The 144,179-nt window shown below is 37.8% G+C and overlaps 3 protein-coding genes across 20 annotated transcripts in view; 1 reads left to right on the top strand and 2 right to left on the bottom strand.

Moving 5' to 3' along the window:
• Nucleotides 1-37,705: 37,705 nt before the first annotated feature.
• On the bottom strand, nt 37,706-92,397 carry LOC127417148 (core-binding factor subunit beta). Of its 15 annotated transcripts, none has more exons than XM_051656879.1 (8): nt 91,962-92,395; nt 91,332-91,418; nt 89,398-89,514; nt 47,168-47,284; nt 46,946-47,063; nt 44,781-44,819; nt 44,405-44,452; nt 37,706-40,197 (listed from the first exon to the last, which is right to left on the bottom strand). In XM_051656879.1, the coding sequence occupies exons 1-8, from the start codon at nt 92,037-92,039 to the stop codon at nt 40,148-40,150; spliced, it is 654 nt and encodes a 217-aa protein (XP_051512839.1). In that variant the 5' UTR covers nt 92,040-92,395; the 3' UTR covers nt 37,706-40,147. The 15 variants fall into 15 exon arrangements, with proteins under 15 accessions (XP_051512839.1, XP_051512838.1, XP_051512842.1 ...); XM_051656878.1 differs by having other exon boundaries at nt 37,706-40,192; XM_051656882.1 differs by having other exon boundaries at nt 44,781-44,822; nt 46,968-47,063; nt 91,962-92,394.
• A 12,367-nt stretch (nt 92,398-104,764) lies between these two features.
• The window catches only part of LOC127417145 (guanine nucleotide-binding protein G(o) subunit alpha-like), a 130,496-nt gene continuing 91,081 nt past the window's right edge, over nt 104,765-144,179 (bottom strand). The window contains exons 4-9 of one of the 4 annotated variants that reach the window (XR_007893231.1): nt 141,450-141,610; nt 123,746-123,874; nt 120,626-120,755; nt 114,594-114,747; nt 109,298-109,451; nt 107,047-107,192 (exon numbers count right to left, since the gene is read on the bottom strand). Coding sequence is in view for 3 of the 4 variants with exons in the window: in XM_051656873.1 (XP_051512833.1) it covers nt 107,005-107,192; nt 114,594-114,747; nt 120,626-120,755; nt 123,746-123,874; nt 141,450-141,610 (762 nt within the window). In the remaining variant the exon portion in view is untranslated. The other 3 variants (XM_051656873.1, XM_051656870.1, XM_051656872.1) reach the window with 3 other exon arrangements.
• LOC127417146 (leukotriene B4 receptor 1-like) overlaps nt 130,573-144,179 on the top strand; it is a 186,118-nt gene continuing 172,511 nt past the window's right edge. The window contains exon 1 of the mRNA XM_051656874.1: nt 130,573-130,646. The gene's annotated coding sequence lies outside the window, so the exon portion shown is untranslated. The remainder of the gene's footprint in view (nt 130,647-144,179) is intronic.

The raw sequence follows: 144,179 nt of genomic DNA, 5'->3' as shown, positions 1-144,179 counted from the left end.
TTAGAGTAAAAATCATATTTTCCATAATAATTTTTGTATTGTTTTCCTGTAAAAATATCTAAAAATCCTTAAAACAAGATCAATTTGATTAATCTTGTTTTAGAAACAACACTGCATAAGATATTTAGGTTTTTCAGAGACTGTATTTTTAACGTGTATTTTGTCTTGCTGTACTGGCAGAGTTTTTATAGTCAAAACAAGTGAAAAAATCTACCAGTGCTGAAGAAGTAATCCAAAGTATTTAGAATACGTTACTGACCTTGAGTAATCAACGGAATACGTTACAAATTATATTTTACAGCATGTATTCTGTAATCTGTAGTGGAATACATTTCAAAAGTAACCCTCCCAACCCTTCCTACATATCGTCTCTCATTCACTTTGTTCCCCAGCCACTGAAGGTTGATCATGCAGCATTCAAGGCTCAATCTATAGGCTATTAGCTGTTAGAACAGAGAATAAAATTGATAGAGGAATTATTTAGCATGGGTGAATTTAGAATTGTGAACAGCAGGACAAAGTTTGTGGACATGTGCGTATGTCTTTTGGCTTAAAATTAAAGCAAACATTTGCAAATGTACTTGTAAAAGGGGTTATATGGGAAAGGAGGAGGCAAGAACCGGCTTGAAGGTGCAACTCATAATTTAATAGTGAATTAAAGCAAAAGCCAAATAACAACCAAACATGCAGGACAGCTGCCTGAAGCTCTCTCTCTCTCTCGAACTGTCATCTCCGGTTGCCTTTATCCCTCTCTCGCCTCATCAGGGTGATTGGGGTCCAGGCGTACGTCATTCTGGCCCGGCCCCGCCCTCCTCCGTGCTACAATACTGTAAGCACATCTTAGCAACACTTCAGAAATATGGATGCACAGACACCAGTTTTCTCTCGGCACCAATTCTGATACCCGAACTCTGGGTGTCAGCTGATACTACTGACCACTACCAACCAGATACAAGTGTTCTTTTTTTTTTTTTTTTTTTATCAATTTAAAATATATACTCTATTTTGTAAAACTTATTAGGAGTATGCTAGGAGTATGATTAGGAAGACCTTTCATTTTCTGTCTGTATTTGACAACAATTTTATTATGCTCCTCATTCAAAATCTGGTGAAATACTGTCATCTCCTTTGTTCACAAAACTCTGCTGCTGTTCTCAATGCATGTTAAAAGCGAACCGAGCTCGGTGCACCTCCCAAAGTGGAGTTTATGTGGACCCGCAATGAGAGCGCTGAAAGTGAGTGCTATTAGTGCTTGACACAACAGAGCGCCACTCAAAACAGAGCACATGCAGACTATCTATTTATTTAATTAAATCACAGCCTTTTGCAATTCACAAAGCTATTTTATGACTTAAGGTAATCTAATGCATGAGTCACACGGACTACTTTAGTGGTGCTTTTATGGTTCTTTTATGTTATTTTAGAGCTTGACAGTAACGGCCATGACTAACATGCCATATCGGATTTGGATTGGTCTCGTCTTTCCGATACCTGATCCATTTAGAAAGGTCAGCTTCGGAGCCGATACCAATCTAGTACATCCCTGTCCAGAATCCACATGGAATTATTGTTGCTTTTGTGAGAAAAGGTGGAAAAGTGAAAGAGGACAAGAGAGGACACAAATGAAGAGAGAATTCCTATTTGTGAACGTGATGAAAGACAAAAAGAAGAGAACACTCTAGAGGACAGTGGGGCAGACACGGTATAGGGCATCAGTCTCCTTTACTGCGTGATCACATTACGGCATACACAGGATGAGTAGCCCTTCAGGTCAGCACAGTTGTCAACAGAGACAAACTGCAGCTCTTGGGAGTGCCCCAGATCTGACAAATTATCCCCCATCAGTCACCTCATTTGATTCTCCGAGCCAGCCTGCGCCCTGCTCGGGGTCACACCAACCAGCAACCGCAAGCTGTTCATCTCCAGGTGTCCATTAATGATGTTCTCCTTGATGCCACTCTCAAGCACTCGACGTGTGTACAGTGAAGTGCAATACCTCACCACCCTAATTACGAGTGAGAGGACAGGAAGTGTGAAATTCACTAATCCTATGCTAAATGTCAAACAGTAAACTGCTGACTCTTTATTTGTTGTCAAGGTGTCCTATTTCACTTGAGAAGTAGTGTAAGCATAATGCAAATGTGAAATCCATGGTTAGAAATGTCTTTGAAATCCAGGGCTGTAGGGATGGTTGAAAAGTATGGGAAGATGGAGGCAGAGTGAGGCGTTGGAGGAAACTGCTCAAAAGCTCCACCCCATTAGCATATCAGACTCATTAGCATCCCACAGGCAAAGACCCATGGAGGAGAATAAAGGCATCTTACTGTGAAATCTTATCCTCCAAATCTACAGTAAGCACACCCCAACCCCTCATCTCTTTATATACTACCCTCAACCCCCCACCCCCTCACCTCTTTATATACTACCCTCAACCCACCCTCTTCAGCTGCACAAAGTAGGACGACCTGTAGCACACTATAGAGCAAATCTCGCTAAGTTTCGCATGAGTAACTGCCTTCGCTGTCCCCACTCACCATTATGCTGTTAAGCCACACAGTCAATTATCCTGGCTCAGGGAGGCAGTGGTTCATCCAGGGCTTGAGAAAACTATATGCTTTGGTGGACAGGCAATAAGAGGGGAGGGTGCCATGAAACTGTGTATTCAAGCCAATCCATTTATCATGAGGTGAAGGTAAGGCAATTAGATGCTTCATCGCTTCTGGTGTTACATAAAATCTAAGGAAGATAAAACTGAAAGGCCATAATAGGGACATTTTGGACTATTATCACTTGGTTGACAGATTTAGTGCCATGGCAAGGAGCACAGTTCCCCTTAAAGGTGCACTAAGTATCTTGTCTTTGTGTCATCTTGGACTTACACTGACACCTAGAGGTTTGGATGCAGCATAATTTAAAATCAATAGTTTTCAGTTTCATATGTCATTGTAGAAATGTAGTATTCACAGTCAGCCATGATTACTTTAATCAATGAGTGAAAGTGTCAAATAACAGTACGGTTACTGAGATTAAGCCAGTAGTATTTGGCTGGTCATGTGATTCTAACATGGCAACCCCCATGTGCGGACCCTCTCCATCTAGAATAAAACAGCTTTTATTAGGTTACTGATATGGCTGGAGTCTTATATTTAATGTGAGTGGTCATGATTTCCTACATATATTGCAAAATTACAATTAATGTCTTTAGGAGTTAAACTTTTTTAATAAGGAAAAAATTACTGAGTGTACCTTTAAGCGTACCCATCCAAACCTTGTTCAGGCCACTCACTAAGTAAGATGCTAGGGAATAGTTCACCCAAAAATTAAAGCTGAAGTGTGTTATTTTTGCACCACCAAAAGGAATTGCAAAAATAAACAATATTTTCAAACAGCTTTTTGAACATACCCTATTTCTCCTATTGATTTAACTAATAGATCCTCTGCTATAAACTCACACTATTGGTTGAGCCAATGATGTTGGGCTGAATGGGTTGCTCAAAACAGAGACATATTGAAAGTGCCACAGAGTTGCAGGTTTTACTCTTTTGTGGTAAATTAACCTAAGAATGGTTTACTTATAATTGTTTCTGCATATTAAGCTGGGAAACATTTTAACAGAAAAAAAATAAAAATAAATTACTGCTTTAAAAGCTAACACTTTACAATAAGGATGTATTCGTTAACATTAGTTAACTACATTAGTTAACATTAACAATACTTTTACAGAATTTATTACTCTTGATTAAAGTTAATCAACATATACTAATAGTCATTTCAAGTCATGCAATTTTTATGGCAGAGGCTATTTGCACTAAGTGCAAATAGTGATAGATGCTATTTACACTAAGTGTAAATAGCAGTAAAAAAGCATTTTCTTTACACTAAGTGCAAATAATGTTACAGTTGCAATCAAAATTATTCAACCCCCTGACCAGCAGTACATTCTGGTGATGTGAATTAATACACATCAACTAAAATCTTAGTAAACAAAGTAAGTTTTTAATACACATTTGAGTGATTTTGAGAACAAATAGTTCAGTTTACCCAAATTTTAAAATAAAAAATAACCAATTCTCTCCACAAATGTCATGTCAAAAATATTCAACTCCCAAAGTCAGTCATTTGTTGAGCATCCTTTATCCTTAATAACAGCAAATAAATGTTTCAGGTAAGTGTTCTCAGGCTTCGGACACCTCTCTATTAGAATTTTTACACTTTTCTCATGAGCAAAAGCTTCCAGCTCATTGACATTCTTTAGTTTTTGTGCTGCCACTGCTTCCTTGAAATCCCAACAGAGCAAAGGGATTTTAATGATGGACTGAAAGGGCCATTTAAGGACATTCCACGATCTATCCCTGAACCAGCTTTTGGACAACTTGGATGTATCCTTAGTGTTATTGTCTTGCTGGAAAGTCCAGGGATCACCGAGCTTCAATTTATACACTGAAGGCATCACATTTTTCATGCCAAAATGGCCTGATACCTGGAAGAATCCATGGTGTCAATCACATAGTCAGAACAGCCATTTCCTGCAGCCACAAAACACCCCCATAACAGGACTGACCCACCTCCATGCTTGACTGTGGGGATGGTGTCGTTCTTGTCATCACCTTGTCATCTTACTCCAGATGTACTGCTGACCCATGGGTCTAAAACTCATTTTCAGTTTAGTGTCCTACGTCTATAAAACCTTCTTCCAGGACTCCACAGGTCTTTCCTAATTCTTGAATTTTCAAGTCAACATTTCCCTTGGTGAAGTTTTGCTTTCTTCCACACCCCAAGAAGGTTGCTGTTGTACCATATTTAAAAAATGTATGAATGGTGCTGCCAACTTTGTCTGCTGGAAATTGAAGTTCCTTGGAAATGTGCTTTTAGCCATGACCTTTCTTGTGTAATGAAATAATCTCCTCTATTAGCTTTTGAGCTTTTATTTTTAATAGCATTTTTGCATAGAAATAAATTTTTGCTTACAATGCTAAACTTCAATTTTAAAACTTAAAATAAGTGCCATTGCAGATTGATGACATAATTTTGATTTAAAACAATTATTTGTGTAGCCTAACATATTTAAGAAACAGCTACATGCAATAGGGGTTGAATATGACATGGCTGTATTTAAAAAATAAAATCCTGCTATTTAGAAATATTAGGTTATATATTCACACTATGACTTTGAATGTGTCACTCAACTGATATAGATATAAATTCTGGGTCATCGGAAAAGCTTACCTTTGTAAATCCTTACTGTCTTGGGGGGGTTGAATAATTTCGATTGCAACTGTAGATGCTATTTGCACCCCAGTGCAAATAGTGGAAGATACTGTTTGCACTCCTAATTAAATAGCAGTGTGTTTATTGTTTATTGTGTTAGAGTCCCACAGTCACTCTACACCCAGCCCTAAACCTAACTTTAACCTTACCTTACAAAAATTTGCCATGGTTTTACAACAGTAACCATAGTATTACCATGGTATTTTGTAGTAAAATCATAGTAACCACAAATTTACACAAAATAAATTACTATATTAACACCATATTACTGTAGTAACACCATTGTTTATTGCATAAAAACTATGGTTTCTGCTAAAAAAAACATGGTTTCTGCAATATTACTATAGTAAAACCATGGTTAAAGGAACATTCCCGGTTTAATACAAGTTAAGCTCAATCAACAGCATTTGTAGCATGGTGTTGATTACCAGAAACATTCATTTTGACTCGTCTGTCCTTTTCTTAAAAAATGGAGGTTACAGTGAAGCACTTATTTATTTATTTATTTATTTTTTTGAGGGTTTACAAGCAGAAATGTGAAGCTATCAAACACTATTTTTAAGCAATGAAGTTGAAATAGCACAGATGGGTGGCTTCAACGGAAGCATTTACCATCAGTGAACAACCTTGTAGCTCATGGTAGGTCTGCCTCTAAAGGTTTAAAAGTTATTGTTGAAAATCAGTTAGTCTATGGGATAAATGAATGGGGTTTCTCAGGACACCAGAACAGACTGTTGCGCTCTATAGGGAACAGGTGCTGTTGATCATGTGATGATTAGCATGAATGAGTGTTGTCAAGGTAACTCTGCTAGCGCCCACCACAGGGCACCTGAAAAAACACATGAGGGAATGGGAAACATAGACACATGCACCAATACACTGCAAAACAAACAGAAAAGGAAGGGCAGTCCTGACAGTATGTTTCTCACTGATACCCAGATTTTCACTTTTTTTAAAAGAAAAGGAGGGATGAGTCAAAATAAATTTTTATGGTAATCAGTATTATGCCACAAATACTGTTGATTGACCTTAACTTGTATCGAACCCGGAATATTCCTTTAATTTTACCACGATCAAATCTTTCTCTCAATTTTCACACCGTCACCATGGCAAAATCACTGCAAGGCAATTAAACTTTAGATTGTTTATATGTATAAATACAAATACAACTGCTGTGGAGAAAGCTGATTTCTGACCTAGCCGCATGTAAACGGGAATGCCTCTTTCTCACAATAAGCCGCTTTTATGCAATAAACCGCTTTATGTTGTCCATGTAAACAGTGAAATGGTGAACGGGATCTCAAGCTCCAAAACGGAAAATAAAACGCACCATAAAAGTAATCCCAATTCATTGCATAGAGAGTGCAAATACATTGCTATATTTTACGTATTTTTAAGTCATATGATAGCTTTACAAGAGGAACAGCAAACCTATTTAACCACATAATCTTTTGAAATGTAATCTTTTATGAAGCAACATAAAATTACTGTTGCGAACTACTCACCCATTGTTTGAAAAAGACAATGACACAAACACACCTTCTTTTCATTAAAACTGGATGAATACAGACAATTTAAGCAGTTTATACACACACTTTGGAGTTCCCTTTCCTCATGTAAATTAACCTTCATCCTGGAAATAATGAAGAAACGTGTCTGATTTTTTGTCACTGGAATAAACTGGCACTTTAAGACAACCTTTTGAAAACTCCATGTAAGGACGCCTTTAACCTTCACTCTATGTGGTGAAGAGACCTAATTTTTGACAGTCAAAACCTAAAGGGTGTTTCTCTGCAAATCTGGACAGGAAGAGGCTTTTTGTTATGATTTTTTAACAGACGAAACCTGTCCATCTCAGAGGAGTGACTTTTTGCCACAAATGTCTTTTTTCATGTGGCGACTGTGAAAAACACCACTCACATGTGAAAAATTTCCATTTTCTCTTTTTTTTCTACAAATATGACACTCAAAGACCCACGTGCCCTTGGGCTATGACCAACACTTACTTCTTCAACTCATACCTTTAGCATATGCCATCTACATGGCTGGCACATAACAAAAGACTCACTGTAGTCAACTGATGCTTTTGTTTGAAGCTGCTTCAAAAGGAATGAGTGTGGATTTAAAGTACAATGTGGAAGCATGTCCATGTATGTGATCTGGACATGACCGTGTAGAGGTCCGTTCACTGGAGGCTTATGTCACATGTGTTAATGTCAGCTTAGCTTACGATAAGATCATCTTAGGCTATGAGCTCCTCGGTGTAAACAGAACTACATGTGACTCACAGCTTCACGCAAGGCAAAGGGCAGCCATGCACATGTTTCGAAGGGGAAGACAGTTGAATACATTTACACCTTGAGCAGACTGGGAGGGAAATGGCAAGTGAACTGGAAGCAGAATGATTAAGATTTGCCAATTTTGTGCAAAGCTCATAAATACTTGAGTTACAGGATACATTTTCATCATTTCCTTTAGGTGTATTCCTTCCAAGTCAGGAAATAACTTTCCATAATCATCAATTTTACTACTGTAAAGTATTTAGTATTACAAGGAGAATTGCTATTACTGTAGGGATTTAAATAGCAAATAATTTAAGGAATAGTTCACCCCAAAATCTAAATTCGGTCATTATTTACTCACCCTCATGTCATTCAAAATCCATTTGACTTTCTTTTTCTGCAGAGCACAAAAGGATATATTTTAGGATATATTCTAAAGCAACTCTTGATTTTTTTTGTTAGAAATTAACAAAATGAGCGAGTACACCAACAAACCATCTTCCAAACCATATTTTAGCTTTTGGGATGGATTTGGCACAAAATCGCTGACATACGCTCAAAAAGAAGGTCCGGCAGTGGCACGACACATGCTATTATTATGTTCAATAAAATATTTCATCATTATGAAATCCTTGTTTTACGTTTTTATATTATAGTGTTATTTTTTGCAGTGCATAGGCCTACTATTGCAGTATTACAGTTCACTCGCATTTTCCACTGATGCTGTAGATGGTAATATAAAAATATAGTGTCTTCAATTGAACTCATACCAGCCATTTCACAAGTTTCACCTCATAAATCAGAATCAGAATGAGCTTTATTGCCAAGTGTATTTTTTTTTTATTTTTTTTTTGGTGATAGGAGAAACAAGTGCACACAGAACATTACAGTGAGACACAGAATATAAAACAAGGTGAGTATAAATAGGCATACAAATAATAGGACATATAACAGAATGGCGTACATGTGCAAGTGGTAATGTATGTGCAAGGTACAGGTATGTACAGTTATTGAATTACTGCTCTTCTTCATAAATTGATATGTGTGGTACAATACAAATATTAATATGTATTGTGTAGTGGATAAAACACTATTATCAATTAAAAAATAATTAAGAGTGTTGTTTATCTTCCTCAAAGTAATATCTGTTATAAATGTTTAAGCGAATAACATATTATCAACATGAACAGCTCGTCATGACTCTGCAGGGAGTCGTCGCTTAAACCTTGAGATTTATCCGCCAGAAGAGCAGTGCTGAATCACAACTGACATAAAGTGATCCTCTGCAATAACTTGCAGTTTTATGCTTCAATCGCTAGAGGGCTAAAAGTTACATAGTGTAGCTTTAAAGAATGTTATTATTACGAGGTTTGATGTTATTATGAAGTTATTATATACTGTATATATATTATATATACTGGGCTCTGTCAATGATTTTATTTGATAGAGACTAAAGAATTTTGGTCTGTTCATCATATAATGTGATCGTATGCCTTCAGAGGACTTGGAATATGAGTCACATGGACTACTTATATGACACAGTGTTATCAATGATATCATCAGTATATAGCTGTACAAAGCTCAAAGATAAGGTTCAAAGAAAGATCTAATCTTTCGCAACTTATGTTTTTTGAGTTTTTTTGTCTACCTAAATTTCCTGAAGGATGAAAGCTATTTATGTTTTATATGTTTTGTCAGCAGAACCATTTAACAGAACTTCGAACAGCAGTACATCCAATTGAAGAGACTGCAAGTCTGTCCCCCACAGTCTCGTTGTCCTTCTGTCAGATGTAAAGATTGTGCTACTGTGAATAAGGTCCTTTAATTGTGCCTTTAACAATTTTTGTTACCAATACTTATTTCTCTTAATGATTCCAGTTCCTCAGATTCCATTTATGATTCTTTTAGTACATTTGAGGAAATATTTGGAAATAAAAATGTAATTCTTTTTACATTCCCTGCCCTATATGCAGGCTGTTGGCAAATGATGAGATTAATTCAGATATGAACAAAACAGATATCAAAAATAAAAAACTGAAATAAATGAAATAAAAATCTTGCTATGTCTGTTTTGTGCAGTAGATTTGACAGCATGGCTAAATAGCAGTACAGAAAACACGGTCAAGAATAATTTTGTCATGAAAATCACTCCCGACCCTAACCTTATGTTATCTTTACTTAATAATGAAATCTTCTCAAAACAGCAAGAAAGCATTTCCAAGATGCTTTAGAATGACTATTGGGCATATAATCAATCAGACCGTGTTTGCCCTTCTGGAGAGACAAGCCCAGTTTCCCAACACTCATCCGTCATGGACTGCCTCTGCTTGTCTGCTTGGCTCTTTTCACAAAATTCCTCGCACTCCTCTGCCGCATGATGACTTATTATGTTTTCCAACAGCTCGATTTCCCCTTCTCATTGCTTTCACTTTCCTTTTTCTTGATGGAGAATAACGATAGCCTTCCTTCTGATTTTTCCATCTCAATAGCCAGAGAATTAGCTCCAAATGTCTGGCGTAAACTCAGGCAGCAGAGAAACCTTGAAAGCAAGCTCGGCACACAGAGGGAGTTGAATCCTGATTTCTCCCTCAAATAGGCCTCTACCATATTATTCATCCTGACAGAAAACATCTTCCCTATCAAAACACCTCTGGAGATGAAGGAATAAGTTATATTTGAGGGTGTTTTCATTGAAGCTAACAGTGGGTGAGGAGAGGCGCTTCTCAGCGGTTTCACACACAATTATCCATCCAAAACTGTGAAGTACGCTTGAGCAAAGACAACTGTTACTGCCTAAAATGTGCTAGAAGAACAGAGGTAATATTACAGTGACAATGTGAAGACGCTTTACCACTGAGAGCTGAAGAGCATAACAAGATTTTTTTTTTAAATTGAACAGTCCAATCACAGAGTTCATGCCGTTTCCATGGAGATTCAGATTTTGAGTCTGTATTGCCAGATTGATGCATATAACTCAAATGAGTCTGGCTATGAAGTTTAATGGGCTGATTGATATAATGCACAGGTTACAGAGTTCAAATTTAACTTGTTTTTTTAGTAATTTCTCAGGAATACATGCATGAGAACACTGGGACAAACAGAGTGAGGGCCCTATCGTGGTGAGAGAAAATACTGCTTTGAGTCTTATGTTAACAAAATTGCCTTATACCAAATAGGACTGAGTGTCATGCACTGATCTGGACAGTGGACAAACATATCCTGCAAACATGGACATAAACAGGGAAAGAAGGTCCATGTGTCAGTGTACAAGTTAGTCTTGACAAAAGATCTAGTACATATACAATACATACAGGTGCATCTCAATAAATTAGAATGTCGTGGAAAAGTTCATTTATTTCAGTAATTCAACTCAAATTGTGAAACTCGTGTATTAAATCAATTCAATGCACACAGACTGAAGTAGTTTAAGTCTTTGGTTCTTTTAATTGTGATGATTTTGGCTCACATTTAACAAAAACCCACCAATTCACTATCTCAAAAAATTAGAATACATCATAAGACCAATAAAAAAAACATTTTTAGTGAATTGTTGGCCTTCTGGAAAGTATGTTCATTTACTGTATATGTACTCAATACTTGGTAGGGGCTCCTTTTTGCTTTAATTACTGCCTCAATTCGGCGTGGCATGGAGGTGATCAGTTTGTGGCACTGCTGAGGTGGTATGGAAGCCCAGGTTTCTTTGACAGTGGCCTTCAGCTCATCTGCATTTTTTGGTCTCTTGTTTCTCATTTTCCTCTTGACAATACCCCATAGATTCTCTATGGGGTTCAGGTCTGGTGAGTTTGCTGGCCAGTCAAGCACATCAACACCATGGTCATTTAACCAACTTTTGGTGCTTTTGGCAGTGTGGGCAGGTGCCAAATCCTGCTGGAAAATGAAATCAGCATCTTTAAAAAGCTGGTCAGCAGAAGGAAGCATGAAGTGCTCCAAAATTTCTTGGTAAACGGGTGCAGTGACTTTGGTTTTCAAAAAACACAATGGACCAACACCAGCAGATGACATTGCACCCCAGATCATCACAGACTGTGGAAACTTAACACTGGACTTCAAGCAACTTGGGCTATGAGCTTCTCCACCCTTCCTCCAGACTCTAGGACCTTGGTTTCCAAATGAAATACAAAACTTGCTCTCATCTGAAAAGAGGACTTTGGACCACTGGGCAACAGTCCAGTTCTTCTTCTCCTTAGCCCAGGTAAGACGCCTCTGATGTTGTCTGTGGTTCAGGAGTGGCTTAACAAGAGGAATACGACAACTGTAGCCAAATTCCTTGACACGTCTGTGTGTGGTGGCTCTTGATGCCTTGACCCCAGCCTCAGTCCATTCCTTGTGAAGTTCAGCCAAATTCTTGAATCGATTTTGCTTGACAATCCTCATAAGGCTGCGGTTCTCTCGGTTGGTTGTGCATCTTTTTCTTCCACACTTTTTCTTCCACTCAACTTTCTGTTAACATGCTTGGATACAGCACTCTGTGAACAGCCAGCTTCTTTGGCAATGAATGTTTGTGGCTTACCCTCCTTGTGAAGGGTGTCAATGATTGCCTTCTGGACAACTGTCAGATCAGCAGTCTTCCCCATGATTGTGTAGCCTAGTGAACCAAACTGAGAGACCATTTTGAAGGCTCAGGAAACCTTTGCAGGTGTTTTGAGTTGATTAGCTGATTGGCATGTCACCATATTCAAATTTTTTGAGATAGTGAATTGGTGGGTTTTTGTTAAATGTGAGCCAAAATCATCACAATTAAAAGAACCAAAGACTTAAACTACTTCAGTCTGTGTGCATTGAATTTATTTAAGACACGAGTTTCACAATTTGAGTTGCATTACTGAAATAAATGAACTTTTCCACGACATTCTAATTTATTGAGATGCACCTGTACATACAGTACTTTAGTCTTGAGTGCAGACCCATACTGTTGGCAAAGGCCAGTCTTTAGATGTTACCACAGTGCAAGGCTGGTTTTTAATTTTGGTGAATATGGAAGAGCATTCCACAAATGCAATCCCTGGTGTATCATTTTCCAAGATGGTGATGGTGGTGGTCCAGCACACTCGTGTTAGGGTTATGGTTAGCGCTTCACTTGCACTTCACATTATTTAGAAGTGAACTCCTATATACAGTATATAGCTAGCTACATATACACCATTTACCTGAACGTGGAAGTGTCCCCCGATACGAATCTGAAGGCTATTTTCATTTTCCAGTTTCCCTTGTTTTCACTCACATCTGCGTATGTTCTTAGTGGTTAAAGCATGTTTAGCATATTCAATTTGTAAAAATTGCCAAAAAATCACATTGCTCCACAGTCCTGATACTTTACACAGTCGCTATGACCATTTTTTGACAGTGTCTCACCTGTCAAAGATAAGAAATGGGTAGATGACATGAAATTATGGCCCATGGTTAGTTACGTTAATATCATGAACTACTTTGAGTTGTTATGTTAGCCAATGACTGCAGTACAAGCCTGAACTCATTTTTATTCCATCTAAAAACTGAAAACGGTTATTGTTCTTCATCTGGACCCTTAATTTTGGTAGTTTTTATTTAGCTTCTTATGGAAACCACAACCAAAAAACCAGCAATCAGAATCATCATGACAGCACCCTGTGTTTGTTCAGAAAAACTGGATAGCAGAGGAATAGTAGATCAGCTTTATATCTGTTTTGAGAAGCAAATTGAATATAATTCGGATGGCAATCTGATCTGTGATTTTTGTGTAAAAAGGCCCCTTATTTAGTATCAAATCTTTAACATAATCCCCCACCCAGACATCCAATGGACAGAAAGACAGTCAACAGCGCAGTGAGAAAAAAATTAAAAAAAATAAAAAAAATAAAAGACACAAAGAAATGAACCAACAAAAGGACCAACAAGTGCCTCTCTAGGAAGGCCCTGCAGGTTTTTCAGGCCCTGAAAAACAAGGGTAATGTGAAGGTCGTTTAAAGAGCGTCAGGCTGTGTGGTGCTGGAGGGGATCTGGGAGAGAGCGTGCAGGGAGCCTGGCTGTGAATGTGTGACGCTAGGGCTGGCGTTCGGGCGCTCTCCCTGGTGCTCCTCATCAATCTCCCCCTATCCTTAGAGAACCTACGCTGACCCACATAGCAGCCCTACAGCAGGGAGGCCCCTTTTTTCTATTATTGATATCTCTGCATCACACAACTCCAGCTTACCTCCAGCACAACGGCAGAGGAGCCTGAAAGGTCAGATAACCCCATGCAGACTTTTAGTCTGGAAGTTTCACCCACTGACCACATGACTTAAAAGGATAGTTCCCCCAAAAATGAAAATTCAGCCATCATTTAGTCACCCTCATGTTGTTCCAAACCTGAAGCCTTTCTTTCTGCAATAGAACACAAAAGGAGATTTTAGGCAGAATGTTAGACTCAGTCACTATTCACTTTCATTGTATGGAACAAAGATGGAATGAGAATGTAAAAAGTGAGTGTTGACTGAGTTGTCTAACATTTCCTTTTTTATCCCGCTCAGAAAAAATTGGTCATTTTTGGGTGAAATATCCCTTTAGGGGAATGTTCTGGGTTTAATATTGACAGCTCAATGGACAGCATTTGTGGTGTAATGCTGATAAAAGGAATCGTTCACCAAAGTAAAATGCTTTCATCATTTACTCACCCTCATGCTCCAGATGTGCATGACTTTTTCTTCTGCAGAACACAAATTAAGATTTTTAGAAGAACATCTCAGCTCTGTAGATCCATCCAATGCAAATTAATGGTGACCAGAACTTTAAAGCTCCAGAAAGCACATAAAGGCAGCAAAAAAGTAATCCATACAACTCCAGTGGTTATATCCATGTCTTCAGAAGCGATTTGATAAGTGTGGGTGAGAAACAGATCAATATTTAAGTCTTTTTTACTATAAATCTCCACTTTCACTTACACTTTTGTTTTTGGCGATTCACATTATTTCTGCATATCACCACCTACTGGGCAGGGAGGAGAATTTATATCAAAAACTTAAATATACTTAAATATTGATCTGTTTCTCACCCACACCTATCATATCGCTTCTAAAGACATGGATTAAACAACTGGAGTCATATGGATTTCTTTTATTCTGTCTTTGTGCTTTTTGAACCTTCAAAGTTCTGGCCATCATTCACTTGCATTGAATAGACCTACAGAGTTGAGATATTCTTGTAAAAACCTTTGTTTTTGTTCAGCAGAAGAAAGAAATACACATCTGGGATGGCATGAGAGTGAGTAAATGGTGAGAAAATCTTTAGGTGAACTATCCCTTTAATACAAAAAATAACTGACTCGTCTCTCATTTAAAAAAAAAAAAAAAAAGAAAGAAGAAAAAATTACAGTTACAGTAAGGCACCTTTGAAAGAAGTGAATGGGCACAGTCCATAAAAGTCAAAACACACAGTTTCAAAAGTATAGCCACAAAATTTGGTATATATCCTGTATTCTGGTAAATGTTGTAACACAGGAAAATTTAACTAAAATCATGTTATATAAAAGTGTTTATTTTAACATTTATGGACTGGCCCCATTGCCTTAATGTAACAGCGACTTTTGCTTCTTTTTATTAATTTTTTCTTAAACAAGGGATAAAATGAATGAAGTCTACATTATCTTTTGAATCCTTCATAAATTGGCCCATTCACTTCCATTGTAAGTGCCTCACTGTCAGCTCAAAGTTTTTTTTGTTTTTTAAGATAATGTATGTAACTTTTTCTGTGTTAAAATGGTCAAGTCAGTCAAGTCAAATTTATTTGTATAGCGCTTTTCACAACAGCCATTGTTTCAAAGCAGCTGTACATGAAAGTATGCGATAACAGAAAATGAATGAACATAATGGCAATTAGTTATTTATGTTTAAAACTATTAGTGGTTAAAATGAGTAAACTAAGTAAGTGTTGTGGGTCAATGATTATACAAAATGATTTTGTATGAACTATACGTTTTAGTGATAAATTCCTTGAAGTCATACTAATTGACTGAGGAAATACATGTAGATGCATTGTCCTGAAGGCTTTTGTTAGTGGTTAATTCATTTTCTATGTAGTTTAAGAGAGTGTTGTTCCTCCTTTGACCAAGTTGATATAATCCCATGTCTTTGAGTTTGCATCAATTCATCCTCTGTGAAGTCTGTTTTAGTAGACTGCAGTGAAGTCTGGCTGGCACATGCTGCAGTTGGTCATCACTCAGCGACACAGTGGGAATCAGATATCAGGCAGGACCGGATATGGATCTAAGAAGGCTCTGGTATATAATCCAGAGGTTTAGACAGGGAAAGAAATAGAGTAAAATTAACGTAGATGCCATTCAATTTAAAGTAGGGGTAAAGAATAAGAGAAGTGTTTTTGGTTCCGGCAGAACTAACTAAAGCAGCATAGCTATGAATTGAGGGATAAATTAGGTGTATGCTAATAAGTCTTTAGACTTAAACTGGGAGAGTGTCTCTGAGCTCCGAACACTGCTAGGAAGACTTTTCCATAGTTTAAGAGCCAAATATGAAAGTTATCTCCTTCCTTTTGTGGATTTTGATATTCTCGGTCTCGTTACCAGGCCGGAGTTTTGCGATCATAGTGAGCGTGATGGATTATAGCGTGACAGAAGGTCACTTAAGTACTTTGGTAATTAACAGAATTTTAAAATAAGAAATTTAACTGGTAGCCAATGTAACGCCAATAAAATGGGCTGATATGATCGTATTTCTTGGTTCTAGTTAGCACTCTCACAGCTGCATTTTGAACCAACTGAAGTTTATTTATTAAACCTGCAGGACTTCCACCAAATAATGCATTACAATAATCTAATCTTGAGGTCGTGAACCCATTAATTAGTTTTTCAGCATCAGAAGCAGACAACATGTGTCATAATTTGGCAATATTTCTGAGGTGCAAGAATGCAGTTCTCCAAATAATGGAAATGTGTTTCCACAGGTTAGATTGCTATCAAATATAACACTTAATTTTTTGCTGTAGATGTTGACATTACAGTACATCCATCAAGAGTCAGATTATATTTTAGCGTCTTGTTTTTTGAGGGTTTTATTCCAATAATTAATAATTCTGTTGTATCGGAACTGAGTAGAAGGACATTTCTAGCCATCCACTCTTTGATATCATTTATACACTTCATTTGGAAGATTGTGAAATTTCATTGTGTTTCAAAGAAATAATATTAAGTTGTGGATCTTCGGCATATCAGTGAAAACTAATTCCATGGTTCCTGATAATGTCTCCCAGGGGGTAGCATATATAGGGAGAAAAGCAGAGGCCCTAAAACTGATCTCTTTGGCACACTATACTTTAATTTGATGTGACAGTTCTTCATTTACACAGACAAAGTGGTAGCAGTCATAGAGATGGGACCTAAACCAGGCTAATGCCTGTCCATAAAAGCCAACATAATTCTCAAGCCTATCCAAGAGAATGTGGTGATCTACGGTGTTGAATTGGGCTGGGCGATTAATCAAATTTTATTTTCAATTACGATTTTGGCTTCCGATGATTATGAAAACAAGTTAATCGAGATAAAACAATTATTGTGCCTCATTCCATTTTGCAATGAAACACCCTGCCGTTATCTCTTTAAAGCATCCTTTATTAAAGTTCAAATAATAAAGTAAACTGGTTATGAAAAAAACTCCAAAACAAGCATTTCTCTGTGTGGTCAGCGCCACACATGAGTTGCGGAAGTGACCGGGGAAAAGATTGAATCTTCTCCCAGCTGATGCACACTCTGGTGCGGGAACATTTATCAATCGTGTGCATTTGCTGCAGCTAGATTATAATGTAGTGAATAATAATGTGTCATGCAAGTATGTATCTTATCATGAAGAAAAGCTCTATTAAGAGAAAGTTTGTTTTTTGTGAGTTAAAGATGGATCGAAATGAACACAAAGGTGAGAGAGTCTTAGCCCATTATACACTAGAACAAAATACATATTTGATTAGCCTTTTTTGGCTTGCTTTCCAAAATAATATCTAAAACTCCTTTAAAACAACATACATCTATTTTAGGAGCTATACTACAGGAGAAAAATTTTAATCGGAGAATGTTGAATACAATATTTAATCAGGGCATGACTTTAACGCTTGTCAAGTGGATTTTTGAAGGGGCAAGTGAAAATTTTATTTGCCTGACAGGACAAACAGACTGATTAAAACAGCAATAACATGTTAAGGCCTGGACTAAAAGTCAGGTCTCCAGCATAAGTGGCAGACTCTTACTCTGTGAGCCACAGGGCAGGTGGTGAACCCAGAAGGCAAGACAAACATGGCACTAAATCCAGTGTAGAAATGTAATTTAAAAAAATAAAGCAAATATATAGTTCTACACTTACGAAAAGACTGGTAAATCCAAATGGCAAGCACAAAAAGGCAGTTTACAAAAAACAAATAAGTCCAAAAAGGTAAATCCACAAAAGGCAAGTTCAGAAGGCAGAAGTTTCAAAACAAGATAAATCCACAATGGAAAATACCAAAATATCACAAAGTAAATTCTATGGGTAATTCCTCAAAAATTGTAGAAAAGAGATTTTACAAAACTTGAGGTAGACTACAGCAGAAGGCTTACAACATTCAAACACCAATCGGAGAAATAGTGAAACTGGGTAACTTAAATGCACAAGGGAAAGCAACACACAGGTGCAACAGATATCATAATTACAATGGCGGGGAAACTAACAAAATACACACACCGAGGGCCCCTAGTGGTAAAAAAATAACACAACAAGGTAAAAAACTAACAACTTTAACTGGCAAAAAAATAACCGGCTATATTTGTGATAGCCTAGGCCTGTGTCACTTATTAGAAAGTTCATATTCTTATTCTGCTGTTGAAAGTAATCCAAAGCACATAGTTTTATAATTTGCTAGTGATCTAGTATCAGCTGCACCCTGTTTGATTGACAGGTGGGGTATGTGTGTGTGCAGAACATGTGCGTGTTCCGAAAATGCTTGCGCTAATGTGCACCTGAACGGTCAAATTTAACCTAATAGACCTGCTGCCGTCTAGTGTAGTGTGTCATTATAATAATCAAACAACCATAACAAGAAAACGAGAAAACACTCACTGCTCTTGACTGGGTAACTTTAGTAGCTTTAAAAAGTATTAATGTATTATAATCATACAGTGAAGACCAGTAGCAATTTTATGTTGCATTTCATTCTGAATGTTTAGTTGAATACTTGATGGCGTAATGCTGATAAAAACGTTTACAGCTGTTAAAATAAGTACAGAATTTCTTCATTTGTATTTTTTGTTCTATTATTTTTAAACTTTTTCTATTCATTGTTGTTTTTTTACATGGTAGATCTTGCTGTAATAACATGATGAAAAAGTAGATCTCATGCCATAGAAGTGTGAGCACCCCTGCTGTAAATAATGGCGATGGAGGCTTTTCTTTTTTTGACTACCATACCTGACAGAAAATAATTATCATATGACAATAGCCTCCTCCACTACCCAGCGCAGTTTGCATTTCAAGTTCAAGGAAATCCACTGTTTTCAACCAAGTTTTTTTTAACAGTCCAATAAACGCATGATGTTTCCAAAGTCGATGAGTAATCATGTTAAATAATCATGATCTCAATATTGACCAAAATAATCGTTATTATGATTTTTGCCATTATCGAGCAGCCCAGGTGTCAAAGGCAGCACAAAGTTCTAAAAGCACTAGGAGAGAAATGCAGCCACGATCAGATGATAAGAGCAAGTCATTTGTAACTCTGATAAGTACAGTCTTGGACCTATAATGGGGCTTAAATCCTGATTGAAATTCTTCATATATACTATTTCTCTGTAAAAATGAACATAGTTGGGAGGACACTACCTTTTCTAGTATTTTTGACATAAATGAGAGATTTGAAATCAGTCTACAATTAGCCAATTTTCCTGGATCAAGCTGTGGTTTCTAGATAAGCGGTTTGATAACTGCCAGTTTAAAGTTTCTTGGGACATGCCCTAAGGACAATATTAAGAAAAGGTTCTAAGATTACAGAAAACACCTCTTTTAGGAGTCAGTACTGGGTCTAACATACATGTTGTTGATTTTTATGTTTTGATTATTTTTGTTAGCTCTTCCTGACCTATAACAGCAAATGATGAAGTTGTCTTCTGTGGTGCTGTGGCAGAGAGATGTGTAATTCCAATTTTGTCTGATGATTTTGATTTTATCAGTAAAGAAATTCATAAATTCATTACTACTATGCTGTGATGGAATATCTGGTTCAATAGCAGTTTTATTCCTAACCAATTTAGCCACAATACTGAATAAACACTTAGGATTGTTGTGGTTATTTTCTATGAGTTTGCTCAAATATGCAGACCTGGCAGTTTTTAGAGTCTGTCTGTAGTTAGAGACACTATCCTTCCATGCACCGCAAAATACCTCTAATTTTGTATTCTTCCACTTACATTCCATTTTCCGAGCTGCTCTCTTGAGAGCAAGAGTGTGATCATTGCACCATGGTGCAGGATTTTTCTTTTAACTTTCTTTAATTAAAAGGGGGTGACACTATCTAGAGTGCTAGAGAAGACTGTATCCATATTTTCTGTGACAATATCAAGTTCTTCTGAACTTTTTAGCGTACTGAGTATTTGAGACAAGTCTGGAAGATTTTTAGAGACGCTATCTTTAGTAGCTGAAAGAATAGTTCTACTGGAATGATAACGTTGCATAGATTGAGTTACCTATGCTAAGCGCAGCATACAAGAGACGAGGTAATGATCTAAGATATCATCGCTCTGTGGTAGAATTTCTATATTATCAACATCAATTCCATATGACAAAATTAGATCTAACGTATGATTTTGGAGATGGGTTGGACCTGTCACATTTTGTCTCGCCACAACAGAGTTGAGAATATCGATAAATGCTAATCCCGGTGTATCATTTTCGTTATCCATGTGGATGTTTGTCATGTTTATGTGTTTTGTTCTTGTTTTCATGTCTTTTATTTTCAAGTTTAGTTCCTGTTCCTGTCGTGTCATGTGATTTCCTGTTCCCTCATGTGATCTTGTCATGTGTTACCCCTGTTCATGTGTCTTGTTTTCATTGGTTCATTGTTTGATTACTTTGTTATTAGTCTAGTCTTTTCATTGGTTAAAGTACATTTAGTCTTGTTATCTTGTTTATAGTTTAGTCTTGTGATTGGTTGATTGGTGATTGTTTACCTGTTACCCATGTCCTTGTATTTAAGCCCTCATGTTTGCCATTGTCTAGTGTCAGGTATTGTGAATGTAACTTTGTTGTTTTGTTTTGTTTTGTTTTGTTTTGTTTTGTTTTGTTTTGTTTAAGTCATAGTCAAGTCCATGTTTGTAGTCAGGGTTTTGGGATTCCACCACTGAAAAATAAACTGCACTTGGGTTCGTCATTTCATCATCTTCATCATTGTCTTTGCCAGCATTGTTACAGAATACCTGACCAACTCAAGATGAACCCAGTAGTTCAGCTCCTTCGTCTATGCCAGGGGAGTTGTCCCCTGGATGATTATGTGGAGGAATTCTGCGCTTTGGCCTGCACGGTGGATTTTAATGAGGTGGCCCTCAAAGACTGTTTCCGTTTTGGGCTTAATGACCTGATTTCCTCTTTGATGCCTGACGGTCGGTGTGCCGACGGCCTTGCTCGGTATACCAACGAGCCAATGCCCACGCCTGCCACGGCCAACAAGCTGGAAGTCTTGTCCGTCCCAGAGCCGTCGTTGCCAGCCTCGTCCGTCCCAGAGCCAGCGTTGCCAACTTCGGCCGTCTGGAGGAGGAGGATGAGGAGGAGAAGAAAGACTTTCGTTCCCGAGTCTCCGCCCATGTCGACGACCACAGAGGTCGTTCCCAAGTCTCTTCCCATGTACACGACCATAGAGGTTGTTCCCAAGTCTCTGCCCATGTACACGACCATGGAGGTCATTTCCAAGTCTCTGTCCATGTTCACGACCACGGAAGTCGTTTCCAAGTCTCTGCCCATGTACACGACCACTGAGGTCTTTTCCCAGTCATCCAGGACTCTTCGTCTCGAGCCTACCATGGCTCCACCTGCCACGGCTTCGTCCCTTGAGCCTCCCATGGCTCCGCCTTCCACGACTTTGCACCACGTCATGGCCGCCAAGCCCGAGTTCCACATCATGGTGTCATGTCATGTTTATGTGTTTTGTTCTTGTTTTCATGTCTTTTATTTTCAAGTTTAGTTCCTGTCATGTCATGTGTTTCCCCTGTTCATGTGTCTTGTTTTCATTGGTTCATTGTTTGATTACTTTGTTATTAGTCTAGTCTTTTCATTGGTTAAAGTTTATTTAGTCTTGTTTATAGTTTAGTCTTGTGATTGGTTGTCTTGTTTTCCTGTTACCCATGTCCTTGTATTTAAGCCATCATGTTTGCCATTGTCTAGTGTCAGGTATTGTGAATAACTTTTTATGCCAAGTTCATAGTCTAGTCATGTCAAGTTTGTTTAGTTCACGTTTGAAAAATAAACTGCACTTGGGTTTGTCATTCATTGTCTTTGCCAGCATCATTACAATGTTGAAGTCACCGATTAAAGCTCTATCCACAGCAACCACTAGATCTGACAGAAAATCTGCAAATTCTCAAAGGAATTCAGAATAAGCCCCTGGTGGTCTATATACCGATGCAAGAACAAAAGACAACAACGATTTTTTTATTTATATCTGATGATGTCACTAAGCATTATCAGTTCCAAAATAATCAAACTTAAGATATATCCAGACCTTTGAGTAACTTTGAGCATCCATAACTTTGAGAAAATATCACTGTAAATTGTAGCAACACCTCCTCCTCAATCTTTCAGATGAGGCTCATGTTTATAACAATAACCTGAGGAAGTAGACTCATTTAAACTAATATATTAATCTGTTTTAATCCAGGTTTCAGTCAAACAGAGCGAATCCAAACAATGATCTGTAATAATTTCTTTTACAATTAATGATTTGGATGAAAACAATCTAATGTTTAGTAGTCCTACCTTTATATGATTTTTGTCTTCAATTTCATTTTTATTTTTTTATTTTTTCAAGTTTGACATCAATCAAATGACTTAATGAGAGTTTTGTGTTTGGTAGTACAGACACAGTCTCTATATGATATATAGGTGATTCATTCTCTATGTGTTGCAGTTTATGTGACCTGTGTGATGTCTCATGACAGCTAGCAGACATTCGGATTAGCCAGTTTTTCTGCTTCCTGATCAGGGCCCCAGTTAATCAAATACTATCATTGAAACTATGAGCCATATTACTAGATAGGAGAGTGGCAGTATTAAAATACTTTCTCCTATCCAAGCTCAATATGCAGAGACAACTATTAGCGAGCCATTCATAGTAAATTTTCTCAAAAACTGTAAGCACTGTCTTTCTGTGGCACTTTGAAAATGTCTCTGTTTGTTTAGAGTGACCCGCTTAGGCCATCTCTTTGTTTGATCAACGGCATATTCAGAAAGCTGTTTTGAAAACAAAGTATATTTTTGCAATTCCGTTCGGTGGCGATAATGTCTCTGGAATTACATACTAATAATTTTAGTAATAATAATTAGTAATAATAGTAGAATTTTGTTTGTGATAATCAACAAAATAATGCAACAAATGCCATTGATTGAGATTAACTTGTATTGAACCCGGAACATTCCTTATTGAGAACTGTAACTATTTGATGGCAGCATCATATGTGTGTTGTAGTTCCCCCCAGTAATTTCACAAGCATGATGATTCTTTAATGACTGGCAATTTATTGAAAGGTTCACTATTGGTTCACCATCCAACTCAAGATGCAGTGAGAACTAAAATATAGACAATATATAAGAAATGTACGATAAAATACAAAATATTATAAATAATCTTTATTTTTCCACCTAAGAGAATTCGAGCACATTTCCACAACCCAGGCAAAACAAATGAAGCACTATGAGCCAGTCTTATGGCATGTTGATGGAAGACTTTCGGTGAGGCACAAGCACAATAAACAGTGAATTCCTGGTCCCTTCAGCATCACTCACATTTGCCTGTGGTTAACACCAAAATGACACAGGGCCATGAAAGAAGGCCAGGGTGCACCAAGGACACAGAACTGACCTCCTCTTTCCTGGACACCTGCCTCGACTAGGATTCAGAAGAACAAACACTGAAAAGTGAAGAGCTCCACGCTGTGCTGATGTTGCCGCTAGACATCTCTGAGGTGCAGAATCAGCTGGCTGGCTCGCGCAACAAAGCCCTGCTTCAGTAAACAACCATCGCCTTGCTGACAAGACGTTCACATGTATACTCCTCCAAGCATGTTGAAGTATTTCTTTACAATAGCATTTACATACAGACAGAGAACAGAACATGGTAGCTGGTTTATTGCGCCATTGTCGGTGCACGGGATGACAATGGCTACTTGAAAGCTCTCTCTAATCTTCTATTCTGCCATGAAACAAGAGATGGAGTTAGAAGCTTTGGTTCAGAAACAATAGGGTATTTGTTCTCTGCTTATATTAAAAAATGTAGGATATGGTTTTAGGAGATAAACACCATTATAAGCAATCTAAGACTTGGCCAACGCAAAGCACAATTCAAGTTTGAATGTTGAACTATTGAAAAGCTTTCAAGCTGGAATGGAATTCTAGCTCTGCATGGCGAAAACGCAGCTTATCTCTTTGTAGCTGTCACAAACATTACTTGGAGCAGCCTGGCGGGGTTGGTGACAGCCTGTGGCTAAAGTGTTTGGCTGATTTTGTTCCTCTTAACTACCCCATCACTTGCACAAACACCTTGTTTAAAACATAGGGGGAAATATTGCACACTCGCTCTGTGAATAGCAGTCTTTATCAGAAGTGCAGCAGCTGTGAATGCATTAGCATGTGTGCTGTGAGTCAGAATAAGCCACCTTTGTTGAAGTGTTAAACCACTTATGCAGTTTTACAGCCAACTAACTTCTCTCTCTCTTCCAAAATTTGGTCGCAGTTCATTATGAATAATCATAAGTTGGAGACACAGAACGGGGGATTGCTGGAGTGATACGAGGTCATTGTATTTCAGAGAGTTGGAGATACTGTTCCTGCCCATGGTTTTGTTTTGCTTTAGGCCAGAAAATAATTCAGTTTAATCCAGATACCTTCTACTGCTGTTCAAAATTACACAAATGTTGTAAAACAATGTCTTACCATCAATAAAAATATATTACAGAGAAATATTGTTATACATTCCTAATCTAAACCTGTTACTGTGTGAAAACCTTGTTAATAAATGCAATAGAATAGTGATTACTATTTAGATGAGTGTTCTTCAGGTACATAACATCGGAACAATTACTTAATATAACTGTGAAAAATGTACATGGAGTATTTCTGCTTTGCAGTTATTAACTTGAGAGCAGTCAACCACCATTGTTCCTAGATTAAGGAACTATATTCCTTTAAAGGTTCACTCAGTAATTTTTTTCCTCATTTAAAAAGTTTTACTCCTAAAGAAATGAATAGCAATTTTGAAATATATGTATAAAATCATGACGACTCAGGTGAGATGAAGAGTTCAGTTATATCAGTAACCTTATAATTGCTCTTTTATACTACATGGAGCAGGGTTGCCTCATGGGGGCGGACATGTTAGCATCACATGACCAGCTGAATACTACTAGCTTAATCTCAGTAACTGCCCTGTTATTGGACACTTTCATTCGTGGATTAAATTAATCCTGGTTTACTGTGCATAGTGAATTTCTACAATGACATTTGTAACTGAAAACTACTGTGTTTGAATGATGCAGCATCCAGGCCACTAGGCGTCAGTGAAGGCCAATGTAAGTCACTTCGACATACTTCAAAAAATTACGAAGTGCACCTTTAACTTATAAACCTTTGAAAAAAAAATCATTTTGGGTGAATAATTTAACACTACACTGCAAATACTGTGGGTCAATAATTGTACATTCATCCTTATAAAAAAATTAATTGATGAGAAAAAATTCATCATCCATGGTGTCAGGCTGGCAAAGACATGATAGTTTAGAGCCTGTTGAAACAGATGCCGATGCTAATAGGGAATGGGCAGGGCTAGATGACAAAGGTCTGTTGTGTGATTAGATGTTTCCACATCTACACATGGCAGGTGATGGAGCTGCAGCAAAATGTGCATTATGCTGCCGTAGTTGACATCCTTAAGTTAGATCCCTTGTGTCCAACCAGTGGCGCCTGCAGCTGTACGGCTGTACGCACTGTGCGTACCATGAGCGCTCCGACTGACATGATAAATATTTACTCTCAGAATATTTCATCAAACATGAAGTGTGTCCCATGGCAGTTTAAAAGAACTAGCAATGACCAATTTGCGAATGAATAATTCTCTTGAGTGAATTGGCCAAACGGGCTTACAAAACTGTCTGAATTGATTTGTGATTCAGTACAATTCGCTCGGACAGCTCTCTCACGGAATCAGTAAAACAGCATTGAGATATTTACAAATACAGAGAACAAGCAGCGCTGAATTCAGTGGAAATTTACCTACAATCAACTGAGACAAAAGGCTGTCTTTTTGAAAGATAACTTTGAGAGGTAACTTCAGCTAGTGCTGTGTCATGTGAACAAGGGGCTGTTCAAACTGAGCGCGTTTTTGCGTCCACTCATGCTGTTTTTCAATCGTTTTCTATGTAAACATTTGCTAGATGGATGTCTTTTGACAACTGCATCACGTTTCACTGTGTTTTTAGGATCTCTCACGGGAGCGCTGCATTTTTAGAAGACGCTTTAAGTTAAGAATGAACTTCAACTGATAAAAACGCTTCATGAGACACCTGCGTTCTGCTCTATTCGTTGTGGTGCGTTTTGGTTTTTTAGCACGAGAACATGTCTGTTCTGAAGGAATGCTTTAGCCAATAGTTACATGAATGCTACTCATACTCGAGAAAAAAAAATGCTTTCTCAAAGTCACCAGAATTTAATGCTTTGGTGTTTGTTTGTTTTTTTGTAAAAAAATCTCCCAGAGGAGCATGCCCCTGGACTCCCCTAGATATAAGGTTGTACAAGGCAGATTTCTGTGCGTACCCTCAGATGAAATCCTGCAGGCACCCATGTGTCCAACCATGCATCTTATATCAGCTGAGATAATGAAACAGCTTTCAGCGCTGATAATGCTGTCCATCACCACTATATTACGTAGTAATTAATGTCTTTGTTAGGTTTGATAGCTTTTCTTATGCTTTTCAGTAAGCACAGTGTCTTCACATGTGGTGGTTGGTTCACTGCAACACTTGTTTGAGGCTGTGACTACCATGTGGCATGTCTAACCATACGTTTATCACTACGCCTCAACCAATGCCTACCAAGTTTCAATTTGAATCTATGGAAGTGGGTAAAAGATGCATGCAGCAAGTGCACCATTGAAACAGAAATTTTAGAGTCTTCTTTGGAAATCACCTCACTAACTCGCACCAGTAACATGAAGCTGCATAAAGCATCAAGAACCATTCATTTTTTTTTTTTTTTTTTTTTTTTTTTAATACATTTAATCATTTTTCTGTTATCCGTGTCTTTTGTATCTGCTATAGCTATGTTTGCTTCAATGTCAGTGTAGTGTAGATTTTCAGACTTTTGGACCTCACTTTGTCAACCAAGGCCGTTTATGTTAAGTGCCATTTGTTCAAGAAACACAACATAGAAAGTAATTTAGTTCAGTGACATTACATCATGATCTCCCACTTGAAGATGACCTCACTCCACTCACACTACAGTAGGTTTCTAGGTCAATAAATCACTTACCATATATCAAGATAAGCACATATACCAATACAAAGATAGAATAAAGAAGCAAAAAACTAATGAATGACTAAAGGCAGCCTCTTATTTAAGAAAGAGAACATCTTCTAAAGTCTGCCAACAAACAAGGCTGCAGGTCAAAGGTCAAGATGATATATCCAATAAAAGCTCACATATAATAGCTTAGTTACTGTCAACTCCTGACAGGGAGCATGTGAGGCTCAGATTCAAGAGTGCAATAGTTCTTAAGCACCAGTCAAGAATCTTGAGCCCCAAAGGGGGCTCCTGAGAGCCTGGGTCAGCTGCTGGTCTTTTCTCTCGGCTGTGCAGACATGAACAGATGACTCAGAGCCCCCAGACACAGCCAGCCAAGTCTGAGGTCTCAGACAGACCAACCACACATCCTCCCAGAGAAAGGCCTCAACACACACAGACACATTTGTGCAAAGGCTGGACAAACACGCATGCACATGTACTGTATGCACACACACGCACTGCCCCCCACCCTTTTTCACTCTCTGTATATCTGGCTCTGCCTTTACAAACACAAATGCACACACAAGCACCTCTGTATCTGTGGATTTCACATTGTGAAAAGCTGCTAAATTCAATTCCATCTCTTCAATTCTGATGGAAATAGACTGCTGTTAAAGGGATAGTTTACCCAAAAATAAAAATTCTGTCAAGATAAACTCACTCTCATGTTGTTATAAACCCACATGACTTTCTGTCTTCAGTTAAACTCAAAAGGCTTAATGGTAGGGAATGACATTCTCAGTGACCCTTCACTTTCAGTGCAACTTTTTTTTTCATACCATAAAAGTGAATAGTAAGAGAGCCTATCGTTCTGCCTAGGAGGGATGTGCTCGAAGCCGAATACCTTATTCAGAAATATACGAATGAAGACTTCAAAATGAATAATAAATTAATCCGAATAATAGAAAAAATGTAGAAGAATGAATATCCAAGAAGCACAAGGATAAAGCAATGTTTTAAATGAAAATTTCCAAAATTAACTAGAAATTATGAGTCTGTGAAGAAAATGTTACTAAAGTGTAAACCTTGTGAATGAAAATGCGCAAGGTGTGACTTATTGTATGATTTATTGTGCGCGTCTCAGAAAGCTGAGCTCGTCAAGAGTCATATTAACTAACATACTATATCATATACATTTTCCACTTCTTGAAATGTCTGTGTTAGTGTTTCACATGATACACATAACGATTCCTATGCATGCATCCATAAACCAACCTGAGCGTGATGTTGAATTCCTAATCTGAAGTAATGATTTCACCGCAGATCTAGTATGGCCGTCTTTTAACTTTGACCACATTTATATCCACATCAACGATTACGGTAATAACCCGGTTAAGCCTTTATTCCCAAAAAAGTTTAAATGCTCTATATGTTTAAATGCTCTATAGAGCATTATATAGAGTACATATTTTAAGAATGTTCCTACACACATGTATATGTGTGCACAATATCAGCCTCGATTCATTCTCATTTCTATTAACATTTGTATTTGTATTTATTATTCACTACAAAATGTGTGCTAGACATAACACAATTGCTTGACACCTCGTTCCTCCAGAGTAACGTTGCTATATATGCACAGATGAGAAAATGAAAACGAGCATAAACAAAAATTCTGTTTCAGCAGATATTCATGTCAGAAATATGAGGAAAACGTCTCGGTTAACTACGTAACCTTGGTTCCTTGAGGGGAATGAGATGCTGCGTATGATCACTATGGGACACGATCCAAGTGTCACATGGTCCGAAGCCCTTATACAATCACGCCAATTTATTGGCTCATGGCGCTTAAGTGGGAGCCCCTAGGGAGCTACGTCATGGGCTCCATAAAGGTGCTCGCTTTCGTGCCATAGAGCCACACCCATAACTTCCACAAGTCTGGGTGGGGGTGCCAAATGCTGCCCTGTGCCTGAGACTGGAATCTCCAAAGGCATCTTTTCCAGGAGAGAGACCAGTTGAAAACCATACTTGATGGCCAATATGGTGCCACTAACAGAAGCCGAACCCGATCCTCCCGAACCCTCTGAAGAACTGCGTGCAGCAGACTGATCAGTGGAAACTTGTAAAGATGTGCTCTCGGCCACTGATGCACCAGCGCATCGATGCCCAGTGGTGCCTGGGGCAAGAAAGAAAATCAGCGGGGACAGTGTGATGTCTCGCTCAAAGCGAACAAGTCCACTTCTGCTCTGCCGAACCTCCTCCAGATTTGTTCCATAATCTGAGGATGTAATGTCCATTCTCCAGGTGTCAGACCCTGAGATCCGCCCCCAAGTTCAACCAGCCTGGAACATGTCCGGCTCGAAGAGATGGTACATTGTCCCATGCCCACAGAAGAATGCGACGTGCCAGCCTTAGCATGGCACAAGAGCACACCCCTCCCTGGCAATTGAGGTACAAATTCCATTGTCTATCACCCTCGCAAACTAAAGCATCACCTTGACCAACTCATTCTCCAGCACAGAGCCAGTTAACTCAAAGGCCTCAGAGCATGTCCAACGAGATTTGCGCTTTTGCTCAGGGGGAGGGCAACAAACACGAGGAGGATTCTGGTGTCCGTTCGCAATTCTATCTTCTTAGACAAAAAGCCAAAATCCCAAATGACTCCAGCACATGGAGTTCCAAATCTGGAGGCCGTAGAACTGGAACAAGTTGGGATAATGCCTTGTGATGAGAAATTGCGAGCCTCGACAAAGCGTTGTCCTTGTTGGTCCATTGTAATGTTTGGAAAAAACCACATTGAAATTGCTCTGAAATGTACACTGTGTCAACGATGTGTTTGCCAAAAGGGAGAAAAATAATCCTCGCTTCGATGCGAGTCGCTAGAAACAAATACGGGCTTAGGCAATTTGTGCTCTGAAGAACAGGGGGCATCGCTTAAGTGCCATCAGCCAATGAATTGCCATGATTGTATAAGGGCTTCAGTCCACGTGACACTTGGACATGTCCCATAGCGACCATAGGCAGCTGGAGTTCCACGAAAGGGAACCACAGTTAAAGGGACAGTTCACTCAAAAAAACAAAAAAATCTTATCATTTACTCACCCTCATGCCATCCCAAATGTGTATGACTTTCTTTCTTCAGCAGAACACAAATTAAGATTTTTAGAAAATATCTCCTCTCTGTAGGTCCATACAATGCAAGTGAATGGTGATCAGACCTTTTGGAGTAACTCTAAATCTATAAGACTCCAATGTTTAAATTAATATCTTCAGAAGCGATGTAATAGATGTGGGTGAGAAACAGAACAATATTTAAGACATTTTTTACTCTAAATCTCCACTTTCACTTTCACTTTCTGATGTGAAAGTAAAACTAAACAGGCACCACATGTGACTTTCAGATGTAAAAGTGAAAGTGGAGATTTAAAGTAAAAAAGGACTTAAATTTTGATCTGTTTCTCACCCACACCTATTATATCACTTCTGAATAAATGAATTTAAACACTGGAGTCTTATGGATTACTTTTATGTTTCCTTTCTGTGATTTTTGGAGCTACATAGGTCTGATCACCATTCACTTGCATTGTATGGTCCTACAGAGCTGAGATCTTTGTGTTCTGCAGAAGAAAGTCATACACATCTGGGATGGCATGAGGGTGAATAAATGATGAGAACATTTTTGTTTTTAGGTGAACTATCCATTTAACAGCATATTCCACAGTTAATGTAGCCTGCACATTCAGCTTCATCTGTTAAGAATAAAAAGAATAAAATAATAATAGAATAAAATAATAATTACCTAATAATCATAATCATCATCATTATTATTTTATGACTAGTCATATACAAGGCATATTATATAAATCAATAAAATATAAATAAACTATAAATAAAAGAGTTGTTATAAAGTAACATTTGACATTTCATTTAATTTTGAAGCACCTCCGGTTTGAGCCCCACCCACATCCTGTTCTTTCCAAATACAGATGATAATTTTGCCATAGCATCAGATACAGATACAGATAATGGCTTAGCTGCACACCCCTAATGCCTAGCATTTCCAAAGATTCCAAGAAGAAGATTCCAAAGATGAAAGAAAGCCATATGGGCTTGGAACAACATGAAGGGAATTAAATGATGACAGAATTAAAAATTTGGGGTAAACTACCCCTTTTAAGACATCTACAAGACATCTGCTTAGAAAGATCAAGAAAGATCTGCTCACTTGCGATGTATTACTTTCATCTGAATAACACATAAATGCAAAACAGGACCTTTTTATGTATATTTTTTTCTCGTTTTAAGCATAAATCTAACAGTTTTGTGAGGTTCCTGCTTAGAACAGAAAACAATTTGCCAATGGGATTAGAACATTTTTTTTATTATTATTCATAGGCATTTGTGATTACTGGATAAAAATAAAATAAAAATAAAAAATAAAAAAAACCTTTCTTTTTTTTTTTTTTTATTCAGACCGATTGGCTAATAAAATAAAAATATAATTATAATAATTTAGAGTGATTTTTAAAGCACTTCGACGAATTAATTGAAAAGAACTGACTCAAAAGGGCAATTCAATGACAATTTGTACATCACTATGCTTGTGAGAAACTTTTACTCTACACAAGATCAAAATCTAGCTGATGTAATATCTTTGTGAAAAAAAAAAAATATATAAATATATTCACTATAGAAAAACATATTTTTAAATTTCCCTGATATTTCCATGACTGTGGGAATGCTACAAGATATATAGTATTCTCAATAAGTTGTATTAACATGCATGATTTTGCTTCTCAAATAAATTTATAATGTTTTTATATTTTTGTGAAGATATTTTTCAAGAAAACAATAATACTACTTTTTAGTTTTTTTGCTGTGTAATATGATTATATCGTACTGTTTTCTTCATTCTACCCTCACTGTAAAAAATGTAAATGTGCAGTTATGACACCAAGGAGCTATTTATGCTCAATTAGACCTTTTAAAAATACTTTCATTGATGTAAACAGATTTTTTTCAGTCATATTAAATAATATTAAAACCAGTTAGTTTATAACTTACCTCATAAAGCACTTTTTTAGCTAATAATTTTTTATAGTGGTTCTATTCACTTATTCACCATGATCAGTCAATTAAAGCTTCATATTTATGTTAGTGTTTAATAATTGAACATTCTGAACATTTCACAATCAGAAATATAGTTAGATAGATATGGTAAAAAATGACAGTCCTGTGCTGTAGTTTTACTGCACTGCCATCTCCTGGAATTCTTGCTTTCAAATGCCCTCCTCTCCCCCCTCATCCTCACTCACCCTCTCTCTCTTACTCTCCCCTTTTGGACAGCAGCCTGACATACCAGACCCTGTTCGTTAGCACATATTTTTACCCACCGTTACTAAATTAGGAAGCCAGTGAGCGAGAACTATGGGTGGCTGCCAAGAAGAGAATAAGGAGGGTCTGCTGATGGCCTTGCCAGCCCAGCCACTAGCATCAAGAGCCACTTAGAGCTCTCTGAAACAGGAGCCCTGCAAGGAACGGAGGCCAAGCAGAGCCCCAGGTTATCCTGGCCAAATGACTCTGCAGGACAAACAAACAAACTGCTGTATTTTTATTGAATACTTTTTCCACCATCAGCCATAATACAGACACCCAGAGCAATAACAAGACACCTTTAGGTAACCTCACAAACAGTGTGTATGGCGATGAGTTTATAACAGATACGCACCCACATTCTGTGCCAGAGTGAAAAAGACTACCGGTAACTTCATATTATTTGCAATAAGCAGAATAATTAATTTAGTTGTATAATTCCTAAGGACTCTTATTTGGGAAGAAATGTATTAATTTAGCACTATTACATGAACAAGGGTGCTGCTTGTTGTAATGAATATCAGCATGGCTGTGATTCAGCAAGAGGCAACGAGGCCACAGGCCGACTGCTAGATTGCTATTGCATTTATTCAACAGTTCAATAAAGATGAATGATTATTATGGAGGAACACAATGAAAGATTAATATGGAGGAACTCACAATTAAACACAGTGTGGCCAGATGTCTTGTCTAGTTTTGCTCCGCTAAAAAAAAAAAAAAAAAAAACTTGTACCAAAATAAGCCAAAGTAGGATCAACTGTTGCGTCTCACAGAGTAACACAAACTGACAGCCTGCTTGGAAGAGCTGCAAACAATATACTAAATATCAGCACTCTTGGACGCCACTTGTCCAATCATATTGGAGGACTGAGAGCTTCTGTATATACTGTAACATAACAATGTTATAACATAAAAACATTTGTTGGGTTTGTCAACAAATATTAGCAAAAACACTATTCATTCTTTTATGGAGGAGTATACACTCTGACACGGCAATACACACATCTACACACCACCAACAACAACCCCAATTCGAAAAAGTTGGGACAGTATGAAAAATGCTAATAAAAACAAAAAGGAGTGATTTGTAAATTATATTCACAACAACTAAACATTATATGATGTTTTACCTTGTGAATTTCATTTTTTTTTTTTTTTTTTAATGTACAGTAATTTCAAATCAGATGATTGCAACACACTCCAAAAAAGTTGAGACAGTCGAGTGTTTACCACTGTGAAACATCACCATTTCTTCTAATAACACTTATTAAGCATTTAGGCACTGAAGACACAAGTTTGTTAAGTTTAAAAAGTGGAATTTTCCCCCATTCATCCATAACGCAGGTCTTCAGCTGCACAATTGTTCGGGGTCTTCGTTGCCGTTTTGCGCTTCATAATGCATCATACATATACAACTGGAAATGGTTAGGACTGCAGGCAGGCCAATCTAGCACTCGCTCTCTCTGCTTATTCAGCCAGTATGTGGTTTGAAGTTGTCCTGCTGATAATGCTGGGATGCCCATGGAAAAGATGGTGCTGGATGGCAGTATATGCTGCTCCAAAATTTTTACATATCTGTCTGCACAGATGTGCGAGATACCCATGCCATGGGCACTGACACACCCCTGGTCCATACAGACACTGGCTTTTGGACCTGACGCTGATAGTATAATTGTTTTTTAAGACAGTAATGTCTGAGGGATCAGAGATCACATGCATTCAGAAGTGTTCAGAAGTTTTCGTCTCATCTGTTGGCAAATTGACAAATCTTGAATGATCCTTGCTCTTGAAGGACTAGGCTGTTTTTGGAGGCTTATTATATACTATGACACGATTGCCTCACCTGTTTAACATCTCCGGTTTCACATCACCTTGTTATTTTAACTCGTCAAATTGTTATTAGTCTTAAATTGCCCCTGACCCAACTTTTTTGGAGCGTGTTGCAATCATCTGTTTTGAAATTACTGTACATAAAAAAAAAAAAAATTTAAAATTTTTTTTAAAAAATAAAATAAAGTTGTAGTGCTTTCAATATAGCAAAGGGTGAATATAATTTACAAATCATTCCTTTTTGTTTTTATTAGCATTTTTCATACTGTCCCAACATTTTCAGAATTGGGGTTGTAACAGACGAGATATAAATGGACCTCATTACCATTCAGCTAAATGAATACAGTTCAGGGGCATTATGTAACATGGACGTTTGGTTGACAAATAAGGCTTTGACTCTTTTATTCCCAAAAGAACTGCACACAACAATCCTGCTCATCTCTTTTTTTCTTTCTCTGTATCTCTCTTTATCGCTGGCTGTGTGGGCGGCTCTCTTCAGTGCAAATCTGTGTATCTATCTATCTATCTATCTATCTATCTATCTATCTATCTATCTATCTATCTATCTATCTATCTGTCTATCTATCTATCTATCTGTCTGTCTGTCTGTCTGTCTGTCTTTATTTGTAAATTGCTTTGGATAAAACGTCTGCTAAATGACTAAATGTAAATGTGCCTGGTGAATTTAATCACTACGAATATAGTGACATCTAGTGGCTTTCTATGTAATGCACACACCTCTAGTCATTCTTTCATGCTGGGCAGCCTCATCTTTACAGACTTTTTGCTAAAAGGCTTCCTTTTCCTTGAAACGTTAAGATCCAGAGCAGCATCTTTGTTCAAAATAGATGTAATGACCTTAGGAAAAGCTAATACCATTTGTTTTCAATCAAATGCATGAGCAGAACAGTGTAACGTGCATAGAAAAATATAGACTAGATATATTCTTAAAAAATGTGTTTGATTTTTCTCTGGCTGGCCTCAAATTACTGTCCAAACATTAAGTAATTTGATGGATTAACAGCATAAAATGAATAGATTATTTAGGCAATTATGTGTGATGGGGTGTTTGAACACATGCATAGCATATTTTAGGACAAGCAAACATCTAGAGAACATCCTGGAAATTAGTTCTTCCACTGTTACGAGACCAGCGTCATCTAATGCACACTGCACACCAGTGAATAAATACAATTAACATGTGTTTTGATTAGTTAAATGTAAATGTTTGTATTCCGCATCAAGGACTCTGCAAAGCAGGACATACATTTTTGATGTTTGGAAAGGAGGTGCATGACATCAACACAGAAGACGATCAAAACAATGGCTTTGAATACGAGTTGGGAATTAGACATCAAGAGCATATTTTGAATACTTTACAGTGTCAATTGTAAAGTCGTTACCTCACAACTGATACATTATGCGACTTGTATCAGATTTTTTTTTTTTTAAACTTTAAACAGTAGTTAAACATTGTTGCTTATTACTAAAAATATATCATCCATTAAAAATACTTTTTGATTAAGTTTTTTTTATTATTATTTTTTATTTTTTTATCAAAGATAAGCTCTCATAGAAGAGCTCAAAATGACTGCAGGTAATGAAGTGTCTGAAAAATTTGTTTCAGTCCATAAGACAAATTATGAGTGCTTTGTAAGAGCCAAAGAATCAAAAGCTTTTGTAGTTTTGTTCTTCGCATTATTTACTGGCTAAAAGCTTTGTCAGATGAACAGAGAGCACAAATCATATTGTTCAAAGCTGGCTGAAGACAGAGCAAGACAGTATACTGAAAGAGGTCATTAATAAGATTAAGAGACTGTCCCCAGATCAAAGTGAAAATGATGAATTTATAAGTAATGTATTTTAAAATATTAGCTGTTTCAAAAATACACAGATAAATAAAACTTTCATCTTTCGTACTTGCTTGTTTTGATTATTGGGGGAGAGGTATACTGATGACTCAACAGAGGATGGATTCCTTCAGGCAGTTTTTGGAAGCCAGGATCAGTTTGGACAGGGAGAAGTTCCATAGATCTCTCTATGGAACTTACAGTCACGTTCAGAATGGCATACTACCATACTTTTCTTACTATTTATGCCATTTATATAATAGTAAGAGTCTTCCATTACTTCTATTCTCTGGTCTTTGACCCTGATAAACATCCTAGGTTTCTAAACAGTGAATATGCAATGTCATTTTTGACTGTTTTGCTATATGATTAAGCTAATTCCATTGAGTTTTAAAATACTTTGTTGCAAGATGATTCAATAATCAATACAGCTTTGAATTTCTCCCTTCTGTCTTGGGAATGCACAGAGCTCAGGGGCTTTATGAAATATACTTCTTGTTTGGTATTTTTACGGGCTTATCACATAATGTTACATCAATTAGTGGTTTACATATTTCACATTTTTACCACACATTTTGACAAGATTAAGAAAGCTAAAATATGCAATGTCCTCTAGAGCTAGGGTCTTCAGACAGGGTAATGTTTCCATTTTTTCCCCATTTTCATGACATTTCTAACTATTCGTTTTTATAACACACACACACACGCACGTCGAAAGACAGATAGATAGACAGATAGATAGACAGACAGACAGACAGACAGCGTTTATAGTCTCCAAAAGGTCAATATTAGGGTGGAGGCGGCGGTACGGCATCTGCTGCCTGCCAGGAACAAACAGAGGCACCTTTATACAATGGGCCCGAAACACATAGGCAGAATCTCACTGCTCACGCCGCCACCTACTGTACTGGAGTGTGCAGTGTTATGGGGCTGTGTTGTTTTCAAAATTAAAGTCCTTGAATCTGACGTCGCAATAATAGTAAATCGTTAATGAATTATAATTCCTAATTACTACATAATATGACTCCATCTATTTTATTCTGCATCTGTACAATTTGTGTATGTTTATATATATATATATATATATATATATCATTATTACAATTATTAAATAAAAAAGGTCTTTTAACATTAAGGAAATATTTTTGTAATATAAACCTACAAAATCTACATAATTTCAATGTGGAAGTAGCTTTTTAATTTCACATACTTTGTTAAAAATATTATAAAATAAAATCTAAAAATAAATTTTAACATTTTGAATACCTTATTAGTTAAAATGGAATGAACAAATAACAATTTCAATTTCAGTCTCTCTCTCTCTCTCTCTCTCTCAAACACACACACACACACACACACACACACACACACACACACAGGCATGCACCAACTAAAAACATGGTTTGTAACAAGTTTATTAAGAAACAGTTCAAACATTACACCAGTTAACAGTCCTCCTCACTTAAATGTAAAACAAATAATAATAATAATAATAATAATAATAAATGCTAAAACCAAAGACCTTAGGGAGCCAAGGGGAAAAAGCAAGCAATAACAATACAGAAATACATATCATAGTGGAACCTGATAATGAAAGTATAATGATAATGATAATGTAACTGATAATAATCAGTATACCTGCATCAATAACTTAAAAACAATTAAGAAAATAAACATTTTATTTATTCAATCATTAAAAAAGAGCCATTCTGTACCTGGTGAGTATTTTGCCTTAATGCCAGCATTAAGTAAAGGGGTGAGAAAAAAATTATTATGGGGGACCAGCAAGGTTATTTCTTTTATACATAGCATAAAAACACCTAGAAAGGGGAGGATAGCTATGCAAGGAGACCGTATACAGAATTGTAGCAGGACTGTATTGTTGAATCTGGTTTGGTCAAGTTCTCTTCCTCTGGCATCTTTAAAATATAGCTAGACCCCAATAACCTCCTGGTACACGGCCTCTGATCATAGAATGGCATAAATTCCCACTATGATTTAAAGCTTTGACATTCTACTAAACCATGATTACTTTTTCCTCAGAACTCAAAACAACATGAACTTGCTTTCAATAAATAAGCTCTCTTTTGTGTACATTTGTGTATTTTTGGTTTAAGCTAGAGGTAGGCCATACCTTCTCCTGCAGCATCTCAAAAAAAAAAAAAAAAAAAATAAAAAAAGAACTTGGCCCTTAAATTGTGGTTATTGGCTGTGGTATAAACAACATACCAATGAGATGAGGCAATAATGCTAAATGAAAAGTAAAATAAAATGTTGGAAGAGACCAATTAATGCAGATTCTACCACTTTGCTACCATTTATGGTGTATTGCTATGACGTTGTTGATTATGAGCTTTCTGTATGTATACAGAGTAACATTTGTAGCAATTGATTTCCATCCTCTTTTCTTCCCAACATTTAACAGCAAATTTCTCTCAACAAAAAATGTTCTGTTCAACCACACTTACTGTCTTAAAACACTGACAGATCTGTACATCCCCAAAACCTGTATATGATCATCTTATCAAGAGATAAGCACTTGCATATTACAATAACAGAGGCAGATTTTAAATATAATGTAATTTTAAATCTGTCCAGAAACAACAGCTTTACGTTGCATAAACATTACTGTCATTTATTATTCTTTGGGTCACATTTCTGAATGGAAACTGTTTAAAACTTCACCCATTTATTTCAGTCATACCTAGTTTAAAATGATTAACAACTGCATACATTAAGCTGGTTTTATATTTTAAAATCTCATTGAAATCCCAAAGTAAACAGAAAAGCAGGTAAAATATGTGGGTGGCAAAAAACAAAACAAAACAAAAAAGTACAACTTTCTCCATTTTGGATAATGAATTTAAATTATGGATAAAGTATTAATTTAGGAAACTCCAGAGTAAACAGAATATGCAATGAAACACTGTGAAAAGCCTGCCTACATTACTGCCAAGGCATGAAGAAAACATAACCAGAAAAACATAAATGAAAGAAAAAGCAGAGCGACTGAAATAAGCACAAATGTAGGGTGAAAAACCAAATGTCGGCCTCATTTTGTGTAGAGCACCGCTCAGAGTAACACTGACCTCAATATTCACTTTCTGCTGCTTGGTTCATGTTCAAAGCATGCTTCAACTGCTTGCAACAGAAAGAGAGAGGAAGACAGAACATGGAGAAGGATGGTAGAAGAAAAAGACATCCTCATCCACATCATCAGCAGCCTCTTTCTAGATTTTTCTTTTTTGAAATAAAAAAAAAACTTGTTCTACTCTACTGCACAAATCTACCTAGCAACGTTTACTAGTTTATTCTATGGAAGCACAAGGACAGACAATTATATATAGATAGAAAATTAAAATACAAAAAAGTAAACATCCTGACGTTCACACATCTGAGTAAAATAATTAAAAAATGTCATTTCATTACAATAGGGCTAAACAATAAAATAAGATGCCTTGCATAGAGCGGACAAGAGCAAACATAGGTAGGTAGGAAAACCATGCGTACCGAAAGGCCATTTGGGGACTTAAACTGAAAGTTTCACATAGTGCAAAAATCCCAAGAAGAAACAAGGGACTAAATCAAATGCAAATGAATATCTGACTCACATCAATACCAGCCCAGCCCAACCCACCCAGCCCCTTCACCAGGCTAAAATAGGGACCAATGTTACCCCTGCCTAACCCAGACATCCCACCCGAAATTCCCCACGGGAGTGGACTTTGGTCTGTCCTGTGATAAACAAGGCATCAGGAGATGAGATTGCTGTGGTGATGGAGGTCTTTTGACCCTTATCCCTGCCCGCTTTGGTAAATGCCGCTAGCGCATCTTGTGATCGTCAGTGTTGGCCATGTTGGAGCCAGGGCTGGGGTCCTGCTGTCGCCTGGGCTGGGTCATCACACATACACACACACACAATTACACATGTGAGTGCGTGCACAAACACCCAAGCACACCAATAAACAAACCAAGACAGAGACATTTACAGATAACATGTTAATAAGTTAAATTAAGCAAAACACAACAGTGTAACACTGATAAATCCTTAATTTCATCACACTAAAATCATGTTAACACATATTGTTTGTCTTGAGGCTATACTTTTGAAACAGTGAGTATTTAAATATTTATGGACTGGCCCCATTCACTTCCATTGTAAGTGCCTTAATGTAACTGCCATTGTTGCTTTTTTCGTTTGCAATAAACAAGAGGCGAGTCAAAGTAATCAACATTATGCCATAAATGCTGTTTACTGAGCTTAACTTTAAAAGGAAACATTCCTTTTAACAGTGCATTATAACACATGCAATTGCACATCAAGTCCAGCAGAGTGCAGTAAAGATCAAATTCAGTCAAGACTAAAAATTGAGCTTCTTTTTATGGTCGAAGTGGCAGACAGTCATTAGTCAGGGGGGAAGTCTTCAAATCACTAGCCTTTAAAAATAAAGATACGACTGATGGTCTTGCCACAGATACAAATGTTTAGGTGCCTATGTCTAAATCTCGCCCTGACATAGATGTCTGAGAACAGACAGGCCAGACTGACAGACAGAGGGACAGACAGACCGGCAGACAGCGAGGGAAAGATAGACGAGGAGGCAAACATGGTGTATCTCACATTGTGTGAGGTCATCATCATGTAACTGGCGATTATAGCACGCTCCAACCCTAGAGCTACGCAAGGCTGTTTTTATTTAACCCCGACGCCTGGGAATCACGTCTTTAAGCATACGCATTAACAGATGAAGCTGTAATAGCTGTCATAAAACACAAAGCAGTCTGGTAGGCTGTCTGTAAACGTAAATAATAAATGTTATAGCTATAAGCTAGATAAAGACAGTTAAAGCGAACTGCAGAAAGTGAACGTATTTGTCTGGCGTCACGTTGCTTGTTACTTTTATAACTTTGCAGGCAATGCATCTTCAAACCAAGCACATGAATGCAACAGAACAATGTAGATCAAACATTATGCTATAAATAATCAAAAGTTGTGCAAAACAAGAGCACAAATCAAAGCACGCCTCCAGTGAGGAGCATTCTATGTCTCTAAAAGGCAGCTACATGGGTGAAGCACAAAAGAAAAGGAAAAAAGAACAAAACATGTTTATGTTTGCTCTGTAGTATTTAAGCTTGAAAAAAACATGTTTGTGTGTGGATGGGAGGAGGCAGCTTCGATCATATGGAGCTCAGCTGAAGCACTCTCCTGTACCACAAGTCAATAGTGCTTAGTGCAATTTTGCTGGGCAGACAGCACTGCTAATGAAAAACATCAATACTTATGATATATTAATACTTTCACTGGTCCAACATCACTCATGCTCTAATCCCACCTGCAGTAAAGGCTCAGGTTTTAATGAAAAATGGTCTATCTATTTTTCATCCATCTCTTTACCATCTATCACTCTTGGATATCTTTCAGCTTGCCCCCCTGGACACCCTGCACACATACATACACACAGTGGCAGAACCACATAGTCATGCACATTACGACACCCTTTGAAAAAGGATAAATAAGTTTGTGCACATAGGACATGTAGAAAATGTCCCCCTTGCCTCTTTCCCTTTCTCTCTCGCTCTCTTACAGCCACATAGGGGAGACAAGGGCTAGTTGTCACACGGGAAGTCACAAAGGCTATATCTTAATAAGGACAAGACTTTGAGTCAAAAGTCCAATTGTGAAAATTTGTGCTTTCTATAGCAGAGGTTTTGTATGTTGGTTTCAAAAAACGCCTTCAAACCCTTCTTAAATTAGAATAATTTTTGTGAATTCAACACTCCAAAGTTTCAATTATCATCATATTTTTGTTATAGCTCTTTGGTAAACAAGCAAACATAATCAAACCACACTGGTATACATTAAAGGGATAGTTCATCCAAAAATGAAAATTCTCTCATTATTTACTCACCCTCATGATATCCCAGGTGTGTATGACTTTCTTTCTTCACCAGAACACATTTGAAGAAATATAGAAAAATATCTTAGCTCAGTAAGTCCTTAAGCATGATTTAGAGTTAAAAAGTACTTACATATTGATATTTTTCACACAAAAAGCAATCGTATTGCTTTAGAAGACCACTGGAGTCGTATCGATGACATTTATGCTGACTGTCTGTGATTTTTCGAGCTTCAAAAGAGAAATCTCCATTCACTTGCATTTTAAGGACCTACTGAGCTAAGATATTTTTCTATATTTCTTCAAATGTGTTCTGGTGAAGAAAAAAAGTCATACACACCTGGGATATCATGAGGGTGAGTAAATAATGAGAGAATTTTTCATTTTTGGGTGAACTATCCCTTTAAGGCAAGGGTCAACTACATTATGAAGGCAGATTTTTACTGAAAGGTTTAAATGTGTTCTTAGGACAAAGGTATTTTTAATGAAAGTCAAGTCAAGGCATGCTGTCACATTTTTATCAGGGCAGGTTTCACATGTTTAAATGTCAAATGTATATAATCTATTAATTAATATTTGTTGGCTAAAATTATGTTTCCATGTTCCTTTTTTTAATTTTTTAATTTTTTTTTTTATTGTTTCATGAATGGGTTTTTTAATTATTTAAAATAATAAATAATTATTTTACGTTTCTAAATGTGGATGAAAAGCCTGTAACAGGTTGTTTAAAGCAGGTTTTGGTGCAAGATTTAAAGAGAGGCACAGATTTTGTTTTGGTGGTTGTGTTGGTAGGGACACATTTCCCCGTCACCCCCAGTGTTTACATGAAACTTGCACCACTGGTTTAGTGGTTTAAGTTCCAGTGTGACAATAGGCCCCGCTATTGGGGTATGTTTTTACAAAAGTATTGTATTTACAACGTGTGTTCAATTAACTCTACCTTTATTCCTGGGCATGAACATAGCTTTTTTGTAGCCAAGACTTCAAGGTATGCAGCTATGCAGAAACTGACTTTCAAAAATAAACCTACTCTGAGAAATATTCACTGGAGTAAAAAGTGTCTCCCTTACATCTCATTAGCGATTTAGAGATCTCAAGATGTATTCTTTCCCTTTCAAAACTAACCTTCGCCCACTTTCCCAGAAAACACCAGTTTTCTGTTTCTATTGTCTCTGTAGTTGTTGTTGGAACAACACAACTGTCCATCATGAATGCCCCAGACTGCTGTTGTGTTGACAGCCGCTGAGACCACTGTTATGTGACTCAAACTCAAATTTTATTCTGTATCCAAAATAAAGCCATACTGTATGAAAACAAGCTCAGAAGTAGGGTCGGACTGCACACTGCTGGGATGAGAAAGCATGAATTATAGAATAATTATAGGGTTTCATTTTTCCACCACTCTCTGTGACTTTGAGCTTTGAGGGAAAAACATTTGGCCCGTAAGTCACAGACTGCTATGAGTAAGAAATTTGATTTTCATAAGTGGCAAGATCTGTTTAAAAGAGAGACCTTGGCGTGATTGATTTTGGAAGAGAGGAAGAAGAGTGTGTAAAGGAGTGCCTGAGGGTGTAGATTAGAGGAGAGGAATATAAAGGCGGTGGTTCATAAGGGGAATCTTTCTGGTCATGTGCTGCCAAGCTGTGCCTGAGAGCTCCCGGAGGGCTTTGCAGCAGGGGAGTGGGTAGGCGGGGCAGTTAGGAATCCTGAGATGGAGGTCTGGTCTCCATTACAGAGGTCTGAGCAAAGAAAGTTGGGGGTCTTTCGCACTGGTTTGAGTCTTTGTCTTGCTCTCTATTACAATCAACACTTCCCCAAAAGTGCGGAAATCTGCAAAGCTTTCATTGGAGTTCTGTGGACTCCAATTCCATGTGGACCAGACCATAACTGAGCTATCACTCTTTTAAAGAGACACACATACATACACATGTACCCACCAACACAAGTGTGTAGACACAGGAAACACACACACATACACATAGAAGGAAAACATACAAACAGAGATAGAGATGCTCTTCCATGCACATGCTCTTGATGAATGTGAAATTCTGACATATACGCACGCACACACACACACACACACACACACACACAAATACCCACACACACAAACACACACACACACTCATTTACACACACTTACAGACACAGACATGGTTTAGTGCATGACACAAGGATAGAGAGAAGCAGAGGAGACAGACCCTGGTCGCTGAAGGCCATCAGTCCCAGATTTTTGATGCCACAGGGTCCTAAAAAACACAATTTGGTTTTCATCTTAGGAGCGCAGTTTGGATTAACTGTAGAATGATTGTATTTGAGGATTTACAATGCAAAGATATTTCATGCACTAAGCCATGAGCAAACAAGTAAAGCACTTACTTAATAGCTTACACATAAACAAACTCACATAGAGTACATATATGCATGCATACATAAACAATACTTATAAGCACACAGTACAAGAACATAAGCCCTCCTTAATTTTGCATTTGTATTTAAATAATTATCATAAACATTTTGACATTTTTTAAATCAAGGCAGCAGTTCACTAAATAAAAGCCTAAATTGTTGTCTTACCTCCTGAGTTATTAAATGGCTGAGATGTGCCATCGGCATCTGCTAAATGACAAGTGATCAAATCAGTTTTGTCCCAGACAAGCTGTTCAGCTACTTCAAGAGCTCTCAAGAAATCAGGGAAAGACAGAATGTTGTGAGGTGTCACTTATTCACTGCATTTTCATTTGAAAGGATTACCTGCTTCTGCACTACAAAGTCACAGTTTAAAGGATAGATAACTTTCTTAAAAAAGGAGAAAGAAGGCCAATTTCCAACTACTATTTTTAATGTTGAAGTCAAAACATTTTTGTACATATTGATTTTCATTCTGAGAGGCCGTTTAGTTATTTTTTAAAATGCTTTTAGAATTAATGGAACCTTTACAATTTCATGGAATGATTTCCAGGTGAATCTCCCAAAATCTGTCAAAAACAAGTCCAAGTCATATTTCACCCACAAAAAAAATGCAATTTGATTTTGATTAAAGAAAACAAAGCCTATTTTTTGAATCATTATATATATATATATACATACACTGCCGGTCAAAAGTTTTGAAACACTTGACTGAAATGTTTCTCATGATCTTAAAAATCTTTTGATCTGAAGGCATATACTTAAATGTTTGAAATTAGTTTTGTAGACTAAAATATAATTGTGCCACCATATTAATTTATTTCATTATAAATCTAAAATTTAATTAAAAAAAAATTAAAAAGAGTTTTTGAAATTGATGACTTGGACCAAATAATAAAGAAAAGTCAGCCAATAAGTGCTCAACATAGATGGGAACTCCTTCAATACTGTTTAAAAAGCATCCCAGGGTGATACCTCAAGAAGCTGGTTGAGAAAATGTGAAGAGTACATGTCTGCAAATTCTAGGCAAAGGGTGATGCTAAAAAAGTTTTGATTTATTTTGGATTTTGTTTAGTCACAACATAATTCCCATAGTTCCATTTATGTTATTCCATAGTTTTGATGACTTTACTATTATTCTAAAATGTGAAAAATGTGACTTTTGACCGGTAGTGTATATATATATATATTGCATTGTGACATTATTTCCATGACAATTAAGCACATTTTCCCCTCCCAAATCTTATTACTAAAATGTAAAAGAATGTCATTCATCTTACTTAATTGCAGGATTTGTTATTACTGCCTAATCATGCTGATTTAAAAAAAAATATATAATAATAATAAAAAATGTATTACAGCAATATCCTTATTTTAGCACATGACTGTAAAAAAAAAGAAAATGACTGTATTACATTAAAGAGAATCTAATGAGCATCATCTTTAAGATGAAAATTATATTTAAAAAAACTGGTAACACTTTACAATTAGGTTCCATTCATTAAAATTAGTTAATGCATTACATATCATGAACAAACAATTGACAATATATTTTATACAACATTTATTAATCTTTGTTAATGTTAGTTAATAAAAATAAAATTGTTCATTGTTTGTTCATGTTAGTTCATAGTGCATTAAATAATGTTAACAAATACAACTTTTGATTTTAAAAATGTATTAATATACATTAAAATTAACAATAACAAAGATTAATAACTGCTGTAAAAGTATTGTTTATCGTTAGTTCATGTTAACTTAAGTTGTTAATTAATGTTAACAAATGAAACCTTATTGTAAACTGTTGCCACAAAACTTACAACTAAAATGTTTGAATGCATTACAACAATGACAATTTAGAGGGAAAACATGCTTAATTGCCATTAAAATAATGTAACAATGCAAAAAATCTTAAATCTTAGTGGCCCTAATAACATGCACTGACTTTTTTGTGACCCATCAGAGAAGCTGTAAAAAGATGCCGGTGGCACCACTTGGTCATTCTCCTTCTCAGGAGCTACTAAAACACTTAAAAACATCTTATTTTCAGTGAACTGCTCCTTCAAGCATCAAATATTTTGGTTTAGGCTGTCAATCAAAATATTGGCAAGAGAAATTGATTAAAGATTACAATAAGGAAAAACAGCACATTCAGAAGAATCATCCATGCACAAGCAGAAAACACATGTACACACACATACACACACACACACATAAACAACCATACGACCAAACCTACTGAGCTCCATAACGACTAAAACAAAATGGATTTTAAGCATGCACTGACTGATCATCTTCTAAACTTCACTTAGCACAAACACACTTACACACACCCTCATTCTCTGCAGCTCTCACCTCCAGGTCCTCACGGTGTGAACGATCCCTGTCTTCAAAATCACGGGTCCTTCTGCGGGCCTCCTCAAAAGCTGCCTGGGCTAGAGCATCTTCATGCTGTATAGACACACAAAACAGAAAAAAGCGAACTGTGGTTAGCCATTTCTGATATACATAAGGCATGAGATGCAGTTTGAGTGCATGAGTTGGTTTCTGTGTACCTGCGCCCTCTCATCATCATACTCCAGACAACCCATTCCATCAAGACGCTGAAGATCAATCCAGCCTCTCCAGATCACACACACTCCATTCAGGATCATAGGAGCCTTCAGATATACCTGAACACAAACACACACACACACACACACACACACACTTAGTTATTATGATATACACAGACCCCACAATAACAATGAAGGAAGGAAGGAAGGAAGGAAGGATGGATGGATGGATGAATGGCCATGATAACTACCAGATAATACAGTAACAGATCTTGGATCATTTTGAGTCATACATCACAAAATGAATGACTTGCACTTGCACACAAAACAAAACAGCTGATAAGAGTGTAATTTTAAAAGAACTGACTCATAAGTGTAATTTGTTCGAGAATCAGGCTACACTGGTCATCCTGTATGTTTCACACTGCAGATTTAAAACAGGTTTATCAGAGTCATTTATTTGGGAATCGGACTACACTAGACATGCTGTAAGTCGTGCTGCTGATTTTGTAGCGGTTTTGCAGTGCCGTTGAATGGTAGTGCAAGAAAACACTGTTAGTGTATTTTAGCTGGGTTAAAATACTAAACCCAATAACTAACTCTTCACTAAATCTGGAGAAATTTCCTGTACCCACATCAGCCTTTGGAACAGATGAAATGCATTACTACCAACTCTACGCTAGCAACATATGAAAACCGACTCTCAACATCACACCTGGCTGTTCAATAGGCCATTTGAATTGTAAAACACATTGTGAGTTTTTCTGTGGCAACAATGGTCTCTAAAACTTCACTGTGGAAATAGACTTACAGATCTATAAACACATAACCATTACACCCTTTTCTGTCTCTTCCTGTCTTGCCTCTGAGCCCAGCAAACAGCCAAATACTGTAGGGCAGCCTCCAATGTTTGCTTCTTGCGATGATAGTGTTTATTTATAGAGGCCAGCGTAGTAAGGGTACACCGATGCTCTCTACCAGAGACAGGCAAAGCCTGTCTGAATTTATTTATACTGAGCATGGGCTACGAGTGTGCACGGCAGTGCATGATTACATCCGTCTGTGTGGGCGAGATTCCGATGATGTGGGGGTGGGGGGGGTGTTGTTATGTACAAGACAAGGTGGACAAAGAGTGAGAGATGTTGAGAATGTGGCACGGGTTGGCTGGAGTGAAGAAAAAAAAGAAAGTGAAAGAGAGGGATGAGGGAGAGACAGAGGTATATACTGTCTGTCTGGCCTCGAGCCACAGGAATATCACATATCTGCCACTGAGGAATCCAGGCTCAGACAAAAGCGTGCAGACTGTCGGTCTGTGGGTGCTGTTTATTTCTGTAACTGCAGCAGAGTGCAGTGAAAGGGGCCAGCTATAAACACATACATACACACACACACATGCATGTACAAGTTGAAGTCAGAAGTTTACATACACCTTAGCCAAATACATTTTTCATACAAAAACGTTTTTCACAATTCCTGACATTTAATCGAAGAAAACATTCCCTGTTTTAGGTCAGTTAGGATCACTACTTTATTTTAAGAATGTGAAAAGTCAGAATAATAATAGAGAGAAATATTTATTTCTGTTTTTATATCTTTCATCACATTCCCAGTGGGTCAGAAGTTTACATACACTTTGTTAGTATTTTGGTAGCATTGCCTTTAAATTGTTTAACTTGGGTCAAACGCTTTGGGTAGCCTCCACAAGCTTCTCACAATAAATTGCTGGAATTTTGGCCTTTTCCTCCAGACAGAACTGGTGTAACTGAGTCAGGTTTGTAGGCCTCCTTGCTCGCACACACTTTTTCAGTTATGCCCACAAATTTTCTATCGGATTCAGGTCAGGGCTTTGTGATGGCCACTCCAATACCTTGAATTTGTTGTTCTTAAGCCATTTTGCCACAAATTTGGAGGTATGCTTGGGGTCATTGTCCATTTGGAAGACCCAGCTTTAACTTCCTGCTGCTGTCTTGAGATGTTGCTTCAATGTATCTACATAACTTTCCTTCCTCATGATGCCATCTTTTTTGTGAAGTGCACCAGTACCTACTGCAGCAAAGCACCCCCACAACATGATGCTGCCACCCCATGCTTCTCGGTTGGGATGGTGTTCTTTGGCTTGCAAGCTTCACCCTTTTTCCTCCAAACATAATGATGGTCATTATGGCCAAACAGTAACATTTTTGTTTCATCAGACCAGAGGACATTTCTCCAAAAAGTAAGATCTTTGTCCCCATGTGCCCTTGCAAACTGTTGTCTGGCTTTTTTATGGTGGTTTTGGAGCAGTGGATTCTTCCTTGCTGAGCAGCCTTTCAGGTTATGTCGATATAGGACTCGTTTTCCTGTGGATATAGATACTTGTCTACCTGTTTCCTCCAGCATCTTCACAAGGTCCTTTGCTGTACTTCTGGGATTGATTTGCACTTTTTGCACCAAACTACGTTCATCTCTAGGATACAGAATGTGTCTCCTTCCTGAGTGGTATGATGGCTGCGTGGCCCCATGTTGTTTATACTTGCATACTATTGTTTGTACAGATGAACGTGGAACCTTCAGGCATTAGGAAATATGCTCCCAAGGATGAACCAGACTTGTGGAGGTTCACACATTTTTTTCTGAGGTCTTTTCTGAGGCTGATTTCTTTTGATTTTCCCATGATATCAAGCAAAGAGGCATTGAGTTTGACGGTAGGCCTTAAAATACATCCACAGGTACACCTCCAATTCAGTACATCTCCTATCAGAAGCTAATTGGCTAATTGTCTAAAGGATTGACATCATTTTCTGGAATGTTCCAAGCTGCTTAAAAGCACAGTTAACTTAGTGTATGTAAACTTCTGACCCACTGGAATTGTGATATAGTCAATTAAAAGTAAAACAATCTGTCTATAAACAATTGTTGGAAAAATTACTCATTTCATGCACAAAGTACATGTCCTAAATGAGCTAATATGAAATCTGTGGAGTGGTTAAAAAATTAGTTTTAATGACTTCAACCTAAGTGTATGTAAACTTCTGACTTCAACTGTATACTCAGGGTTACTCGCCAAAACCAAAGAGCCACAAGTGACGGGTCACCAATTATGAGCGAAGTTCCACGGTGCTGCACCAAAAGGCAGAGAAACACAGGAACACTCAAAGCTGAATCACACTGCAATGTGTTGTTGGATACTAAACTTCCTCCACTAGGCACTGGTGACTGCTGGAGCAACCTGCCAGACAAACATACTCCGCCAAAACAGACACAACATGTGCCTTGTCTGACTTTACTGCAGTCCTTTAAGCGGGTGTGTATTTACTGTATGTGTGTGTAAGAACTGTTTTTGGTGTCAGTTCAGAGAGTAAACTGCTCTCTGCCCTGATTTCATACCCACTAAATTCACCACAATGAGGTGAATGTTGTCTAGTTTAAATATATCTCACAATTAATCAAAAACAAAAATGTTCTATTGAAGGAAAAATTTACAGGGTTTCTGTTTGAATAAATATGTGCAGACATCCAGGTCCTTTTCACCAATATACTTCCATGACTTTTCCAGTTATTCATGATTATTGGATAGGAATTAAAAAATAATAATTTTAAAGAGATAATTAAATATGTTATATCTGAGCCTAAGTAACAGGAGCCAGCTGGTACATGTGATATGCGGTATGTATAAAGGTCTACCAGACCTTCGTTATCATTTGTAATCAGTCAAATATTTATCTGTTAGCACGTATGTCATTGAACATCTTCAAATAATGCCTTAAACATTTTTCTGTTCTATATTACCTTTATTTACTTTACACAAGTCATCAAACATGCCTCTAAAAGTGATAAAACATGTGTGTTGGCACAGAAACTCGCATACGTTTCAGTTTAAACTGGACCCGAGTGACACAACCGACCCAGAAAAGCACAATCTTTTCAACATTAAAGTTTGTTCGAGTCCTTTATGGCAATAATGAAAACATGGACTGGTACCAGGAAAAATATTGCAGGTAAAATTTAAATTCAAAATTGTTTTTCAGTTATCTCCACGGAATGAATATACTGTAGATTTGATACATTAATATGTTTCTGATTTAATGCTATCAGACTTTAGGTCTGTAAATTAAAATGAGCAATTTCTCATCCTAATTTTGTGTTCAGTTTTAAAGGGTGTATTAAGTTATCCAGAAAAGAGCAGTGAATGTTTTTCTCTTTTTCAGTGTTGTTGCTTTATTAATATTCCCTACAATGTCATATGTAGGAATTGTATGCAATCTAAATGACTGTGGTTATTTATATAATAATTATTATATTAGTATATACCATGTGCCCCCTTTGTTTTTCCTTGATATTTTTAAATCACTTTAAAGTGAATCTGGACTTTATATGCGGGAAATGGATCATATGTTGTGCATGCGCTCTTTACATGTACAGCAAGGTTTAACCATGGATTCAATAAATAAAAAATATTTGTCCTGCTGAGATTTGTTCCAATATATATATTAGATGAAATCATGTTTAATGATCCTAAAACAAAGAAAAATTATTTCATTCACAAATTACACTGCCTTCGTTTAACACGTTTTTTTTTTCTAACGTTCAATCATTTATAGGTTTTTTCTCTGCGCATTAATGCAGCAAGCGATGTCGAAGATGTTATCTGCAACCACTAATCTAGAGTCATTTTTTACGTTTCATTTATTGTTAAGGTGTGGATTTGTCTTTGGGAAACTGACCAGCAGTTATGTGCCACTTTATCCAGAAGCAGAAATCGAAAGCAACAGGCGGTCGACTAAAAGAGATAATTCTGCTATGAAATTCTCTTTGCCAGAGTGGAAATCTTTACTAATCAATTGCTCAATTGTACAATGAAGGCATGAAAGCAGAATGGTCCACCTGCAAATTAGGACACACTGATCTGCAAGATCATATATTTTTATTGGTTTTGATGCATGGAGTTTTTGTTTGTGTTCGCCAGGATTCAAGGAAAAATGCTTTGCCAATATACAGTATTATTAAGCTTACATATTCAATTGAGGGTGCTCTAACGTTCGCAACCCCACAGAACCAGGCCTGCATCTAGCTGGCAGCTGCACTGACATGATGGCAAAACAACAAGACACATTACTTATCTATTAATTTATTATCCAATAGTAGTGTAGCCTACTAGCTCACCTTTTGCTGCACTACCATGTTTGTGTAGCACATCCTTGTGCTCTCTGGCAATGTGACGCATACCAAAAGGAATATTTGCTAATTCTTGAGGTCTCTCCACACTCCCTTTCGATTTCCTCATTCTTAACTTTGATTTATACTTTGCATTTATTTATGCTATAAGGTTTGCAACTTCACTAAAACAATGTTAGAGCTTCATAACCTCAAGCCTATTGGTTATTTCGCAGATTCCCAAACCAGCATATCACGAAGTGCATTCTGGGTTGAGCGAGCAGCACTGAGCGGCCTGAGCGAGCGGAGCGGAGTCTTCAAAAAGGCACTCTCCGCTCCGGTGAAATTATCACCGCTCCGCTCACATGCTCTGGATGGGAGTGAGGTTTAGGGGGGGTGAGTGTAACGGGAGACAGCTGGTACGTGATAGCTGTGTGGTATGTGTAAACCTCACTCTCCTAGCCTCAAGATGCGCACTAGCGACTGACACTAGAGGCTGTAGCCTTAGCCTCCTCGTTTGCGCACATGCCTACATACATAATGGCGGTACATGACGCCGATTTGAATCCCGCTTGGAGCAGGTCAAGCAGGACCGGTTACACATATCAAGAAATATTATATTCACTATTGTAATTTCCATTACTTTTTAATATGTTATTGCTTTCCATTAACTTTTCAGGCCTGTAAATCACAATATTCTTAAATTGCCTGATATTTATGATCCATGATTGTGGAGACCCTGTATATCTTATCATTCGTCTGTTTTAAGAAACCAACCTTCAGTATTTTGATTAATGAAGAAGAGTAGATACAAAAGCTAAAAATCTGCCATAAAAATGTATGTGAAATCAAATAAACAATTACCTTTTCAGTCTAAAACATCCTACTATGTAAGAAAATGTATAGTGCCAACACTGCAAGGTGGTATGTTTTACAGTCATTTAAACTAAAAGCAGTAAATTGGAGATTGTTAAATGGGCTATATTCTACACTTTTATATCATTTTATTGTTTTCTCTAAAGTCCACCTATAAGTAGTTTGGCAAATTGGTTTTACATGACTATTTTCTACCTTCTTTATGAGCATTAGAATTCAACAGTACCTTTAAGACTTCTATACAGAATGTAAAAGACATCTGTTATGATCGGCTAGCCTCCATGTACTGCTATCGTTCACATGTCAATCAAAGTGGGCAAAGTGCTGAACAATGAATAGGTGTCGAAATCGTCATGGTTACTGGTGTAACCTCCGTTCCCTGATGGAGGGAACGAGATGTTGTGTCGATGTAGTGACACTAGGGGTAACTCATGGGAGCCCGAGACACCTCTGGTCTTTGATAAAAGGCCAATGAAAATTGGCAAGTGGTATTTGCATGCCACTCCCCCGGACATACAGGTATAAAAGGAGCTGGTATGCAACCACTCATTCAGGTTTTATGCTGAGGAGCCGATATAAGGTCCGGCCATTTCAGCGGGTAGTTCAGCGTTGTGGCAGGAGGGACACAACGTCTCGTTCCCTCCATCAGGGAACGGAGGTTACACCAGTAACCATGACATTCCCTATCTGTCACTCACTCGACGTTGTGTCGATGTAGTGACACTAGGGGTCCCTATACGAAACGCCACAACTGGCTGAACTGTGTTACGTGAACTGGCGGTGTGTGGTGGGCAGACTGCTGTGTGCCTCATAGCCAGCACACAAGGTCGACACGTAACCTCCCCCAACATAGTTATTAGTGTCGAACAGCCCTTTTTGGGGACAAGTCGACTACCCAAAGACAGAGACAGGCTTAACCCAGTCGTGGCCTCTTTTCCCCTTCTCTTTTTCCACTCCCTAAAAAAGAAGGGGGATTATCCGACTGGGCTGCCAGGTCTAGTCGGGGGGTGTCCCTCCCAAGGGGAAGACACCGCGGAGACCACACCTCGCCCAAAGAGAGGGGGGGATATTTAAGTGGAAGAGTACGTCACATGGTCTTTCCAACCATGTGGAGAGCCTTCAAGATAGATCCTGCCCAATGGGGGAGAAGTTACTACAAACATGGAGACTGGGGCAGAGGGGCTCTGCCCAAGGAAGACGCAGTTTGCCAGCAGGGAAACGAACTAGCGGAAAATATGTAATCGCATGGGGTTAGCCTTACAGGGAACCGCCACATGCGGAGCACCTACTCCAGAACAGGGCTCTTAGTTAGCGCATGTACTGGGCCGGCAGCGAGTCTCTCCGAAAACTCGACTGCCACAGGGCTTGGAGGAAGTCAACCAGGGAACAAAGTTTGTGAACACTACTGGGAATTAACGCGCACGTCTTCAGCTCCAAGGGAGGTGGAAGGCACTATGTACAAGCGATACACCCGGCCAGCTATCCCAGGCTTATCCGCTTGTGTTGCGTGACACTACCTGGGACGAAACCGGTTCCACCCGGAGGTTGTAGAACCTTGCAAAGGTGTTGGGTGTTGCCCAGCCCGCTGCTCTGCAAATGTCTGTTAGAGAGGCACCTCTGGCCAGGACCCAGGAAGCCGCTACACCTCGGGTAGAATGGGCTCGTAGCCCTACTGGGGGCGGCATGTTCTGGGCGAGATATGCCATAGTTATGGCGTCAACGAGCCAGTGGGCGATCCTCTGCTTGGAGACAGCGCTTCCTTTCAGCTGTGCACCAAAGCAGACAAAGAGCTGCTCAGAAATTCTAAAGCTCTGCGTGCGATCCAAATAGATGCGTAAAGCGCGCACCGGACACAGCAACGACAGGGCTGGGTCTGCCTCCTCCTGGGGCAGCACTTGCAGGTTCACCACCTGGTCCCTAAAAGGGGTGGTGGGAACCTTGGGCACATAGCCCGGTCGGGGTCCTAGGATCACGTGAGAGTAACCCGGAACGAACTCCAGGCATGTTTCGCTGACAGAGAACGCTTGCAGGTCACCTACCCTCTTGATGGAAGTGAGCGCAGTCTGGAGGGCAGTCTTCAAGGAGAGTGCCTTAAGCTCGGCTGACTGCAAAGGCTACGGAGAGATCCCATGAGGGAACAAGGCACGGTCTGGAGGGATTCAGCCTCCTGGCACCTCTTAGGAACCTGATGATCAGGTCGTGCTTCCCTAAGGACTTACCGTCGATTGCGTCGTGGTGTGCTGCTATGGCGGCAACGTACACCTTCAAGGTGGAAGGGGACAGCCTCCCTTCCAACCTCTCCTGCAGGAAGGAAAGCACTGATCCGACTGCACATCTCTGGGGGTCTTCGTGTCGGGAAGAACACCACTTAGCGAATAGACGCCACTTAAAGGCATAAAGGCGCCTCGTATAGGGGGCCCTAGCCTGAGTGATCATGTCTACCACCGCGGGTGGTAGACCACTTAGGTCTTCCACGTCCCATTCAGGGACCAGACATGGAGATTCCAGAGGTCTGGCCGCAGGTGCCAGAGGGTGCCCCGTCCAGAAAGAAGGTCCTTCCTCATGGGAATTCGCCAGGGGGGAGCTGTCGCGAGGAGCGTGAGGTCCGAGAACCACATCTGGGTGGGCCAGTAGGGTGCTACCAGGACGACCTGCTCCTCGTCCTCCCTGACCTTGCACAGGGTCTGTGCAAGCAGGCTCACTGGGGAAAACGCATATTTGCGTAGGCCGGGGGCCAGCTGTGTGCCAGCACGTCTATGCCGAGGGGAGCCTCGTGAGGGCATACCAGAGCGGGCAGTGGGAGGATTTTTGGGAGGCAAACAGGTCCACCTGTGCCCGTCCGAATCGATTCCAAATCATTTGGACCACCTGAGGGTGGAGTCTCCACTCTCCCCTGAGGGAAACCTGCCGTGAAAGCGCGTCCGCTGTAGTGTTGAGGTTGCCCCGGGATGTGAGTGGCTCGCAGCAACTTGAAGTGCTGCTGACTCCGGAGGAGGAGACGGCGGGCGAGTTGTGACATACAACGAGAGCGTAGACCGCCTTGGCGGTTGACATATGCTACTGCTGCCATGCTGTCCATCCAAACTAACACGTGCTTGCCCTGGATCAACGGCCGGAACCTCCGCAGGGCGAGCAGAGTTGCCAATAACTCGAGGCAGTTGATGTGCCAATGCAGTCGCGGGCCCGTTCAGAGGCCAGCGGCTGCGTGCCCATTGCAAACAGCGCCCCAGCCCATTTTGGAGGCGTCTGTCGTGACCACGATGCGCCTGGAGACCAGTTCTAGAGGAACACCTGCTCGTAGAAACGAGAGGTCGGTCCAAGGGCTGAAAAGACAGTGACAGACCGACGTAATGGCCACGCGGTGTGTCCAGTGGTGCCATGCCCGTCTCGGGACTCGAGTCTGGAGCCAGTGCTGAAGCGGCCTCATATGCATCAACCCGAGCGGGGTGACCACCGCCGAGGACGCCATATGCCCCAGGAGCCTCTGAAAAAGTTTCAGTGGAACCGCTGTTCCCTGTTTGAATGCCTTCAAACAGGCCAGTACCGACTGGGCGCGCTCGTTCGTAAGGCGTGCCGTCAAGGAGACTGAGTCCAACTCCAAACCGAGAAAAGAGATACTCTGAACCGGGAGGAGCTTGCTCTTTTCCCAGTTGACCCGAAGCCCTAGTCGGCTGAGGTGTGAGAGCACCAGGTCCCAGGGGCGTTCTCTGCAGTGCACCAGTGCAGAGGAGGGAGAAGCCGCTGAAATGCGCCGTCAGATCCAGCAGAGGTGAATGAACAGTGATATTCAGCTCAATGAGCATGACCGTTCGGCTCCGAAGAGAAAATCTGAATGAGTGGTTGCATACCAGCTCCTTTAATACCCGTATGTCCGGGGGAGTGGCATTCAAATACCAATCGCCAATTTTCATTGGCCTTTTATCAAAGACCAGAGGTGTCTCGGGCTCCCAAGAGTGACCCCTAGTGTCACTACATCGACACAACGTCGAGTGAGTGACAGATAGGGAAATATATATAGGTCATGACCAAAGTTCAGCCATGAAACTATATGTGGTGCAAGCTGATCAGTTCTTTGACTTGTTATCTGTTAACCAATCGCCTTACTCACGTGACATGTTAAGCATATCGCTCGCATGGTGTAAGCTGATTGGTCCTTTGACATGTAATTGTGTAGCCAATCAACTTGCATTTCTCTCTTTGTGTAACATTTAAATTGCTCAGTTTTTCAGACAAGCTGGTTTCACTGCAGCGTGCTGCGAGAGTTTTTTCTCTGAAACCCTCCTCCACCTCAGCTCCACTTGTCTAGATCTAATTTAGTATGTCTGTGTATTTTCTAGCAGTGGCAAGACTCTGTACTTTCTCTGCAGTAGCAGAAGTGTAGCAGATCTAGCCCGGCAAGACCAATATCATGTACCCACATTAACATGCTATCCAAGAGTTACCGTGACTGAAATATGTTGATGTGCTCATAGTTTGCATAAATGAGTTGGGTGGAGTGGGGAATGAGCTTTGCATTTTGTATGGACATTGAACTCTTTTATATTAAAAGAGCAAAGAAAATACTGTTTTCCATGTCATGTCTCCTCCCCTTTAAAGAAAAGGATAAATGTTATGTCTGTCCAGTTTCTTGCTGTATGTCTGTTGCTTGTGAAATCATGCAAATTAAGTCATCTTTATGATTAAACGCATATGGTAACATTGTTTTGGCAACCATCTAGTTGGAGAGGTTTATATCCAAGAGTGTAGCTCTTGCTTAAAGATGTTTGCTGTTATGTAACCACTAACAGCCCACCTTATGCAAGTCACTGCTATTATGGATTATACTAATAAAATGTTTACCAAAAATCACAAGATAAACCACAAGCTTTCTGCAGGGCTAAATAACAAAGAGAAAAGAGCAATCATTCTATAAACATCTACTGTTTGAATCATGGTGCAATGGCAGCACAGTGGAGCTGTGGCGTTCTCATTACCATACTGGTTCTAGTCCAGCCTGTGTTATTATGTCCCGATCCCGTTTCCTGTTGCTCTCTCCCTAATAGTGTCAAAAAATCGATCAATTAAAAGGAAGTAAAGCACAAAAATAAATAAAAACTCTATTTTTTAAATGATTATTTATATTGCTTTAATATAAAGAGTACTGACATAAAAAAATACAAAAAATAATTGTGTATATCCACTTCAGATGTAAAAACATGAGGTACAAAAAAGTTAAATGAAAAACAGTCACATGAATGGAAATGTGTCAGTGTTTTTCACACCTGAGGAAACGGCAGCTTTCCTGTCAGTAGTTAAGGGTTTTTCTCCCATTAATATGTTCCTTTTCGAAACAACCTCTTTATGGAACCGTTTACCAAGCACAGCTCCATTGCTGCCTCTTCCACCCCCACACCTGCCCTACTGAAACTCGCTCCACTATGTTTCTTTAGTGGATGTGCTCTAGGTTGTGATCTGTGTCCCCCTCAGCAGTAAAATGTAAGTAGGAAAAATAAAGCCTGCTCAGCTCAGTGGCAGTTTTACTAAACATCAGTGAAGCCCTTACTAAAATCCTATAGTCAGCCACACTATGATTTTAAAGGAATAGTTCACTCAAAAATAAAACTCCAGTTTTCATTTACTAACCCACAAGTCATTTTAAAACCTGCATGACTTTCCTTTTTTTTTTTAAACACAAAATTAGATTTTTTTTTTTTCTTTTTTTAAAGTATTTCCTGGCTGTTTTTCCCATGTAATTAAAGTAAAAGGGAACTAGGGCTGTAAAGCTCCAAAATGACACAAAACATGACTCATGCACTATATTCCAAGTCTTCTGAAGACATTCGATAGATTTGCTTTTTTCCTTACATAAAGCTATCATGCAGATTCAAAAAAGTTAGAATATAGTGCATGGCTCAGGGCTTTTTCTTTGTCATTTTGAAGCTAGACAGTTCCAGTCATCTTTTACTTTCATTATATGCAAAAGAGTGACCAGGATATTCTTCAAAACCTCACTTTTTGTGTTCCACGGAAGAAAGAAAGCCTTTACGACAGATTTAAAATTTTGGAGTAAACTATCCCTTTAACTCTAAAGATGCAAGCATATGAATACTTACGGAGAGATAATGCAAGGGAATAATATGGTGTAGTTAAAGAGCAAATTTACTATAAACCACTGAATAATAATAATAATAATAATAATAATAATAATAATAATAAAAGCTTATTTCTCCAAACATAGTAGAAGTACCACATTTCAGAGGACAGAAAGTAAAATCATCAGTTTCTGAGCAGTGCAGTACAATGTGCCATATATCTAAAAGAAATGCTGAATATTAATTTGAACCTACAAATATTTTTATCATTCAGATTCTTTTGCGTTCTCATTTGTCCAACTCAAACAGTTTCGTTTCCCAACAATTACAGGTCTTATAGCCATTAATAACACATTTAAAAGTCTTCCTGGGCATCATCCAGAGAGAACATTTATAACTCCATCAGCCTAAACACACAGTTTTCATTGGGGTCATGCCAACAATGCAGGCATATGAAAAAAGCAGTTCTCTTTCTCTCATCCTCTGCAGTTTTTCATTGGGTATTTCTAGGAGGTGATGAGTAGTCAAGACAAGGTTAAGCGAATGGCCCAGGTAAAAGAGCTGGATGGGTGGATACTCCTGTTCAGGTCAAGTCTCACTTTATTATGTATATGAAACTTTTAATATAGTTCACCAAAAAAAATGAAACATTTGTCATCGTTTAGTCAACCTCATTAAAATCAAAGCTCTAAAATATAATTTTCAGTTGTGATTTTCAATAACAAATAGCATTTGTTGTCAATGACGTAAAACCTGGCTTCTAAAGGTGCTATTTTTGAATTTAACATAATTGCAAATGAGATACGAAAACTTCGGCAGAGGGCAACAATGTCAGCGATAAACAATTTAAATTTCAGTCTGTCCCCACACAATTGTCTCATATGCGCACAAGTCATATTTACTACTTTTAAGAAAAAATTTAAAAATTACTTTCCATTTTTGTTGTATGGAAAAGAGCAGCTTGGACATTGTGCCTAACTTCTCATTTTGTGCTGCACAGAAGAAAGAAAATAATACAGGGTCAGAACAACATAAATGTGAAGAAATAAAAAATGTAATCTTGGGATGAACTATTCCTTTAAAACAAAAAAAAATGTGGCAGCTCTCAAAGATCGTTCAGACAATGTTACAACAACCATTGAGGTTTTAAAATCTTGGACCTCTATAGATCATGGACCACCTTTTAATGTTTAGTTAAACAGTCAGAGTGAGAGACTATGAAGGTAGATGGCAGTACAGGGTGGGGCAGCTGTAAGGATAAGACACAGAGGATCTGTGTGTGTTTGTGGAGCTGAGCAGGGGCAGGAGGGGGGTGCTAGAGTGCGAGTAAACACTGGGATTGAATTCAGCCAGAGAGGCTTTTGATTCAGACAGCCAAAAAAATCCCAGGCCTTGAGCACAGCCTATGGGCCCCAGACAAGACAGACAGGTTTACATGCATCTGTTTACCTCTCTCTCTCGCCCTCTTTCTCTCTCTTACCCTGTGTCTGCCTGTCTGTCTCACCTTCCTCTGTGCCTTTACAATGGTAAGAATAAGCACACAGACCTCGTACCTGTAAATTTGAAATGGTGGGTCTCACCAATGTCTTTTGTGTGAGTCATAGCAACTTCAAAGACATTCTTACACAGACAATGGAGCAGTTTGAGAGAGCAGTCTGAACATGTTTATTCCCCGGAGCTTAGATGTACTGTGTGCCGCTGTGTGGAGACATGAGGGAGATATGCACAGCTAATTAAGTTTATTAACTTAAAAACAAATACACACACCCTTCTCCCTCTGCTACGATGAAATTTGTAGTGGGTGGGTGTGTGTGTGCTGACTTGTGTGGGCTGATTTCTATACATGTAACTATTCTTTGGTTTCACAAAGTGTATGATACGATTGTAAGTATAGTCAGCAGTTCAGTCACTCCCAGCTGAAGAGTGTGGCATCGGCCAGCATTCAAATGTAATAGATTTGCATATTATCCACAATTTTGAAAAGTGGCTGAAACCAGTGCCAGTGATTGACACCAAGTATAAGAAAAAGCATGGATTAATTGGGGGATTAATTGATCCAGAATTTTTTTTTCCTCTTCTTTGATTAAAAAATATTAAAAGAGTTATTGTGTTTGCTCCCATTATTATTTCTTTTCACACAAATTTTGTAGCTCCATCAATATTCTTTACACTTTGCAACCAGAAAAAGAGCTACATTTCCGATGCCTTGCGCCCCGTTGTACCCTACTTGTTAAAATAATAATAATAATAATTTCTTTATAAGTACTGTATGTTTCATTTGTATTACTTTTTTAAATTTTATTTATGTATAATTTTTTTATTTATTTTGATATTATAACCCCAGATATTAAGGTTACTCCACCTCTAAAATCCTTCTTTAACCCCTGGGAATAAGATAATTGTGTTGTGTTTTGATCAGTTAATTACTAAGAGGGTTAGAGGCACTACATGATGACATTCACTTGTGATTTCACAGCTAAATCTCTGAATGTTGACTCATGCCAGACCTGTCAGCAGGGAGCAACCGACAGACAAGGTTGCAATGTGGGTATAAAATTATATATTTAGAGCGCCCTGGTTATCAGGCAGCCCCGGCTGCTTTTGCCAAAAGGTGAAATCAACTCCACTAAGTGACCTAGCAGGCTTAACTGATAAACTCTACCTGAAGGTTTTACTCTCAAGGGAATCTATTAAACAGGCCATTTAAAGATAAACACGAGAGAATCAGTGATAAGACAGAAACAGAGATATAGAGAGCACCAGTATGATTCGAAAGAGTCCAAGAAAACAGGAAGTGCACTGTTGAGACATGCCACCTAGTGGGTGACATCCTGTTTCCCACCATGCTCCTCTCCAGGGAGCAGGGGTTTATGAGGAGGAACACTAAGATACAGGGGGACACATCAGTGGCAGATGTGCAACCAACTGCCATATGGAAATAATCAATGCAACCAATCAGAGGCAGAGAGGAGCGATATACACACAGCACGCCTACTCAATCTAGGGCTCATTTGAGTGTGTGTGCTTGTGTACTACTTAGACAACACCCAACATACATTTACAGTCAGCCAGAGTTCTGGCTTTATGGCTCGAGGGGCAAGAGTATTTTTGTGAAGGTAAACAAATAATCAAGAATAAATTCGAAAATGAAAACAGGAGCTGAAAGGCGTTGTCAGATGTGGAGTGGGGCGAGTTTATTTTTCTGTTCGATACATGAGCAGTACCACGTTCTCGCAGTTTTGCTGGGCTATTTCTAGCCTGACGAGCACAGGGGTTTCATTTATGAGCGGGCCAAACCCAAGGGCTTCCCAGGATGCTTTGGGGCAAGGGGAGTCTTTAGTGCACTCTCAAATGGGCCTGTACACTTCTTGAATCCCACACTTCACAAATGAAGCCCTGCCTCCCACATGCACGCACACACACACACAGTCCTCTAAAATGATTTCCACATCTGTAGAGACGGCCAGGCTTTTTTAAGTGCAGCTACATGGAGAAGGAAAAAAAGTGGAGGGGAGCATAGAAAACCGCTTGACCACAGACTTCCTCCTCAAAACGAAACGTCAGCTCCCACATACCCCACACCCTGGCGTATGACACTTGAACTCGCACGCATATAGACACCAAGAAATACACCAGTACCATGCACACATACACACACATCGTTAGACTTACGAATAATATGAAATGTCAAAACATAGCGTAACGAGTTAGCAAATTCATGATTGATAAAAACCTAAATACGGAACCTGAGAGCATTTGAAATGACTTGGCTCTTGCTCAAGGCAATTAACAAACCCACTAACTCTTAACATATAATTTTAATTAATTTAATTACAAATACATTTAAATGTATTTTTGCAGTCACAATGAAACATACACATTGCTGCTGATTCAGGCTACCTCATTGTCCGCACACCTATGAAGGAAATTAGATTAAACCAGCTGAACGTTACTTGCCAATAGTGGCAGCCAAGTACTTTCTCCTCTCTTCAGAGAGACAGAGAGGAAGAGGCCTTCATTAGAAGTGTAGGCCACACACAGCACCCCATCAGCTCTAATGGCACTTTTTAAGCACACACATTGCTGTAGGCCTAAACAACGGCATTAAATTGGAAGGCACTAATTGAAAAGGAGGAGTTTAAAAGACATTAAAGAAACTCTGATTATGAAATTTTTACTACAACTACAGCATCTGTAGAAGAGCAAAAACAAACTTCTTGAGAGTCATGGTTCAGACAGGGATCTGGCAACACACAAACAAAACCATGGGACCCACTTTATATTAGGTGGCCTTAACTAATATGTACTTAACCGTTAGATACAATGTACTTATTATGTATATGCATGTTGTTTCATACAATGAAACTGAACATATCCCTCTGTGTTCACCAGAAGAATTAAAGGCTTTGGAACAACATGAGGGTGAGTAAATGATTTTTGGAAATGAAAAACAGAATTTTCATTTTTACTTATACTATCGCTTTAAGCACAAGTCAATATTTGCTCTCTGTTTAATCTTGATACTGTCTAGGACAAACAATTTAGATATTAAAGAGATCTTGTGCGTGATTTTCAGTCCTTTTGCATCTGTCTGATGCAACAGATGTCAAAAACTGATCATTAATTTCTTACTATGAAAAAAAGAGAATTATGATGTCACAAAACAAAGACTCAAGAGAACACTATGACTAGCAACTTGGATAACAACTAATGCCATTTTATCAAATATGACTCATAGGCACAATCCACAACAGACTGAAATGGATTTGACATGAATTGAATTAAAATGGATCTGAAAGTGAAAGTTCAGATGAATTAAAATAACATGAACTGAGCTGAGATGAATGGAGCAAAACTCAATTGAATTGAATAGCGGGGCAGTGTGAGGCCCAGTGCCTGTCGCTGTGGCAACAGTGAGGTGGATGACTGGCATGTTGCCCTTCGATCAGACACATGTCAAACCATCATCAGCAGATCTGCAGGGAAAAGAAAACAAGCAGAGTAACATCTAAAGCCAGACGAGAAGGCGGGTCCTGTGGTGGGGTGGGGGGTGTTCAGGACATGCACACACAGCCACACACTTACACAAACGCTGACAGAGGGGCGAGTGTGTGTGTTTGTGATCCCATACAAGTGCTAATTATGCTGCAGTTGCTCATAACAGGATTATTCACACATAAGGACATAATGTGTCTTGCGTTCCTGCCCCCGTGAGTGTGTGTGTGTTTCTCAGACATCTCTATATTTGTGAGTCAGTGCCCTCAAAGGGCCTTTCCTAGACTTTCCCTCTTTCTGTTCAGAGAGAGAGAGAAAGAGAAAGACAGAGCGCCCTTAAGAACCTAATTTCACATGTCTCAGTAATGTGGTATCAGATCTGTGACTCAAGTCTGTGCAGTCACTCAGATTTGTGTAAATCACAGAGCTGTAGCACTAGAACAAAGCCAAGGCTGGCACTGTGACCCACTGCCCGTACTGTATCTGACCCACGTTCTGTATTCTTCCTCCACCATTTAACTTAATCTACTCTGCCTTAAGAATGTAGGACACATTATCAACCAGTTTAGCCAACATCTTTGTACAATTTTGTCCCTCGAAATACCCACAGACATATAGCAGCTGCCTCTCTGCCAGTCTTATGACTAAGCTGCTGAGGAAGAGGAAGTGACAGCACATTCCATTGCCTAGCTCCACACCACATGCCCCAAACATGACCAAAATGCTACCATGTTACAAATTTTTACAATAAGTTTTACCTACCTTCTCAGCTGAAAAGATCAGTTGGTAACACTTTCAATAAGGTTCCATTTGTTAACATTATTTAACAACATTTGTTAACATTATTTAACAACATTTGTTAACATTAGTTAACAATGAACAATACTTATTAAGCATTTATTAATCTTAGTTAATGTTACTTTCAACATATACTAATATATATTCAAAATCAAAGATTGTATTAGTTAACATTAGTTAATGCACTATGAACTAACATGAACTAAAATTGAACAATTGTATTTTTATTAACTAACATTAACAAAGATTAATAAATGATGTAACAAATATATTGTTAATTATTTGTTCATGTTACCTAATGCATTTACTAATGTTAACAAATGGAACCTTATTGTAAAGTGTTACTTTTCAGTTTAGACTAGCAATAAATATCCATGGTCGACCAGGCTTGTTTATACTGGTTTGGTGCTGGTCTAGCTGGAGCACCATGCTGTTCACCAGCAAAACGTGGTGAGAGAAGCTGGTTGACCAGCATGGTCAAACTGGTTGACCAAGGAATTCTCCCTGGTTAAGCTAGTTCAAACATTACAAAACCAGCACACCTGCATCCACAACACTGTTCTGATCTTAGCTGATCTTAGTCGGATGGTTTATCAAATGGATGGTTTACCAACCATGATTATATAAGACATACAAACATCCTAAACCCTCATATGAGGGTCTTTTATTGGATAGCACAGTAGGGAATGCCAGGAAAGTATTGGGAGAGTGGGTTAGGGGGATGGGGAGAAATAGGACCGGATTTGAACTATCATCACTACTAGAGCACCATGGCTCAACATATCATGAGCATTAGCACTAACTACTACACCACAGCTCCTATGAATATTTCTCCTGTTAAACACAGGACCTCCCTCCATTCCTGCTGGTTGTCTACTTGCCTGACTCATGGCCTTGAATGCCGGATCCTCCTCCTCAACTAAAGACATGACGTACGACTCTCCATGCACTCTCAGAGAGACTTAGTCATATCTCTCAGTGTATGTGTGTGTCCAGGGTTGAGAGGGTTATTTTTGAAATGTATTCCACTACAGATTACATGCTGTAAAATGTAATTTGTAATGTATTTCTTTGATTACTCAATGTCAGTAACGTATTTGTAACGTTGTCGCTGGCACTGGCAATGACGAAGACGATGAAGTAAAGAACCCAAGTGCAAATTTATTAACAAAAGTGGAATCCAAAAACCCTAACTACAAACATAAACAAAAAACATGAATTTGACTTTAACTTGACTTGATATAAACTTGAAAACACAACCAAAGTTACATTCAACAAACAATAACTGACAATGGACCATGGAAAACATGAGGGTTAAATACATGACATGGGAGAACACATGACAAAGATAACCAGTAAACACAAAGAACTCTAAACAAGATAACAAGACAATCAACCAATGAAAACAAGACACATGAACATGGAGGGAAACATGAAATCACATGACAAGGGAAGCACATGACATGAAACAGGAACTAGAAATTCAAAATAAAAGACATGAAAAACATGAACCAACAAAATACACATGACAGTATTCTAAATACTTTGGATTACTTCTTCAGCACTGGTAGATTTTTTTCACTTGTTTTGACTATAAAAACTCAGTACAGTAAGACAAAATACACATTACAAATTCATTCTCTGAAAAACCTAAATATCTTATGCAGTGTTGTTTCTAAAACAAAATAAATCAAACTGATCTTGTTTTAAGGATTTTTAGATATTTTTATAGGAAAACAATACTAAAATTATTATCAAGAATATGATTTTTTTTTCTTACTAGAAGAAAAAAAATTATGATCTACTGTGAATTTTCTTGATAAAAAAAATATGATCGTGCTGGGTAACGTGCATATAAATAGCATTTTAGCTTAGCGTAAAGCTAAAAATTTACACAAGGTTTATTTCTATTTCTTCTGTTCCAAACTTACTTCAAACGTACTTCTCTGTCTGCTCGTATGAATGTAACACATCACAAGAAAGTGTTTCACCGCTGTTCAAATGCACTTTGGATCGCATCATTTATATGTATAAATGTTTTCCATCTGAAAGGACTAAATATTAAATGAAACAAATGACAATAAAATGCAAAGTAATCTCTTCAGTAATCAAAATACTTTTGAATGTAACTGTGTGCTAAATACCAATGATTTAAATTGTAACTGTAGTGGAATACAGTTACTTATATTTTGTATTTTAAATACGTAATCCCGTTACATGTATTCCGTTACTCCCCAACCCTGTGTGTGTCTATGAGTAAGAGCAAAAAGCAGCTGTTCTTTCAATACAACGATACCAACAGACCCCAAGGACACACTCACAAACAGATAAACATAATGGCTACAACCAGTAGAAAAATTAGGGAGTGAAGGTTAACGTTGGAGTGGGAGGAGTAGGCAGTACAATTGCACTTCTATTGTCTGACCCATCTGACAACAAAGATGCTTCTTTGAGTTTCTCACTCTATTCTCTCCTAATCTCCACCTCATCGCTCTTAAGATATATCTATTTATCCATCCATCTTTCTGTCTTCCATTTGCTTTAAAGTTAATCCCTTGCAAATTTCTTCAGACTAGGTGACAGTGTGTAGACACAAACACACTGAAAGTGTGTGCAGAGTTGCAGTTGAACTCCTATACACACACCCACATAAAACAGGTGCGGCCCGGTGCAGGTGTTGAGCACACCTAGGCAAAGCAGCCAGAGAGATCATACTTCTCTGTGTAATCAGAGACAGGCAGAAACTAAACGTTTGCAGTATTGTTTCACGCACACGCTCTCCAGACACTCCCACGTGCACATATCCAAATGAACTGACAAAAGCCCTCTTTTGTTAATACACAGTGCAGAGGGAAAGCATAAGCCTGAGGCCTGAAGTTCTCTGCCCACACCACCTGACACAAACTCAAAGACAGAGGGGAGTTAGTCCATTAGGGTCGTTTAGCCCCTCTGTCTCCTCCTACTAACCCCTGCAACCTACAATTTGGCTACACCTTTCTCCATCAGAGTAAACCCCCTAGCTCACACATACGGCACACACAAACAAATACAAATAATGTACGTGTAGACATCTTCAAATAAAAAGTAAAACTGAAGTTTGTTAGGCTCATGTCATTTGGTTATTTTCAGTCATTTTCATTTGAACTCTTGCTGACCAAACCTGTTAACTGAGCCAATAAGTCATCTGATTTGACTTTAAATGGATAGTTCACCCAAAAATGAAAATTATCTAATTATTTTCTCACCCTCATGATATCCCAGGTGTGTATGACTTTCTTTCTTCACCAGAACAAATGTGAAGAAAAACAGAAAAATATCTTAGCTCAGTAGGTCCTTAAAATGTAAGTGAATGGAGATTTCTCTTTTGATGCTCCAAAAATCACAGACAGTCAGTATAAAAGTCATCGAAACGACTCCAGCGGTTAAATTAATGTTTTCTAAAGCGATACGATCACTTTTAGTGCGAAAATAGATCAATATTTAAGTAAATATTCGGGTAAGCTTCATGAGTGGGTGGAGTCCAAGCTGTCTCTCGTGTGATGTATTCGCGTTGCCATGATACAAACATAATCTCATGTTCTCCAATTGGTTGAGACATCCAGGATAATCATACAAACGCACCTTTGTGAGTAAAGAAACAGATCAATACAGATCTAAACCAAAATCAACCAAGCTACTGTACAGCATTTCTCCTTCTCACTTGTAAACAGCACTGATCTTCCAGTGTACCACTGCTCACTGGAAGCATGATTTAGAGTTTTAAAAAAATGCTTAAATATTTATCTTTTTCACACCAAAAGCGATTGTGTTGCTTTAGAAGACATTAGTTTAACACTGGTCTTGTATGGGTGATGTTTATGCTGCCTGTCTGATCTTTGGAGCTTCAAAAGAGAAATCTCCATTCACTTGCATTTTAAGGACCTGCTGAGCTAAGATATTTTTCAATATTTCTTCAAATGTGTTCTGGTGAAGAGAGATAGTCATACACACCTGAGATATCATGAGGGTGAGTAAATAATGAGAGAATTTTCATTTTGGGGTGAATTATCCCTTTAAGTTATATCAGGATCCACTTATTGGGGTGTAAAAAGTACAGATAAATTATACTGGTAACACATTATAATAAGGTTGTATTCATTAACATTAGTTAATGCAATAATTAACATGAACTAACAATGAACAATACTTCATTGTTAGTTCATGATGACACTGGAGATCAAGTGTGGTGGCTGGCTTCATCTCTCCAAGTTCCCAAACAATACACAGTTTCTGCTGACACTGATGGATGTGAATGTAGAAGTTAATTTCTTGGAAAGAAATGCCAGAGCTTGGGAACATAACCCAGCCACTCTGTCTCTGTCTCTCCTCTCTTTCCCAACATCTCCTCAAAAAGTAAAAAGTATGGAGATTAAATTAAACTTTAGTAATTTATTTTCAGACTGTACAGGTGAATTGGAACAAGGGGCGGACTGACCATAGGGGACTGGGACTTTTCCCGGTGGGCCGGCCGCCAAACGGGGCCAAACTGGGCTGAACTGGCGGCGATAAGCTGAAAAGCCAAACCACACTACAATGAACGCAAAGTGTTGTAGGTGGACAGCGGCATTCCTTAAACCTGAAAGAAGGCTCTTTTCTGGAATGTAAAACCACACAGAGCTGTTGCATTTCTCACCTGGACCTTTAAACAAGTGAAGAAAAAAATAACCCAAACTACATGGCCGAGTCAACAACACTGTCTGAGACAGTCAATAGCAAAGGGCACTCACAAACACTCGAGATACCACCAACACCCAGGCTAAAGCCCATGAATTCATCATTCCCATGCACTGTAATAACATTATATCTGCTAATATTAAAAGAATGGTGACTCTTTCTTTGTTTAACACTTTCTTCTCTTTTCTTTTTGTTAAATGCAATAAATCATTAATTGATATAGAACAAACTGTTACATCACTGGACATGTTGTTGTGGTTGTGCTCTCTCTCTCATGCCCTATCTCTTTTCTCTCTCTCTCTCTGTCCCTGCTGCTCCAGGTTTGCCACGCCCTGATTTACAGGGGAAATGGATTGGTCCACCCTGCTGGTGCTCCATCCTTTAAAAACACTTTGAAGCATTGCAGCAGAGCGTTTGGAAGTTGTAAAGTTGAGTTGAGAATTGAGAGTTGTTAAGTTGGTAGAATTGACCCTTTGCTAAGCTCTTCCCGCCTTGGATACGGTTGCTCGCTCTGATAAGCTCTCCAGAACTCCACAATGAAATGAATAGGAGATTACCGTGAACGAAGCAGTTTTTGCTAAATATCGTCATGAATGGAATGGATAATATTTTTACATGGGCTGGTATGAATAGTGACATTGTAATGCATATCTATCTGAAGTTTGTTTGTATAATAAACTGTTAAATTACACAGTAATTTGATTAAAAACTGGAGACTATGAATCAGAATCAAGGCAAACGATTACAGTCACTTGAAAAGAGAAAAACTTCATTTAATAGCGATTACGCATCTAATAACATTAGCGTAAATGAACAGAGCTGTTTATAACATCTCATAACACACTCATTTTGATCTTGTGAACTGTTTATTTACTATCGCTTTTACCATGACTTGAATCAATATATAAATGAGTTAACATTCAGTTATTAGCTTTAATTTTCCTTGGAGCAAATGTATGTGTCGTTGCAGATGTTATATATGTTCATTTGGGAATGAGGACTGACACAGTTTAATCCATAACATGCTCTTCTCCAGATTTATTAAAAAAATAATAATAATTTTCAGAAAAAGGAAGATAAACACTGCAGATATCCTCTCTGGGTAACTTTAATAGTGTCACTATTAAAAATGACCTGGCAACAACATTTTACATTGTTTGGACTTTTTTGATAAAATCCTTAAAAGTACACAAACACACATTACTTCCATAGGCTGTCATTGGAAAATAGCAAACAAGTGTCAGAGTAATGTCATCAGGGCAACAGCTGCTAAGACAGGATTGGTCAAAAGCGCTTTTAAGGCGGGGCTTAGCGTAGGCTCAGTTGTTTAGAGTACATTATACATTATATTATTGTTAATTAGTGAAAACTTGGTAACCAAATTACTTAGTGAAGTATTTTTTTCTCTTTTGTGTTGCTGTGCATTGTTCACCTGTATTGTACTATTCTCCATCTATGTTTGGTAGGCTACATGTTTTCCTGTAAATATTGTAAATAGTGTAAATAGAGTTAAACACCACAGAATCTGTAGGGGATAGGATAGGATGCCACTTTTTTTGGAGTTTTGTTTGTTATTTTGGCCATTGCCCATCCCTGAAGTCTTTTGCTTTGAGTTTTTGTAAATATATAATGTATATATATATATATATATATATATATAGTTTTTGTAAAGTGGTGATATATATATATCTATCTATAGGGGTTAAATGGGGCCTTTCTGGGACCTTCGATTACAAAAAAGAAAAAAATGCTTGTTTGTCATGCGGTTTTTGTTGATCCATTTAACAAATGCTGTCTCTATTTAGCGAGTGTGCTTGTTCAAAAATATTTCAAGCTCATTATGCTTCACTCTAGTCAGTTGCGGACGCTGGTAGAGGCTGCATATTCGAGAGCGGCACGAGACCGCATGCTTCCACAGTATATTGTATTTCACGCGTGGTCCGATCTCTGTTTCATAGCAATCGATTAATGTAGAATCAACTGCTCACACTTTTCTTAGATCCACTGACATGCAGTAGGTATTTTGCTTAATTGATTAAAAAGCTGTATACACAAAGGAGTTTTGAGTCCGGAATCACTCATGCAAAGCAACATCAACATACTGTAGATCAAAATATCACTCAAGATCAAAAGACCACTCGACCAACACATTGTAAAAGGTTTTACTGTTATTTGTATATTTATGTGTGTACTCCAGTTTTATGCTGTGTGTGTGTGTGTGTGTGTGTGTGTGTGTTTCTTTTGGGGGAAAATATCTAGCAAATATACAGTGGGATTTACTAATGAAAATGCTTCTTCACGCCACAGTGAATAATATGAAACTCTTTTATAATTTAATGCAAATGTTCTCATTACAAATGATATTATCAGAATAACAATTTGAGTAAAAGGTAATTGTGTAGAAGGTGTTTGTTTCTCCCATTAAGAACATTTGTGTGCATTTACCTTGAAATTGTAACATAATTAGATTCAGGCCTAAGTTTAGCATGTTCTAAGATGACACCCATCTCGGGCAAGAAGACAACTTCACTCAGCTGTCATTTGATTTTTATAAAATGTATGAAATACATTTGATATTGTTCTTAATCAAGTTTTTTTTTATTTATTTATTTTTTTATCTAAACCAAATATTCCATGTTATTATGTATTTTTTCACAATTAAGTTGATTAATTACATAATACATAAATAATGACAGACAAATCCTTATCCCAGTAAAATTGATTCATCTGAAAGAAATAAATGTATTCTATGAATTACATGCATATTCATAAATCCGTATTTAGACACCCATGCATTTTATTAAAAGTTAATAAAATAAATGGGTGGGTGGCATGATTGCGAACATCACCTGATTTTAGGGTTCCCCCACCTCCAAAATCCCAATTTAACCCCTGTATATAATTACATATTAATTATATATATATATATATATATATTAATAATTTATATTTGTATATTATTATATTTGTATATTGCATGGTGCTAACAACGCCCAGACTGTGAATTTGATTCCCAGGGAGGGTACACCTTGAAGCATCTGCCAAATGTGTGAATGTTAATGGATTAACGCTTTCCATGCTTCTAAGGCCACCAGGAGTCGATTTTTGCATATGTGAGGTGTAGTTGTTGTTTTTTTAATTAAAGAAATAGCACATTCTGCATAGTCTTATGAAAGGAAATATTTTATAATAGGAATGGGAAGGAGCAGACTGCATCAAACGAGGAAAAAAGCACATTTTGCACAACAACCAGAAATTAGGAAAATTTATTTCTCCCTCTCTCTCCCTCTCTCTTTCTCACTAGGATCCAACCTAAACAGCAGAGCTGGGCTCCTGAGCAGACCTCCATGTTTCCGAGGAATAGGAGATGGACCGTGTTCTAACATTAACAGAGCTAGGCAGTTCTGCCAACCATACAAGGAAATACCCACACACCTCAGCAATAACAAATTATCTATGTAGCAGTTGAAATGGTCACACAAAAATGTAACAAGCCTGTAAAAATCTCTGTAGCACACTTAAACATCTTCTAAGATTACAAAAGCTGTGATATATTACAGAATCAGATAGTCTGACACACCTTAGCTTTGAGCATGACAAAACTGCACGGGGATAGTAGATTTTATGCAAGCAGATATGTAATATGAGGCAAATATTGTATGGTGTTATAGGCAATTTTACATTTAGTCATTTGTTATCTTCTTGTTAGCTCTGCCTTTAACAGTCTCATATTACTGTTTAACAGAAACCTTGCAGTTCCTGAAACAGTCCTGAAAAGCACTGAAAAGCGAACAATGTAATGACAAATAGCTGAAAAACAATACACCGATGCATTATATTGAAGTCCAATTCATTTTAATGAAATGGTTTGTTAGATTTATTAATCTCAATGAACCAGTTACAAAATAAACATTCATTGTTTGAGTCAGACATGTTCACAAAAATCTCCTTTTTTTCCATTCTTAGTTAAATATTACTATTTATAACCATCTTTAAAAGGTTCTATAAGTTGCATGAAATGTTGCATTGTTTTGGCTTCAGCATGTAAACCAACTCACTGTTTGACTCCATTACAATCGAGTGATTTACAGTACAAATATTTTTGCAAATGATTCGAATCGACCGAAAAACAAAAAAACAATCATGTTACCGCAGCTTTCAACAGTCTAATATCATTAATTTATCAGGAGTCTAATAGATTAGAGCAATTACACACATACACAGCTTGAAGTATTTGGTATTAAATTGTCCTGTCTGCTTGTTACAAGTTGAACAGTACAGTTTGCACACATAAATAGATGTTTAAAAAACAAATCCGGTTTCTCCGGTTCTTGTGAGTGAGCAGAGTTGGCAAATCTTATCAGCATTTCAACAAAAACATCTGATGTGTTGAGACACTTAGCAAATGCCAGGAAACACTACAATGAGTGTGTCCACAACAGGCTGGCTTGAAAAAACAAAGTGAGTGTGATACGAAAGCATAATGGAGAAACTGAGTGGCTAAGCCATAGAGAAAGGCCAGAGAGAAGAATGTGATGATGATGTGCCGTGTTCTTGCAGAGCTTATTGATCAGAAGGGTGTGACTGGAAGGCTGTGAGACGTGCCTGAGAAATCCGAGCTGGGCATTATAATTGAATCCCTATGAGGCAAGGCAAGAATACAACGGACAAAGCATCCTTTGATTACATCTCTCTTTGCATCTTTCTCACTCTTTCTTTATTCTTCTGTCTGGTCAGAATCATACCTACAGAGTTTAGCCACTGGCTATCTGTGAAGATCTCGCTTAGGAGAATGTTGCATGCCCAAACACAAAGAGGCCATTTTTCCCCCAAACTTCCAGCACATTCAGATCAGATCAGAGGCAAGAATAGGGGGTAAAGAGTTTGAAGCACAATGAGAGAGATGGAAGCAGCAGGAATCAATTAGCGCAATCGCTTTGATGATGTCATTGTCAAGTAAACGGCAAGCAGAGCAGCTTCCGTTTTAGATCATAGGAAACATGAAACTCCTCCGCAGCCCCCCACATTTTTACGGAAACCGTAGTTCATCATCCTGCCTTCCTGACAAACCTGCCTCCCAGATCAGAGTTCAGAGCAGCAGCATTATGCTTAACCAAAGCTGAACTAGCAGGACAGTTCTTGACATACATCTGAAAAGCACTGAATTGGACAACCTGGTCTCAGAGAATCACGTTACTATACCTACATCTTTCTGGTGAAATAAACAATAGAGGCGCTACAACAAAGACTTGTATTCACTTTCACACAAATCACGAGTCAAACAGCAAATTATCAGCTCATAAATCGTTACCTTTTGCTTCGTTCCTCAAACAATGGTATCTTATGTCATCTAAACACTTTTATTATCGCACACAACTTGTAAGGCGATGCATACTAAATACGGCTGTCAATTGATTAAAATTTGTAATCGAATTAATTGCATGATATGGTGATTTATTAATCGAATTATTCGTAGTTAATCACTTATATAAGTATTTGATGAGAAAGCCCCTCAAATAACAATAATTCAATATATAATGATCAAATAATTATAAATAGTTTTATTTAAATAATTATAAATAAAATATATAATATACAAATAATAATTCAGATAATGAAAATACATTTCATTATTGTGGCAGACGAGTAAAGCATTTATAAGACAAAAAGAGCCTTAAAAGAAAGGCAATATATTGTTTATTTTCATATTATTGAACATAAGCCTCTCATTGACATACAGTCCAAAGCAATTGATTTTGCAACTGAATCTGTCAATCTGTCCAAGATAGATTATTATAAGGGCTTTTCTAAGGACATATTCATCAGACGAACGCTTTTAGAGTGCTTTGGTAGCGTTGCGTCATATAAACACAGTGTTTTTAAGTCGCTACGTCAAGTTAAACAGTTTGAAACTTAGAAAAACACATCTCGAGATCCCTGCATTCGGAATTGCGCTCCGTACAGCTATGTTTGAATGCAATGAATGCAAGAACGCGTTCTCATCTTGTGCTGTCTCTAGTAGTGGTCGACCGATATGGGTTTTTTAATAGCCGATATCCAGAGAGCAGGGTGGCCAATAGGCCAACCCGATCTCATGAAAAGTCGTACATAATTTATGAGTTGGCTATTTCATATGGTCTTGCACGATGTTGTTCACATAAACTCATACGACCTCATCACGTGCAAATTCCCAGATGTTTAATGCGGAAATAAGCATGAGTTCCACGCACGAGGCTTTAAGGACATACTTATTAATATTATGCCCTAACCACTTATCTAAACTTAACCAATCAGTAGAGTGTGTAAACATGATAGGAAGCTGTTGTGTGTGACAGAAGTAAGTAATTGTCACATATTAGATGGAAACGATGTCCAGTGACGTCACTGGCTGTTGTGAAAGTCGTAGGAATTCAAACGAGTGCAGTCACACGATATCATACGAATTAGCCAAATTTAGAAAAGTCATAAGAATCCTGACAATTTCGCCATGAGATTGTGTTGGATAGGCTGATATAATGCCGATATATAACACAATTTAATATGGTAAATAACATAAACATAAAATTGCTAAAAAACAAAGAAAACAACAAACAAATCTTATTTAGCACTATATTTACTACATTTCACACAAAACTTTAACTTTGTAAAAAAGAATCTAAAACAAATAATATTGTATTTTAAATGGTAGATAGCAGAAATTGTTACTATATTAAGGAGTGGTGGTGGTGTATTGGACTAAAGCACTGAACTGGTAAGTAGAAGGTTGTTGGTTCAATCCCCACAGCCACCACCATTGAGTCTTTGAGCAAGGCACTTAACTCCAAGTTGCTCCAGGGGGATTGTCCCTGTAATCAAGGCACTGTAAGTAACTTTGGATAAAAGCATCAGCCAAATGTATTAGGAAGAAGGACATAACAGTACACACAGTAGTCCAGCCAAATATAACCTTGACCAACTGTTTTGGAGATTTTGGTCTTTCTCCATTCAAGTAGACAGGAGCTGCACTTTCATGACTGGAAATAGCATTCCAAACATGGCCCACAGTGGACTGACTTGCTAGAAAGACTTCGGTTGCACTCACGCGCTCGTGCATATCCAGCAGGCAGCAGCAATCTCCTGACAGTTTAAACAGTCTGGATCACCTGCTTGGATTGTTATCATGATTTGTGAATCAGAGGAACTTTTGATCCTGATCCTGAAGTTTTGATTCTGGCTGATAGAATATGTGCTTCAGAGGAAGACATCAGATGAGCGCAGCGCTCGATGGGAAGAAAACGCTGGATTTTCGTAAGGTTGGTGAAATACATCTGTTTAAACAAAATATCTGCATATTTGCAGATGGTATATAATAGAAGCTTTAATTATATTAGCCTTTTATCATTAGAAAAGTTACAGTGAACTGTTGAGGAGAGAGAGAGGGATAATGAAACAGGTGAGCACTTTAACATTATGAGCTCCAACGCGTCTGCCGCGGTTCTGATATTCAGACTGTTTAAATGAGACTGTGTTGCACACCGGTCTATTATTGTAGTAATTTTAACACGACGTAACAACAAAACGAACCGTGACTAGTTGTTTACACGTTTCAGTGGCTTCACATGCAAAAAGGCGATTCTCAGTGCCCTCAAGAAACAAATCAGCCAAAGGGGAAGATTTATCAGCCTCTGCGATATATCGGTCCACCACCACCACTAGTTGCTAGTGTCAAGCATAGCAAGCCTGAGTGTTCTCTGAATAGCTACTTGTTGCCTAAATATATGGAGTTTCGCTTACTGCACCCTGCTGAAAACAGGTGGTTTTGTTGATCTGTTTTTGCCTCTTATGACTCTTTCATTAGGTTTAGGTTTAAGGTTTAGGGTTGGTTTTGATTATTTAAAACTCAATACACAATTTACATTCAATACCACATCTGTTTGGGAGAAATTTTACTCGCTTTCAGCGACACACAGTAGACATTTCACCTTGGAACTACCTTGATATGTGTAATGAACCACATTGTGCAACACTTTTGCCACAGCCACATAATTTTCATGAAATTAGGCTTGAATTAGAGAGTGAACAATTTACTGACAAACAGTTGAAATACTATACAAAGACAAAGGTTTAAGACATATTTGTTGCATTGGGACATCAGATTCATTTTAGAGAATGTTTTTTTTTTTTTTTTTTTTTTGTTAACATTAATTTCAATGAACACTTCCAAAAAGATGATTTCCCTATTCTTCATAACTTTAGTCCAATTCTTTTCAGCAAATCATTTAATTTGGTAAATTCATCTTAATGAACCAGTTCAAAAAAAAATTTCACTGATTAGTTTAAATCATCACTCAGATGTGTTCTCAGAAGTTCTGATTTTTACATTTACATTCTTACTTCATTACTGCTGTTTATCACTGTTTTTGATTAGGCTGTATAGATTACATCAAATGTTGTGGTGTTTATGGTTTCATAGTTTGACTCCCTTACAGTTAAGTGATTTATAAAGGAACCTGAATGGTTTATTAAATCAGTTTGATGGAAACATAAAAAAGATCTTGTTCTAAAGAACAATCAATTATTAAGTCGAACATCACTAGGCACACATGAAATCTGTACCTGTATCTGTATCTGTGTCAGCTGCGCGGAAGAAAGAAATAGGAAGAAGAGAGGCCTTCATCTGCTCCTTGTTTGATATCCTTAATTGAGCAGCACAAGCTGAGCATGGCCCCATGAGTTGGCTGCTGTTTGGAGCTCTCAGCCAATCAGTTTACAACCCTCTTGCTGCTTTCCCTTCCAAAGAGGAATGACAGACCAAACCCTCCTGGCATGGCTCAAGCAGACAGGCCCAATTTCTGCTTTGCATAAAAAGTAAAAACCACACACGAGCGCTACAAATGAACAGAGGAGGAGAGGAGGAAAGAGTGCCAAGCATCACATCTTCTTAAAGCCTCACAGCTGAAGCCTCCATCTCAGAGGGGATCACATTTCAACAAGATGAGTTTAAGTGGTGGAGACAGAAGCTGTATGAAAGAGAAAGAGAAAAGGTATCTTTCTCTAGTAAAAGCAGTACAGGAAAAATGGCAGTCAGAGAAAGCCAAAAAGCTACTAGCCTAAACTCAGTTGAGTGTTTTTCTTACTCTATCAGCCATTTGTACATGCAGCATCAATATAAAAGACAACATCAAAAAGATAAATAAATATTCTAGCATGGTTAATGATTGACTCAGACACAATGGAATTCCCTTAACTTCCCAATTCCTCTCTATGAAATCACCTTGAAATCATCAAATGTTGCAGTTTTTTATGATTTGTAAATAACTTATACTTAATATAAGTGACCTGCTTCATAATTTTGAGTCACTTTGACTCAAAATCAGTTTTATGCACTGAAGTGAAAAGGAAAGTCTCTGCTAACATTTTAATTATTATATTGCTGAGGCTTTTATCAAAAAGTGACGGGCCAGGTCACATATTCCTTTTCCACTAGACATAACACAGCAGTGTACAGAAAAATGGTCACATTTCAACAAGGCTGTATTTGTTAATGTTAGTTAAATACATGAATTGACACGAACTAACAATAAACAATACTTTTTCAGCACTTATTAATACATTAATACATGTTTAAAATTAAAAGTATATGTTGTTAACATTAGTTAATGCATTATTAACTAGCATGAACTAACAATGAACGATAGTATATTTATAAATGAACATTAACAAAGATTAATAAATATTGTAAAAATATATTGTTAATTGTTAGTTCATGAAACCTAATGCATTTTCTAATGTCTAATGTTCTAATGTTTCTAATGTTAACAAATGTGTTACCAGAAAAAAAATGCTTGCCAAAAAAATAAAATAAAATAACTTTTTTCATTAACACAGTTAAAATGTCAGGTATTTTTAAGACTTCGATGATCCTCTGAAAACTTTATATATATATATATATATAAAACGATAACGACCCTGCATCAGTGTGGAGTGGCATGAAACAACTTACGAATTACAGGACTCCTGCCTCCAACCCTGTGGTGGACCAACAACTGGCTGACGACCTGAATGTGTTCTACTGTAGATTTGAAAGGCCCAATCTCACACCCCACACCTGCTCTGACCTTCACTTCACAAAAACACCAACACCTCCTGCAACCCCCTCCTCCCCCCTCCTGCTACTCAACCTGCACTTAAGATCTGTGAAGCAGAGGTGTTCCATGACTTCCGAAAACAAAAGATAAGGAAAGTACAGGGCCCAGATTGCGTTTCACCCGTGTGTCTTAGATCCTGTGCTAACCAGCTGGCCCCCATCTTCACATTGAATTTCAATAGATCACTGGAGCAGTGTGAAGTTCCATGCTGCTTCAAATGCTCAATCATCATTCCTGTCCCAAAGAAACCAAAAATCACAGGAATTAATGACTACAGACCTGTTGCCCTGATGTCTGTGGTCATGAAATCATTTGAGAGACTGGTGTTGGTCCACCTGAAGGACATCACTGGACCCTTTCTAGATCCCCTTCAATTTGCTTATCGAGCAAACAGGTCTGTGGAGGATGCAGTCAACATAGGATTGCATCATATCCTGCAACATCTGGACAGACCAGGGACATATGCAAGGATCCTTTTTGTGGACTTCAGTTCAGCTTTCAACACCATCATCCCAGCTATAATCCAGACTAAACTACACCAGCTCTCTGTTCCTACGTCTGTCTGTCAGTGGATTACCAGCTTTCTGATGGACAGGCAGCAGCTTGTGAGACAGGGTAAATTCACTTCCAAGTGATCAGCACTGGTGCCCACCAGGGATGTGTGCTCTCCCCACTACTCTTCTCCATCTACACCAATGACTGCAGCACCCCTCTGTCAAGCTCCTGAAGTTTGCAGATGACACCACTGTCATCGGACTCATCCGAGATGACAATGAGTCTGCATACAGAAGGGAGGTTAAACAGCTGGCTGTCTGGTGCAGTCAAAACAACCTTGAGCTGAACATGCTCAAACCGGTGGAGATGACTGTGGACTTTAGGAGGAACACCCCAACACTCACCCCCCTCACCATTCTAAACAGCACTGTGGCAGCAGTGGAGTCATTCAAGTTCCTGGGCACTACCATCTCACAGGACCTGAAGTGGGAGACCCACATCGATTCCATTGTGAATAAAGCCCAGCAGAGGTTGTACTTCCTTCGCCAGTTGATGAAGTTCAACCTGCCACAGGTGCTGCTGATACAGTTGTACTCAGCAGTCATTGAGTCTGTCCTCTGCACTTCAATAACTGTCTGGTTTGGTTCAGCTACAAAATCAGATATCAGAAGACTACAAAGGACAGTTTGGACTGCTGAGAGGATTATTGGTTGCCCCCTGCCCTCCCTTCAAGAACTATACACTTCCAGAATGAGGAAAAAGGCTGGACACCACTCACCCTGCCCACTACCTTTCTGAACTCTTGCCTTCTGGCCGACACTTCAGAGTAGCCTCAGGCTATCCATCTCATGAACATTTAAAATTGCGCCATTGAGCAATAATTAAGTGCAATACACAGTTTAGTCTTTTTATATTTATCAAACACATCCAACCTCTTCTGCCATTACATTCCCTTGCACTGTATATAACAGATTTGTATTTATATTTGCACTACGTATGTGTATGTGTGTATCTATGTATGTGTGTGTATGTATGTATGTGTGTATGTACAGTATGTGTATATATATATATATATATATATATATATATATATATATATATATATATATATATATATATATATATTATATGTTGTCTTATTGTGTATTCTATATATACTTTATTTTCTATTCAATTTGTATTTTTTTTTATTCAATTAAAAAAAAAAAAAATGTATTATTATCTATGTCTTGTTGCTGTTGTGCACTGGAAGCTCCTGTAACCAAGACAAATTCCTTGTATGTGTAAGCATAATTGGCAATAAAGCTCATTCTGATTCTGATTCTGAAATTCAATAAATAAAAATTCAAAAGGTAAAAAATTCAAAACTGCCCATCTAGAACCACGGTTCCATCTTAAAAATATCTACAATTGTGCTACAAAAGTGGGGTGACCTATAGGTGCTCAATGGTCGAGGGTTCAAAATAGTCCAAAAAAGTAAAGTACCAATGGCACTTTTGTTACATTAGAAGCCTTTATTGTCACATGGCTGTCCACAAAGAAATTAAAAAGCTTCCTGGTTCCATCTGCTGAAAACAAATGAAGATTGATGTACCATAGTACAATCTTTATTCCACCTCAGCCCACCTCTCTATTTATTTTGGGTTGAGGGAATACCTGACTGGGGGTAAACCAAGGTGGCCACATGGGGAAAGTTGTTCTTCAAGCTTTTGAGAAGCTCTGGCTGGGACAGGGTTAAAGTCTCCTCCTTGAGGTTGTGCTTGCTACCACTCAAATTAAACCTCCCCACAGCTGGTTCCCATTAGCCTGTAGTGACACTAGGAGTCTGTACTTTAGCTGTGCTGTGGGGGCTCTGTCGCCCCACTCAGATAAAACAACTGTCCCCTGCCACAGGCCAAGTTTAAACTGGCCCTGAACAGTTTCTTCTGGCAATGCTTGTGTTCAAACCAGGAGAAAAGAAAAAGAGGAGAACATGAAGGGAAGGCGGTTACAAAGGAAGAACATTACGGCTGAAAAGAAGCCGTCTCTGGCCGCAGGAACAAAGAAAGTGAGAGGGGAAAAATTTTGAAACTTTTTCTGCAAACTGAGTCTGTCATCACATTTGAGTTCATCAGAGGAGACCACCTTTACTCAATAATGTAAGAGCCATAAAGAGCTGTAGGGCAGCAAAAGCATATGAAAAAAATATGTGCACCACTAAAATAATACCTCTTACTTAATAATGGTGAGTGAATAACAAAATCCCAACCGTGGAGTTCAAAAACTTGAAAGTCTGTTTCTAATGTCTTTATATTGCCTCGTGGCACATTTCAGAGTTAAGATAATGATTTTCTTGTTGTTATCATTCATATCATCAGACGGCTGCTTGTGAAGCTATATAATTATGCCTTCATTAAGATCTTCTTACATCGCTGTGTTTCACATATTCTTTACAACTAAGCTTTTATCCCTAAGCTCAGTAAGCTTCTTTTTACAGTTTGACAGTCTGGCAGCAAAACACAGCACATGGCTTTTGTGAGTAACGGTTGAGTTGTTGATGACTGATTTATAACGTGAGAAGTAAACCAATCGGCAGTCTTGTAAAGACAAGCTCAGCCAATCGTTAGACAGCGATCACACATTCCTGATGACAAGCAGCACATATCTCAGATGGTTTTGCATGTTCGGATCAACTGTGAGTCTGAGCTCTTTCCGGTTGGGGTAATATTTTAGTTGTAGTCTATTAAAACCTTAGCTTTGTTTGTGGAAACGGTTAACAATCAGTTTAATTAAGAGATGAGGCTGGGCTCACACATGAACTCTCCTGGTCTGCCAATCGCCGTTCTACAGGGAATTCTCCATTTCAGACGTTCACAGTGCAAGCATGTGTGTGTGTGTGTGTGTGTGTGTGTGTGTGTGTGTGTGTGTAGAGGGGAAAAAGAGAATTAAAAGATGAAAGTAAAACAGAAGGCATGTGAGTGAGGAGGAGGGAATAAAGTGAGAAGGGAAGGGAGGACATACCTTATCAGCTAAGTTTGTCCATTCAGGATTTCCTTCCAAACAAAATAAAAAGGAAACTCCAACTCTAAAACTTGTTACACGGATATAAATCTGTCAAGAGCACTTGTTAAGGTCATCGAATTTCCAAGCTTTTTTTCAAGTAGCTTTTACAGCAGGTGACAAAGCTTGCATTGAAGAAAAAGTCTGTATAACAGCAAAAACTGGATATTTTGTTACAATAACTTAAACTGTAAAAAAGTGAAAATGTGCTGTTGTTATCTTAAAAGAATATTCTGGTTCAATACAATTTAAGCTCAATCAACAGCATTTGTGGAATGTTGATTATGCACCCCTCTTCCACCCCTTTATAAAAAAGGGGTTACAGCAAGACACTTACAGTACGGTGTTAAAATCACTTAGTAAACCTTATCTGCGTCAAATTATATACAATAACGAGATTACAAGGTTTCGTTGTCATTATAACAACGCTGTAATATTGGATATACTGTAACTTTACACATATGATGTTAGTCAGTGATTTTATCACACTTGTGGCTCTACTTTTGAAATAATGTGCATTTTTGCATATATGAACTGGCCTCATCCACTTCCATTGTAAATGTCTTGCTGCAACTACAATTTTTGCGTTTTATTAAATAAATCAAGGATGAGTCAAAATTATTTTTTTATGGAAATCAACATTATGCCACAAATGCTGCAAACCCTACCTGATCTAACCCTTAAAAATGACTTTTGTTGGTGTAATCGAAAGAAGTCAGACTGATTTATTCATATGACATTATCTTTGAATAAACCTAATGAAATGAGATGTTAACTCATGAAGCAAACTTTTAGGCTGCCTACAGTAACACATTTTTTTTACAGTGTAGCATTATAGCACTAACGAAGAGTACCATGGTTTTGCTGTTTTGGGGTGTGTACCAGGGTTGTAACATGGTATTCTTTGAACTACCTTGGAGTACCATTAAAATAACATTGTATAGTAATATAGTAATTATCAGTACTATGGTATTTCCATCTGATACCATCAACATCACATTTTTATGGGAAAGTCTTTTCTCAAACAGAACATTAAAGGCCTCGATATACTTCATACAAAGTCGAAGAACGAACGGGTGTGATTTCATTTAGAACAAAATCTGGCCAATGTTTTTGAGTTTGTTTCAGTGGTTCGTAGCAAAACTTCTGACCCGCTGCTACTTCTTACTGTCATTGGTAGGTTTGTCCAAGAGCTCCACTTACCTTGAGGCTGACAGCTAAGTCTGCTTATGTTCTTCAGTCAATCAAAATCAGTCAACATGAACATGTAGAGTTATTAGTGAGCTGGTGCAAATTTACCTACATCTGTACCATCGTTCACGTAGAGACATTTTTCAAGACCATGTCATGCGAATTTTTTAATATTATTTAGTCTACAAAAGGAATCAAATCTACTCAAATACTCTCAAGTGCCCATTCACTCATGTGCCATCTGCAGCGAAAGCCATTCACACATCTTCCCAAAGTAAGACATGCCTCTTATCATTGTTCTTTTGTCTGTTTTTCCGCCTTTAACACTCTTCTATACACCCACTTTGCAGTAGTATCATCATAAATTACAATAACAGAGTGTAATTGCCGCATATTATGGCCGCAAATAGTGTGTTGTTAGCTCAATAGCTCCATGAATTCAGAATCTAAACATGACAAATAAAACATTTCTACTGCATATACTGTATATATTACTTTAAATCATCATCGAGTGGTTAAAACAGTTTCTTTTACTGACCTCATGTGAATTCTACTCATAAAATGAGGCACAAAGTCATTGATAAAACATTTTATTGTCACATTAGTTAAGGTTTTACATGTCTTGAGCATCCTCATATTTAAATGTACCTCTATACGCCGTCCCACAGCGGTGTGGCGGGTGTCTGAATTTTTTTTTACGAAGAATAAATAAGAACTTCTACAGAAGTATTTCAAGGCCTTAAAATGACCAATCTGACATGCATTCCAACTCGAACACAGTAGGTGTAAATGTATAAACTGTTAACACAATTCTGTTCAGCTGTCTGGTACTATACATGTTTATTTGACAGACAGTCAACAATAGTACAGAACAAGTAGTTGCAACAAAGCACAAGTCTGCAAAGCCAAAGGCAGTGGAATGACAGTGTGTGTCGTGCAGGACCTGAGAGAGTAGGGGTATGCATTGTGTGTAGGGGCGGGTTTACGATTTCTGAGGCCCCAAGCAACCGACCAACCCGGGGCCCCGTTTTGACAATTTTGCTTAAAATATTACATAAAACTGATTTTAAATCATAATTTTAAATTCATCCTATGAGCGGTTGTATCCAAGTATATTCAAAATGTTTAATTATATAAAATTCTAGTTCAAGGTAATTATGCATGTTTTCCTTTTTTTTTTTTTTTGACAATACAATGATAAAAAAAGCAATATTTACCTACATATATTTAAAAAAATACAAACTTTTTTATTTTTAATGAACAAGGTGTGCAAAACCTACTACTTCACTAACATTTTGGGACCCAGTTGTTATTTATTATTATTATAACCTAACATTTATTCATTTTTGTCCAGTTTTTTTATTATAATACAGTATGATATAGTCTTATTATTATTACCTTGAGGATTTGTTGTATACAATAATAATATATTTCTGTCTTATTTACTTTCACCTGGAGCTTATATTCTGACGCTGCAGTGTATTGTTCATCATGTTGCAAAAGGCTGTATTTTATGTAAGCATCGTAGGCAACATTCGTAACTGTAACAGTAAACATACAAGGCATGGCAGCCTCTCAGCACACTAGAGCAGAAGGAAAAGAAAAACACTGCCGTTAACAAGCGCTGAAACTTTACTTGGTGCAGAACAATCTGGAATAATGTTAAACACTTTAACAGTCACCTCTTTGCAACCTGAACGTTAAACGTTAAATCTTTGTGACACCTGCGCTAAAAACAATGTAGACACAGCGCAACGAATGAAACAGAATGCAGGTGTCTCAATGTGCGTTTTTGAGACCTGAAGTTCTTTTTAACTTGACACAGTGTCTAAAAATGTGCTGGTACTGCGTGAGACACTGAAAAAACAGCAAGACACGGTGCAGCAGTCAAGGACGTTCGTCCAGCACGTGTTTACATAGGAAGACAATGGAAAAACAGAGCAGATGCATGCAAAAATGCTTTCGGTGTGAACGGCCCCTAACTCATGGGCAAAACAAGTTCGTAAGTCCTGTATATTTTTTCATAAACTAAAAAAACCCGAACCCAAAGTCCTACTTGAAAAACTGACCCAACCCAGCGGACCTCTAATGTGAACTGCTCTAAGAGCGCTAACAACAGTGTATTCGCGCATGTACCCAGAAAATCATGTCACCCCTCAAGAGGTTTTTGCGGAGCTTTCCTACCGGGGTGGGCCCCCCCCCCCCCCCCCCACACACACACAACTGCGTGGTTTGCATGGTGGTTAAAACCGCTACTGATTGTGTGGGCTGTGTGAGGCTCATTAAAGCTGCATGGATCTGAGAGTGACAGACAGGTGGATAGGATTACCAGTGACCCCAGGCTCAGAAACACGCATGCTCGGCCGCTCGGCCGCACAGGGCTCAATGCACACACCCTTCACACCTTTTTAAATAATTAACAGCCAAAGATTAGTCCATCAGCCTCGGGGCCAAAAGGTCCATTGATTTCTCACGGATGCATTTTTAATGAGCGCATCTCAGTGAGGCAGTGTCCGTGGAGAGAGGCTTCCCTGGCCTCAAGAGCGCAAGAAACAAGGCCAGCTTTGCAAGGGCTTGTGGTAAAAACACAAACAAAGCCAATAATTGCCTCTCTAACACATCTCATGCTAAACACTCTCATACAAAAATGCTTGAAGGGAAAGGCCTCAACGGTGACCCTAAAAGAACCTATGGCAAAATGATATTTAATACGGCCCGAGCGTTTCCTTTAATTGGTCTTGTGCAACCATCCATAAAGCTGTTGCGCTGGTGGCATATTTTCTAATCAGGCTTCAGGACATGTTTATGAACTGTAAATGCAAGACCCTTTTAAGCATTTGAAGACTTGAATTAAAATTGTATCATATCTGGAAGTGTGACAGACACATTAAGGATATGTTCGGCTATGTTCTCATACTTTTGCTGCAGTATATTGTATGTATACTGTGTGCTCATTACGGGAATTTTACATTTGCCAAAATGTGCAGTATACAACAGAGCACAATGCAACTGTGACTTGACTTGACATTCCTTTTCAAAACAAATGAACCAGAGGCAATCAGCTGCAATTTTAGCATCTCTTCCTTGACTCAATAATTGGCCACACTATCAATAATTAAGACATTTGTACAAAAAATTGTTAAGTTAATGTGTTTTTTATGATAACTGACCACCACTCAATTAAACAAGCAACATGATGAGATCACAATATCAATCTACTATTTGAAACATTTTTGGGGAATAGTGCCTGTTTCACTTAAACAGGCACGAACAGGCACAATAATAAAAAAAAAAAAATTGTAGGTAGCATAGAGTGTGTACAGAACAGTATATGGAAAGGAGTAAACTAGGATTTTCATTCCGAACATACTGTGGCATAAGAAAGAGTTCACTGCATCTGCGGAGAACACACGGCTGACAGAGTGCCAGATAGTATCAATTACTTATTTCCCTTTCTTTACAGTGTACTGTATCACAGGACAGAGATACAGCAGAAGACAAATATGACCTGAGATTTTGTGATGAACAAAATAGAGCAATGAATGTGTCACATTTGACCTTGATCATCTAATGATCCCATGCCGATGCAATGATATATGGGAGAATGTGGAGGGGCTGAATGTCTGTTTCAACGATGTCCTACACATTCACAGCATTTCAGACCAAATGTGCAGCATGTATGCGCTTTATAAAAGTGAAATGTGGAGAGGGCTTTGTTATAGGCCTCTGACAGGCACAGGCAGCCTTGATTAGAATAACAGAAATGGGTACATAGTTTAATATATTTTTAAAAATGGAACAAAGACAGTGCAGTTCAGCATGGATTTATTTTACATTCTTATGGGTTTGGAAATGCCGTGCAGACTATACATTACTTAAATCTGGAGAAACAAGAGGGGGCTGATGAAAGACCAGTTTAAAAATGTAAAACCGATGAGCGTGTCTGTAATAATAATGCAACAGAAATAAAACTGAAAAGCTTAAACATAAAATGGAAACCCGTGCCATATTTCATTCATGAAAGAATGTTTTTCTTGCTGTCGGCAGTGTAATATTTCAAATGTTTGTTATTTCTTTAAATGTGTAAGAGAGAAACATATCATTATGGAAAATCTAAACCATGGATAGTCTGGTTAAAAAAAGTGACACACTTCTGTGTGCAATGGAGGTAAAAGAGACGAAAGAGAAAAAGAAATGACTTTCCAATCATTCCTCAGATTTCAAAAATCATGTATGTGGCTTTGCTTGGAGCCAGCAAAAAGTTTTCGCAAAATTGTTGCATGTTAAAGCAGGATATTATCACGGTGCGGAAAACACTTTTATCCCTTTATAATGTGCATTTGTATGAGAGTGTGTATGTATGTTTATTATCAAATTTTTAAAACATGAGGTGAGCAAGTGAGACAGAGATGAGTGTAAAGGGGTAGTTCACCCAAAAATGAAAATTCTGTCATCATTTATATCATTTATCCTCATGTTGTTCCAAACCCTGTAAGACTTCCTTTTAACCGTGGCACATAAAATACCATTACATACCGTAATGTTAGGGACTGACAGCCCCAGTCACCATTCACTTTCACTGTATGGGAAAAACATGCGATGTAATTGAATGGTAACTGATGCTAAAATTCTGCCAAACACTGCATTTGTGTTTCACGAAAGAAAGTCAGACAGGTTAGGAACAATATGAGGGTGAGTAAATGATGACAGAATTTTCATTTTTGGGTGAACTACCCCTTAAAAAGGGGGACAGGAATTAATTGCAAAAAGAGAGAAAGAGTGTCCGGACTACCTTTCCCGTCTCCCGCTCGAAGTCCACATATTCTCGGGTGGGCGCCTGCCGCTGATCCCCATGAAGGTTGGCTGGGAAGAACTGCAGTGAGAGGTTGGTGCCGGTTGCCACAAAAGCCTTTTAGAGGGAAATCAATACAAACATGATAAGAAAGCTAGCCCAAGCATAAATTATGCAGCCCGTCATTTCTGTTTTCACATCAGAGAGGAGAGGAGAATGCCTGGAGCCAAGGCCAGCGCTCATAACATCAGGAAGAGAAGGGAGGAGGGGGCACAAATGCAAAGAAAAAAAAAATCATCATTTTCTCTATATGTGGTATTGAGTTACACACATCTGATTCTATTTTACCAACCCTCGTTGATGGCAAACTGGGCTGCAGCAAACTGAGTTTGGGAAAGCAGGAGTGAATGAGTGATGGAGAGATAACAGAGACAGAGAGGGGTACAAAATTAATAAAATGTTTTAAATGCAATCCCTCACTTACATTAATAGCAGCAAGACTGCTGTAAAGGTTCTATATTATGGTACAATAATTCAATAATGTTCTCAAGGAGCATGGACTACAGAAAGACAGAATTTGATGCTAAATTGTTGTAAAATTGTCCTATATTGTTTATAAATGTGCAGTTTAATTGGTTTATAAATATATTTACAAAAAATATATATGTATAAAAATTAATCAATTTTAAGCGGATTAATTGGTCCATCATGTTTTACCTTTTAGACTTCTGATATCTGTAATTCCCTATATCCCATTCTCTCTCTCTCTCTCTCTCTCTCTCTCTCTCTCTCTCATGCACAAGCACAAACATATGTAAATTTGAACAATACTGTGATACTATAAAATCCATTAAACAACACTCAAACACCATGTTCGTACTGTGCATACTACAAAGAGATAAAAGGATTAGGAAAGCCACTCATTGTATTTTTGTAATAGACCTGTTTGCCTGTGAACCTCAATATTTCATATTTTGTTGACATTAGGGCCAAAACATGACCACATTTTTCAGATTAGAGAGCTTGGAAAGTGTATCATGTGCAATTCACAACGCAGCAAAACTGCATTAGCAACGACCTAAAAATGTGAGAAAACGCTTTTTCATAAATGTGTAAAAATGAAACAAAGAAAATGTCAAACAAAAGAATTTTAAATTTGCTGTTTAAATTAGAAATGCTTTAGTAACTGGTAAACAAATTATGTTTTTTTTTTTTTTTTTTTTTTTATTTATGATGAAATAGTGCCAGAAATATGCTAGACAACTGGAGCATCTATCTCATGTGTAGTGATATTTAAAAAATAGAAAACAATCTGAATTTATAATATTGTTACAGTTATCTGATCTATTATTTATATTATTAGGAATATTAAGGGCAGTTAAATCTCAAGAGAACCTAGAGGACATGAGATACAAACAAAGAGATGACCAAGCCTCAATATAGTAAAAAAAAAAAAAAAAAAAAAAAATGGGTACAGTATCTGCCCAATCTAAAGTGAATCCAGCACAAAAAATTAACATATCCACAGACTAAGTGTATTTTGAAGAGGGTGCAAAATTAGACACATCGGAGTTAATGTTCACCCATAAGACCCTTTTTATATTAAAAGAAAGAAGCCGAGAGATGACCAAACAATGCACATATGTTTAAGCATTGTTTCAAGTGCCTATCGTTCTCCATTAGTAATTAAATGAATTAAATGCTACCTAAATATCGACAGCCCAGTATAATATCATTATTAAATGGATCATGCAATTATCTCTGCCATGTTTTGCGATTATTACATATTGAGGAAGTATTTTGAACATAGTTTTGGGTGATGGCGTGACACATCCAGTTCCGGATGTCTAATCACGTTAATGCATTTCTAAAAAGTTACCAACATTGGCTGGTAGTAGCCTAAATGAATTGTTCTGTGAGGCGTGTGTACTCACTATCTCTGAGCGGCCGTCACGGCACGCGTTCTGAAAGCGGGCTTGCCTCTCCTCGTGCGGCCGGTCTCGGAAACCGGTGTATTTAATCTGCAAACAGGGATGCAATCACAAACAGAACATTCAGTCTCGTCATGATAGCTCCTTTAGAGTAATATCACTTTTTGAAACACATGTGGTGAACTAATTTGTAGGGAAATTTATGAGCACCAAATGTATGAGCTATATTTGCAAATTATAGGAAACTATGTTGTGAAAAGGAATTTGTATTAGGCTAAGTGCACATTTCATACGTAAACTGATATTCATCTTAAGCTGTCAGTACATTTTAACTGTTAGTCTACAGTTGTTTACAAGGTGATGCCCCTGAGCTGCAAAGGTAGATGGAGCTCATCGGTGCGTCTTTTTTGTCTATATAAAGAATCGTTCTTTTAGTTTTTATAGATGCTTAAGACATTTAGCAACTGCTGTGAAAGCAGAGTTAAATAACTTATCTCATATGTGCACGTTAGCGGTGTCTACATAGAGGCTGCTAATGAAAGAGGTGATGACATGCTTGTTTTTATGTCACGCGAGAGAGGCGCAACTTTGTTTCCGCCACTTGATCAAATGTCTCAAATGAATCGAGCTCACCTCGCACTCGCGGCTGAGTTTCCTGAAGAACTCCTCGTTCTCGAACTTGCTCCTCTGATCCGGGACCACCCGAGGCATCTTGAACGCGATTTGATCAATGTTGTTAATTTGTCTTTGTCTAAACTTGCAAAGAGAGAAGCGTTGCCTTGAAACTCCTCAGTCCCGCTCTTATTTCCTTCCGTCTTTTTCTTCTTATGATGGAGTGTGTAGCAGTGAGCTTCCTCTTCTTCCTCGGATTTCGCCTCCTGTGAGGTCACTGAGCACTACTCCAATAGATTTGGCACTAATTTGCAGTTGGCTGTTATTCTTCTTCACTCTCGCGCGTGTGATCTCCGACTGCTGACAACAGACGCTCGCTCTACTTTATCCGTCTCATGAGCTGCATGGCTCACAGTTACTTCCTGGCTCCTCGGAGTCCGACTTATGACTGTACACCCAAAATACTCCCCCCATTCACAATTCTCACCACTATCGACCGTATGTGCGCAGGCGTTAAATACACCACAACTTCTGAAAGCTTGCAGCTTATTTCTTTGAGATCTAAGCGAGAAGCTCGGTCGTTTTCCGCTCTCAAATCTTGATTAGGTACAGAGAGGTTGAAGTCGGTGCTGTAGTTATAAACGCATCATCTTCAGTAGTTTTCTTGAAGACAATTTTCCTCAGATGTCATTTGACAGAAATATTAGCGTATTAACCAAACAATGTAATATATATATATATATATATATATATATATATATATATATATATATATATATATATATATATATATATATATACACACACACTGGCGGCCAACAGTTTGGAATAATGTACAGATTTTGCTCAATGGAAAGAAATTGGAACTTTTATTCAACAAAGTGGCATTCAACTGATCACAATGTATAGTCAGGACATTAATTACGTGCAGAATTACTATTACAATTACTATAACTTCTTAAACTACTTCAAAGAGTTCTCATCAAAAAATCCTCCACGTGCAGCAATGACAGCTTTGCAGATCCTTGGCATTCTAGCTGTCAGTTTGTCCAGATACTCAGGTGACATTTCACCACACACTTCCTGTAGCACTTGTAATAGATGTGGCTGTTTTGTCGGGCACTTCTCACGCACCTTACAGTCTAGCTCAGGGGTGTCAAACTCGGTTCCTGGAGGGCCACAGTCCAGCAGAGTTTAGCTCCAACCTTAATTAAACACACCTGAAGCAGCTAATAGTCTGACACCCCTGCTGATCCCACAAAATCTCAATGGGGTTAAGATCCATAACACTCTTTTCCAATTATCTGTTGTCCAATGTCTGTGTTTCTTTGCCCACTCTAACCTTTTCTTTTTGTTTTTCTGTTTCAAAAGTGGCTTTTTCTTTGCAATTCTTCCCATAATGCCTGCACCCCTGAGTCTTCTCTTTACTGTTGTACATGAAACTGGTGTTGAGCGGGTAGAATTCAATGAAGCTGTCAGCTGAGGATATGTGAGGTCACTATTTCTCAAACTAGAGACTCTGATGTACTTATCCTCTTGTTTAGTTGTACATATGGCCTTTCACATCTCTTTCTGTCCTTGTTTGAGACAGTTGTCCATTGTCTTTGAAGACTGCATTGTACACCACCTTTGTATGAAATCTTCCGTTTTTTGGCATTTTCAAGCATTGTATAGTTTCTAGAGAAAGCTATTTTTTTTTTTTTTTTTTTTTTTGCCATTTTTGACCTAATATTGATCCTAAGACATGCCAGTCTATTGCATACTGTGGCAACTCAAAAACAAACACAAAGACAGTGTTAAGCTTCATTTAATGAACCAAATAGCTTTCAACTGTGTTTGATATAATGGCAAGTAATTTTCTAGTACCAAATTAGCAATTTAGCATGATTACTCAAGGATAAGGTGTTGGAGTGATGGCTGCTGGAAATGGGGCCTGTCTAGATTTGATCAAAAATGACTTTTTCCAAATAGTGATGGTGCTGTTTTTTACATCAGTAATGTCCTGACTATACTTTGTGATCAGTTGAATGCCACTTTGATGAATTACTGTAAAGTACCAATTTCCTTCCGAAACAGCAAAATCACTATTCCAAACTTTTGGCTGCCAGTGTATTTATAGTTTTTTTTTCTTTCATTCTTTCTGTTACAGGCTACTGTCCCCCCTTTTTAATCCACCAAAGATAAACAAACATGCACAAACAGAAAGACAGTGATAATGACTGAAAGACAGATTAGATAGATAGATTGACAGACAGACAGACAAACATTAAAAACCCCTCATAAAAACAACCGATTCCTAATGATTTATTGTGTTCTCTGGGAGATGAGTGTATTACAACATCTGTTGTAAATACTTGAGTGTTAAGGCATCTATTTCTTTATTGTGCATGTTTTGAAGCTGCAGATTCCCTCAGGACAGAGGGGGAGGTAGAGAAAAGAGACAATGGGGAAGTGAATGCAGTACCAAAAACATCCAAAGGCCTCCAATCCCTGTCTGGTAGACAGATTGCATCACTTTTGTGTGGCTTACCACAGTCACAGTGTGTGACTTTAAAAGATGTTTTAAAGAGATAGTTCACCCAAAAAAGAAAATTCTCTCATCATTTACTCACCCTCATGCCATCCCAGATATGTATGACTTTCTTTCTTCAGCAGAACACAAACAAAGATTTTTAGAATAATATCTCAGCTCTGTAGGTCCATACTATGCAAGTGGATGGTGATCAGACCTTTAAAGCTTGAAAAAGCACAGACAGTCATAATAAAAGTAATCCATACGACTCCAGTGGTTAAACGAATGTCTTCTAAAGCGATATGATCGCTTTGGCTGAGAAACAGATCAATATTTACAGTAAGTCCTTTTCACTAAAATTGTTTACTTCTGGTCGCTCTCCAATGCACGTTCATGAGAGGACCAAGTACACACAGTCTCTCGCATGATGTAAGCACGCTGGCATGTTCAAATGAAAGCAAAACCAATGAAGCTTGTGAACCAATGAGTTTTGTTGTAAATAAACCGAGCTGCACTTCCGATTGTATCGTGTCAGGTCTCGTGTGAGCACACCAACAAGCTGGGTGTACTCGGTCCTCTAGTGAACGTGCATAGGGGAGTAAACAACCGAAGTAAACAATTACAGTGAAAAGGACTTAAATATTGATCTGTTTCTCACCTAAAACAATTGTATCATTTTAGAATACATTCATTTAAGCTCTGGAGTCATATGGATCACTTTTACTACAACTGTCAGTGCTTTTTGGAGCTTTAAAGTGCTGATCACCATTCACTTGCATTGTATGGACCTACAGAGCTGAGATATTCTTCTAAAATCTTTGTTTGTGTTCTGCTAAAGAAAGAAAGTCATACACATCTGGGATGGCATGAGGGTGAGTAAATGATGAGAGAATTGTCCTTTTTGGGTGAACTATTCCTTTAAGCATTTCAGCTGTCAACTATTGCTGTTTGTGCAACATTACAGTAAAAAGTAGATGAGATGCAATATAGTTTGATAAGTGAGGTTTGTTTTTAAAACTTCACCTATGTATCTTCACTGTGCAAAGCATTTTACATTCTTAATTACTGTGTTATTAAACAGACCCATTTATTTAAGACTGTCACATTAAAAATGATAGTTATGTGTTCTCAGTAACTGTGTAAAAAAAACTGTCAGATGGAAATTTATTGGTACAATCTCCACCCAATTTCATTTAAAATGTATTGTAGTACCAGTATAAACTTGTACAATATATCTACAAAATAATGATTTTAACTACATTATAATTGTAAAGTAAGAAGTGCAGAGTGTATGAAGTGTGTGTAGAGGCCCATGCACAAATTTACATTACCAAAGCAATTATTAGATTAGCACCCATTAGAAGAAATTACTAGATGCACATATTCCCTTGGCCCACTATTGTATGTATTCATATTAACACTCAAATTGTTTTGTTGGCCAGTATGAGAGCAGTGGGCCATTAGAATCAGTGTTCGAATTGTGACAGAACTCTTTTAGAAATTACTGTACTATATGAATGTACTGTAAATAAGTATCTTAATTTAATTGATAAAAGTATGGTTGAGTGTTCTGTTTTCTGTGTTACCACTGCTGTTATCAGCATGGTTTGCATATTTAAGGATATTGAGTGAGATATTAACTGCACGCACATTAACACTGTTCAGTAAGTTAGGTGTGCCAAAAATCAAAGAACAAGAAAACAGGGTGTGGGGCATTTGGGCGTGTTTAGAATTTTCAGAGGGAAAAAATTTAATTTGGATTACTTTTTAAAACTGGGACAGACCATGCATAATGTCATTTTTTTTTTTTTTAAAGAGCAACTAATGCTTCTAGCACCTATTAAACACCAGGGGACACCTCCAGTTAAACATTATTTTGGCCTTATGGGGGGCCCTAAACCCCCACACCCCCCTCGGCCCAGCCCTACTTCAATTCAAATACTGATAAGAATTTAACTATATTGTACAATCTCACTCCAAACAGCTTTTGCAAATTGACAAGGCCCTTGAAGTGCAAGTGATTGTATGTGTTGGGATTTTGTTACATTTCTGCACAGATATGACTCCTTGTAGACTGCATGTGACGAGTTTTAGCTTGTCACAGTTTTTCTCTCTGTCTCTTTCTCATGCATCAGATTGAGAGATCTGTGGTGAGTTAATGTGTTAAAAGGCTGTGCTTTGGGCCAAATGGGGCATGTGAGTGCTTTAATAGCACCACATAACACTCATTAATTAATGAAATATTCTGTGGTTACCGTCTGAGAACCATTTTGACAGAGTACTCACTGTGTAGATGCTAGGTGTCTGTTCCAATGGGTTTCAGCTGAATGGACAAAGAAGGCTTCACCACTAAAAATCCACTTGCACTCAGGGGTCACTTGAAAACTTTGGTAGAAAATATTCTTTTGCAATGTCTGTGTGGACTATAACAGGAAAAGGTTGTTGACTTTCTCAGTTTCGAAATTGTCTGCCACGTACGGCTGCACTAAAAGAATGCGTAAACTACAGATCAAGAAATCCCCCGTATTTTATACCTCTTGAACCGATGCAGTGATGTGTTGATTTGAAAATGCAAGTAGGGTAACCTTTTGTTCATGTATGATATTAAATATTAAATTGCATCAGGCAAACAAGTGAGACACATAATAGCTCTGCTGACTATACAAGTTTGGCTTTGTTGGTGTGTGTCTGCACACTGAATGAAGCTGGGGTGCTGTCGAGATAACGATATGATTTAAAAGCCTGCCAGCAATTTGGTGAAGAAGCTAAACATAGCTCTGGATGTCTGAGCATACGCTCTGCTCTAAGTGGAGAAAAGATGACAGTAAACAAAAGCATGACCTTATACAACAGCGCTAAATCATGTAAGAGGTTTGAGATGTTGATGACATTTAGGGTTGACTTTCACTGTGAAAGAAAGCTCTCTTGAGAGCACAAAAGGTGCTCTCAGGTGTCATATTTTCAGACCATTTGGATGATGTGCGATAACATTGCTTGTCTTAGGCTTCTAATTGGTTCGCCAAAATGGGGTGTCGCTGTCTTTTTCAGCTTATCTCGGCCCATTCGGCCCCATTTCGCAGCCTGCCCATCGGGAAAAGTCCCGGTTCTCCTGATGGCCAGTCCGCCCCTGCTATCTATCTATCTATCTATCTATCTATCTATCTATCTATCTATCTATCTATCTATCTATCTATCCATCCATCCATCCATCCATCCATCCATCCATCCATCTAGTGCAGCTGTTTAGACGGCGAGACCTACAGGGTTTGGCATCAGTGTCTGTCAGTCAGTCTGCCCTGCCGAGTTGACTCGCTCAGTGAGACAAAGCAAAATAACTACAGTCGAACTGACTCTCAGATTTCAGGCGGAAAAAATAATTCCTGCCTGAAATCTGAGAGTGTCTGTTCAGTGTTATTTTGCTTCGTTTGAGGTGAAGAGTTGTTATGTGAGGGTCATTTTTTTTTAGAGTGGACATAAAATGTTGTTACTTCACGTCACGTTGGCTGCCTGAACAGGCCAAATAATTATGTCATCAGACATTTTCAGCAAAGTGACCACGTCAACAAACATTTAACCTGCTCTATTATAGTGACTTACGACTTCTGCAGTCCGTGTGCAGGTCTTCTTTTTATAACCAGGTATATTTGGAAATGAAGAAAATTATAAAAATAAAACGAGTTGATGGATTGTTTCGGTTCCGCTTCTGTCCACCAGAGGGCGGGCTTGATCGCGGGTTTTCTGCTATAGTTCATTTCAGGTTAATTTTCGTCCTTTCTGTATTTATTATAATTTAATTACAACTTAAAACTAAACAAGTAAAAACAACAGACAAATTCTGTTATGTATCGGAGTTACAAATCAAGCATCACAGGATGCTCTTTGATAGGTGACAAAATGTCCTTTTATGTTAAGCCTACAATGAGAAGTAATTTTACGTGCTGTGAAAGGTCAACATGTTTTCACCTATTCTAATCAGTATTTGGCAGTTAGTAGATGCACTTAAATGGTCATATGATGTGACAAATAATTTTTATGAGTACAAATATTAATGTTGTTTAAATCTACTGTAACGGTGGTGGGCCCAGAATACATTTTAAACTAATTATTCAATTAAATGCTAATAATTTAACAAATAATTCATGCGCCAGACAGGATTAAGCCTGTCAAAGTATCAACCACTTAATCCAGGATAGCTAATAAAAAAATAAAAAAATAAAAACGCCTGTTACATAAAGGAAAAGTAAATGTTACAATTAGACTGCATTTTCTTTTATAACCACAGCACTTTAATTGTCTTAAAGGTATTTATTTTAATAAAGTCTACACAAATAATATTAGTTTCAAACTTGTATTTGCTTCAAAGAATAAGCACTAAACATAAAGGTTTCAGTCCCAAATATTTCTTCTTTTTTGTTTTCTTTTAAACATAAAACAAACAAAAACACATGGGGTGAATCCACGCAGATGCTGGTCCCGCTTTAAGGTAACAGGGTTTCTGCAACAGCAGATTCACATGTCCCCATTTACTGCATAAAGTTACATGCAAAAAGAACATATTAAATAAGCAATTAGAAGCAGAAGAAGAAAAAAAAAACCTTTCAATATTGCACCAAACTAGTGAACTTCACTACACACAAGGAGTGATCTCAAACAATATGCACACAGCAAACTGTGCGGATGTACATGTTGTGTGCATGTGGGTGACTGAGAGCATGTGTTAGAATGTTTGTGTGTGAGTGCATTTGTTGAGCCACTGACCAAGACTGACATGGAGAAAGGTTTCAGAAGAGTGTCCTGGGTCCTCGGTGGTGCTCAAGGATGTACCTATAACTGGCCTTGCACTCGCCTTTGGACAGCTAACGATGCAGCCGGTACTTTAAAGTGCGATGCACCACTTCCTGGATTGAGCAAAGTGCCAGTCAGCATGCATGGAAGAGTCAAGCCAACAGGAAACACGATTCCCACACCATAGTAACCCGTAATTCTCACTCCTCTCATTCGTAAGCCCTCTCGCGTGAACTACGATGCACTTGTGACATGAGATCTTCCTACTGGTGCAACTGACCTCTCCTTTATATCTATTTTCACCATTTTCTTTTAATTGACTCACTCCTCCCATTTCGTCAGTGTACTGGTAAAAGGAACGTTAAAGGGAAATGTTAAAGGAAAAGTGAAAGTAAATGTTTTAAAGTGGCTGCACAGGATTTTCCGTACCGCCACACTACTTATAAAATGCAATCTCTCAAGTAATATGAGGTCAGATCAATTGCATTTGAGAGACCCAAGCAAAGACATTGATGGTGTATTTTCTCTCCCCCTTGAGCATGTTTTTACGAAGCCACTAATCATAAAAAGTCTTGATTTTTAATCTATTTTGTTTTGCAGTGAATTTTGTTTGAATTTATCAAGATATGACATTCAGTGTGCAATTGTTTTCCCCACTAAAATTGCTGTTGTAATACAGTTCCGAGTGTCAACAACTATTATGCATTGTGTGTGTGTGTGTGTGTGTGTGTGTGTGTGTGTGTGTGTGTGGGCGGGTTTGGGTGGTTTACGAGGAAATTGTTTTAGGTTACAAACTGTAAATTACAAGGATATTATGCTATAAATGTGGTTTCTGAAGACATTTCTAGTGTTCCCATAATTCAAATAGCTTAAAAAACATACTAAACTATGTTTTGTTTTGTTTTTTATGTAAAAATGCAGAAAGGTTTTTATGAGGGTTAGGTTTAGGGGTAGGGTTAGGGAATATAATCTATAGTTCGTACAGTATAAAAATGTCTATGGAGAGTCCACCTAAGGATAGCTGCAACAACATGTGTGTAAATGTGTGTGTGTGTGTGTGTGTGTGTGTGTGTGTGTGTGTGTGTGAGTAATTTTTAATAATAATAAAAAATAGGTAGTGGTTAATTGCTGTATACAAACGAGCAATTCTACGCTAGATCTTGAAGGGTAAAAATACTTATGAAGTATGGCATGTCACAGTATAGGATACTGCTTTTACTGCTTTAAATATCATGCAGTCTTTGTGAAACACAATACACAATACAAATAAAGAAACACACAGACATATCTGCTTTTGTTTTGATTTTATACCAATGCAACTATAGGCGTCATTTACGGATGGGACAGGTGGGACATGTCCCTACCACTTTTTGCCTTTGCCAGTTTTGTCCCCACTACTGTTAAAAATAGCTTTCATCAGGTAAGAATCTAATGCAGAAGAAACATATTTAGTTCTTGAGCAGTTTTCATTTCATTTGTGCACTATAAGTGGTAATCCAGCAATGGAGTTTGTTATTTTTAATGTTATGATCAGAGCCGGCCCTAGCATTTGGGGGGCCCTAAGCAGGTTTTCAAAATGGGGCCCCCCTAACTGCAAACACACCTATCCAAACACACCCAACACCAATAACGAAGCAAGTTTAAATTGTGCAAATAAACAAAAAGCATATATTCAAAAGCATAATGCTTAAAAATGCAAATCTATCAACTAGTTTATCAGCACAACTATAACTACTTCAGAAGTAAAAAAAGAATAAAATTTATATATATAAACAAGGAGACCTGTGTAATTGTTTTCATTTAGCTATGTTACAGCTTTCACTCATAGACTCTTTAGCCTCTCTTTCATCAAAGCAGGTAAATATTTTCCACTTTGCAGAGACAGCAAGAGATGAAAAGGGTGTACTAATGTGTTATAAGCATTGATTTCTGTTGTATTTTGAAAAAAGTGTTTTTCTTTTCTTTCTTTTTTCCACAAGGATCATACTGTGTCTAAGGTTTACATACTGATTACAGGGAGTTCAGAGGTTCTGGGTGTAATTGGGAGAGGAAAAGGTAAACTGTACTGAACAGCTGACATCACTCCAGCAGTGAGGGGACAGGGGAATAAATGATGCAGTTTCCATGGCAACCGCAGCTTTGTGGTCTTGACCTTTTTGAAATAAATTTGATCAGCATTTTCTGTTGGCCTTCCAAACATTCCTAACCACCACTGCACAGTACACACACACACACACACACACACACACACACACACACACACACACACACACACAAACATACAACATAGAATCTCTTGCATCCTCTCTATAGCACAATGTCAGTGTGTTCAGTGTGGTGTAAAATGTACAGTAAGTTTATCCTTCAGGATCATATATTTAGAATTACTGCATTATGTGCCTGCAGAGAGTGAATGGTTTTATTCAGTGTGAAATTACAAATTCACTCCATTAAATGTCTGACAAATATACATAAAACTACCGGTGATGAAAGCACTGGGTATTACATGCTGAATAAATCTGCACCAGGACGTCTCCTAGCAACAGGCAGACGTGGTGATGCACTATAAATAACTTAGTGTGTGTTCTTATATGTGTGTTTGTGTGTGTGTGTGTGTTTGTGGAAAAATAGCTGACAGGGACAAGGTCCTGAGCTTGAATTTTAGGGCATACCAAGACACTACACTGACTCATCAATGTGTGGCTTAGTATGAGTGCAAATACTGCAGCATCACAGAGAAATATATGGGGAAGACATTACGGGTCAGATCATGAGATAACGTGGTTTTAGTTTTTCACTTTGCAATTAAGGTTCAAATAAAAAAGAATATGATCATTTAACCCTGTAATGTTGGCATGTTTACAGTACTACCACTCAGTGTACATACTGTAAAATCAAATTAGGGGCAGTTATTACAATATGACTAATTGTCTGTGCCGTTTAATGTTTGAATATTGGTTGATACATACAGTATTCTAATAGCTATATTTAATAATACATAATTACACAAATATCTTTATTGGGTCCATGTATCAGTTTTGCAGTAAGCTTGTTGGTGGTGGCATGGCCCTCATGAGCCAAGCACAATGTAAACCTATGGACAAGTGCTTCTGTCCAGGGGCCAAAAGAAAGGTCATTACCCATCATCACCAGAAGAGGGAGAAAGATGATTTAGATTAGAATAGGAATGTGCTTCCACCTTCCAACACTACATTTTCCTTTTCTTTTTCTTAATGTTATTTGATGAAAATAATAACAATATCCTGCAGAAATGTCATTAACAATTATGTTTCTGTTGTGTAGGACAGGAGAGTTTAGTGTAAATGTGTACACTAACTGAGGAACAGCCCTTCACCAATATAGCTATTGAATATAATGCATTTGTGTTGAGTTGTGTGGAGACCAGTTACCTCTCAGTTTCCGAACATACACTGCATTTCTTCATCTTATGGTAACTCTCTCACACTCTCCTCTCATTTTCTCTCTCTCTCTTTCCACATGTGAAACTCTCATTGCAATTACCATCCAATCAGACTGGCACAAATTGGCCCTTTCTCTTTTGATGCTGTGGTCTAGAGTGACTGAGTATCTTCCTTTACTCTATGCACCACTGTCAAGCTAAACACAATTGTGATGCAAAGAGACATAATTATTTCCCTTTAGATTCAACTGCAGTTTCTCTATTCCCCATAAAGGTATAGTTCACCCAAAAATGAAAATTCTCTCATTATTTACTCACACTCATGATATCCCAGGTGTGTATGACTTTCTTTCTTCACCAGAACACATTTGAAGAAATATAGAAAAATATCTTAGCTCAGTAGGTACTTAAAGTGCAAATGAATGGAGATTTCTCTCTTGAAGCTCAAAAAATCACAGACAATCAGCATAAATATCATTCATACATCAACACCTATTAAAAATTAAAATAATAACCTATTAAATTAATGTCTTCTAAAGCGACACGATCGCTTTTGGTGTGAAAAAGTTAAATTTTTAAGCACTTTTTTAAAAACTCTAAATCATGCTTCCTTTCGGCAGCGGTACATGCATCTGACGTAATCGCTTTGGCATTTGAAACAAGTGAGAACTGAGGCACATGCGTCACAGCCGGAAGAGCAGCGCTGTTTACAAGTGAGTAAGAGGAACGCTGTACAGTAGCTTGGTTGGTTTTGGTTTAGATCTGTTTCTTTACTCACAATGGTGCGTTTGTGTGCTCAACCTAGATGTCTCAACCGAGTGGAGAATGTGAGATTACGTTCGTATCATGGCAATGGAATACGTCACACAAGAGACCGCTTGGACTCCACCCTCTCGTGAAACCTAATGGAAGCAATGGTTTATAGTTAAAAAAGTACTTAAATATTGATCTTTTTTGCAACAAAAGTGATCATATCACTTTAGAAGACATTAATTTAACAGCTGGTGTTGCATGGATGACATTTATGCTGACTGTCTGATTTTTGGAGCTTCAAAAGAGAAATCTCCATTCACCCTCCATCCATTTTAAGGACCTGCTGAGCTAAGATATTTTTCTGTTTTTCTTCAAATGTGTTCTGGTGAAGAAAGAAAGTCATACACACCAGGGATATCATGAGGGTAAGTAAATAATGAGAGAATTTTCATTTTTGGGGGAACTATCCCTTTAACTTACAGTATATTCCATGATACCATGTTGTAGCAGCTTTAAGGACACAGCATTTGTAGTGTATAACACATATTCTGATCAAGTTGTAGTATGTGGAGCTACATTCTGCCTTGCCCTAAAACAGATCAGCTTATGGCTCACTAAAGACAATAGGGACTGGAAACTGAAGACTGAACTATGATATTTCTTGAAGTTATTGAGCAGAGATTTGGGCGAGGGCGTTTTTACAGTTTCTTGGACTTTTTATCATGTGATGATTGACAGTCTTTTTCTTTCAGTTTCTATCCCTTTGAGTTCCTAAAGCATTGGTTTAAGGGGAACTGATGGAAAACGGGCATCTGAGCAGAAGACATATCCTCTCTCTTGCCTCAGATGACTTAATCTGCTGGTAGCTCTATTGCCTCATTGGTGCCATAATCCATCTTTGAGCTCATAAATTGAGGAGTCCTAGGTAACACTGTTATGTGCACAGAATAATATATAAACGATGAAACACTTAAAGCTGACGTGTGCAATTATTTAAATGTTTAAATTCTTTCTCATATCCCTGCTTTATATGCAGTCAACTATAAGTAAGTCATTTGTAGGTTGATTTCTCCTAAGAGTACTGGCTTTGTGTAACTATCAAAACACTCTGTTTGTTTGAGCAGCCCGTCCAGCCCGTCACCGCAACATTGGCTCGACCAATGGAGTTTGGGGCGGGATAGTCAGTTTGTACAGCCAATGAAAGACGGGGTGAGTTTTATGGCATCTGTTTGATAACACTGATTATTTATGCAGTGCCATTTGAGTGACGCTAGTGCACAGAAATTACACACTTCAGCTTTAAGCAACAATATTAAGAGTTATGAATGACAATCAAAGCCAAAATGCTCCAGGTTGTAGTCATGAAAACTGTGGCTTTTAATGTAAACACTACATTCGATTGGTTTTCCAGCACGAACATCCCACATGAAAGAACAACCATTCACTAAAGAAGAGGGAGAAAAAGCAGCACAAAAGCATTCACTTGGAGAGAAAATGAAAGGATTAAAAGAAGAAGGGAAGGAGAGGAAAAATCAAAAGTGGTGTAGGTAATTGTACAGTTTAGTTTTTTTCATTGAACTTCAACTGAGAAGGCAGAGAGGGAGGAGAGATACATCTTTCCAAATCTACGTGTGATAGGTGAGAGCTGTGCTTTTCTATGCAGACCTGGAAGGTGTTCGAATACAATTCTCAAAAAACCAAGAAAGCGCATGAATCTTTACAGCCGTGCCCAGCCCTGCCCTCTCCAGCACCGGGGGTGGGGCTGTGCCACCAAAAAGTGTTTCTTTTACAAAAAAAAAAATATATATATAATAATAATAATTCAATACATATACTGTAATTCAGGCTAAGTAAAGACATTGCAATGCAGGGCGAACAGGCAAAAAGAATCGGCACAGTTCATCAACATCAACATGGGTAAGTCAGTAAGAATGGTTCAAGAGTGGAACACAGGAACCCTTGCAAAATTCTTTTTTTAAAAAAAGGGGAAGAGAGAAAAAAAAGTTCTGTAGCTACAAAGCACAAGAAATATACCTTTAATAATATTACAGAATAATCATTGATATTGGTATTGTCATCATCATTAACGTTGTCATTATCATCATTTGTTATTATTGTCATAGTCATCCTTTTTTGACTTTTTTTTTTTTATTTTTCAGTGATTTCTACTTGTAAGTATTCTAGTACTGAAGGATCTATAGCTTTCTACAAAGACTGACAGCCCAATGATCCTCATCTGCACGCCTCACATCACTGGTCAGGATAACGTTTCCCTGAGCCCCACATCTACCCCCCTTCCCCTAACCACCCCTATACAACCCTGCCCACATGATGCCCTCTCTTTTTGTTGTGGCTGTCTTTGCCATTTTTTCCTTTTTTTTTCTTCTTTTTTTTTCTTTTATTTTCCTTTTTTTTCTTTTTTTTTTTTTTTTAAGGTTTTATTCTTTATTTTCACGACATTAGCTATGTGAAGCAATTAGCTGTTTCTTTATACAAAGGCTGAGGGGTCATGCTATCAGTGACAGGGGACTCCATTTACCCAGCCAACTAAAACGGAAAACCTAGGGAAGTGAAAGAATGAACAGGTAAGTGTGACAAAGGACAAGAGATAGAAAAATGGAGGAGGTGTAGTAAGTCAAAAGGAAGTGTGTGGGACAGATGATCAATAAATAAATTAATCAACGACAATAAAAAATTTAATGTTCCATACATGATAATATTAATAACTTCTCATTACAGTGACCTAGTGTTGCTAGTACTATTCCCAGACACGTCATTCTCAGGAGGTTGGCACTGGTATGACACTTGCAATCATTGGACTGGTTTGAGAGGCCATGCGCTGAGCGTGCCCTTCCCCAGAGATAAACACGACCCAGAAAGCTGACCTACGGAAGTGACGGGGATGAGAACATACAAGAAAAAGCCTGGTTGTGTAATCCTGGGTGTTTTTTTTTGTTGTTGTTTTTTTTTTATTTTTTTTTTTAACCAAATTAAACAGCTGTGTGAATCACTGTGAAAACCAAATGTGATTACTACAACTGCAATTTGGCTCGACTGACTTTAACTGTAGTGCTCAAGTCTAGCAAAACTGTCTAAGTCATTGATTTAGCTATCACTGATTTTCATAGTCACATTATCATCAAAGAAAATTCATATATCCAGGCAAACATGTAAAGGTCATCCCCCCGACTGATATTTGTGTAATAAATATACATACAATGACATCAACATAAAAAAAAAAATAGTAAAACAAAGACATTTCTCAAAAAAATTAGGGTTGTTTAGTCAAAACAAAGACACAGTGGAGTACAGGGGAGAACAAAACATACAACAGCGAAGGAAAACAAAATGACAACCAAATGAAACACAAAAAAGGTCCCAACTTTGTTCTAAAACCATAAAGGCTGGGTTTCTATAAGAAATCAGTTCTGTTGGCAGCTCTTTGAAAGACAAACTAAAAACATTTCATATATATAATATATTTATTCATTTGTATATGACTATTTTAAAATTATCGTTATCATTATTTACCAACTCGCATTTTCAATAATAATCATTTCCAAAGAAGTGGCTCGAGAGGGAAAGAGTGGGCCTCAGTACAAGCCGCAGCCTCGCAGATTGTTGGCAATGATGATGTCGGTTACGGCATCGAACACCACTTGGATGTTTCCTGTATCCGTGGCACAGGTCATGTGACAGTAGATCTCCTTGTTAGGTGAACGGTTCTTGCTTTCAAATTGTGCTTGGATGTAAGCAGCTGCATCGTCATAGGTGTTAGGACCTACAGAGGGAAAGAGAGGGAGCATATGAGGGGGAGAGAAAAAGATATAATGAAACTATGCCAAAATTAAAAATGAGATTAAAGTAGCACTCTGTGATCTTCAAACCGCCACTCTAGATGCTCATTAGTTCCAATATTTCAAATGACCTTGGTGACTTCTGACATTCAGAAATGTCTCCACTTTTATTTTTTCCCTTCTCTCCTTATAACAGCCACACTTTAAAGCTATGCTATACTTTAACTTGGCTCCTTATGAAACAAGTGCTCCAAGAAAAAGCTGCTGTATCTCTGTTGTGCATGAGAGATAAGTGGAAAATGACACAGAGTGTGTTGCAGGGCAGGAGCAGATTTAACAGAGGAAATGAATTGTGTTCTGTCGCAAGAGTTTGAAAGACCTGCAGACATCCTTTGTGCCCATCTTCTAACCATGAGTGCACATGCAAGATTCAGATACTGCTCTCTGCAGTTCTGATCCACCCTTTCCCTGCCATATCACAGTGCCTTCAAGATGAAAGATGGTTTCTTAAGTAGAGCTTTAGAGACAAACACATTTTTACGAATCTTCTGACAATTGGTCAGAACAGAAATTCCCGGAACCTTTTCGAGGATACTGCTAGAGGTGAATGAGTTCAATACACAATCACATAGCGGGACTTTCATTTATCAGTGAAATCTGGAGAAAGTTTTTTCCGAGAAAGATGTTTTAATAGCATATTTATGCATACATGACATCTTGTTGGGACTAATACAAGTATTGTAATTTGCTGTCATTGTTTGACTGAATTTAATTATCAACATAGCTCAATAAATCTGAAATATATTTCAAGTGAAACACTGTTGATGTTACAGTGTATCATTAACGTGTGTTTTACGTATTTTCTGATGTGCGTATGGTGCCAAAATTGTTCTGAAACCTTCAGTTATTTAAATGGCAAAGGATTCGTAAAGTGTTTGGTAAGTTCCCGCAACACTTGTGCAGTGTCTTCTTGCGGAGGATTCCGTCTGACCGAGGGGAGACAGAACACTGTGTCCTCCCAGATACGGGCGGAACGTTGTTATGGACCATGTGTGACACGGACGGGTTAAGCTGTTGCGCACCATCTCCAGGACGTGAGTGGGGTCCAAGTTGGGGTGGCAAAGCTAATTTTTAGGGTGGCAGCTGCCACCCCGTGCCACTCTTCTGGCCCCACCCCTGATCGACAGCATTTGTGGCATAATGTTGATTACCACAAAAATTGACTTCAACTCGTCACTCCTTTTCTTAAAAAAAAGGCACAAATCTGGGTTGCAGTGAGGCACTTACATTGAAGTGAATGTGGCCCATTTTTGGAGGGTTTAAAGGCAGAAAAGTGAAGCTTATAATTTGATAAAAGCTCTTACATTAATTCTTCAGTTAAAACTCATGTATTATTTGAGCGGTAAAATTGTTTAAATCTTCATTTTTACAGTCATTTTAGGGTTTGTTGACATAACATTGTCATGGCAACAAAGTTGTAAAATTGGCTATAACTTTACACAGAAAAGGTTAATAAGTGATTTTATCACACTAAAATCATGTTAACACACATACTGTTTATGTCTTGTGGCTATATACTTTTGAGAAAATGAGTATTTTTACGTTAAAAAATTGGCCCCCATTCACTTCCATTGTAAGTGCCTCACTGTGACCCAGATTACTGCTTTTTTTTAAAGAAAAGGAGGGACGAGTTGAAATAATTTTTTATGGTAATCAACATTGTCACAAATGCTGTTTTTGTACAAAAAAGTAATTAGATTGCAGTAATTAATTACTTGGTAATCAGATTACACCCAACACTATTCATAAATATTGTATGTCTCTAAAGTTGTTTACATTCAATGAAAGGATTTAGGGTTTTACAAGTTGTCAATACAATGACATTCTAGGTTTCAGTGTCTATGCAAACATACAAAAATGTACATTTACTAGCACCACACTTAACCCGTGAATACCTACGAATACTAATGAGATCATGTTGGTATGCTATAGTATTAATCCAAAACCAACACGAGTTTAATTTCACAATCCCTGGCCAATCAGTAGAATAACATGCAAATATGCCGTGCCATCTGTAAAATGTTCTTACCTGTGTATTCAGGGAAACAAATACTCAGGGCAGATTTCTTGATCTTCTCAGCAAACAAGTCTTTCTTGTTGAGGAAGAGAATGATGGAAGTGTCAATGAAGAATTTGTTGTTACAGATGGAATCGAACAGCATAAGAGACTCGTGCATGCGATTCTGGAGATGGAAAAGAAACCAGAGCAGGGGGATAGACAGAAAGAGAAAAATAGAGTAAAAGAGGCAGAAAGAGACAGAAAACAGAAAAGGTTAGTGGGCAAATCCAAAAAGCAAGAGTAGTTGAGTCAAGATAAGCTACTAGTTGAGGCCCAAAAAAAGCAAAACATCAATTGGTACATCATTGCACGAGCACGAGCCAAAATCTGGTATCAACTAAGACTCTTGTTGTCCAATTGTATTATTATGCAAATAAAGTTCAGAATCAATTCTGCCCATTTGCGTTGGCAGGAACAACTATGAATTAACTTTACTACATGCACATCTGACATCATGTTGACATGTAGGTAGTCTACAAGTATAACCTGGGCCACTTATCTGACAGGAAGAGTTATTTCAACTCTGCATTGACAGCATCTGGTCATGAATGAGCTTCTATCAGAAATGGAAAGTATTGGTAACAGGTGAAAAGGCGGCAATCAAGAAAGATATTAGCATCTGCTCATTCTAGGAATTTTGAGAAGTTTGTTTGTGTGAGAGAGGATGCAAGACTCAAAAATGGGTTTCACACTGAATTTCATGAGCACTTTATTCATTTATGTCATATAAATAGATATCCATTGTTCAATAAATAATCACAACAGTGAGAGACACGTACAAATAATTACAGCAGTTTGACAAAAACACAAAATGGGCACTGGGATTTCACAGAAATAAAACAGGAGAATATGGCTCCAGTCTGTTGGGTGCTGCTGTATGCTGCAATATATATTAAACACAATGGAACTCACTCTTTCCTGTCTAATTTAAGTATAATTTCAAGTAAATCATGTTACATTAGCAAAATGTACTGCTCAAGCCTATTACATTAGAAATCAGTCAGTGTGATGAAAGCCCCCCCTTAGCAATAGATAGACTCAATTACCCTTGAGTTTCTTTACCTTGGCCACTGACCTTATTACCGATTTGTCTGAACTGAAAATACTTTTTTACATTAGCCACACACCCTGTTCATTCTTTGAAACTAAAATCCAAATTTCAATCAGGCAATAAGGCCAAATATTTTTACGCAAAAAATATGCCTGTTGGGTCTTTGTTTGGCTTCTGGAGTGCAAGCCACTGTACACCACACACGTTTGCTAAATGTATTTACAAAGCTCAGAGAACGCTGTGTTCCTTCCCAGCAAAATGCCCAATATTGGAACAAATAACAACTTATTGTTGGCAACATTTTGCATGTTTTAACATTAAGGAAACCACCATTTATGACCTGATTATATAAAATGTACAATTAAAGTTTATGTTTTGGCTTTTTTGTTTAGGAAAAAAAAATCACTGTCCTTTAGCCTTCTGAAGAAAACTATTAAATTGAATCACATTCCTCACAGATTTGCAGCAGCTGGTCAGTGATTGAGACTTAATGGTGACAAGTTGATATTTTACTGCAGTTATCCTGAAGTGATGTGAAGATTAAAGCTAAAAAAAATGAAAATTCAGTTATAATTTACAAACTTTCATGATGTTCAAACTCATATGACTTTCTTGTTTTTCTATAGAACACATAAGGAGATATTTAGCAGAATTTGCAAGCTGCTCAGCTGGGAACGATGTTAGGGACAGCCATTCTCCATTCACTTTCATTGTATGGAAAAAAAAAAGTAGCATCAACATTCTCATCTTGTGTTCCACGGAAAACAGAAAGACAAACAAGTTTGAAACAACGTGAGAGTGAATAAATGACGTCAGAATTGTCATTTTAGGTTAACTTTCCTTTTAAGAAGTATTGTACACACATTTCAGGCTGTGGCAGCAGACATCCAAAGCATACTGTATATGGCATTTAAATATAAATTATAGATCTGTATTTACACATACACGCATACAGACACATAGCAAGGTCTAGTGGTCAAGGCTTTGGTTCAATGCAAGGACAACCTCAGTGATGTAAGAAACACAATGTAGTATGTCTGCCTATTCTAGAGCAAACAACATCTCATCAGACAAAAGAGCCTTTTCAACTTCCTGTTCAATCAGTAGCCATTACAGTAATGTTCCTGTTCACAATTCTTCATGGCACACCTAATAAAGCAATTAAAAATGGAACATCTTGCTCCTACTGTAGATATGGCAACACAATGACTTCAGCTATAAACACACTGTTTGTGACCAGCAATCATACAAACTATATACAAACTGAAAAAACAGCAGACAACCTGGGGTTAGACAGCTCAGTGATTCTAGCACTTCAGCCATACTTACATAAGTAGAATACTCCGGTTGTTGCTATTTCATGCACCTCTATAACTAAGACCAAACTATAACCCTAATCAGTTTTTTTAGTAGGGAATTTAATATTCTGGTGGCCAAAAATAAATAAATAAATAAATAAATAATAATTATAATAATAATAATAATAATAATAATCTATCTATCTATCTATCTATCTATCTATATCTATATCTATATCTATATCTATATCTATATATATATATATATATATATATATAAAATCACTGCTTATATCAAAATTACTTGCATTTATATTACATATACATTCAGCTTAATGTACTAAAAGCTGTAATATATATTGTAAATAGACAAGAACATTACATGATTTTATTATAATAATCTGAATCTGATTTATACCGTATTAATAGTTTTTCTGATCATTTTCAATTGGATGTCTCTGTTTTCAAAACAATGCAAAAATAAACCAAAACAACTGACTTTGCATTTTTTGGTATGCCCTGTGTGCTTGGGTTAAAAGGTCTAAAATCCAATTTTGAAGAGTAACACATCCTGTTGTTTTTTAGGATGCTAAGAGGTTAACATTTTTGTTGTTAGGCTCAGGGCACTGGACATTTGCACTCTTTTCTAAATGCCAAGTAAATGTCAAGCCTTGTGTTTCATCAACACTCTGCACAGGCTGTCAACTTGGAACACATGTAATGTGAATAATCTTAGAATTCATATTACACAATGCATTTATTTGTAATTGAGTATAGAATATTTATAGTGCCACCTACAAAGTCATTGGAATTCAAAATATTGCCATAAATCCTAATCTGATATAATCTGGTGCATACTTTGTGGTATGAACTACAGGGCAGGTCTGAGTTTTTTCAAACTCAGTTACAGTGAAGAAAAACTAGGAAGTGGAGGACGTTTGGCACCTAAATTAACTCAAACTATTCTTCTCCCATAAAAAAAAATCACAAAAAAAATTATCATATCCATCAGATAACAGTTGCCACAACTGCAGGGCAGGGATCGAGCTGGGCATCACTGTTAATTAATAAAGGCCACAGAAGTGTAGGTTGTTGGCAATGATGACATCGGTGACAGCGTCGAAGACAAACTGAATGTTGTTGGTGTCTGTAGCACAGGTGATGTGCGAATAGATCTCCTTGTCAACTGACTTGTTCTTACTCTCGTATTGGGATTGAATGTAGGCCACCGTTTCCATGAATGTGTCTGAACCTGCAGCACATGATGAGCCAGGTACAGATGGAAAAGGAGCAGATGAATATGGTAAGGAGTGAATAAAAGAGGTTAGTGACAGATAAAAAACAGGACAATGTTGCAAATGTTGGAAAATAGGAAAAGGAGCAAAAGAGAATAAACATAATTGTGGTAAATGTAAAGTGGAACTTGAAAATGATTTATGAAACTGAAAAAATTCAATTATTAATTATATGAGCATATAATACTCCAGTAAATGACAGTATAGCTCTGTTCCAAAACCTAGTGAGCTGCCTCATTGCCTACTGCCTAGATAGGCAACTGCTTCATACAATGGAAGAAGCCAAACTTTTTTCTTTTGATTTATACTACATTTATACTATGTGTGGCATCATTATAAAATTAGCTAGTTAGTTTCGAAAAAAAAAATAAAAAAAATAAAAAATAAATGAAAGAATGTCACATCCAAACCACACCCACAAATAGTTTTAACCAGTCATCAACACTCTTTAACTAGCTGAATCCATAAGACTCCAGTGGTTAAACCCATAAGAAAAAGATCAATATTTATGTAATTTTACTGTAAATCTACATTTTCACTTCCACAGTTTGGTGTTGAAGTGACTTTCACTTTTACATACAGCCACCTACTGGTTGGGGCTGGTCAAAGGCAGAGATTTAATAAAATAGACTTAAATATTGATCTGTTTCTCACCCACACCTATCATATCGCTGGATTTATGACCAGTAGGGTCATATCAATTACTATTGTGCTGCCTTTATGTTCTTTTTGGACCTTCTGAGTTCTGGCCACCATTCAGTTGCATTGTGAGGACCTACAGAGCTGAGATATTATTCAAAAAAATCTTCATTTTTGTTCTGCAAAAGAAAGGAAGAAAGTCATACACATCTGGGTTGGCATGAGGGTGAGTAAATGATGAGATAATTTTCGTTTTTTGGGTGAACTTTTTCTTTATGGCAGCATCCTAACTGTCATGGAACTTACGTGACAAATGTGGAACGCTCTGCAAAAGTAGCTACTGTGTACCTCACAAAAAACAATTGATTTAAATAGAGTTTGACATTAGCTTGTTGCTAAGCTAATGGTGTGACGCTCTTATAAGCATAAAAATACACACACGAATATTAGGTAAATTATGAATTTTTAATACACTGAACTATTTTAATAGAAATACACATTTATTTAGAATCAACATGCCTTTGAATTTGGCCAAAATAAGGTCTTATTTCTAACATTTAGTGCAGCCTTCACATTGGAAGCACGCCTGTGAAGGCAGCTCACTAGGTTTTGGAACAGAGTGTATGTACAGTATATGTTTTGAGCATAATAGATGGGAAATGTTTAAGAACAGCTATGCTGGAGGAAGCTAAAGAGCTCTAAGCTCTATGAAAATGGAGAGGGAATGAGGGGTGACTGTTTTGGCTGTTTTACCCTCTATGCTATATATTGAAGATATGTAGGCTGTCCAGGTTATGGATGAGAATCCATCCAAAAGAAATAACATGACAGGATGGTTCTTCTCTTAGAGATTTATTTTGCTAATTGGCTTTTGGAGAGCTTTTCTACAATCCTCTCCTCATCAATTATTTTTTCCTTTTCATCATATCAGTCCTTAAGAGCCAGGTTGCACCCACAGCTTAACGCCAGACGAAACAGTTTACCTGCATACTCTGGGAAGCAGATACTTAGGGAAGATTTCTTAATTTTCTCTTCAAATATGTCCTTCTTGTTGAGAAAGAGAATGATGGAGGTGTTTGTGAACCATTTGTTGTTGCAGATGCTGTCAAACAGCTTCAAGGATTCATGCATGCGGTTCTGCGGGATCAAAAACACGAGACATCAGCCTATCGTTATTTGAAGACATGCACCCACAAACACACATTCTCTCAGGCACATACATCCACACTCACAGGCACATTCAGGTGCAATCACACCTTAAGGTGAGAGATGAGCAAAAAAAAAAAAAAAAAAAACAGAAAGGAAATCGAACAAACAGCCAAGAATTTAGAGGAGAAAACTAAATATAGCCTACTGTATTAGCAAGTTAATTAATTACTTATCTCATAAAGATAGTATACAATGAATCAATTAAAGATATTCCCTTTCTCCATATTTCCATCCAGTGGGGTCCAAAAGTCTGAGATCAAGTCAAAATGCTTCTATTTTTCATTTTTCTATTTTAATAGATTTTTGTTTCATTACATATGATATTATCATTTATCAGCAAAACAATTTGAGTAAAAAGTTAATGAAAAACTAATATGACTTTCAGAATATCTCAGTATTTGGTATGCCTCCTATTTGCTTTAATGATAGCATGTACTTGAGCTGGCATTGACTCCACGAGTTTGTGCAAAACCTGATGGTCCACATTCTCCAGCATTATTTGAGAATGTTCCAAAGAGCTTATAATGTGCTTTAACGGTAGCAATTAAATTTTTTGAGTGAATATTTGTGTTTGTGTTTAATACATTTGTGACCAAGAAATAGTGCAGAATCTTGCATATTTCTCATTCGTTTTACATCATAACTTTTTTATGTTTTACATTTTTCAAAATCCTAAAACTTTGTTTATTTCCAGGCTAATATTAGATTTTGAATGCCAGATTTCCAGTCTGGTCTCAGACATTTAAATCCCACTGTATGTAATTAATAACTAATTTATTCTGCTCATTATTTCCTCATCATTTGAATGGTAATGATTCAGAGTTGGAAGCAGTCACTCCCTCTTTGATGTGTGTGTATTCAACGGCCATCACTTTAGGAGGAATCAGTAAAGAACGAGGTCAGCCAATCACATTAGGTTTTGCACACTACACAGCAGCATTAGCCGATCAAAAATTTTTTGGAAAGTTTTTGGAAAGAACCATCACATCATCTAAAAGATCCAAGATACAGTATATCATAAGTAAATGAACACGTATCAGAAACAAGCACACAAGCAAACACTTAAGTTACAGAGTTAGTTCCACCAAAAATTTAAATTGTCATTACTCAACCCCATGTTGTTCCAAACCCCATTGCTGTATCCGAATGTCCACACTTCCCTACTACAAAGTATGCCAAAAACAGCATGCCAACATAGTCGTATGTCCAAATCCTCTGTATACATGAAGCAGTAAGCGAGAAATACCAGGATGACCTACTACTGTATTTCTGGTGAGATTCTGAAGTGCGTATCGACTGGACACTTTACGGGAGCTAAGACGACATCATGTTCAAAATGCTGGATTTAAAAGAACATCAGAGACGGCTCTTCTCAACTGTAAGTGATTATATACCAAGCAAGTTGTTTCTTGTGATTAAAATGGTGCTAGTTTAACAAAACCAGAGCAGATTATTTCTGCAGATGTTGTTCATACGTCATATATTTGGGTCACGGTTCAATACCCTCGTCCCCGGATGAAGTATGTCCAAAATCTTTTAATACTTCTCGCATGCATACCTTAAAGAACGTACTGTTTAACTGAGAAGTGCGTCCTTCATTAATACAGTACATACTGTTACAGTTTGCGGTTTTGGACACAAGGCATGACTTTAAATTCTTCTGTGGAACACAAAGTGACTTATTTATAGCAGAATGTCCAAGAGGTTCTTTTTCATACAATGGAAGTGAATGGTGACAATGGATGTCCCTGGTCCCAATGCACTTTCACTGTATGGCAAAAGAGCAGATTGTAAATTCTGCTAAATATCTTCTTTCGTATTCCAAACAAGCAAGAAAGTCATAAAGGTATAGAACAACATGGGGTTGAGTAAATTATGACAGAATTGTCTCTTTAAGGCACAACATAAAAGAGTACTGCTTCAAACTCTTCTTAGTATGTAACTGAGCTGGGGTTGGTGAAGATAATTTCGTACCTGTGGGAGGGTTTGGTTGATGGGCTGTCTGTTGAGCTGGGCTGTGTTGTTTAGCAATTGGTTAGAGAAGAAAGCCGATGGCAGAAGAGCAGCTGAGACATTTTGAATGGGAGACGCAGATGCAGAGGTGGCCGCTGGAGGCCACAGGAGCAACCGAGCAGAACCGGACATGCACCAGAACCCGACATTTCACTCACATTTCCCAACCCCGGATATATCACTGCCACTCAGACATAGAAAAGCGTACATTCATACATACATACAGTACATACAGTACATACATACATACATACATACATGCGTACATACATTCATACATACACAAATGAATACACAAGGGAGAATGAACTAAAAATGAATTGCGTCCACTGATATTGTTGTTTATTTGCATGTGCTATAAATTTGACCGTGTTGTAAGAATTCAAATTGCTAATGAAATAATGCAAAACGTCACAAACACTCCTAAAAAATTTTGCTGAACACAATTTGCATTAGGATATTTTCTTATCCATTATTATTTATTATATTTACAATCTCATGCTGTTTTATTCAGTAAAAAGGCTTTTATATTATGCTAGTTTATTTGATTTTATAGTTAAAAAATGTTAGCAGTATATTTCAAGTTTATAAGTTTGTTTATATATTGCGATCACAATCATTTTTACACTACTGTGAATGGGTCTTACATACTATTCTTCATCATTTAATCATTATTTGTTAAATTACTGATGCTATATTTAACAGAAAATGTAAACAATGTAAACAATGTAAACAAAATGTTTTAATAAAATCCCAATTACTGCCTACTTTTCTCAGATAGTGAAAAAAAAAATAAAACAATAAATAAATTAAAATTAAACATGCCATGCAAACAGCGCAAAGTTTTGTGAATAAGGCTCAATCTACAATAATAATTGACATACTAATTTACATAGAAAAGAGAGCTGGTTGCACTAAATACTCATGATGCAGTGTTTTTTCAGCACATTTAAAACCTGGTTAAACTGGATTGAAAGTGGTTAGTAAATAAGACGCAGGTTTTTGAACTGAAAAACTGTCTGAAAAGATGGCTAAACTGTTTAGTGTATTCACTCCTCTACAACAAAAACACACAGCAACACTGAAGAATTGTGGAGCAATGCAGAATTGGTCCATGCACTGTCATAAATGAAGAAAAGAACAGCTCCAAATAGATGAAATAAGCTCAGTTTCACATAGGCCAAACTTTACAGAACTGACAGTGTTTGAAGGAACTAAAAGTGTGTGTGAGTGTTGAAATGGAAGTGTAAGGGGGCACAGAGTGCACAGGAGAGACGTAAAGGCAGAATAACGGACTGCTTATGCGTAAACACTGATAGAGCATTGAATGGAAGACCATTGACAGGAGACACATACAGAGAGTATAAATTCATAATATCTGGGAGTATGTTTATCTCTATCCATTTGTTTCACGTAGACTTTTTTTTTTTTTTTTTAAATAACAGGATCTGTCTTCTCATTTAATCACTTACATAGATCAGAAGAATATGGGTGTGTAAGACTTGCTGTATTTACGGACATCCTCATTCCTACCTGTAAAAGCCCTCCTATGTCCACAACATGTCACCATACATCTGCCTAATGCTTTTTGGCCTCAGAGGACACAGTTGTAAAAATCTCTTATCAGAGTTTGTCATGATAGTGTGTGCCTGGGCAGATCTGAAGACTGTGTTGTGTCATACACTTACCAACATGACTCATCACACCTGCTATGATTCAATTGGCACCATCACAAAATCAATCAAAAGCGTGGGACATAAAACAATTCTTCAGCTTTTGTTTTAACCCTCAGAGACCCACTTTTTACAGCAATTAAATAATACCCATTTTTCACTAAACATATTGTAGGTTATCACTACATATAGCCACAGATCACTCTCTGAAATGCATCGTCATCATAAATATTGATCTGTTTCTCACCAATACCTATCATATCGCTTCAGAAGATATGTATTTAACCACCAGAGTTGTCTAGTGTACTTTTATGTTGCCCTTAATGTTGTGGATTTTGGAGCTTCAAAATGTTGGCACCCATTCACTTGCATTGTATGGACCTACAGAGCTGAGAAATTCTTCTAAAAATTTTTGTTTGTGTTCAGCAGATGAAGGAAAGCCATAAAGATCTGGGATGGCACATGAGGGTGAGTAAATGATGAGAGAATTTTCATTGTTGGGTGAACTATCCCTTTAATGGGAAGGCCTCTAAATAATCTACAGGGGTTCAGAAAGGTGTAGGAATATTCCTGGATCATAAAATGTTACAAAGTGGCAAAGGATTTCTCTGATATGAGCATATCCAAATTTCAGCCTTTTAGCTGTCTGGAAAGGCTTCTCAAGACAGGCAAAGCACACAGTATGTACTTGTATGCTTAATTATAACAGTGCATACATTTTACAACATTGAAACCCCAGTGTTGTAATTTTGCAGCACTTTTCTAAAATTACACTTCAAAACAAAATAGACATAAACACTATGATTTTATAGCCAGTGGCTTCCTAAAAACACTTTGATTGGGGGAAAAAACATAATAAATATCACTGTTTGGGTTTCTAAAGGAAAGTACATAAGATGATACATAGAGGCATTATCTAATTTCAGTGGCATGTAGTGCGTAAACCAAGTACCCCTTCAACCCCCTTCTCCCCCTTTCTGTATTTTAATGCATTTATTTATTTATTAAACACATATTTTTTATAATAAATGGGGGGGAGAATGTTTCATAATTTGAATAACGTGTCAAATTGTCACCCCTTCTCTGAAAGGTTTGAAGGGGCTGATAATGGACGCTCACAATGGAAGCTGATTTACCAACGCAACTGACCTCAAATTTGTCTAAACACTAGCAAAACAAAAAAGGTTCTGCCGCTTTTATTTTAATTAAAACTCTACGGATGATCACACAGCACACTATGAGGTTCACTTGAATGGTGACATGATTGGAAATAAAGTGTTCTGGTCAACAGTGGATGAAGATATCCTCATTACTACAGTTATGGTAGTGCTGTCCAATAAGCTGCTCTGCTGGTTATGAAGAGAGTGGTGAGGATCCAAATATCTGAGATATGACCTCAAGATCTTTATCATTCCATACCGTCAATGAGCGTGTTTACATGCACGTTTTTACACTGATTTTGCTCAATAAGCCAATAACATTTAAGGTCATGTAAACGCATTAAACTGCTTTACTTTATCGTTGTAAGGTCAAGAACCACTTAAGAATAAACTGGTTGACATGGGTAGATTTTTGCCCATTACCCCGATTTCGTGTTGTATTTATTGCTTAATGTACTTGTATTATTAGACTGTATGATTGTATCTTAAATTGTATGTATTGTGTCTTTAGATGATTATTTAATTTATATTAGGTAGCCATATATGGACTGCAACATAATTTAATTGATAGGCTTTGATCTTGACAGAGAGGACTGGGGTGGAGGTGGGTTTCAGATAAAAACTCTTGCAGCACACTGCAGTGAAACTGGCTTATCTGCAAAACTAAGCAATTCAAATGCTAGACAAAGAGAGAGAGAGAGTACGCAAGTTGATTGGCAAACTGATTACATGTCAAAGGACCAATCAGCTTACACAATGCGAGCCGATTGGCTTAACACATCACATGTGTGCAAGTCAATTGGCTAACAAATAACTTCAAAGAACTTCAAAGAAATGTAGAGTTTGTGATTACGATCTGAGCCAGTCACCACCAAACTCTTTTAAAGTATAGCAAAATGTGTTCAAATACCCATTTTATATCTTTTTGTCTGTACGTTTGAGTGTGCATTTAATGCTCACCGTGGTCTCGTCTTCATGGAGCACCTGGTCATATCCACTCAGAGCCACACAGAAGATGATGGCGGTCACGTCCTCAAAGCAGTGGATCCATTTCTTCCTCTCCGACCTCTGACCTCCCACATCAAACAGCCTGAGTGGACAAAATTCAATAAGAGTTCAGCACACTTCAAATAACGTACTGTACTGTATCACACTTGCAACAAATGTCCTACAAAGCTAACAAAATTACAGTCATCATGATGTACTGCTGGGTCATAATTGACATTTATTCAGTATAGTCACATTGGATGCTTATCCATTAACCCAAAACCCAGCTTTGTAACTGTAAATTTTCTTAGAGACCTCCATGAATTCAACATTGGAGTTTTCTGGCTTTTAGTCCATGTCTGTTATCTTTGAGGCCATCTACAAAATTATCTTTTAGCAAAAATATGCATTTTAAATTCTTTGTCATCAGGGAAAACAGACCAAAAATATTTATGACACATCTTGCACTCATGAGCATATACAAATCTTCGTCCAATAAAATGCTCTGTAGAATGAGAATGTCCCTTCCCATAACACCACCTGCCTCTGACTAGCATTAGCAAGCAGCAAATCATGGTTCTTTTCAGCTGAGACTTAACTAAAGGCTATATAACGTGACAGTCTGGTCCCGGAAGTAAAAATTCCATTCATTTTTTTCCACTGACTGATTGATTTTCAATGGTAACTTAGAAGCATTTAATGACAGACCTACCATGTGCTCTTAAGTTGATCATCAATGGTATATGCTTCCGTTGAAGCCATCAGTCTGCGTTATTTCAAATTCATTGTTTAAAAATCGTGTTTGATAGCGGAATTCCTGGTGAACAACTACATTGCCCATGGTCCAGCAGAGAAAGATCCACCAATCATAGAACCGCGGCCAACAAAGGAATGCGAAACAAGCCCAGGAGCTACCGCCCACTCCCATGACGCACTGTGAATTATGCAAAGCGATTCTGTCTTCCTTCACCCTCAAACTACTTAGATATTTGTATATATTGGAATATTTGACAATAAACATAAAATATATTGTTTTTTATACTTACAATCAACAACCTAAAATCAATAGTTTTATATATTTCTATTGTTTTATATTTGATTATGTCATTCTCAGTGCTTCATGGGATTGTAGTTCGTGCCCTCATAATAGATGGTAAGTACACAGTCTTGTACCTTTGTCTTTTTGTCTGATACTTGCTTCAAATCAAAGTTGTGATTATGAAAAGTCTATGGAAGAAATAAATTGGAAAAATACTTCCAGAACCAAGGCGGCTGAAAAAGAGAGTGGGCACTGTTGTGCTCTATTGCAAATTAATAAAAAGGAATGAGCCATTCAATATGTCCTGTATCAACAACTTTAACATGTTTTAATATGATATATATGAACTCAGGAAAGAAAATGTATTCATTTTTAAACCCTAAACATCTGAACTGTAATGAATTTGACCATGACTGTATTTTCATCCAATGTTTTTAACACTTGTAGCAGTTTTATAGTAGTTCAGATGTTCACTGAGGTCCTGCCCTTTTCTGCCTCTCTAAACCCCTGTTACTTGATGAGAGAAAATAGTAACTTTTGGCATGAAGCTAAATCTGTCTTCAGAATAATGATGGCAGCTTTGTTTGTCTAACTGCTATCAACACTTTTATTTTAGACCTCTAGTTTCACATGCTATCAGTTGACAGAGTGAAAAAAATCCTGTGAATAAGAAGCTGATATGAAGTGAGAGGTGGGGTGACAGTGGAGGTGTATCAAGTTATATCTGTGAGTGAATCTTAATCCTTAAAAACACTTACCCTCAGCCTTTTACAGCCATGAACAATTAAACTGCCTCAGGACTCCCCCGTAGCGCAATAATGTAAATACGTAGCTCTTTTAAAGAAATTTCAATAGGTTTTTCAATAGGTATTTTTCTGAATAAAATTGGTAATTTTGGTCATTTGATAAAAAATAAAAAAATAAAAAAAGTCACTAAAAAATTAGGAACATTATTATTTGTATTATTTTTTTAATCATTTTCGATTAGATTATTTGTGTTGGTGGGTGGCAATAAACAATGACAGTACTTGTCATGTTTTGTTAAAGGAATAGTTCACCCAAAAATGTAATTCTTCCCTCATGCCATCCCAGACTTTTCTGCTGTACACAAACAAAGATTTTTATAAGAATATTTCAGCTCTGTAGGTCAATACAATGCAAGTGAATGGTGACCTGAAATTTGAAAGCCCAAATATCGGTTTTGGGGGAGAACAAACCAAATTATAACTCCTTTTTCACTGTACACCTTGCCATTGCAGTCTCTAGGTTTGATCATGATTTCAAGCTCGATAACACTTCCTAGTGCTTGACGCATGCACAGAGCGCTAGATGGTGCTTTAGGAAGTGTAATCACAATCACAATGCTGTTAAGATTTATAGTGAAAAAGGAATTACATTTTGGTCTGTTCTCACCTAAAATCAATTGGATTGCTTCAGAATACATTGATTAACCCACTGGAGTCTTATGGATTACTTTTATAATGCCTTTATATCCTTTTTGGACCTTCAGAGTTCTGGCCACCATTCATTTGCATTGTATGGACCTAAAGAGCTGAAATATTCTTCTAAAAGTTTTGTTTGTGTTCTGCAGAAGAAAGAATGTCACACACATCTTGGATGGCATGAGGGTGAGTAAATGAGAGAATTTTCATTTTTGGGTGAACTATCCCTTAATTTTGATCTAAATGGAAAGCACTCAAACAGATCACTCTTGCACGATTACCTCCTAAGGCGAGCGCAACTTCTGTTTACAAGCATTCATTTAGCTCCACTTGATAATAAGCACTCTGAGTAACTTTTAATCAAACTTTTGTTGTTCTTATTAATAAATCCTTTCAAAACTTATATAAACTTACAGTATTTGTAAATAAAATATATCCTGTACATATAAGACCCTTCAACTTTTTTGTCAGACTTCCTTCGATAGAGTTTCAAGCCCCTCCACACCCTCCCTTATTGACACCCTGATAATACCTGTAGTACTGCAATAGCCAGTCTGCAGAGCATGCTGAATTACATACTGTACATTCAGAAGTAGTCATAACATGTCTCACCTGAAGTGCAGGTTCTTAAAGGTGAAGTGGGTTTCTACAATCCCGGTGGTCTTCACTCGAGTTCGCAGAATATCCTGCTCTGTGGGCTGGTAGTCTGCAGCACCGATCCGATCTAAACTGTCTAAGTAACTGGAGAGAGAATGACAGAGAGAGAGAAGGAGAGAGAGTCAGTTCTGAATGAATGGACACCTGGCAGACACTCTGCTATGTGATCAAGGCTGAAATCTGTCACATGAATATGACCTGCCCCTCATGGATTTTTCTCATAATTTCTCAATCATGAAGATCAAGCAGTTTGGGTTTTCCTTGATGCATAAAATCATCATAAAGCAATCATTTAAAGAGACTCTCCATCCATCTTTTGTTGACACATCTATCTCATCTATGTGAGCTCTTTGGTTAGCTTTGATGAAAAAATCTTGCTTTTAAACCAACATTTAAACCATGTTCTGTTGAGATTGATTTAGCTGGTTTCATGTTTAGGACCCCAATGATGTTCCTATAACAATAATAACAGTAATTTCTAAATTAACCTCTTATTTTCCATTCAAATTCTTTTACTAGGTTCCTTTGACCTAATCAAAAGAAAGCAGGCCGATATTATTGAAGCTTTAATCCTTTGTTGTTTCACAAAGTACTGTAGAAATACACTTTTCTGTTCTCATAAAATTAGGAAACCTGATACTTGAGTGTAAAACAAAGTTGTTTTGATGTTAAAATACTTTCTTCTATCCCAGCTTAATATGTACTGTAAACAAGCCTTTTGTAGGTTGATTCCCGTCAGTGAAAACAGCATCGCACCATGGCCTTATAAAAACTGTCTGTCTGTTTTAACATACCAACCAGACTGACATAAAAACACTGGCGTGAGTCAGTCAGATGAGAGGATATAAAATATAAGTAAAAACAGAACATAAAACATGTTCATATGCCACTCTCAGCTGACACACTCACACAAACACACACACTATTCTCTTTAAAATGCAACAGTGATGCAAGGAGACAGGGAGGACCAATGCGTGATGCAGATTTTCTAAGGCTGTGGATGCCATTTATCTTCCAGATGAAAGAAACAGTGAAATATTTGTGCTTCCAAATTGGATTTCAGTTGAATTGAATGTTGAGTACCGAGATACAATGAAACAATCCATCAAAGCCCTGTGCTGGTAATATTGATAGACAGTAGACACTAATGGCTGATTACATCAAAATGCAATTTCAAAACTGTTTTAACACAATTAGAGTGAAATTACTGCAAGTTTCCTGGCGGTAACATATTTAAACAACTTTATTTCTGATCAGCTCGGTTTTCAATTTTGTGCCTTGGGTAAATGTCAATCACGCATGCTCAGATGCAAATGCTGCTCGCACTCGCACTCTCAGTCTTTTTTTTTTTTTTTTGCCTCTCTCTAACTCGTTCCTTTCCTGTTCATCTGCTGTGTTGTGATGTCACTGCTCCTCTGTCAGTTGGAGTTGAAAGTTTCTTACACTACTGCAAAATACTGCTGTAAAATGCCAACATTGCACTGTCACTACTATCTTCAGTGCTTAGATACACATACTACCTTCTGACCTAAACACCTTCGCCTCTGTCCTATAATTTCCCAATCTTTTAACCAGAGTTGGGCAAAATTCTGAATATATGAACTGGCTCCCTTTCAATTTATAAGTTAGAATTTAAATTGAACTTGCCATGCCCCACAGGATGTTGAACTGGAATGAAAGGGGGAGGAATTTACTAAATTGCAATTTCAATGAAAGGAATTTCATTAGTCCAACACAAGTTTTGCGACAATACATAAAGAATTACATCATTATATCTGGCTAATTCTGCCTATTTTGCCCTGATATGCAATAGACATGTGTCAAATTCTATACAAGTTCAATATTGTCAAAACATTGAATGCATGGGACTCAAGAAGTGTTTTTCTAAATTGCAAACTACATTTAACATGAAACAGCACATAAAACACTGTTTATGATGCAACCCATCCAAAGTAAGATGCTCCAAAAGTGTCCTTCTGATGCATGCATATAGTCATGTCCTTAGAAAAGCCCTTATAATAAGACTACCTCAGATTAACAAATTAAATTGCAAAATAGATTGCTGTGGACTGTAGGCCAATGATAGGCTTCATCAATGATATGGAAAAAATACATTGCATTCTAAAGCAACTACTTGTATTGCCTGACCAATGCTTTACTTTGCCACAATAATGTAATAAATATTTTAATTATCTGAATAATTATATTTATTATAAATGCTATATATAGTTATATTTAATAATTTATAATTATTTAATCATTATGCCTTGAATCATTAAAAAAAAAAAAATGTAATTTTTTTTTGGCAGGCCTTTCTTGGCAAACATTGTTTATTGCTATTAAATTTATTAATTAATTGCACATGATGTAATTAATTCTATTGAAAAAAATATCGATTGACAGCCCTTATTTTAATATACTGTATATTGTATTGAAACTTTTTTCTTTCTCTCTCTCTCTCTCTCTCTCTGTGTGCATGTGCGGGTGTGGCAGAGTTGGTTGTTGTGAGTGAGAGCGTCCTTGAGTCTCTGTGTGAGTTTCTACTTTCTTATGTCTTTCTGTTTCCTTATTTCAGTTTAAGAGAAGTTGCTGATTTCTGAGTGAAGTTGTCAGACCATTTAGGCTGACTTTTAGTCAGCGTATAGGGGGAAATGGAGACAAAGTGGGCAACTTTTCGAGGATGACTGTTAGGCATGGCTGTATATGCATGCCTGTTGCCTCTGTAGAATATTGTTTACTAGCTGTGAGCTCTGCGACCGGCGGAGCAAATATCAGGTCTGCATCTTGCATGAATAAGGCCATAGTGTTTTTTCTGAGTGAAATCCAAATAGTGGACACTTTGATTGAGTGTGGTTTAACAATCAAAGGCACGTTTGTGCCTGTTCTGCCTTTGTCAGTTCCAACGAAGAAAGTTGTTCTTTCAATTGTACCACCGTTTGTAAAAAATAAAAAACTAGAGGAAATATTTCAGAGGTATTGTAAGCTAATGAGCCGATCAAGATGATTCCACTCGGATGTAAGAATCTTGAGCTCAAGCATGTGATGTCCTTCAGATGCCAAGCATTCATGATTTTGAATTCTCAAAATGATGCTCTGAACCTGTCTGTTAACCTGAGTATTGAAGGTAAGGATTATACTATTTTCATCAGTACAGAGACGATGAGATGTTTTGTGCGTGGAGAGTTCGGGCATGTTCGGCAGACCTGCCCCTATAGAGATGGAATGAACATTATTAATACAGCTACCGCTGTTGATGTGGAGTGTAGTAACGAGGCGAGTGGCATTGAGTTAAATAAGGCCGTTGCACCATCACAGATGCTGGCAATTATTGAGGACACCACACCGAGTATCTCGCATGAGGAGAGTGCGGTGTCAGACAACTCAAAAGAGGTCTCCGTAGAGGCAGATCAGGTGACTGCTGGGCAGAGTGAAAGGGACATTGTTCCACAATTAGAGCCGGGCCCCTGTGAAGTGCAGTTAGAGAATGTGCGTGACTCGCTAAGTGAGGAACGGTGGGCGGAGCCTACTGTAACCACAACAAACATTGAGGGAATGGGTAGTCAAAGTTTGGAAGATTTTGCGTCTTGTATAGTGGCATGAGAAAAGCTTCTTTTGATGACCTTGATAAACCTAAACGCTTTCGTCTTAAGAAGATTCTTTGTAATGTGAGAAGTTCCTTGCATTTATGTGGTAAGAAATTAATATGGCTTGGTTATGTCAAACTATTTCTGTATTTTTTTCCTATTGAGTATTTCTTTTCTTTTCATCACCATGGCACCTTTGAGTTTTGACTCTTTAAATATTAATGGGTGCCGTGATTCTGTAAAAAGGCAGGGCTCCAGACTAATAAAATGACTTAGAAGCCATTGGCTCCTTAACTGAGACAATGAGCCAAATGGCTGTTTTTAGTCACCAAATCATACAGTATAATTGCTCGACTTAGATTGTTGTTCAGAAACAAGATAGAAAGCAGAAGAAAAGGAAGACAGCTGATAACCCATTAATCAGAGGTTTAATAAACAGTATATACTGTATAGTTGAGAAGACACGTAAGTTTGCATTCACCTTTTGTCTCATCAGTTCACACCCCTTTCATAATTTATGCAAATATAAGAGATAAAACTTTAATTTTTATCTAGTACTGCCCTTCAGAATCAACATAAGCAAATATTTACTGTAAATAAAGCAGAGTATGCAGAAAGTAGTGTGTTGCCTTCTTAAGCATCAATAAATGTTTGCACCTTGTGTAATAATCGTGTATGAGTCCTTCAATTAAAGTGTCAAAAGCTGGATCTCATATATATATATATATATATATATATATATATATATATATATATATATATATATATATATATATATATATATATACAGTACTGTGAAAAAGTCTTAGGCACATAAGATGCTTCACAAAAACATTTGTCTTAAGATTTTAGACTCCCAAAAATTTATTTTGCAAATAGAATAGAATAGAATAACAGGGAGCCCTACAACAGATGGCATAGTCCCCATAGAGCCCCCCACTGAATATTGAGTCAGTCTGGGATTACAAGAGGAGACAGAAGCAACTGAGACAGCCGAAATAGATAGAAGAACTGTGGCAAATTCTCCAAGAAGCTTGGAACATCCTATCTGCCAACAACCAAGAAAAACTGTATCCAGGTGTACCTAGGAGAATTAGTGCTGTTTTGAAGGCAAAGGTGGTCACACCAAATATTGATTTAGCTTTTTTTATGTTTACTGGACTTTGTATGATGTTAATTGATAAATGAAAACTATTTATGGCATTATTTTTGAAGACATCCTCACTATGCAACATTTTTCCCAAGTGCCTAAAACTTTTGCACAGTACTGTATATATACTGCATATTCATTTGGTCACTACTCTCTCATGCTGGGTTTGTTGTTTTGCGTGCATGCATCGAGCTCATCACAACAGAACAGGTGAAAAGCGGCTCAAGACACACTGGTGGTGCGTGCTCTAAAGATGTATTCAATAACTCGCGAGATGATATCTGACAAAACCGCATATGAACGCACACAACCCGACTGATTTTAAATTATTGTTGCAATCAATTATTTTTGGTCACATTTGCAACCATTTTAGTCGCAGTCTGGAGCCCTGAAAGGTCTTCTCTTTTTGACTATATTATTATAAAGCAAGGTAGTGTAGTTTTTTTTTCTTTTTTTTACAAGCAACCCACATAGACTTGAATAATCAGACATAATGGCAGAGTGAATGGAATGGACAGGCTATTTTAAGTCATGGTTCCAGTAACAGTGCAGGAGTTGCTACCCTTTTTGGATCAGAGTTTAAGGAACAGCATGTGAGTGTTTCTGATCTACTTCCGGGTAGAATGCAAAGAGTTGATGTTACTTTTCATGGTCTTTATTTTTCTCTCTTCAATGTAAATGCTCCTAATATTGGGACGGAACACACTGCTTTCTTTGGAAAACTTAATACAGAATTCATTAATGTTAAACATGATAGGATTACTGTCTTGACTGGAGACTTTAATTGTACATTAGATCACACATTTGATAGGAATCACGATGAACCTTACAGTCAGTCGGCAGATGCTCTTAGAAAATTGATAACCTATCATGACCTTGTAGATGTTTGGAGGAAACATTTTCTGATATAAAGCAATTTACTTGGAAAAGTAAAATGTGGTTTCTGCATCAAGGCTTGACAAAATGTATGTACAGAGAAGTGTCAGTGAAAAATAAATTAATAGCTGTATCACTCCTACTACTTTGTCATATCACCACTATATGTCTGTCAATGTCTTTACAACACAGAGCACATTTAAACATCCTTACTGGTACTTTAATAATAGGCTTCTGCAGGATCTCAACTTTGTGCATGCTTTCACACTTATCTGGGAGGCATGGAGAGTCAATGGTGGGACATTGGCAAAGTTCAAGTAAAACTTTTTTGCCAGAAGTACAGGTGCATCTCAATAAATTAGAATGTCGTGGAAAAGTTCATTTATTTCAGTAATTCAACTCAAATTGTTTCACAATCTCGTGTATTAAATAAATTCAGTGCACACAGACTGAAGTAGTTTAAGTCTTTGGTTCTATTAATTGTGATGATTTTGGCTCACATTTAACAAAAACCCACCAATTCACTATCTCAAAAAATTAGAATACATCATAAGACCAATAAAAAAAACATTTTTAGTGAATTGTTGGCCTTCTGGAAAGTATGTTCATTTACTATATATGTACTCAATACTTGGTAGGGGCTCCTTTTGCTTTAATTACTGCCTCAATTCGGCGTGGCATGGAGGTGATCAGTTTGTGGCACTGCTGAGGTGGTATGGAAGCCCAGGTTTCTTTGACAGTGGCCTTCAGCTCATCTGCATTTTTTGGTCTCTTGTTTCTCATTTTCCTCTTGACAACACCCCATAGATTCTCTATGGGGTTCAGGTCTGGTGAGTTTGCTGGCCAGTCAAGCACACCAACACCATGGTCATTTAACCAACTTTTGGTGCTTTTGGCAGTGTGGGCAGGTGCCAAATCCTGCTGGAAAATGAAATCAGCATCTTTAAAAAGCTGGTCAGCAGAAGGAAGCATGAAGTGCTCCAAAATTTCTTGGTTAACGGGTGCAGTGACTTTGGTTTTCAAAAAACACAATGGACCAACACCAGCAGATGACATTGCACCCCAAATCATCACAGACTGTGGAAACTTAACACTGGACTTCAAGCAACTTGGGCTATGAGCTTCTCCACCCTTCCTCCAGACTCTAGGACCTTGGTTTCCAAATGAAATACAAAACTTGCTCTCATCTGAAAAGAGGACTTTGGAACACTGGGCAACAGTCCAGTTCTTCTTCTCCTTAGCCCAGGTAAGACGCCTCTGACGTTGTCTGTGGTTCAGGAGTGGCTTAACAAGAGGAATACGACAACTGTAGCCAAATTCCTTGACATGTCTGTGTGTGGTGGCTCTTGATGCCTTGACCCCAGCCTCAGTCCATTCCTTGTGAAGTTCACCCAAATTCTTGAATCGATTTTGCTTGACAATCATAAGGCTGCGGTTCTCTCGGTTGGTTGTGCATCTTTTTCTTCCACACTTTTTCCTTCCACTCAACTTTCTGTTAACATGCTTGGATACAGCACTCTGTGAACAGCCAGCTTCTTTGGCAATGAATGTTTGTGGCTTACCCTCCTTGTGAAGGGTGTCAATGATTGTCTTCTGGACAACTGTCAGATCAGCAGTCTTCCCCATGATTGTGTAGCCTAGTGAACCAAACTGAGAGACCATTTTGAAGGCTCAGGAAACCTTTGCAGGTGTTTTGAGTTGATTAGCTGATTGGCATGTTACCATATTCTAATTTTTTGAGATAGTGAATTGGTGGGTTTTTGTTAAATGTGAGCCAAAATCATCACAATTAAAAGAACCAAAGACTTAAACTACTTCAGTCTGTGTGCACTGAATTTATTTAATACACGAGTTTCACAATTTGAGTTGAATTACTGAAATAAATGAACTTTTCCACGACATTCTAATTTATTGAGATGCACCTGTATTCTGCTTATAACAGTAACAATCTTGAAAACAAGATGAGACAACTTGAACAAGACATTCTGCAGCTGAACATTGAAGAGCATGATGAAAGTGCTGTTGAAGTTCTTGAAACAAGAAAAATTCTTCTCTGGAACCTTTTAGAAGAAAAAGCCAAAGAGACTCTGATTTGTGCAAGGTTTATGTCTTTTAACTGCATGGATTCCCCAACATCCTTCTTTTTTAATTTGGAAAAGAAAACTGCTGACAGGAAAATTCTAAGTCGCCTGAAGCTTCCAGAAGGGGGCGAAGCAACGGATGAACATGGAAGTATTTCCTATGCACTGTGTGCTAAACCATGCGCTGAAAAGATGGCAGATACTCTTCTTCAAGATTTACTTTGTCTCACAGAAAGAAAGAAATCTAGACTTGATCAACCGCTGCATATTAATTAACTGACTGCAGCTACCAAAGAACTGTCCTTAGGCAAAGCTCCTGGCCTGGATGGTTTAACTGCAGAATTCTACAAGCAGTTTTGGCCAGTGAATGGAGAAGACTTGCTATCAGTTTTCTTGTAATGCTTAGACAGAGACACATTACCAGTGAGCCTACGAAGAGCAGTGATTACCCTGTTACCTAAGAAGGGTGATCTTAGGGATATAAGAATCTGGCGACTTATGTCTTTGCTTGGAGTTGATTATAAAATACTGTCCAAAGCATTAACCAGAGTTAATTTTGGCATATCTACAATAATTAATGCAGATCAGTCATATTGTATTCCCAAATGCAACATTTTTGATCATCTGTTTTTAGTTTGAGATCTGATTTCATTTGAGTAAATAAGCTTGATGTATGGTTTGTATCCTTGGACCAAGAAAAAGCTTTTGATCGTGTTGATCATGGATTTCTTTTTTTTTTTTTTTTTATGTTTTGAGGCTTTTGGTTTTGGTTTTTGGTTTTACAGTTGGCAGGGCAATATGGCATGGATGTGGTCTTTCAGGCATTTTATATGATATTGCCACTGAACTATTGCCAACAATCCTGAGACATCAGCTGTGAGGGTCCATCTACTGCAGACATGGTGACAGTTAAACTCAGTGCTTACGCTGATGATGCCACAGTAGTAATTAGATCAAATGAAGATGTGTGTAAGCTGACAGCGTCTCTTGAGGTCTATCAAAAGACCTCTTCAGATCGAATCAACTTGCAAAAAAGTTAATCTCTGCTATTGGATCAGTAGGAGGAAGGAGGCCCTAAAAGGTACTGGGGAGTTTTCTTGGAACGGAACAGTATATGCAGAAAAACTGGGAAGGCCTCTTTGATAAAGTGGCTGGTTGCTTGCAGAAGTGGAGGTGGATTCTTCCTTAAATGTCTTATAGAGGGAGGGTTCTTGTTGTTAACAATCTAGCAGCTATACTGTGGCATCGTTTGACTGATATTGACCCCTCAAAATCTTTACTACAAGGTTTACAGAAGGTTTTTGTGGATTTTTTCTGGGACAATTTTCACTGGATCCCTCCTGGGATTTTGTATCTGCCAGTGAATGAAGGAGGACAAGGACTGATTGATCTGACAGCAAAGGTCAGAGCCATGAGGCTAAAGGCCGCTCAGAGACTACTTTTTTCTACAGAATTTACACCATGGGTGTCATTTGGTTTGGCTCTGCTTAGAACTTTTTGTGGAGTTAACCTTGACATGCAGTTACTTTTGATGTCATCTTTTGATGCAAATTTTATATCTGATGTTAATTTGTATGCTTCAGTTTTAAACTCTTAGCCTGTATTTAAGTTGTTCAGGTCTGAAAATGATCATTATTGCCTGAATGAACCATTCTTTTTTAGGAAATATTTGCATGTCCAACAGTGTAGTTAGATCATGTATGAAGAAAGGTTTCACCAAAGTGTGGCATTTGGTTGATTTTGTTTAAAAAAAGTGGAGGTCATTGGAGGATATTGCTCAACAGGTTGGGTTAAGGTCTGTGAGGGTGGTAGAACAGTTGATATCTGGCCTGAAAGCCATTCTTCCTCCTCCCCCTATTCAGTTTTTGACTTTGCACTGGCAGGTGGGACTATACAGTTGGCTTTTCCTAAGTTAAGTGTGTCGCCTGAGGTTTGCCCTGAAAATGATCAGGATGGAAACTGATTACTTTTGAGAGATTAAAAGAGCTGAATTTTCAAACAGCATGGAAAATGACATATATCAAGCCTGTGTAAAAACTGTTTATTTCAGTGACCTTCATGATAGATTTGACACTAAGAGAAAAAGACTCACAGTTGCAGATGATATTTTTATAAAAGTCCCCTCCCAAAACATTCAGGAGATTTACAATGGAGAATATTACACTGTATGCTGGCTACTAATGTTTTTGTTTCCAGATTTAACTTGAATGTTCTGCCTTTTTGTCATTTTTGTAACATTCATTAAATGTTTTTTCATGCTTTTATTGAATGTCCAAGGTTGGTGCCACTTTTTACATTGCTGAACATGATTCTCGCAGGGCTGGGTTTTGACTTTAGCAGAATACTTTTTATCTATGGTTGTAAATATTCTAAAGTAAACAGAGAATGATGTACTGTAGCAAAATTTTATACTTGGGCAAGACAAATTAGCCATTTGGAAGACTTGCAGACTTACTGTTGAAGGGCAAATTATAAATGTTCTTAATCTCTTTATGGCACTTGTTGAATCAAGAATAAGAGTAGAATATACTTTCTTTAAAACTACAGGAAACATATTTGAATTTGAGTCAAAATGGTGGGTAAATGATGGTTTGTTGGCACTTTGTGAAGATAGGTCTTTATCATTCAATTGGTGAAAATCTCTGTATGTTTTCTAAATTATAGTGTTTTAGAGTTTAATTATGATTAATTAAAGTGCTTTAAACCTAAACTTCTCTCTGTCTCTCAATATTATCTAATGAATAATTGAATGTTAAACTTATATAGAGCTTTTCCAACACTACACACAAAGCGCTTTACATAGTGAACAGGGGACTCTCCTCAACCACCACCAGTGTGCATCATCCACCTGGATGATGCAACGGCAGCCATAGTGTGCCAGTGCGCTCAACACATACCAGCTATCAGTGGAGGAGAGAGAGTAGAGCCATTCATTGATGGGGGTTATTAGGAGGCCATGATTGATAAGGGCTAATGGGAGAATTTCTACTGAAATTAAAATGTAATTCACAATTGGAATTCACATCATTCTCAATTTAATTCTAAATGGCGCATAACCCTGCTTATGCAATTGGTCCTGTTCAACCCACTCCACGTCAGCTGGCATGGGAGCCGGGTGCGCTAACCAGGAGGCTAAAGGCTACAGCCTCTTGCGTCATTCGATAGTGCGCCTCTTGAGGCCAGGGGAGTGAAGTTTTCACACACCGCACAGCTATCACGTACCAGCTGGCTCCCGTTACATTTACAAAAATGAAAAGTATCTAAAGACTACCCGAACATGTCTCTGTGCCAATATTAATCACAATATGTGATTAATTGATAAATTACATTTAAATGTATGATAATAATGTGAAACGTCCTATGCCAAACATCCACAGTTGTTGTGACATAGAACCAGATTGAGCACTTGCATATCTCAAGCCTATATGTAAGTAACATAACAAGCTATTGAAAGAAACCATCATGATCTCCACTGGTCTTTCTCCATACTTCTCTTTCTGTGGTGCATCTCTAGGAGGCGCTCTTGCTGTGACTTGCTAAGTTGCATTCATTTTTAATTGTGGCGCTTCTAAATTGTAAGATTGCTTAAGGGCACTTCACTTACAGGCTTTCAAGTCTACCTGACACAGTAGATACTTAAGAGTAAACCGCTCTCATAGGACATGGTCTCAAATGGGACATCACTTGAACAACACTATCCATAATTAGGGTGACTGTCCACTGACACATGCCGTCTGTTTTTTTAGTCACCTTTGTTGTTTCTTCTCTTTGTTAGTGCTTGCTACCCCCCCCCCCCCCCTCTCTCTCTCTCTCTCTCTCTCTCTCTATCTCTCTCTCTCTCTCTCAGGGGCATCCTCCTTTTTGACCTGTATATGTTTGCTAAGCATGCAATCCTCTCAGCATATTCTGTCTATTAAAAAATAGCGGATTTAGACCAGCTATGTTTACTGAGGATTACCATAAGCTTTTTTAGACAGTAACTGTCAGCACTGGCCTGATAAAACCACATTAAGCACAAGTAAGTAATCTGTCATTTTATTTGACTAAAGGCAAATTTCACTGGAATCATGCTTTCAAACGTCAGGGAATTCAAATGCACAAGGGAATATACAGCACACAAAAGGAATCATGTTCAAGTCTGTACTTAGCTATACTGCCCTGCAAAGGCTACACGCTGTAAATACACATTTTAGCAAAATTGAGTTGTCGCCGAGTCTCTCAGAGCTTTGCATATTTTGGATGTTTGCCTCACCTGACACACCCAGTTCAGGTCTTGGAATTGCTACTAATGAGTTTGGAGTCTCTACTTATTTTTCTCAATTTAAGTGTTGGCGTAGTATGTTTTGCCTTAGTAGGGCAATATCAACTTTAGTATCTCTTAGAATCCTTTTAGCAAAATTATTTTTACGTGGCTCATTGCATCGCGGCAGTTCCTGATTTCCTCACACAAATCACCAGTAAAACGGCAGATTATCAGTTCATTAACACTTATTTTTCGCTTTGTTTCTCACAGTACTATCTTATGACATCTAAACACTTTTACTACAGTGTTGCGCATGACTTGTAAGGCGATGCATTTTAACGTTTGCGTTACATAACCCACTACATTTAAATTAAATTGCATCCTGGGCCATTTTTATTTATTGGTCTATTGTAAACATGCACTTGATGGACATCTATGTGCGCCGCAGAGCGGTACAAGCACAACTTTTAAAAATGCGTCTCATTCTGCTGCTGCCACTGACTAGGAGAAACGCATGCCGTTCTGTGTGTAAACAAACACGGAAGTTGTGAAATGTCGCTCCTGTGAAGACCAATGACTATGCTTTGGCCTGTTGAAGCACCCAACATCACCATGGACTGAATTACGTTTAGGTATTCAGAACATTTCAGCGTGGATTAGATGTTTTTTTCAGCTCATATCAGAGTGGATTGCTTGAGAACCAGTCACAATATGATTCAAGCTTTGCAAAGGAACTGTTATTGAAAGATGGGGCAGTTGAACACTACCAGACCTATAAGTGAATAGTTTCATTCAAGAACGTTTCAAATGTCATGACTGTTTGACAGTTGCTGTGCTTAAGTGAACAGTTTGATAAATTCAGATGAAATGTGTTGGGTATATGTTATGTGTTAACCCTGAAATGTAGTTTTATAAATGATAATGTGAAGCTTATTCATTCTTTTCCGAATGCGTTTCAAATATGGCTGTATTTGAGGGGCTGCACAATGTTAGCAAATCATAACAGTGGGCGTTAACACTGAGGTTTAAAGGAGACGCTGAGCCCAAAACCAAGCATTTCAGACAGAGGGTGGGAAATTATCATATATTATTAAATCATGACTGTTTTGGTGCCAAAAAACTGTATTATAACCTCATGGAATATAATACAATTATTAAAAAAAGAGTTTGTCATGACCATTTTAAAACCTCATCTGGGAGAAAATTTCACTCGGTTTTAGCACCACTGAGTGAACATTTCAGCTCTGAACCACCTAATATTATTTTACAAAAATGTAGCCACAGTCACATAATTTTCATGAGATCAGAGTGGGCAATATTGTTTGGATACAACATTTTCCCCAAAAGTAAGCTAAATCTGCCAAAATCTTTCTTTGGGGACATTCTGGGATGCACTCAATTGGAAAATCGATTCTTAAATAAAGCAAATACTGTTTTTTAAAACTCAAGTTTGGGTTAGGGTTACTATACAGTAATTATTATTACAGTAGCTTTATATAAAAGCAACAGAAGTCTATGGTATGTCCCCTTTTAGATAGTCAAGTAAATGTCTATGTGTGCTCCTGTGCACTCAATGCCCTGATGGTGTTCTGGGCTGCAGCTGTATGTATTATTGTAAATCTTTTATAAATATGACGACACTCTGTGTGGATTTTACTCTGTCGTTTTAGGCCTAATGGATGTGCGGGCAGGGTGGGAAGGGTGCTTGTGCTTTAGGGTTTCTTTACTTCTCTCTCTCATTTTTGTATGGGAAACTCGTATCTCTCTACCACTCAGGCTGCTTGCCAGCTCTCCCCTCCCCCCTGCTCTCTCACTTTTTCTCATACAACATCTCTCCTTTCTCCTGGTCTCCCTCCACCCTCCCTCTGTTTCCTGCTGCTGCCTGGCAACACCTCCCAGTGGCCTGCCTGCTGTCTGCTGCTCCCCATCAGAGAGAAACTGAAAGATGTGCAGGAGAAGAACTATTAGGAGGTTAGGGCATCTTTAATATAGTGACAAAAATGTCTGAAACATCTGGTTGCTGCAGGAATACCACAATGGGCCAATCCTCTAATTCCTGAGGAAGTCTGAGATGGGGTTATGGTCCTATAGAAAGAAATGAGGGAGATGTGACCTCTAGTCTTGTGATAGCCTTAAAAGTACTTAAAGGAACCCACCCAAAAAATGAAAAACTATTGTTGTTATTGTTGTTGTTATTGTTATTTGTTGTTAACCGAAAACAAAAGATGTTAGGCAAAATGTCTTTTTCTCCATAAAACGAAAGTGGATGGATTTATTTAAAGTGGATTTATGCTGCAAAGCTCCAAAAAGAAAAAAAAAACAAAAACATGAAAGTAGTCCAAACAACAACTTCTGAAGCTATATGATAGATTTGTGTGAGGAAAATTGCATGGTTCTTTCCATGTGTTGAAGCATTTCCACGGTGAAATGTCCACTGTGTGCTAAAAGTGAGTTAAATGTTCTCCCAAACAGATGAGGTTTTTAAGGTTAATGCTCTTTTAAATAAAAATAAAAAACTTACATCCCTACCCTAAAACTTAAACCTAACCCTAACCTATAGTGTCATAAAAAGCAAATGTGAGATGAAAAATGCAACTGCTGAAGAAACCACATCATTTTGTGGTGGTTAAGACACTTTTCAATCACGTGTCGACTCATGTGCTCAACAGGACCATTACCTCACATTCGCAAGGGCAACGCTCCACCAGTTGAACTACCGTGCTATTAGATCTCATTCGAACAATCAAGTAAATGTTGTTGATTATGTATTGCAAACATTAAAATGTATCACCTTACAAATTGTACATGATAGTAAAAGTGTTAAGATGTTATAAGATAGCATTGTGTAAGGAACAGGGTGAAAACTACGTGTTTTTTAACTGATAATCTGCTGTTTAACTTGTGATTGTGTGAAAGAAAGAAAAATAATGTTGTAGTGCCTCTAATGTTTATTTCACCAGGAAACTGCCATGAAACATACAATGAGGCACATGTAAATAATTTTGCAAAAATATAGGTATAGTCATTTCACTCTATGAGACCAGGTTGGTTAGTCCCCCCCCCCCCCCCCCCCCCCCAAGAGCTATAGCTCACAAATGTAATTTGCGGTCGAGAATACTCATGATCAGTCATGTGAACCTATGCACCAATGACGTCAAACCAGGAGTGATGCTTATAAAGGTGCCATTTTTGAACTGAACACAACCACAAATCATCTCCCTTTATGTTTGATAGAAGAATAAAAATATACATTAATAAATATTGATCTGTTTCTCACCCACACCTATGATATCACTTCTGAAGACAGGGATTTAAACACTGGAGTATTATGGATTACATTTATGCTGCCTTTACGTCTTTTTTGGACCCTCTGAGTTCTGGTCACCATTCACTTGCATTGTGAGGACCTAGAGAGCTGAAATATTCTCCTAAAAATCTTTGACTGTGTTCAGAAGAAGAAAGTTATACACATCTGGGATGGCATGAGGGTGAGTAAATGATGAGATATTTTTTTTTATTTTTGGGTGAATTAACCCTATTAGAAAGTTTTTTGACAATGACAAATTACCTAGTTACCAGGATACAAGTCATTTTGATCGTGACAGTAATTCAGTGAAGATGTAGTGTATCACAACCACCAAAATATGAGAAGTTATCTAACGTGAAACTGCTACATCTGTCTGGAAAGCCACTGAAGGTTATTCTCGAAGAATATTACATAGAATATCAATCACAGTATGTCGGCCTACTGTCCCAGACTTCAATAACAATGTAGAGGTTTCATATATGCGCTCTGGAAAGAAGTTGATATTCGAAAACTACAAGAGCTACCAGGCTGTAATGTTAAAGCAGAAGAAAACAATACTGGCAAGTACTAACTGCAGGCGACTGCGACTTAATGCATCAGAATTGAAATGCGTCTCATATAACAAGAAGTGGAATGAGCTTAAATTTAAGCTTCTCAAACTCTATTATGGGGGAAAAATTACAGAAGAAATTAAATTAGTGGACATACAATTGAAAAGAAGTAGGGAGAAAAATATAAGAGAGCAGGAACAAAACCTAGAGGAACATGGTTACATTCCTGTTATGCGGTACCTTTTAAACTCTGTAACTTTTAAAAAAAAGTAAATATGCTCATGTTATAGTTTAAATAAGCATTTTTATAAAAGGGAATAGCAGACTTTCCAAAATATGCTGTGATCAAGCTCAGGTACTTTACACTTCATTAATTATGACTTGATTATTCACACAATGGAAAGAAAATTAACAGGATGACTAAGAGGATGGAAACTGAAAGTTAAAGTTAGCTAATGCTCAGTGAGAAACTGAGAGTTAGCTTACAGGAGGGTGTCAACATAAGTTATTTTTGAACAATGTTGATATGGTCATACTGATTTTTGTAATTTTATCAAACAGGATGTAATGTTTAATGTGGGCTAGATGCAGCGCAACAACTATAACAACTCGGGTGTCTTGAGATACGTTTTTAAATGTTGATGTTCTTTTGACAAGATGTCTTAAAACGCGACACTCCTGTGCGAGATGCTGCAAAAACAGCAAGATGCGGTGCAATAGTCAAAGATGTCACATTGACAATAATGTCACACAAAAAAAGAGTTTGGTTGCATTTAATGGTGTTTTAATAAAAATAAAAAGTTTAAAATGTGTTTCAAAAAATAAACAAATGTGTTATCGGAAAGTGTTTGTACATTCATAGTGTCTTTTGACAATTATATTCTAATTGAAGAATCAGAGCTTTTCAAACACAGCAAGGTCACTGACAATGAACAAGCTACTAAAGCTGAGTGTGACAATATTAAACAAGTCTGGGAAACTGCAAAAGAAAAATTAGTCAACTGTAAAATTCACATGGGTATTTTCCCCAGTTCCAAACAAAAATCATTCACAAATGTGTTATTATATTATTTCATTTTTAATTTCAGCTTTACATACAACTGCACCTCTTATTGTTAGGTATCTTACAATTCTAATTATGAAACACTGTTGGAAAACTGTTTTTGTTTGCCTAAAAGATACTGGGAGTTATTCATGTGATGTACTGGACTTACTATTGGGCAGAACACTTGCAAATCTTGCTAATGTTTATTTGCATGTTAATGTCTCTCCCCGACCTTTCCATCAAAGTCCTTTTTTGTCACCCTCAAGCGTTTCCCCTATCCACATTTCCTTTTTAGCAACATCATCTGCACTGTCGATCTACGAGCAAGTAATTTGTCTTATCTAACACTACTTTCCACAAGGACAGGCTTCCCAGACTATTACGGTAAACCACAATGTCAGATCCCAAAATAATGCTGACTAAACCCTTTCCATGTTATTACATTCACGCATACACGTATAGCACATACACGCACACAAACTCAAGACATTACATCAGCGGATACTGTAATTGCATCTGTGAATTTATCTCTCCCTCTGGAGTGTGTTATTATGTCTTGGCCCATGTAATTCACTAAAAGCAACTTGCTAAAACAAGCAATGGAAAGAACGATAATAAATATTATACTTCTGATGCTGCTGAAATGTGGCCAAGCTCAATTTGCAGTCCATAAAACCTATACCCATGGAAACTTCTTTTAATGAACTGTATTGCAATGTAATAGTAAAATGATAAAAAAGACATGTGGACATATTTAGGTAGAATGCTCTCTTAATGAAGCGTAAAAGCACTAATGACACTTCCCAGCAGTGCTGTACTCACTATTGGGCGGAGTCATTGAGCTGGTACTCGCGGGCACGGCTGAAGCACTCCTGGATGCCTGAGTCAGACCACAGGCGGATCATGGCGGACAGCAGCTCTGGGGAGTAGGGCTCAGTATCCTCCATACGGCTCACAACATCACAAACCATCTTCGCATCAGCCTGTTAAAAGAACACATAAACAGGCGTACATCCATTAATGTGATGAAGAGATTTATGAACTAATTTGCTGAAAAACAGTGCAGACGGATGAAAAACCTGTGTGAACGACCCCTAACATGTGTCTTATAGAGAGTATTAGAAGTGCAGTGTTATCAGTTGTGTTCAGATTTGCATCAATGCCAAATTCTGCAACCAAAATCACAGATCTCAATATTAAATTAAACATTTTGCATAAAATTCTTCAAAGACCAAATTGTCTGAGATATGCTATCTACATGAAGCATCGTTTACATTGACAAAGCGACCATCATAAATGTGACTGCAACGCTGCCGCTCAACATTGTTGAGTTTAGGTTAACTTTATGCAAATGAGCAGTTACACAATTCGGTAACTACCAATGGGAATGCAGACAGTGATCAACCACCTGATACAGTTGGATGCTACAGTCGAGTAGAAACTCCTACTTGCAACCAACAGATTAAATTGCTGCTGTCAGTGTTAACCAGGGACTAAAAACTAAATGCTTTTCATTTCGCTTCATTCTAAGCAGAAACAGTATTTTTCCGTTCCAGTTCCAGCGTTCCACTGCCTCCTTTCCAATCCAGTTTCTGGTTACGTTCTGCTAAAAATTTAGTGCATTTCCGGTTTTTGTTCCTTGGAACGTTTTCAGTCCCTGGTGTTAACAGTGATTTACTGTACTTCAGCAACTGTCTCATTTGTGTCTATACTAATTTCTTTTAATTTAATACTTCAATGAAACATAACTGAGAACTCAATTAATCCTCCTGAGCTATGAAAAAGTAAATTTTGGGCAACAAAATTAATGTGTCAGGCTACATGGTGGTGAAGTGACTGCATTGAGTAAAGGATAATAGAAAGAAAGATGCAATTTCAAATTGTTTATTGCTATAAGTAAACTCTTTTTTTGCATTCACTGAATTTTTTTATAAAGCCATCTTTATAAGTTAGCTCTGGCTAAAAATAGAAAACATCTTTGTTCGGTTATATTTGCATAACAACTTTGGGTTCTACAAACTTACACAAGGGCAGAATGAGAGAGCACAGCGGAAGGAAGGAGATAACGGAATCAGTGGCTCTAGCACTATCAGTGACACAATACATGTGATTATTCTGCTTTAGTTGGTCCTCATTTGCATAAAGGGTTTGGTGTTCTATTTTAAAGTGAGGAACTTTGAGGAGACACACAGGAGGTAAATGTGTTTTCTTTTTATTATTATTATTGTAATTAATTTGTAATTGGATTACTAAAATTATGGAATTAATGCATTTAGCTGAACCAGAACCAGTTACTCTTATATTTGTGGATAGTTTAGAAACATAAACAGCAAAACTAAAACCAAATGTCCTTCTATCTTAAATTATGTTTATTTGACCTATTAGACTGAGCCAACAATGTAAAGAAGTGTAACTCAATTACAGTGGCTAAAGCCATGACTGCCCAAACTGTGTGCATGAGTGGGGTGCTGAACCTTTGTTGCTATTCTCCATGGAACCCATGTCCTTCCTGTGATGGTTAGCCCTTATTCTACAGTGAAATCTGATGCAGAGATTCACATCTGCACACACACATACACATGCAAGATATGCATGCTTAGCTGACTGTCTAAGGGTGCTTTCACACTTGGTTTGATTGCTTGGTTCGTTTCCTACCCCCCTCCCCCTGCCCCCGCTGGTCTCTGTTCACATCATATTTTTTTAGACTTATATCTCTGCAGAACAAAAATGGGCTTTTCCCAATCAGTGGGCGTTTTCAAACCATTGAGATTCCCTACTTTCATTGGTTAGTTTGGAAACGCCCACTGATTTCTACACTGAGATTCCCTACATTCACTGGATAGTTTAGAAAGGCCCATCCCGGTTTGAAAACACCCACAGATTTGAAAACACCAATTACTGTTCTGCAAAGACCTATACTTGGGTCCGAACCGCGATTACATCATCAACGTGAGTACAAGCTGCAGCTGTTTACCACTGTAGGAAACAACTCAATAAGACATCAGCTTCGCTCTGTTATTAAAGTATTCATCTCTTTGGATTTACCACCAAGACAATTATGTGTGTGTGTGCCATAGATGCACTGAATGTGCAATGATGTGAAGAATATTAGCGTTTGTCTGCCGTGAGCCCGCGGATGCGTTACAAGAGATGTGAAGAATGTGAGCTGCTCTCTGAAGGTGATTTATTTGGACACAAGCTGGTAGGAGAAATTCATTAAAGCATAATAAGTGAGATCGGAAGCCTGCAAAGACGCAAATTATATGTCATCAATAGCGGTTCACTTCCGCGATTTGGCACGATTGCGTTTATACTAGCAGCAAACTGCACTGGGGTTCACATGAACCGTACCCCAGACCACCTTTTCAAGTTGGTGTGGTTTGCGGGTGCGCACCCAAGTTCGGAAAACAGCGTTCACACCACCCAAATGAACCGAACTTCATTTTACGTCATTTTAACTTGGGTGCGCACCAAAAGTGCTAGTGTGAAAGCACCCTAAGAAACAGAGACTGTTCACTGAATATAGTTCACCATCTTTATTTGGTCCTCTCT

The sequence above is a fragment of the Myxocyprinus asiaticus genome, chromosome 26 (genome assembly GCF_019703515.2).
Source record: "Myxocyprinus asiaticus isolate MX2 ecotype Aquarium Trade chromosome 26, UBuf_Myxa_2, whole genome shotgun sequence".
Classification (NCBI taxonomy): Eukaryota; Metazoa; Chordata; class Actinopteri; order Cypriniformes; family Catostomidae; genus Myxocyprinus; species Myxocyprinus asiaticus.
The sequence above is the reverse complement of the archived record's forward strand: the minus strand, read 5'-3'. Positions and strand labels throughout refer to the sequence as shown.

Excerpts from the sequence above, each read along its gene's own strand:
- LOC127417148 (XM_051656878.1), bottom strand. The coding sequence starts at position 92,039 with ATGCCTCGGGTGGTCCCGGATCAGAGGAGCAAGTTCGAGAACGAGGAG. Across the intron at positions 47,285-89,397 it reads TCGAGCGGGAGACGGGAAAG|GTATATCTGAAGGCTCCTAT; the intron begins GTAGTCCGGACA and ends GTTTGTGTTCAG. Across the intron at positions 44,820-46,945 it reads GAGAGCTGCAGAGAATGAGG|ATGCCGATGGCACATCTCAG; the intron begins GTGTGTGTAAGT and ends GTCATTTAGCAG.